Source organism: Triturus cristatus, chromosome 7 (genome assembly GCF_964204655.1).
Source record: "Triturus cristatus chromosome 7, aTriCri1.1, whole genome shotgun sequence".
Taxonomy (NCBI): Eukaryota; Metazoa; Chordata; class Amphibia; order Caudata; family Salamandridae; genus Triturus; species Triturus cristatus.
In genome coordinates this window covers 441,429,832-441,574,010 of record NC_140590.1, presented here as the reverse complement: position 1 = coordinate 441,574,010, position 144,179 = coordinate 441,429,832, and the positions used below count along the sequence as shown (strand labels likewise).

At 43.9% G+C, this 144,179-nt stretch overlaps 1 long non-coding RNA gene across 1 annotated transcript; it reads right to left on the bottom strand.

Moving 5' to 3' along the window:
• Window positions 1–31,839: 31,839 nt before the first annotated feature.
• LOC146809900 (uncharacterized) lies at window positions 31,840–139,287 on the bottom strand. Its single transcript, XR_014965591.1, has 3 exons — window positions 139,185–139,287; window positions 34,376–34,604; window positions 31,840–32,353 (listed from the first exon to the last, which is right to left on the bottom strand). It is a non-coding gene; the product is annotated as an uncharacterized LOC146809900 (long non-coding RNA).
• Between the last annotated feature and the right edge of the window lie 4,892 nt (window positions 139,288–144,179).

Here is a 144,179-nt window from a genome sequence, read left to right as displayed (position 1 = left end):
AATCAGCAAAGTAAAACAGTCACCCACCAGCAGAAAAAAAGTGCAGTCCAAACATCCATATACATAACCCTTAGGGCATAATTATGTGTCTGGTGGTCCCACTACTGCGAGACTCGCGGGTCATGACATTCCAGCCACCTCCGCACTGGTTGTCCGACCGCCCCATCTAAGGTTGGGCAGTTGGACTGCCATTGCAGTGCTGCAGCCGCTAGGAAATCACCGTTCCCTGGCTGTGGTGCCGCAGTCAGGGGCTCAGTAATATGCTGGTGGTGCCACTGCTGGAGCAGGGTTTTCTATTGAAAATTTATTGAGTTTTAAACTCCAGCTTATGTTTATATGTCACAATTAAAATTACTGATAATTAATTATTAATTACTAATTTTGTTAAAGTTTCTGATTAACCAACATTACTAATGAAAGAATTACACGCGGGAATGCCATCATGTTGCCTAATTAATACGTGAACTAAGTTGGTGAGCAAAGTAATTGAATATGTGTGGCTAAAGTGCAATTTGTTACGTGTTTGCGCTTTAAAATAACGTGCTATAATGCTTCTTTGTGTTGCAGATGGCTAGGTAATTACATACACATAAGGGTATTAGTGGGAATTAACACTGTATAATCATTACGATGTGGTAACGTTGTTTTGTGTTCCTTTTAATTAAGATGGTCCGTTTTGGCCTAATCCAAGATGGCCGATATTTACAGCCCGCACTTGAGTGATTGAAATACGACGAGAGGCCTCGCTGAATATGGTTAGAAACCACCTGACCACGGCCTCTGACTGTATTGAAAGTTTCCGTGAGGACAGCAGCTCCAGGCTCGCTGCCAATTGCCCTTGGAGAAGAATAAAGCCACAATGAACTCTGATAAACTTGCGGTGGCTTCACTATGAATCCGAGGAAGAGCATTCATGGATGTATCATTTTTTAGTTTGAGCTTCCTTCTTCCGTGTTTTTATTTTTGAGATTTTCGAGAGCGGAGGGTTTTTAAATGTTGCGAGTCAACATCCTTTCCTGCTAGCTCTGCTCAATGGCTCAACGGACGTTTAGAGTTTGTTTGTTACTTTTAATTTGTTAGTTTCTCTATAAATATTGTTAGACTAGAGAGGGTCTAAGGCCACTTCTTCCCGAACCTATGCTCGAGAGGATGGACGCTGATTGAGAGGACGGCGACTCGGGAGACTTTACTGAGATACCTGTCCTGACCCATTTAGCTAGAATAGGTAACTATGAGAATTATGAGAATAATGATTTTGCTATTGATTGATTTCCATTTGAACTGATTTAGATAAACAACCTTTGTTTGAATTCCAGTGTAGGGTGGTTATTTCTTTGTCATTTATTGAGTTCCGAATGTATTTCCTGTGTTTAAAATCATGACTCAAGACATATCTTTAAGGTCGCATTGACCTCACTTTAGATGCAGATTGGTTTAGGATTTCTCTTATATATTCAGTGTGGATAGAGTAATAGTTATGAATGTTAGTGTGATGGGCCCTAGCGTATGGTGAGTATATGTGCGTATGACTGTGGAATTACTCTGTCCGTGGAAGTAGGGAGAATTTATATGGTCCGATCTGCAGCAGTTTCCTGGTAGCAGTATGATGGTTTTAGATTATTGTCTTGATCTGATAGATGGCTTGTATATAGGCTTTTGAATTCATTGATTTATGGTTTGATGTTGATATATGTACTAATACTATATGTTGAAGTCGTCGTATTGAGTTATATGTAGTGTGTACGGCTTCTGGAACGTGGGGAGCTGGTGACGGTTCCGTAGTAGGGCAGAGGGAAGTGAGTGCTGCTCTCGGGAAAGACGGGATTGTTGGCCCTGTACGTATGCGGGGAAAAACGTGTGACAATTGAAGTTGCGCTTCACATTGTCTGGGTTCGGAATCAGTGACATCATTGTGTGTTACTATTAGAGACATATTTTCAGTATAAAAGGAGTGCGTATGGTAGCGAAGGTTATCTGTGAAACTCTGGTCTTAAGTCCCAGGGATCCGTAAGGTTTGCCGTTAAAGCGTACCGCTGGAGAAGTAGTAGGTATTCTCTGAGCTTGTTTGAAGGACTGGGCAGAGGTAAGCGCTGCTTGGTTTACGTATGTTATAATTCTGTAGTGGGACAGACTGTTCGCTGTTCTCAGGAAAGGCAGGATTCTGTGTAAATGTGCTACATTTTCTAGTGTGAAAGTGTGTGAATGTATGAGCATTTAGTTGATTGTGAGACTCTTTGGAGCATTCCTGGAGGAAACAGTTAATGGATGCATGTTAGAAGGGCAGAGTAGAGGGATGTGCTACTGTGTCAACGAAAGTAATAATTCAGTAGTAGAGCAGAGGTAAGCGCTGTTCTAGAGAGAAGCGGGATTTTTGTGAGAAAGACCTTTCTTTACTATTCTGTGGTTAGCGAAGCAGACAATGGAGATGTTTATATGTTGTAACTAATAAATAACAAAGTCTACTGAGAAGATTTTGTAAAGGAGGGGTAGACGAGTGACAGGAGACAGGAGCAGAGGCGACTGCAGCGACTACTGACGTCAGAGACAGACCGCGCTGTGATTGGACAGTGGATTAGAACAGTGTTCGCGCTGTGATTGGTGCGTTGGTGTGAGCCGCGCAGGGATTGGAAGGAGTACAGGGTGACGTAGACGCTCCAGGATTGGTGCGTTGGTGTGAGTCGCGCTGTTATTGGACAAAAGATCGTACAGTTGCGGAAGGGACTAGAGAATAGTGGTAAACGCTAAAATGTATTACCAAACGGAGGAAAAGAAAAAGAAATCCTTGTTCGGTAAAATTAAAAGGTGGTTCGACAAGGATAAAGACATAATAACTAGAGAAGGTGAATTGCTACCTCCGACAAGAACTCCTGCATCCTTCATGGTTGCAAAATATGGGTACCATACCTGTATATGTTTAGATAACTGGGCTAAGTACACTAAGGAGGATGGTGTTTTAGCATTCCCGGAACATGGTTCATTTAATCTGGTCGTGTTGAGAAATTTACGGGAAAAGATGATGTGTCTAGAGCCTAGACCAAGGCCGACACAGTTTGAGGCGTTGGTGGAATGGGAAGATGAGGTGCATGAGCGAGAAAAGCAGAGGAGTGGAGGCAATTATAGGTATATTTTCGGGAGGAAATATGATCGTGAAACTCATCATGATCGAATGAGGAGATGGCGAGATGCTAGTATGTCAGAGGGATTATATCCTATGAGGACAGTTGACGAGAAGGAAGAGAGGAAGGGTACAGAAAAGGTGCCTGATGCAGAAGTGAGAAGGTATGGGGCTAATGATTATGAGGATGAGGTCTTGGATGACATGATTTACAAGAGACCACCTCCATATAGACCAGAACCAGAAGAAAGAACGCCAGTTGCTACTCCCATAAGAGATACTTTGCGAATTGTTAAAACTGAGATTGTGAAACCTGATTTGAAAAGTGGTAGCTCTTTCACGGAAAGGGAAAGAGAGAGAGAGCGAGAGAGAGAGAGAATCAAATTGGTGACGAGAAAACAAGAGAATTAGCCAGAACCACATCTGAGCTGACTGAGAAAATTAGAGAGCTGACGAAAAATCTGGAAGCTGTTACAGTACCTGTAACCATAGGTCCGGTTGTGCCTATTTTTGATAAGCAAAGAATGGGCGAAAATGGTTTGACAGTTCCCTATGTAGGAAATGGTTTGGTTGGTTCTTGTTCTTTGGAGGAATCAAGAATGAGGACGGGAGAAAATAATTTGAGACCATTGAGACATGACACATGTAGTGGAGGATCAGATGTACAGCCTAATTCAGGATTGAATACTGGTTGTTTGGGAGGAACGATTTTGGAACCACAGAGGATGGCAGAACAAGTGGGTGCAGTGAAAAAGTCTACAGAAATAACAGCTGAGGATTTGAATGATTGGTTGAAAGTTCTTCAAAAGAAGGATAAAGATTCACAGGCAATTGATGTAGCCAGGTTGCGCATAGAATTGGAGGAGCTTATTGCAGGAACAATTCCTACAGAAATGTTGAAAAATCATCATGATGGAGAGTTGTTATTCATGTGTAAGAGTATCACCTGGAGGGCTAAGAGTACACATGACAGATTAAAAGCAATAGCGAGTGAACTAGGAGTTGACATGGATAAGGTAAAAGCTTTGCAGAAGTCTTACAGGATGGACTTCTCGGATAAAGACATTGAGAATCTAAATGGTGTTGGCAGAACAGGGCAGATTAAGGAAATGATTTCCTTATTGCGAAAATGAGGTGATGTGGAAAAATGGAAGGATAGATGGTACAAGAAAAGGGAAGATTCAGTGGACAGGACTTACTCAGCTTTTCCTATGAGAGAAAAAGAAAAAACAGTGGATGCTTATCCTATAAGAGAGATTCCTGGAGGAGGATATGTACATGTCCCATGGACTAGACAGGATATTTTGTCATTTACGAATGATTTCCCTCGACTGAGAAAAAAGCCCTTCGAGTGGTATAGGCAGGTAGACAGGTTTGTGAAATTGTCAAAAGTGCTGTGGATTGACCTGAATAGTCTGTTTGATATAATTGTCCCAGCAGACTTGTGGGCAGAGTGTAAAATAGTTGTAGATTGGCCTGCTAAGGAGTATCGAAGAGACCCGAAAACAGGAGCTCCAGACCCAGAGGTCATGAGGAAGTATGAACAGGTTATAGTGTTCCTGAAAAATAAGGTACCCCCGAAAGAGACAGACTGGGTTAAGATAGATCGAACACATCAGGAAGCAAAAGAATCAGTTCATGCTTTTTATGAAAGGCTGATACTGGCTTTTAAACAGTTCAGTGGAGATGAACACCTGGGTGATAAGGATTTGAGTCATTTTGTATACAGGTTTGTATATGGCTTGAGACCTGAAATCAGTGAAAGGATACGTGAGCACACAGTTGATTGGCAGAGTAAAAAGATTGATGAAATATTGAGACATGCAAAGTACTTCAGTGATGAGATTGAGGCAAAACAGAGAAAGCTGAAAGAAAAAGCAGTGTGGGCACAGGTGAAAGTTGCAGAGAGACAAGAAGCACAGCTGGTGGAACAGGCAAATAATCCAGGAAATAGGCCTAGATACGGTACAGGAAAAGGAAAGCGGAATCTAGAAGAGGCCAAGAAGAAGTTCCCATGTCACAACTGTGGACAATTGGGGCATTGGAGATCCGAGTGTACGAATCCACCATTAGTGAGTAATGAGAATAAATCATTGAATCAACAGGTGCAGAACGAGGGGTGTAATCATCAGCAGCAACAGCAGAAGGTTGTCAGACAGCAGAGTCAAGAGCCAAAACCGCCCTTGCCGCAGAATAGAGGGTCCCAGAAGTATAACCAGGACTCGGGATTCTACAATGATGAGCAGGTAAACAAACCGAGACGTACTAACCCAGTACAGCAGTACTGGTTAAAAAATGAGGGGAGTGAGTCTGAAGGGGACTATTGACGGTGCCGAAGAGAGGAGGAAGAGTGCATACTTAGTGCAACTCTAGAAATAGACCAGGCAGGACCATTTGTAGATGGGAAAATAAATGGGGAGAGTGTTACTTTTTTGGTAGACACAGGAGCGACGAGATCAACTGTCAGGTCAGCAGATATAAGAAATCTTCCTCTCTCGGACGAAACAATCCAAGTGGTTGGTGTAGCTAATACACAGATTAAGACTCGTCTTACCGAACCAGTAAGTATAAGAATAGGGAAATTTTCAGACATGCACAGATTTGTAGTCTGTGACACTAGTCCAGTGAACTTGTTAGGTAGGGACTTATTGTGTAAGATGAATTGCACAATTTTCTGTACTCCGGATGGAATAGCTTTTGAGACACCAGATGAGGATGTTCTGTACAGGATGACTCTAGATAATAGAGAAAGTGAGATTGTTGGAACATATGCTGTGTTTAATCCAGATGATTTGCCTCAAGAGTTGAAACACACAGTAAAAACAGCGGTTTGGGATTTTACTGGAGAAGATGTGGGATTGATGAATAATGTAGATCCAGTGAAGATTTCAGTGAAAGAGGGAATCGTTTATCCTAACATCCCACAGTACAGATTGACACCAGAGATAATTGAGGGAATAACCCCTATAATTGACAAGATGATTCAACAGGGTGTTTTGAGAGAGTTACTGAGTAGCCCGTGTAATTCACCGATAATGGGGCTAAAGAAACCTAATGGAAAGTTCAGGATTGTGCAGGATTTGAGAAAAGTTAACAAAATTGTGGTGGCATGTTGTCCAATTGTGCCAAATCCGTCAGTGATTTTGTATCAGATTCCTCATGATGCTGAATGGTATACGGTAATTGATTTGTGTCATGCTTTCTTTTCAATTCCATTGCATCATGATAGCCAGCCGATTTTTGCATTTCGGTTTGGACAGCGTATTTTGGCATGGTGTCGTATCCCACAGGGGTATACAGAGAGTCCTTCGATATTCAATCAGTTGTTGAAGAAATCATTGGAGAGTTTGATCATGCCTGAAAGCTCAGTACTAGTGCAGTACATCGATGACCTACTTGTGGCATCGAAGACACGTGAAGCTTGTGAAGTAGATACCATAGCTTTACTGAATCATCTGGCAGATGGAGGGTTAAAGGTATCTCCAGCCAAATTGCAATTTTGCAAGAAAGAGGTGCATTATCTTGGACACAATATTGAAAAGGGTCTGAGAAAAGTGACCGATGACAGGATCAAAATTATCAGAGGAATGAGAGCCCCAATGACCCAGAGAGAAGTGAGGATGTTTCTGGGGATGGTGGGTTATTGTCGTCAGTGGATAAGTAATTTCTCCCTGATAGCAAAGCCACTGATTAAATTGACTAAAAGTGAGGTGAGAGACCCATTGGAACTGAATGCAGAACAAATGGCAGCATTTGAAGAGTTGAAGAGCAGAAAGTGTGAGGCCCCTGCTTTGGGAATGCCAGACTATGAGAAGGAGTTTGAGTTGTACTGCAGTGAGAGAAATGGATGTGCACTTTCAGTGTTAATCCAGAAGCATGGACAACTGAGAAGGCCAATTGTGTACTTCTCATCAACACTTGACCCTGTAGCTGTGGGTTTGCCAGGTTGCCTGAAAGCAGTGGCTGCTACATGCAGAAGCTTGGAACAGAGTGAGGGTATAATAATGGGATATCCTGTAAGGGTGTTCGTACCTCATGATGTTGCTGTTCTTTTGACAAGAAGCAGGACTCAATATATGTCACATAGTCGACTGACTAAATATGAGAAAATCATTCTGGGTGCATCAAATGTGACTCTTGAGAGGTGTGTGAATGTGAATCCAGCAACTTTGTTGCCAGATGCTGAAAATGTGAATGTGGGAGATATGTTGATCATGATTGTTTGGATGTGCTTGACTACTGCACAAAACCAAGACCAGACATAAGAGATTTGCCACTGCCTGAGAGTGATCATGTGTTGTTTGTGGATGGATCATGTCTGAGAACTGATGATGGTGTGCTGAGTGCAGCATATGCGGTGTGCAAGGTTTCAGAAGTTATGGAAGCCTCGCCTTTGAAAGGAGTTAGATCTGCTCAAGTGGCTGAATTGGTGGCATTGACGAAAGCTTGTAAAATTGGGAAGAATCTGAGAGTGACTGTGATGACTGATAGTCAGTATGGATTTGGAGTGGTTCGTGATTTTGGCCAACTTTGGCTACAGAGAGGTTTCTTGACGTCGAGTGGAACTCCAATAAAGAATGCTGAAGTGATTGGAAAGTTGCTTGAGGCGATACAGCTGCCTAAAGAACTAGCAGTTGTAAAATGTGCTGCTCATGGACAAGGAGATGATTTTGTACTCTTGGTAATCGTTTTGCTAATGACATAGCACAGTACTGTGCAAAGAACAATCATTCGATTAACCGGGGACGAGAAAGGGAGATGTCTTTTTGTTCTGTGATGTTTACTAATGTCCTAGAAACGTGGGATGAAGTGAAACAGTTGCAGGATGAAGCAGGAGATGAGGAAATAAGAGATTGGATTAAGGCAGGTTGTGCCACAAGAGAGACAGATCATGTTTGGATCTATAGAGATGGAAGACCAGTCATGCCTAACTCGATGTTATCAACAATGGCAAGAATGTATCATGGCCAGGGACATCTAGGTAGGGACGCAATGATTAGGTCCTTTAAGCAAACCTGGTACAATGCAAAGTTCAGGCTGATTGCAGAGAGCATCTGTCAAAGATGTTTGATTTGTCAGCAGTTCAATACTGGAAAGAAAACAGTGGTGAGCCTAGGAACAATAGGCAGAGAAGGAGGTCCTTTTACCAGAATGCAAATAGATTTCATTGAAATGCCCCAAGTGAACAAATTGAGGTATGTTCTAGTGGTAGTCTGTTTGTTTTCAAGATGGGTGGAGGCCTATCTGACTAGGAGAAATGATGGAATAATAGTGGCAAAGTTACTGTTAAGAGAGTTGATTCCTAGGTACGGGATCCCAGTGACAATTGAGTCAGACAGAGGTGGACACTTCTACAATGAGCTCATGGGTTTAATTTGTGAAGCATTAAGCATACAGCAGAAGCTACATTGTGCATACAGACCAGAGGCTTCTGGTGTTGTTGAACAGATGAATGGCACAATCAAAAACAGAATTGGTAAGATGTGTTTAGCCACTGGAATGAAATGGCCTGATGTCTTGCCTCTAGTGCTAATGACTATTAGGTCTACTCCAGATAGAACAACAGGGTTGAGTCCACATGAAATATTGATGGGACGTGCGATGAGGCATGCTTTCGTGCCTGTCAACAAGTTGATGACAATAACTGATGACATGATTTTAGATTACTGTAAAGGCCTGGCTGACGCAGTTCATTCTGTGTTTCACCAGGTTGGAGAAGACGCTACAACACTTGAAAAGAAGCAAGCCCATGATCTGAGTCCAGGGGACTGGGTGAGGATAAAAGTGCACAGAAGAAGAAATTGCTTGGTTCCAAGGTGGGGAAGGCCAAGACAAGTTATTCTGACTACGACAACTGCAGTAAAGTGTGCTGGTGTGAAGAACTGGGTTCATGCAAGTCATACTCTGAGAGTTCCGAATCCAAAGGATGGGACTGGTAAAGAGTATTTTGAAGAGTCAGATTCCAGTGATGATGCAGAAACTGAACCAGTGAGAAGAAAAAAGAATCCTGAAAGGGGGGGAAGGAGAAAGAGAGGCAGGTGATTCTTTTTTCTTTCCGAGAGAGACTTCAAGAGAAACATTGAGAGCCTCAGAGGAGAGATCAGATTCTGTAAGAGTGCCTGAAGTTCCAACAAGCAGTGGAGAAGAAAGAGGAGAAAAGAGCAATTGCACAGAGATTACACCTGAGTCAGATGAAGAGATTGAAAATCAACTTGAGATTACTCCTGAAGAAGTAGGGTCAGAAGAAGATAGAGAGGGACAGATTGCGGAAAACCCCCGAGGAGGTGTAGGGAATATTCCTGATAAGCTAGGTGAAGGGACAAGTAGACAGCAAGAAGATTGCGTGTCGGAGACCCGAGGAGGGACAGAAATAGGGAAATCTCAATCGGTGGAGAAGAAGACTGTGGAGCAAAAGAAAATTGTTCATGGACCAGAGGCAAATGAAACAGAATCAGATGAGAGTGAGAATGAGAAATCAGAGGGTCGAGTTCTGAGAAAGAGAACTTGGATCGGAGAAAGAAATAACAAAGAAGTGAGACCAAAAAGGGTTGTAAGAGGAGATCTTTGGCCTAACAGAATAAAGAGACTGAGGTACAGACTGACACGGGCAAATTCATCAAAAGCTGAACAGGTGAACGAGGTGTCCAGTCAGAATCAAGCAAAGAGTGATAAACAAAAGGTCTCAAAAGAACCAGAGGGGATCAAGAGAATCAGAAAACCTAACCAGAAGTATAGGTCACCGGAATGGACATATGTGGCACTGTCTGAAGGTGAAGAGCCAGAAAGTCAAGGAAATCCAGAGGGGACCGTACGAGAAGTGGTTGAGGAGGAGAAAACTGTTGGAATCCTGAAAGTTATCTTGACTGACATTGGAGAAGAGTCGGATGCTCAGGATGTTGAAGATCTGATACAATTTGATGTTGCTGAAGAAGAAGTGAAAAGTGATGAAAATCCAAATTGAGTGAACTGAAGGAGTCACTTGGAGAAGAAGTGAAAAGTGGAAGATCTAAAATTAGCTGTTTGAAAAAAAACTAGAGTTCTGGAAATTCAGTAGTGGAGTAGTAGAGGCTAAGTCAAAAGACACTGCCAAAGTAATAAGATGGCTAACACAGAAAATAATCAAAGTAGATGTGCCTTCTTGAAAAGATGGTGTAGAATGTGCTGCTGCTGTACTGGACTATTAATGCTACTATGGGGTGTACTTGCTTTACTAGTTACTTTTAGAGTTACAATAGATACTTTTGGAATACATACTGAGAATGTGACTAACATAGAGAAGAGTTCACAGAAAGTAGTTCCAACTAGAATTAGTAACATTTACATACATAAAGATAGGTCAATTAATGATTTTTCTAGCAATGTTTTTTCAAAGTTGTTGTACGAATACGTAAAGACAATGGAAGTTAGGGATTGCTACGTTTGTATGCAATTGCCTGCATCCGTTTCAGAAGGTGTTACTTATCACCATCTTCCAGCTACGTATGGGATTTCATGTAGTGTGTTGAGTAGTGTTTTTTATTTGTTAGGGAAAATAGATTATGAAATGTCTAACAAAGATAACATTTTTGGGCAATTGCATATGAATAGAAAGCTGAATCCAGCTAAAGAAGCTAACATTTTTTTTTTTTTTTTTTTTAATTATATTTTTTATTTTTCATAAAAAGCACAGCAATTAATCATATATTTCATTTTACACTGGGTACATGAGAAGAAAAAGAAACCAAAATGGGGGGAAAAAAAAAAAAGACTAAATAATAAAAGACTAAAACATAATACAACATAGATTTAGAGGTACATTGCAAAAAAGAGTAAAGCTAAGTGCGTTCCTTTTTCTTTAGACTATAAATCACAAAATTAATTAGCTCGTACAGTACTACCTTGTAGCTCTTTCTTCCAATTCTGTACAGGACCCCAAATACGTTCCCCTAATATCCTCCCCTTCTTCCCTTTCCGATCATAAATTCCTCTTTCGAGGTTGAAGATTGAAAGAAGCCTGGAAATCCATTGCTGAAAGGTTGGTGGGTTAGGATCTAACCACGCCGTGCAGATACAGATTCGTAAGACCGCCATAGATAGAAATATAAAATATTCTGAGGTCCTTAATGCTGCATCTTCTTCCCCAATTCCCAACAGGATTATTGCTGAGTTAAGATGCAGCTTAATTTTTAGAGAATGGATAAAAAAATTCTCAATTTCTCCTTTTAAGTTCATCAGATTAGGACAGGTTGACATCATATGGATCAAATCTGCCTCATTACACTCGCATCTAGGGCACGTAATTCCCTCCTGCCCGCCCCATTGGGCGATTTTTGCAGGAGTATAATATAATGAAAAAATAGTTTTATAGTGTTGGGCCTGTAATCCTGCTAAACAAAGAACAGTTTGTCCCAGTTCTAGTGACCTTTCAAAAACCTCCTGTTTTATACCAAGTTTATCTCCCCATTTTTTACCATGTTTTTCAATGTCATCAGCCTTTAATAAAGCCAGATCAGAATATATTTTCTTAATAGTACATTCTTGACCCTTTTTTAGTGTATCCATAATTTTTATTGGGGAGAACCCAATCACCCCACCTGTCTTCTCCTTTAAAAAACTACGGATCTGTAGATATTTAAAGAAGTGTATTTTATCCACCCCATATGAAGCCTGGATTTCCGCAAAAGAAAAGATTCCCCTTACCCCCATAATGTCTCCAACCTTTTGGATTCCCAGTCGCCCCCAATCTGCCATAACTCTATCGGAAAAAGTTTCCGGAAAATTGGGGTTCTTATATAACTGTGTATAGTAATGTATCCTACCAATACCTATTTTCTTCCCTAATGCCCTCCAAATTTTATAAGCTGCCAAGATTGTCTTGAATCTAGTCCGCTTAAAGTAGCTAGGTTCTTTAAATTGTAGAAAACAATTAGTTGCTTCTTCTCCTAACAATAGTTTGTATATCTCTGGAAGACCATTTGATAGTTCCTTATCCTGCGCACCAACTAGAATCCCCATATATTGTAGAGCTGCAGCCCAATAATACATCCGAAAGTCAGGAACTGACCAGCCTCCTCTTTCCCTCGGGAGTGACATAAATCGCATTGCTCTTCTTGTTTTGCCATGGGCCCATATAAATCTGTTAACCAGATGTTCTAAGGTTACAAACCATCTTTTCTCAAATTCCAGAGGGATTGTCCTGAAAAGATATAGAATTTTGGGCAATATTATCATCTTAACAACATTAGTACATCCAACTATTGATAAATGGAAATTATTCATTCTATCCAAATCTTTTGTAACTTGTTGTATAATTGGTTTGATATTTCTCTCTACTAAAATATCCAAATCTGCGGTTATAACTATACCAAGATATGTTGCCGAGTCTACCACCCTAGAATCATCAATCACAGTCAGCTTATTTTTCACAATTTGCGTTTTTGTTTGATTAAGCGCATATCCAGAAACCGACCCGAAGACTGAAGCTTCGTTTTCAATTGCCACTAATGCTTCCCCAGGTTTAGAGGTTATCACCGCGATATCATCCGCGTAGGCCAGTATCTTAGACTCCAGTCCCTGTGATATAATTGGGTGTATTCCTTCAATGGCCTCTAATCTTCGGATAAGTGGATCGATATACAAAGCGAAAAGCAAGGGTGAAGATGGACAACCCTGCCGTGTACCACGCTTGATCGCCAAAGGTTCCGTATATCCGCCATTTATTTTTAGATGAGCCATTGGATCTCGATAGAGAGCCTGTATTGCATTTATATATCCAGCTCCGATCCCAAACCAGCTTAAAACAGCCCATAAATAGCCCCATGAGACCCGGTCAAAGGCTTTTTCAGCATCCATTAAAATTAAAGCCATAGGTTCTCCCGAGACTATTGTGGAGTCGAATAGTGTTATAACTCTACGTATATGTTGAGTAGTCCCTCTCCCTGATATAAATCCATGTTGACAGGGATGTACCATTTTGCCAATAATTAAATTAAGCCGCATTGCTAAAACCTTAGAATAGATCTTTGCATCACTATTCATTAGTGTGATAGGCCTATAGGAGCCAGGATCTCTTGGTAGCTTGCCTTTTTTAAGGAAGACTATTATCTCGGCCTTTGACCAGGATTCGGGCACAGCATGGCCTAACTGAGCCATCTTGATAATATTTATCAGGTCTGGGCCGATAGCCTCCTTAAATATTTTGTAAAATTCGAGAGGAATTCTATCAGGCCCAGCAGCTTTACCCGAGGGTAGGTCACTAAGTGCTGCGTAGATTTCATCCTGCGTAATTTCTCCTTCCAGGCTATCCCTTTCTATTTCTGTGATAGTTTCCCTAGAAATTTCTCCCAAATATTCTTGGATCCCGTTCTCCTCCATCAACTGCTCCTCGCTATATAAATTTAGATAATAGTTACGAAACACATTGCGAATCTCAGGTATGCTTGTTACAAGGGAGCCGTTACTATCGTTGATCTCAGAAATTTCTCCGATAGCACTCATTTGCCTTGTTCTAGCAGCTAATATTTGCCCCACCTTTTCACTATATTCATGACATATTTGTCTTTTTGCTAAGTATCGCGCAGCTATCTTTGTTGTTGAGATATCCCCTATCTCTGATCGTATGGCTGCAATTCTAAGCATAATACTCTCCAGTGAGTTGCAAGTAGCAATTGCGGTCAGCAATTCCTCTTCTGCCAATGCTAATGCTTTACAGAGTTTATCCAAAAGTGCTGCTTCCTTTTTTTGGCGTAGCAGACTATAACTTAGAGTTTCACCTCTCACTCCAGCCTTAAAGGCGTCCCAGACCATTCCTGCCCCTGTACTACCACGATTAACCCTCCAAAAAAGCGGTATCCATTGATTCATATGAGTTAGATATTCCGGTTCCACCAAGAGCCCTCTTTCAAATGTCCATTCTCGTTTCGGCTGAGAGCACCCCGTCAGAGTAACAGTAAGTACTAAAGGGTTGTGGTCAGAAACAACCCGGGGGTGTTTTTCTATACTACACCTAGCTAATATTGTGCTTGAAACAAAAAAGTAATCTAATCTGAAAATTGATTTGTGAGGTACAGAAAAAAAAGTGCTACCCGCATCATTGGGTCTGAGTCGCCCCCATACATCTACCAAAGCATTATTCCGCAAAAGATTGGTAAGGGCGCAGTAAACTTTTTTTTTCCGGCCGCTGTAAGCCCCTTCAGTGCCCCCCCAAGATCTACCAATACCATCAATGTTAAAATCCCCACACATTATCACTGGGGCAGGCCACAAAGCTAATTCTACTTCTAAAAATTCCAAAAGTTCTGGGTCGTCAGCTGTTGACCCGTATACAGTACAGATAGTAAATGTTTCCTCCTGGAGCATACATTCTACCAAGGCCCAGCGCCCCCATTTATCAGCAGCCTTTTTTTTAATCGTTAGTTTTTGGTGACTAGCTAGAACGGCTACACCCCTTGTCCTTACCCCTTGTTTAGTGGCTGTAAGTAACTTAAATCCCAGCTGTTCCAAAAGATACCCTCTTATTTCCTCAATGTGAGTCTCTTGCAAGCACAAAATATCTATGCGAAGTGTCCTAAGATATGCAGCTACTCTAAACCTCTTTTGTTGATCATTGAGACCACATACATTAATAGTTGCCACTCTAATACTCATTTTAATGATTTAACTAAAGCTTAATGTTATACCGTAGGCTTGTTACTCCAAAAATCCGACATCTCCCTAGTACCACCCAGAGTGCTCCGTGCTGTGCTGTGCTCTTACGTCTCCTTCCCCCTCCCACTTCTACTCCCCAGGCCTCGTTGAGACCAGCCCCCACCCCACCCACACCCCTACCCCCACTCCCACCCCCACTCCCACCCCCTCCCCCACCCCCCCCAATCCCATCACAGGCAAATAGGTCAAGCATGACCTATATGTGGTAGCTTAACTGATCAACTCTGGTCAGCGCTGCTACATCTCCCCCCTGGGTTCCCCCCCGCCAGGTACTGGGTCTAGGCTAAGCTTTGGCTCTTTAATCCTTGTTATTTACCCCCCATCCTTTTTTTTTTTTTTTTTTAAACTCCACTCCTTGGCCTTCACTTAGTGGATTTCAATTCTAATAGATATTCTTGTGCTTTGATCTCTGACGTAAACATTCGGACCCGACCATTCAGCACCACCTTGAGCCTAGCTGGGTACAACAAGTATGCCTCGCAACCCCTCTCCTGAAAGGGAGCAATCATCTGCCGCATTCTCCACCTTCTCTCTACTGTACTATGGCAGAAATCAGGCCTAGCAAAAAAGGTATGTCCGTTAAAGCACCGTTTAGTATGAGGTTTTGCCATATCTAATATGGCTTGCCTTAATAGAAAATTCCCAATATAGACAAGGATTACTCTAGGGTACATCGTCTGACCTGAATTCTGGCCCTTTCTAGCTGTAAGAGGATACCGATGTGCCCTCTGCACCTCGGTGGACCAGTCCCAATGAGAGAGATCTGGAAAGGCACCCTTCAGTAGGGATACCACAAAGGCCAGGATATCACCACCCTCGATATTTTCCTCAAGGCCCAGGAGTCTAACATTATTCCGTCTCTGCCGGTTCTCAAAGTCCTCAATTTTCCACATGAAATCTTCCGTTCGCTTCTCCTGTTCCTTCTTGGATACCTGAATCTTCTCTACTTCTTCCTCCAGTCTCTCAGTTCTTAACTCGACCTGGTCCACCCTTTCAACCATATCCGTATACAGCTTATTTACCTTTTGTAATGATATTTGAAGTTTTTTGGTCGCCTGACGTGCCCTGCGGCTCTCCTGCCTGGCCTCCCCTTGCATCTGCTTAAGGGTGGAGTATAGCAGATCAAGTGATGCCGGAGGGGCAGCTTCTCCAAGAGCTTCCGGTGCCACTGGTGTATCCCCATACACTTGGCTAGTAGCTGAGTAATCCCAGTTTAGTTCCTTGACTGCAGTCGCTTCTAATCTTGCATTCAGCAGTTGTTTTGACCTCCGCTTCAGGGTCATGCATCTGCGTGCTGCCGCCCCCTGGGAGGCAGAAGAAGCCGCTGAATCTGACTCTCCTGACGATTTTTCTTCACTGCTAGAAAAATTGTCTGAGTCCTCGCTTACCGAATAGAATTTATCGGCGTCCGAAGGGCTGAGTGGTACCCTGCCCTTAATAGTTATGCTGCTCCTTCGTTCTTGTACATTCTTCACACTTTGCTTGCCCAAGGCATTAAAGTCCTCATTAAAGTCTTCATTGAAATCTGCATCACTATTATTTCTGGAGCCGTTTATGGGAGAGTTTAGCTCAACTTGCGGTTTTTTTTTGCACACCATGATTAGCTCTTTCTTTGTAGCAGCTCCCTGTTGAACTTTTCTTAATCCACCTTCTCCATTATTTTCGTTTTGTGAATTTTTACCATCATAGATTAAGCATTCAGGTGAAGCTTCTGTAGTGCACAGTACCTGCTTAGCCCCTGCAGGGGGAGCCCCAGGGTCAACTATGCTCCTTATTCGATTTCCTTGCTCGTCTCCCTCGTTTCCAGCTACAGTCTGCCCTCCGGTCTTCAAACTCGCTGCCAAATTTTCACTTGCAGATGCAGCCTGCACCGGGGAGCACATCGTCGTCCCGAACGCCTCCAGGACTGTAGATTGCCGTAGGGAGGGTTCCTTGGCCTCAGCTTGTTTACCACAAGCAGCAGAGGCATCCAGGGCACTCATAGAAATCGGGGCCGGTCCCACAGCATTAAAACCGGCTTTTTTTGTCGATTTCCCCTTGGCTGACACGGCTCGACCCCGGCCAGAAAATCCGGTAATCAATTGTGGCACTTGAGCGCCTTGGAGGGCAGGAGGCACCGCTGATCTTGATAATGCGCCAGATTTATCCCCCGTCATCCTCGCCGTTCTCGGATCCATTCTTTTACCGCCAACCATCGGATCTCTATCAGCGAAGCTTGCAGACAGCCAAGCGAGCAGCAGCCTCCTTGCAGCGCTACTCGCCAAAACAGCTCTCCTCAAACAGCTCTTGAAAGACAGCCAGGTATGTGAGTAAATCACCATCCTTTCGTGTGCCAGCTTAATCGCAGCATCTCAGTTGGGGGCCAGTATCCAGTATCCAGTATACCCAGTGTCCAGTGTCCAGTGTAAACCCCCAGGGGGGGAGATGGTAGCAGCAACGACTACCACTGAGATCAGTCAGCGGCCATCTCGTTGTTGTACGAATACGTAAAGACAATGGAAGTTAGGGATTGCTACGTTTGTATGCAATTGCCTGCATCCGTGTCAGAGGGTGTTACTTATCACCATCTTCCAGCTACGTATGGGATTTCATGTAGTGTGTTAAGTAGTGTTTTTTATTTACTAGGGAAAATAGATTATGAGATGTCTAACAAAGATAACATTTTTGGGCAGTTGTCAATGAATAAGAAGCTGAATCCAGCTAAAGAAGCTAACATTTTTGGTGAGATTTTTATTGAGACAGAAGAATTAACATTAGATTACATTTTTAGAAACAATTTAACTTGCAGTTTGAAAGAAGAAGAAAAGGCTTTCCTAGACATGGTAGAGAAAAGGAGAGTGAGCATGCATTAAAAGGCAGGGAAATATAGAGTGAGTGAGACAATATGGGATATTGAGATGGGAAAGGAATTGAGGAATGGGGCCAGTCCAACTTTGGCTTTAGATGCACCACAGAAGGGTAAACTATGCATTACTAGAAGGAAATCCCAATATGATAGGTATTTTGTTGGGACTAGTGAGTGTCATGATACATACTTTGTTGCAACAGGATGGGGTTTCAAGGGAGGAGAAGATCCAGTTTTCCCGGGAGTGTATTATATTTGTGGGAATAAGGCTTATTACAGGTTGCCTGACCATTGGTATGGCACGTGTTATGTTGGCCTGGTCTTTCCAAAGATTTTTCATATAGATAAGATAGAAGATGTAGAACACATTAATCTACTAACACGTTTTAAGAGAGAAACTTGGTCAGAAATTGTAGGTGATATTTTTGGAGCTTTAATTCCAGCAGTGGGAATTTCTTTAAATGCATATGGAATTCGGAAACTGTCAACAGTGGTGGATCGCTTATCGACAAGTACCGCTGGAAGGTTTCTTTTGGTAAATACGGAGATGATTGCCGTACGTGCCATGTCTATGCAAAATCGACTTGCCCTTGATATTCTATTGGCCAAGGAGGGTGGAGTCTGTGGAATGCTGAAAGTTCAACATTGTTGCACTTACATTCCTGACGAAAGTAAAGATCTAAAGGTCTATATCAAAAATATTACTGATTTGCATGAAGAATTAGTACCACTGGAAGCTGAAAGTATCTGGACTAAAATGGCTAATAAGCTACTTGCTGTTAAGAGTTTTATTGCTAAGATAGGTAGTACCATTATTGGTAAGATATTACTTCCTTTGACATGTGTAATTGTTGCTTTATTGATGCTAAGATTGGTGTGTTTGTGTTGTAAAAACAGGGGAGGGAAAAAGAGAATAATAAGAGAAAATATTGAAAAGAAACAAAAGAGGTCAAAGACAGACCCACAAGAAATTGAATTAGAGAAATTTAGGGAGAGTGTGTACCTAGAATCGAGAGTAGAGGATGAAAGAGAGACTGGTGTGTAACATGTTTATGTTGTTTGTAAACGAAAAGACATTTGAATTTCTCCTAAGAAATGGGACTACATTTTTTTTTTTTTTTTTGGGTTGGTTTTTGTGGTGATAATATATCACCAAAGGGGGGATTGCTGGAGCAGGGTTTTCTATTGAAAATTTATTGAGTTTTAAACTCCAGCTTATGTTTATATGTCACAATTAAAATTACTGATAATTAATTATTAATTACTAATTTTGTTAAAGTTTCTGATTAACCAACATTACTAATGAAAGAATTACACGCGGGAATGCATTTATATTGCCTAATTAATACGTGAACTAAGTTGGTGAGCAAATTAATTGAATATGTGTGGCTAAAGTGCAATTTGTTATGTGATTGCGCTTTAAAATAACGTGCTATAATGCTTCTTTGTGTTGCAGATGGCTAGGTAATTACATACACATAAGGGTATTAGTGGGAATTAACACTGTATAATCATTACGATGTGGTAACGTTGTTTTGTGTTCCTTTTAATTAAGATGGTCCGTTTTGGCATAATCCAAGATGGCCGATATTTACAGCCCGCACTTGAGTGATTGAAATACGACGAGAGGCCTCGCTGAATATGGTTAGAAACCACCTGACCACGGCCTCTGACTGTATTGAAAGTTTCCGTGAGGACAGCAGCTCCAGGCTCGCTGCCAATTGCCCTTGGAGAAGAATAAAGCCACAATGAACTCTGATAAACTTGCGGTGGCTTCACTATGAATCCGAGGAAGAGCATTCATGGATGTATCATTTTTTAGTTTGAGCTTCCTTCTTCCGTGTTTTTATTTTTGAGATTTTCGAGAGCGGAGGGTTTTTAAATGTTGCGAGTCAACATCCTTTCCTGCTAGCTCTGCTCAATGGCTCAACGGACGTTTAGAGTTTGTTTGTTACTTTTAATTTGTTAGTTTCCCTATAAATATTGTTAGACTAGAGAGGGTCTAAGGCCACTTCTTCCCGAACCTATGCTCGAGAGGATCGACGCTGATTGAGAGGACGGCGACTCGGGAGACTTTACTGAGATACCTGTCCTGACCCATTTAGCTAGAATAGGTAACTATGAGAATTATGAGAATAATGATTTTGCTATTGATTGATTTCCATTTGAACTAATTTAGATAAACAACCTTTGTTTGAATTCCAGTGTCGGGTGGTTATTTCTTTGTCATTTATTGAGTTCCGAATGTATTTCCTGTGTTTAAAATCATGACTCAAGACATATCTTTAAGGTCGCATTGACCCCACTTTAGATGCAGATTGGTTTAGGATTTCTTTATATATTCAGTGTGGATAGAGTAATAGTTATGAATGTTAGTGTGATGGGCCCTAGCGTATGGTGAGTATATGTGCGTATGACTGTGGAATTACTCTGTCCGTGGAAGTAGGGAGAATTTATATGCTCCGATCTGCAGCACCACTGGGACACTGCCATGTATAATATGAGTTCTAGGACCGCCAGCCGTGTCATAGAGGTCTTTTCTCCATGTAAGGGCTGGCGCCACTGAAACAAAGGGGTCCGTAAAGGGCCCTATCTTGCCCCTGTTCAAGGGGGTGCATGCAGGGGGCACATGTTGTTCCTCCCTGTATTTCTGCAACCCTAGTTCCTGCACAGCAAGAATTGCACGACATTTGCATTTCCTCCTGTGCATGAGCATTCACTGGCGGTCTCACGGCGGTAGTGTTTCAGGCGAACAATGAGCCTTTTAAACAGCACCCCTGCGTGACCACCAGGCCGCCCACCCAACCACAAAAAACTTGTAATCAGGCGGGTGGCAGCAGGTCTTGGCGGTGTAGGAACGTGGCAGTGGTGTGCCAACCTCTCCCACACCACCAAAACTCGTAAACAGGCCCTAAATCATCAAAATGCAAGTAACAGAACACAATATAACATGACATATCGACACCCCATAGAAATGAAAGGGACAATAAGTTAATAAGTTAATAAAATATTAATAAAACATTTTCGAAACTGTAAAAAATTATTAAACATGTAAAATGTTGAAAAACCTATGTAAATATATTGTTAAAAATATGTATATTAAACTGAATTTTTGTTCAAAAAATGTTAAATAGAATAAAACCTAGAAAATGTGCCACATACAATACTATTTAAATATGATTTACATTGTTTATGCAGTAATAAATATGTCAGAAAAAGTGTTTTATGTATCAATATATAAAAGTATTTTTATAACTATATATGTTAAAAAATTAAAAAATATACAGTAAGTAAACTTTGATAATGGGAGGAGAGAAGTAGGGAATCAATGTGCCTTAAATATTGGAGGGCTATAGGGTTGGCTCATGGTGCAACTTACAAAATATAGACGATAGGAATATTAAACAAAATGACCGAATTTAATAGAAAAGACAGTGTGTGAAAAGTAGCATGGGCCAATGAGTCGGTACAGATGGCAATAGGATGTAACTGTAGCTAAATTACCTTCCCAACTTTATGGACATCTAAGGCCAGTACAGGATAACGGCCCTGTCTTAGAAACCAATTACGAGTTTGGAAGTTCAATGGACAACTAAATCTGTCGTGGCGTTGCGGCAGCCGTATTACGAGTTGGGTGGTCGGACCACTATAGGACCACTACTCCCACCTGGGATTGCAGATCCCTGGCAGTCTTGCAGCGGTCCTAGGCCCGCAATATGCTGCTGGTGGCGCTGCAGCACGGCCAAGCATATTACGAGTTTCCTCACTGCCACAGTTTTCATGGTGGGGAGCCCACCGTGAAAGGTGTGGCAGTGAGGAAATTAAGGTGACCCTACCGGGCACCCTAGTACCTCTGTGCATGGGGGTTCATGCAGGGGGCACATGGTGTGCCCCCTGTACTGTTGCACACCATGTTCCTGCACGGCATGGTCTTCACAGTCCATGCCATGCAGGAATGTTCTTTGGCGGTCCCACTGCAGTACCTTTCTAAGGCTCTAATTCCACCGCAGAAACACCTGGCGGATTTGAACACGGAAACTGGCGGTTGGTGTGTGGACGACTATAGAGGTCTTGGAGAAGGGCTGCTGGCTAAGCAGTGCGATCCAATACCGCCAAAGTCATAATCAGGCCCTTTGTCGGCAAACTATTCAGTCAGCCAAACTTCTTTATGGGAGGATCTTTTTTTGAATATTCACATCATCAATATTTCGTAAGTTGCATTGTGAGTCAACACTATAGCCATCCAATATTTACGGCACAAAGGTGCCCTCCTTCTCTCCTCCCATTGAAAAAGTTTGAGTATTGCATTTTCAAGTATAAAGTCTGACCCATTACAATGCGACTGAACACTGCTCAGTCGCATGCTCCTTTTTCTCAATTGGAGCTGTCTTCTGGCTGTCAACCAGCCGTAACACAAGCTCCTATTGAGAAAAGGGAGGTGCAGTTCATGAGGCGGTCGGTAAGTAAACTGTGCGACCCATTACAATGTGGCTCTGAAGTATACGGGCCACATGGTAATCGGCCCCTTTGTTGTTAGTGTGACTGCTTGCATGGAGATATGACTGATGTGATGTGATTTGTTTTTATTAAAATTACACTGTTCTTCAACCCTAGAAACATGTGTGACAGGTTCATAAATATTTACTTTACTATTGGTATCAATCAATAAACTAGTTGTTTCATATATACATGTTCCCTTGGTCCCAATATATTTGTGCATCTTGAGTTCTTTATTCACTTACTTCCTGAGGGCTTCTTTTGTACAAGTGCACTAAAGAGGTGACACTTACTATACCCACTCCAATCTAAACCATTTTAGAGACGGTGTTGGACACTGAAAGGTTTATATCTGCACCAACTTCGTTAACAAACAAAAGTTAATACTGAAGTGAGCACTAGTTGCATACAGCATTTACCACAATGGAAAGGAGTGAACTGTGATGGGATGTGAGGCAGTGTGCTCTTAACCCCCCTTCTCTACATATAAAATAGCACTTGCAAACAATATTATATACAACGATATTTTCTAAAACTATCTTTTTTACAACAACATTAAAAAGAAAATTTTTCAATATGCTTTACACAATATTTTTGTATCACTTATATTTTTATTTCTTTGATATTTTGTCCAAAAACCTTCCATGCCAGTTAGCGCCAGATATCATCACAAACATAGTAGCTAAAAGAACACTTACTTAAAGAGAAAATTGGAAGAGCAGAAGCATCAACAATTCTGCTTCTCTCTTATAATGTCTGTTTTTTTCATCCATCAGTGCGTCCTGGCAAGTCACACACACTATACTTATGGATTTTACAGCATTGTTGTGATGTGCTATTTCGTAACAGATAGAGAAGCAAGTACAGGCGTGAAGTGCGGATAAGCATTATCCCAAACCAAAGACTAGTTCCAAAACATAACCAAGATGCCCAGAATTAAATAGGTACCCCGTTTTATTAAAAGAAGTGAATTCATGTAGGTGTGTTTTCTGCACTGGGGTGGCGGAGTAGGCTAAAGAATATTGATGTATTAAACCCAGATCAGTTGACTGGGGTTGAGTGCTTGCAATGTTCAACACTCCGTCCATCATCCCCTTTGGTTTTGCGGTGTGCCCCCCTGTACTGTTGCACACCCTGTTCCTGCACGGCATGGTCTTCACAGTCCATGCCATGCAGGAATATTCTTTGGCGGTCCCACTGCAGTACCTTTCTAAGGCTCTAATTCCACCGCAGAAACACCTGGCGGATTTGAACTCGGAAACAGGCGGTTGGTGTATGGACGACTGTAGCGGTCTTGGAGCAGGGCTGCTGGCTAAGCGGTGCGATACAATACCGCCAAAGTCATAATCAGGCCCTTTGTCAGCAAACTATTCAGTCAGCCAAAATTCTTTATGGGAGGATCTTTTTTCGAATATTCACATCATCAATATTTCGTAAGTTGCATTGTGAGTCAACACTATAGCCATCCAATATTTATGGCACAAAGGTCCCCTCCTTCTCTCCTCCCATTGAAAAAGTTTGAGTATTGCATTCTCAAGTATAAAGTCTGACCCATTACAATGCGACTGAACACTGCTCAGTCGCATGCTCCTTTTTCTCAATTGGAGCTGGTCTTCTGGCTGTCAACCAGCCATAACACAAGCTCCTATTGAGAAAAAGGAGGTGCAGTTCATGAGGCGGTCGGTAAGTAAACTGTGCGACCCATTACAATCTGGCTCTGAAGTATACGGGCCACATGGTAATCGGCCCCTTTGTTGTTAGTGTGACTGCTTGCATGGAGATATGACTGATGTGATGTGATTTGTTTTTATTAAAATTACACTGTTCTTCAACCCTAGAAACATGTGTGACAGGTTATTAAATATTTACTTTACTATTTGTATCAATCAATAAACTAGTTGTTTCATATATACATGTTCCCTTGGTCCCAATATATTTGTGCATCTTGAGTTCTTTATTCACTTACTTGCTGAGGGCTTCTTTTGTACAAGTGCACTAAAGAGGTGACACTTACTATACCCACTCCAATCTAAACCATTTTAGAGACGGTGTTGGACACTGAAAGGTTTATATCTGCACCAACTTCGTTAAGCAACAAAAGTTAATACTGAAGTGAGCACTAGTTGCATACAGCATTTACCACAATGGAAAGGAGTGCACTGTGCTGGGATGTGAGGCAGTGTGCTCTTAACCCCCCTTCTCTACATATAAAATAACACTTGCAAACAATATTATATACAACGATATTTTCTAAAACTATCTTTTTTACAACAACATTAAAAAGAAAAATTTTCAATATGCTTTACACAATATTTTTGTATCACTTATATTTTTATTTCTTTGATATTTTGTCCAAAAACCTTCCATGCCAGTTAGCGCCAGATATCATCACAAACATAGTAGCTAAAAGAACACTTACTTAAAGAGAAAATTCGAAGAGCAGAAGCATCAAAAATTCTGCTTCTCTCTTATAATGTCTGTTTTTTTCATCCATCAGTGCGTCCTGGCGAGTCACACACACTATACTTATGGATTTTACAGCATTGTTGTGATGTGCTGTTTCGTAACAGATAGAGAAGCAGGTACAGGCGTGAAGTGCGGATAAGCATTATCCCAAACCAAAGACTAGTTCCAAAACATAACCAAGATGCCCAGAATTAAATATGTTCCCCTTTTATTAAAAGAAGTGAATTCATGTAGGTGTGTTTTCTGCACTGGGGTGGCGGAGTAGGCTAAAGAATGATGATGTATTAAACCCAGATCAATTAACTGGGGGTGAGTGCTTGCAATGTTCAACACTCCGTCCATCATCCCCTTTGGTTTTACGGTGTGTTTTCTGCTACATGCAACATTATTTGACTTACATAAACTATTGTACTCTGAGATAGACAAGAGATCCTGTTTATATAATGATGTTTCTATTCAAAAGACAATCATTGTTTATGAATAGGATTTTGAATGGCATTATTTAGGATATTACATTTAATGGCATATTTACAAAGAATTGGTGAAGGCAGCGCCACAAGTCGCTTTGCTACGCTGCCCTACACCAATTTGAAAAGGGCACGAATGCACCGTATTTACAAGATACAGTTCATTCCTGTCCTTTATGCCTCCGCCAGCACACAATTTGTTGCTGAACTGAACGCCAAAGCAGGCTCCCTTGCAAGGGTGTCTGTGTTGTTGGCAGGATTGTTTTTGAGCAGGAAGAAACATCTTCCTGCACAAAAACAATCATGAGAGGCATTTTCATCATTCCACGTGGAAAGCGAAAAAAATAAGGAGAAATATAAACATTTCTCCTCGTTACGCTTGCTCTAGGGAGGTGAAAGGATTTGGAGCTGGCCCAGGTTTAGGACATATTGTAAATCTGGGGCAACGTCAAAGTCCATGGGCATTGCGTGGGAACACGCACAGCAAAACACACAGAATGCCTTTTTGATGCAGAGCAAGCAGCAACTTGCACTGCTTTACATTACTCCGAATCTACAAGGCCTTGAAAGGCCACACATAGTTGCTTTACATGGCCTTGTAGATAAACCCTGTGCGCCACCGGGACGTTATGAAAAGTGATGTTCTAGGGGTGCACAGGACTTGTAAATAAGCCCCTTAATGTGTGCCTATTTTTACATTTCACTACAGAAATGTAAATTTCATTGCACATATTCAAAGTGGGGGAATGAAGAGAGAACGGGATTTTAGCCATAATCAAACAAATTTCTCGCACCTTGCGTAGAAGAGTGTCTCGGCCATTCAGCTGTTGAATAGAATGGAACACGAGCCAAGGTCCCCTTGGACCTCACTTAATGACACTGACACTGGCTGGATAGAAAATGGTTTAATGTACGATGAAGGCAAAACAGATGTATGTGATGGAAATGCTAAAGTGGCGTTATTAATCCTTTTTGTTTGACAGCCTCATCCATCCACTGCATAAGCTGTAGATGGCACCTTTTCACAAATATCTCTTTCTGTAAGGCTCCACACTGCAGCCCACCAGTAAAGCTTAAAGGCAACCTAAATCCTGCAATATTCTGCTGAAATCCCAGTGTTGGTGCTTGAAATTAGTATTTGATGTGTTCCAGCTGTTTCTGGAGACTCGCAGGTTATTCTGCCCTGTAATTAAAGCGTGCACTTCTTTCTGTGCCTTGAAAAATTGTTCATATTGTGCCTTTAAGTGTTGCAATACTAAGCACTGAGCCAATACCTGGCGGATGAACATAAATCCTGAGCCAAGACTTTGTCATATATCTGATTTGGGTCGCCATCCTGTGGAAATGTCCTTGGCGGTGAATTGCTTCATGCCTTAAAATGCAAGAAAGGCTTCAGGTAACGTATCAGTTCATAACAGCATAGTTTCTCTTGACTCATGGAAAGCTCCTCTTTTATGGTGTGGTGACTGTGAGTTCATGAACATTGGCTGCCTCCCAGAAAAGTGGGTGATGTAGTACACATTTTTACATTGGGTACTAAGAAGATTTGTGTTGAGACAAAGGGCTAGATGTACGAAGCCTTTGTGTGGTCACACAGGGTCTGATTCACAGAACTGGGTGGTTTGCAACTGCAAAAAGGCCTTTTCTTAGGTATAAAAGAAAATTCTGATTCAGTTACATGCTACGAACAGATAGCATTTCTGAATTTGGAAGGAGCATGTTTGGGGTGTCCCTGCCAAATGCCAAAATGGATTGGCATGTATTAATGTTTGAGACGAATTTCCAGTTGCAAAATATTAATCTTTTACCACCTCTTCAAAGAAGGTGATAAGCCATTCACAAACAGACCCCTTCCCCTTTGTGAATGTTGACAAAAACATTTTTAAGAGTCGGGAGTGGTGCCATGTGCAGATCAAGAGCTTCAGCCTTGACTCTCTTAACATCAGGCGAGACGTACGAAACCTTTTTGCTTTCCCAAACGGTCCGATTTGCTAAATTATCCCATTGACAGTTGCAAAAAAGGTCTTCTCTTATGTACTAAATCCATTTTTTCCACTTTTTTGTATGAAGCAAATGAATACTTGGTCAGTTTTTTACCAACATTAAATTGTGAATTGCTTTTTGCGATTTATTAATATCGAATTGCAATTTGAATTGTTAGAATATTCACAAATTGCGACTAGTCACAGAATGCTAATCTTGCAGGTGCAAATCACCACCAACTCAAAACAGGTTGCAACTAGATGCAACCTACTTAAACAGCCGCAGAATGCACCTAGTTTTCCACAATGGCAGCTCTGCACGTGATGAGGGCACTGGCTAGTTTGCAGAGAAGGAGGAGGAGACAGAAACACATATTTAGAGTCAGAGTTACTCCTTTTAATTAGACAGAGGAGATCTTTGACAAATATAATCTGAGTAGTGCAGTTATATTGGATATTATTGCTGAAATTAAGCCTTAGCTAGAGAGTAACGCTCTCAGGAGCAATTCATTTCCCACCCATGTGCAGGTATACTGTTCACTGCACCTTTTAGCCGATGGTCACCGGGACTGGCTCATATTATTCTGCCACAGATATTTACAGAGTGTAAGAGAGGGTAAACACACAGATCGGAAAGATGGAGGATGGGAAAGACGGAAAAGCCAGCACAATCAGACAAAGCAGGAACTGAAAAGAGTGAGACACAGGGGCAGGGAGTGTCTGGAATGGGATTAAAGATTACTGCCTTGGTATTCGGTGCATGTATGTTTATTTGCACTGACTGCCAGCTTCTGAGCATTCAACATGATCAATCAATTAACCAGCATTTGTAGAGCGCAACACTCTCACCCCTAGGGGTGTCTCCGTCGAAGACCCAGGTCTTGAGTCTCTTCCTGACGTCTGCCTGTGAGGGGGCTGTAGGGAGCTGGAGGAGAAGGTCGTTCCAGGTCTTGGCGGTGATGTAGGAGAAGGAGCAGCCACCGCTGTAGCTGCGATGGTGGCTGGACAGTGTGTGTGAGAGCAAGTGAAGAGGAGTGCAGGGGTCTAGCAGTTTTGTGGAAGTTCAGTAGATGGTTGAGGTTGGCAGGCCCTAGATCATGGAGGGCTTTGTAGATGAATGTGAGGACCTTGAACTGGCATCTTTTCTGCATGTGGAGCCAGTGGAGGTCTCTCAGGTGGGGGGTGATGTGGGTCTGTTTGGGGAGGTCCAGGATAAGTCTGGCTGCAGTGTTCGGTATGGTCTGGAGTCTTCTGAGGAGCTGGGTGGAGAAGTCGGCATAGAGGGCGTTGCCCTAGTCGAGGCAGCTGGTGGCAGTCTTTCTGGTGTTGGTTGGAGATGCTGCAGATTATGTGAAGTGTGTGGAAGCAGGAGGAGGCAAATGCGGTAACTTGACATTTCATGGTCAGTTGGCTGTCCAGGATGATGCGTGTGGATCCGAGTTCTACAGGCCACCAGCTGTGGCTCCACATGGAGGTGTTCTTCCCAAAAATCAGTATTGCAGTTTTGTCGGAGTTGAGTTGGAGGCAGTTGTCTCTCATCCATTTAGTTACGATCGTCATGGCATTGCAGAAGTTGGTTTTGGTGTTGGAGGGGTCATCGGTGTGTGAAAATCAGTTGAGTATCATCTGTGTAGGAGTCCATAGTATCTGACAACGTCTGCGAGGGGTCATGTAGATGATAAACAGGATGGGGCTGAGGGATGATCCTTGTTGTACTCGGCACATGATGTATTTGGGTGCAAAGGTGAAGCGGGGCAGTCAGATGCTCTGCGTGCATCCTGTAAGGAAGGAGGTGATCCTCTTGAGGCGCCTTGCTGTATGACTATGTTGTGGAGTCTGTTGATGAGGGTGTTATAGGAGACTGTGTCAAATGCCACAGAGAGGTTGAGGAGGATCACGGCCATGGTTTCTCCATGGTCGAGTAGTGTCTGATGTCATCCGTGCTAGCAATCAGTACGGTCTTGGTGCTGTGGTTGGCACAGAATCCTCATTGAAGGCGTCCAGTATGTGGTTTCTCAAGAACTTTGGCTGGGTAGGGGAGCAGGGAGATAGGATGACCATTTATGAGATCGTTGGGGTCAGGAGAGGCTTTCTTTAGGAGGGGCCTGATGTTTGCATGTTTCCATCTGTCTGGGAAGGTTGCTATGGAGATGGAGGTGGTAAGGATGGTGGTGAGCTGTGTGCTGATTGTGTTTGTTGCAATGTTGTAGCGATAGTGGGGGCAAGGGTCAGTGGGTGCCCCAGAGTGGATGGAAGACATGATGGCTGAGGTGGTGAGGGCAGTAGGCAGTGATCAGTGACGAGGTGGGGATGGTTTGGCTGGCATTTGCTGCTTGGTTGAGGTTTTCTGGGATGAGGGTGGTGGGTTAGATGTTGACGTTGTAGTAGATGTTGGTGATCTTGCTGTGGAAGGGATCTGAGAAGGTGTCGCAGAGTTTTTGGGAGGGGTGGATAGTCCTCTCTATGTCTGTCAGGTTGGAGAATTCTTTGACTATTTTGGAGAGTTCTTTGTGTGGATTCGATGCAGTTGATAATGGCTACTTTCTAGGATTCTTTGATGTGCAGGTGATAGTTGCTGAGGTCTGTTTTGTGAGCTGCTCTGTTGGCGGGGTTCTTGCTGGCATGCCATAGTTTCTCCAGTTGGTGGCAGTTGTGCTTGGTGGTCCTGAGTTCTGGCATGTATCAGCTGGCATGTTTGTTGGATACTGTAGGCTTCAGTGCGGCGACTGTCGGCGCTGTGGGTGATCCTGGCGGCAACGTTCTGGATGGCCTGGTTGAGGTCTGTTTAGGCCTCGGGTTGGGATGTGGTGAGGGCCTGCGCCTACTGAGTTTTGATGACCTTGCTCCGGCTGCGGTAGGAGGAGATCTGATGCTTGGTGATTGTGTACTGGAAGTCTGTGGTGGTGAAGTGTACGATAGTGTGGTCAGTCCAGGTGAGTTCGGTGGTATGGTGTAATTTGATTCTGTTGCTGGAGATGAAAATGAGGTCGAGTGTGTGTCTGGCTTTGTGCACGAGTTCGGTGACTAGTTGGGTGAAGCCAATGTTGTTCAGGTTCTCCAGGAGTGCAGTAGAGTTGGCGTAGTTGGGGTTGTTGATGCGAAAGTTGCTCCATCTGCAGTAGGAGGAGATCTGACGGTTGGTGATGGTGTGCTGGGAGTCTGTGATGGTATAGTGCACGATAGTGTGGTCAGTCCAGGTGAGTTCGGTGGTATGGCAGAATTTGCTTCTGTTGCTGGAGGTGAAAATGAGGTTGAGTGTGTGTCTGGCTTTGTGCACAAGTTTGGGGACTAGTTGGGTGAAGCCAATGTTGTTCAGGTTCTCCAGGAGTGCAGTAAAGTTGGCGTAGTTGGCGTTGTTGATGCAGAAGTTGAGGTCGCCAACTAGGACATAGTGGTTGGAGTCAATTGGTAGGGGACCAATAGGATTGGGGTTGACATCGCAGAATGTGGCTCTAGGTTCCAGAGGTCTGTAGGTGAGGGTGCCTCTTATCATGGTCTTCACGTCAGTTTGTAGTAGGACATTGAGGTGTTCCATGAGAGGTGTGGGGTCATCATTGGTGATTGTGCATCTGATAGTTTCCTTGAAGATGATGGCAATGCCTCCACCTTGTTTCTTGGCACGGTCACAGTGTATCATCTTGTAGCATCCAGGAGTAGTGGTGGTGATATCAGGGTTGTAGGATGAATTGAGCCATGGTTCGGTGATGAAGGCAACGTCCGTGGAGAGGGTGGTGATGGTATCCCAGATTTCTGTGGTGTGTTTGCCCCTGATGCATCACTTCCAGTATTTTGTCTGAGAATGTGATGCAAAGTCATTGCTTCTGGGACAGAGATGCTACTGAAGCTTGAGACCTCTTCCTTTTCACCACCACATATTCCAAAAATGTTTGAAGTTTGAATATTCTCTAAAGCACTGGTGACTTGAACTAGGCCATTGAAAAACTCCTAACTTTAGTGACCCATCTCTACCTGTATCTTGACCATACGCCTTGATAAGGTGTCCATCGTATGTGTCAGTCTGTAACTAGACCATGTGAATCTATCTGATCAGCACAAAAGCTGTTGATTTATATTACCCTGCTGTATATAAGTTTGATACAGAATCTGTAAGTTGTTTGAAATTCTCAGAAATAACTTTTTGTCCCTCCTCAATAGTATTATTAAGTTTCTCTAAGCCACCTTTCATATTAACTACATTTGCATTAATTTACTCTAACTGTGTTTTAACAGATTTCATGTTCCAATTTTGTAGGCGCTGCACTGCCACATTTTTTACTTCAAACGACCATCAAGTAGGATAGTGTCTCCATCATGTGTAGGCCGAACAACACCTGAACCACTCCATCTCAAAGCATGGTTTCTGCATGCAAAACGCCTTCTATGCATGGGACAGCCTCTTCTAGCAGGTTGTGCTTTTTCCATGATGGTGAAATGCTCCTGTGTCCTGTGTAAAATGGGGAACTGCTGCTCTGCATCTGGCAGGAATAGGAGGTGGTGGTGTTGAAACATTATCTTGCTCTGTATCTGAGTGAGTGTATTGAAGTGCATCATGATCAGAATCTTCACCTCTTGTTTATGGTACATCTATGTTAAATATAAAAAAAAATAAGTATGGACAATCGAAATGCTTATTTATAATAGGTTGAAAAAATAGTTTTTCTTTTGTATTAGAATGTGTTTATTATCAGTTTTTAATAATCTTAGATCACTTAAATAGTTCTGAAAAATATCTAAAATAATACAGTCTCCGAAAAGGGTAAGCTGTGTTTACTACATCTCCCATATTGCATCATTAAGGTAACAGTAAGCATTGATCAAGAGCGTTTTCCTAAAGGTCAATTACATATTATAATACATGTAACAATAATTTTTTAATATACTAACTTACGTTTTGAAGTAGTAGTTAGTGCAAAGGTATAGATTTCTGAAAGCCCAAATAAACTTTTTGCCTCAAAGGCTTTTGTAATGATTTCTTCTAGAGGTGTTGGAGGTATCTGAGTTGAGGGTCTATCACCTGTTCCACAGGCCTCAGCTAGTCAAATTGTGAACTTTTCTTTGGTTCGTGAATGCAGATCGTACAACCTCTTCCTCATCTCATCAATGGTACCTTGCGTCACTCCAGCTGCATTCATTTTGTCTTGAATGCCTTGCCATATTTTTTCTCGGAATATCAGCAACCTCAAAAGCCACAATCTCCAGCTCCCTCTTATTGAATGTAATTTTGTTAGCATGCTTCTTCTTCCTTTTCTTTTCTCCAGTTTGGATCTGGCTGTCAAAAGTAGCTTTAAAAGGTAGCCTAGAAATTAAAAACACACACACTTCAGAGAGATCCAGTGAGCATATGTGAAAGTACTTCCCCATTGCGAGGACATTAGGTGTTCCCGAAAGCAACTTTCACAATTTAGCAATTTCCAAATACAAGTAGCAAATCGCTTAATTGCAAATGTGAATCAAACCATTTGGCAAAACAAATTGTCATCACTGTGAAGCATTAGGATCAGTGTTTTTCAAATTGCAATTTGATCAAACTCTCAATTTGCAAATTGCTAACCCATATATCGTATCTAGCCAATCATTCTTTAAAGGGCCAATGGGGTGCAGTGTGCTGTATTGATTCTCATAGAGAATGTGTTTTTTCTACTTTAATGTTTAGGAAGGGTCACAAGCTGTTGCCCTGTTTAGATTTGCGTAGTGGGAGGTTAAGCGTGACAGGCAGTCAATGAAGATTGTGGCTTAATGAAGTTCTTGAATGTCTGCGTGAGCCCTCATTTTTGCACATTATTCCACCAAATTCATAAGGTGAGCTCAAGTTGCAGATTCTTTGGTTTGTGTGTGTAATGTTGTGGGTCTATTGGTATGTACCACCTAGCATATTAAGGGCATTATTTAGGCCAAAATAGAGCAACACCAACAGAGTTCAATGGAGAGAGACAGTGTGTCTGTTTTATTCAGGTCATGATTAACCCTGGGCATAGCACTGCACTACGCTCATGGAGCATGCATAGTTTGCGCTACTATGCAAAATGCACATAGCAAAAACTGTTCTAAAAACATTACGTAGCAGCAAAATCAACAACACCCACAAATGCTTTGATTAAGCAATTTTACATGCTAAAAGGCATATAACCAATTCACAAAAGTGAACTTTGAGGAAGAAAATATTAGGCAATGAGAAAGGTGATGATTTTGGGGTACCCCCTAACCTAGGGGAGGACCAAGCAGATGCCTTGAAAACAAAGAGCATATCATGCTGGTGAACGATTCAGTGGTGGTCCCTTCCTCTTAGGACCACCCCAAGCACAGTTATGGGCAAAAATACAATCACAACCAAAGGCCCTGCAAAGCATTATGGGATGAGATTAGCAGTGGGCAGTGAATATTGTAGTGTTCAATATCAAAATATTTCTACAAAGAGCTGCAGTTCAACTAGTCCTTACTAGATGTCCCTCAATAGGCAAATGCAAAAGCATTGAAATTATTAGTACATCAAGCTGTAGTTCCACTAGCCGTTACTAGATTTCCCTCACGAGTCAAATGCAAAAGCTTCATGAAAGGGTGTCCAAAAACTCCCTTTCTGGACACTCCTACAACACCCAAATAGTCAGCGGAAGCTCCTAGGGTTCATGCAGTGGGAGGCACGTTCAACCACTCACTGCACCATGGGCTTCAGCAAAGTTTTTTCCAGTCTACTTGCAGATGTTCAGATGACTCATCCTCGGAGCAGCCCTTTGTAGTGTCTTACATGAGTTTACAGGGGCATGTGTTGTTCTTTAACATGAGATGGAGTGTGGAACTCTTGGGTTGCTATGGGAGCTGAGCATCTGATGTGAAGACAGTTGCCAGTCCTGAGCGTTGGATGGGGTCTCTGATACCTTGTACTCAATAAAGGGACTTTCTCTATTAAATCTGCCTTCTAAACTTATTGAAGACCCTTCTTACATTTGGTGACGATGGAGAATTAAAGAACCCTACTCATTTTCTGAGACCTCAACAACATTTCAAGGAAGAAAAGGATTCTCATAAGACCTGAACTACCAATTTCACCACGTTTTCAACTCTACTAGGCATCCGACATTCAAGAATCTATCAACGATCTGGTGAGTCTCTCTCTCTACGTGTGAGGATTTCCCAACGTTGCTCAGGAGAGTGTTCTAATGGTGTTTGTTTCTGCTATCTTCCGCGTTATCACTATGAGAGTATAAACATCAGCTTCCCAGATTCCATCTGACACTAACGTGTCTTCATGTAAACGGATATTTTGTTTATTCAAAGTCTATGAGAATCAGTATTTCTAAATATAATCTTTGAACGATCCTACCGAATTTCCGTTGAGTGTGTGCTTTGGGTGTTTCGTTTTGAATTTCCTTCGGTCCGCGTGGATGCATCCTGGAGGCGGACATTCCTTTCTCTGACGTCTCACCAACGTGAACCAGTCTGCGTCATCTCGTCTGCACGTCTCACCAGCGTGAACCAGTCTGCATCATCTCGTCTGCACGTCCCTGACTTGCACGTTGAATCTGCCATCTTACAACGGGTTCCGTTCTCACCTATACACAAGGATATGTTTAATGTCAGGTGACACATACAGCAGTTAAGGGTTTTCAAGCGTGTCGCTTATCTCGCTGATACGCACAGCTTGACTTTGTTTCGTTGTGTGTTATTTCACTAGTACGTTGTTACACACTGCGTGTACCACAGTTTAACTCGCTAACACGCACAGCTTTCTTCAATGTTCCTGTGTGTCACGTAGTTTTAACGCTGACACACACAGCTTCTCCAATAATCAGCGCGCTGACATACACAGCCTCAGTGTGTACATTGGTGTGTCATTTCTCATCGGCGCTGACACACACAGCTTGATTAATCTATTAAGAGAGTGCACATTTACAAAATATTGTTACAAGTTATTTACTATCACAAAACACTGGTGCAATTGATACATCACTAGTATTACTATATTTTTAAAATTTAATTTGTGAGTGTATCCTTCTCTCTTTGTCATACCACTGTATTTTAACAATGCAAAATGTAACTGCACCTCCCTTATCATCTCCTGGTGATCCAGTTCTTCCATGGTTAAAATGGAAAAAGGTTTTACTCATTATGCGAGGGTTTGTGGCACCTCCCTCAGTGCAGAAAGGAAAACTTCCTTGTTAATGCACTGCTTAGGTTAAACTTGCTGCCACCTGTAATTTTGCTGCATCCTTGGTCGAACGTCTTAATGATCAGTTTATGTTGGGCTGTAACATTGACAAAGCCTGTGATAACCTGTGGCAGAAAGACAACCCATCCATACATGAGGTTCTTACAATTGCAAAAACTCATGAACATTCCAAGGCATGTGTAGACACCATATGTAAAAATGACACTTAAGAAAACAAATGGTGAATGTGTTTTAGTTGTTGAAAAGGAAAAAAATTCTAAAGTCAATACCTCTACCAAATCTGAGAACAAACCACTCGCATTCAAGTCATTCTCTGGCAAGTGTTTTAGGTGCGGCAAGTGTTTTAGGTGTGGCAATTCAGGTCACATGGCCAACTTTAAAGGTTGCCCTGGGTTAAAAGCCTCATGTAGTGTGTGTGGGAGAAAAGGACATTTTACAAAATGTTGTAGATCAGGAAAGGATTCAAAAAAGGTAAGGGAAGTAGACCTTTATGAACCTGACTCTGATTCTGACATAACGAATATTTGTCAAATCAAATTGCCTGGTGGTGATGTCCCGATGGAGGTTGTTCTGATTAATGATGCCCCTATAAAGATGTTATTTGACTCAGGAGCTAAGGTGACTTTGATTCCGAAATGTTTTTTTGAACAACATTTGGCAAAGAGGGTAAAACTGTCAAAGCCTGATATCAAACCGAGAGGATATGGTGGGAAAATTATTGATCTGTTAGGTTCCTTTAACCCCTTGAGTGCCCATGACGAGATGGTCTCGTCATGGGCCGCGGTTGCGCTGTGCCCATGACGAGACTATCTCGTCATGAACCCCGCCCGCTAATTCAACGCCCGGCACAGGGCGGGGAAAGGGCGGGGCACACAAGGGGTTAAGGGTACCATTGATTTTAAAGGCAGAATCGTTCCTGGGAAAGTGTATGTATCCATGAAGGGAGATTCTCTCATTAGCTGGTTCCATCAGCGTGACTTACATATAATTTTGGATCCCAATAAGGATCCCTCTGTCTGTTTAAAAGAGTTACCTGCTGTAAGTCAAGTTGGGGTGGAATGTAAATCATGGGTCAAAGAATTTCCTGAGGTTTTTGAGGCAAAACTGGGATGTCTCAGGAACTACTACCATCACATCAAAGTTAAACACGATACGTTACCCAAAGTGGCTAAGGTTCGGAATGTACCACTTTTGGTAAAGGAATCTATGAAAGTTGAACTTGACAAATTGGTAACCAATGTCATCATGCAAGAGGTAGAGGCCACAGTGTGGATGTGAGAGAATTGAATAAGGCTGTAATTGTTGACCACTACCCTCTACCGAACATCAGCGAAATGTTATGCTCGCTGAATTGTGCTAAACAATTCTCCTCCCTTGATTTGACCTCTGACTACCATCAAATAAAATTACATCCCTTATCCCAAGATCTCACTGCATTCGTAACGCCTTTTGGTACCTTTAAATTGTTGAGAATGTCTTTTGGCCTCATTTCTGCCGCCTCAGTATTTAAGAGGGTTATGGAGCGAATTTTGAAGGGTCTAGAGGGAGTGAGAATTTACCAAGATGACGTACTGGTGTTTGGAACGAATACAATTGAGCATGATAGTAGATTGAGGGCAGTCTTAAAAAAGTTGGGTGATGCAGGTCTCACTCTGAGGGCAGACAAGTGTCACTTCAATGTGGCAGAAATTGAATATCTGGGGCATCTTCTGTCATCCAAGGGTATTAAACCCAAACCGGACCTGATTAGCACTATTTCCAATCTAAGAACTCCCCAAGATAGGGATGAACTTGTGAAGTTCTTAGGGATGACTGAATTTTATCATAAATTCATTCCTAACTTTGCAAGGGTCACGGAACATTTGAGAAATCTGTTAAAAAAAGGGTCTGAGTTTGTTTGGAGTGATGTGGTAAATATTCTTTTTACCGAAACTGAATTTCATACGGAATCCTTAAAATAAAGTAAAATAGCTCAGAATAACAAGAGGCAGAAATCCGTGGTATAAGAGGTTTCTAAATGGGCTTTATTCCATCCAAAATGGCCAACTCGAGTCGCGGCCTTCAGGTTCCGTCACCACGAGGGTTCAGGAAGTGAAGTACAATACTTTATTGACAAGAAGTAACTTTTATAGGTCATACATTTACAATGAAACAAGTGCAAAAAGGCGTAACAATTGATAAGATAAATTAACATAGTGATACGTAATTGAAACTAGGCGTAATAAGGAGCAAAAAGAAACATGATTGGCTCTCATTATCTTACATAGGTGGATCTATACGATAATACTTAACATGGATGCGTGCGCAGCAGCATGACGTGTGATTGACGTGCAACTAGGGGGTGAAGGGGACTTGACATTTAGCTCTACATGTGGAGACGAGAAGTCTAGGGGGTCATGTCAACCTAATCCCAAATCATATCTAACATCCTATGTTTAGAGAACTATGTTATCCACAAGGAAGGACTCTCGGACAGAATCTATTCTATACTAACTGTATGTGCGTGTACAAGCGTCTAAGTGTCTATATGAGAAGCGAGGGGCAGAAAACTTTCCATGGCAACAGGGCTATGAATCACTTGCAGGAGGACGGAAAGGCTGAGTCCTTTGCTTGTGAGCTAAAGGAAATGTTTACCTAAATCACTAGACAGGAATGCATCGGCTGAAGAGCAAAATAGATAATTCGAAGGTGAAATACAGCTTCTTGGCAGGCAGGCGAAAACTGGCCGAGGCAGGCACCGTTAGCTGCACAGGGAGTAGGACAAAGTTCATGGATACAGATGCGAGCTCAAGCTGAAACTGTCAGAGACAGAGAGCAGGGAAAGGCTTTGAGGAAAGAATCGGGCCTACTTGCCTGAACTGTAAAAATGGAGTACCTTAGCCATATAAAGTCGGTGGCTTTTCATACTTAGGAATTGAATATCCAGCCCATTGATGGCGGATCTGACAGAGAACATGTCGACGGTAGACACACATATGTTTGCGTCTTGGAAACTGGAACTGGAGGGAACATACATGTACTTGTGACATGCACATAGAATCGTTGGGGTCCAAGATAGGGGACATAACTGATCAGGAAAATCCACATTTCCACATTCCCTCCTTGTCCCCTACTTGCCCTTCAAGAGATATCAATCTTCATTATTCCATCGATTTGCTCATGGAGCATCATTTCTTCTTCCTTCTTTTTCCGGCATTTTGAACGAGAACTTTGATATGGAATGCATGATGTGGCACACAGACCACAAATCGCTGGTCCACATTGCAGGCATAAACAACAACTGAAGAGCATAAGAAGGCCAATACCTAGGAAGGATAGAACTCTCCATCCCCAGGCTGATATCACACTCCAAAACCACCCGGACCACGTCCAAGTGCCTGGATTCTCGTGTATCTGGCTTACAATCTTATGAAGGCGTGTTATAGCTTTATATACAGATGGCGAATTTTCTGGTATGAATATGCAGCAGCTGGATCCGATGACCCTGCAAGCTCCGCCCCTATCGGCCAGGATGACGTCAAGGACAAGACGATTCTGGAGAACAACAATTCTCATCACTGATTGTTCCTCTGTCAGATTGCCTAGGGCGGTTATAGTCTCGTTTACTACAGCTTCAAGAGTCTTGGTGAGTCTGCGTATCAGCTTACTATTTGATATTGTACCTATATAGGGAAAGATACCTTTATTGAAATCTACATACTTGTCCCATGCCGTCTCAGTATAATCGACAACTGGGAGATCTCTACGCTCTCTTTTGTGTACTAAATGAACATTTCGATAATAATCAGGGGGAGCTAGGAAAACAGGTGGCAAAAGGAATGCTATGTAACAGGTACCATCCCAATCTAGAGGCAGACGCATATATGCCGTCTGACCACATATAAAGTAAGAATGGCGAGAAGCTCTAAATGAAGATTTCCCTTGATCACTATATTCTACTGTAGTAACGCATTTGCTATGGCCCATGTGTATGGAACCAACTTTTCTCACACATAATTCACCCTTAACTGGAAATACTGACATAGTGGGCAGAATTAATTCAACTTCGGATTTGACGTTCAAAATCATGAGGTTAGGCGTAAAATTACCTAATTTATACACTTCATTTTCTAAATCAGTTCCTGTTCTACTGGGGTGACCCTCCTTATTAGGGTGACAGACTTTGAATAAAACTAGATTCAGATTTCCCCATATCCAATGTTGTTGATAAACTGCTGTGTCTGGGTCTATGGAATTTAGTAAACTAAACCATGCTCCACAGGAGCCATTGTGTGTGAACGGATGTGGAAAGAAAGGCAGAACTCCTTTGTTATTCTGATAGGGAGGGAGTCGGCCACACACCCAACAATTGGTGGCATTACTAGTCTGATGGGAATGATGTAACATACTAATGAAGGTGTTATTGCGCAGCGCAAGTCTATAAGATAATTCATGTGGCGGTAGGTCACTAAAAGAATGTTCAGCAGTAATATTATAAACATGTCTAGAAATAGGATGATATATGTGCAAAATCACACTCGTAATGATTATTAAAACACTCAATAAAAACAGAATTAATAATGTCCTCACACAGTAGCTACGCAGTGATTTACAATACGCCTGTCGTTTCAACATTTCTCTGGTATTTTCTCTACTCAGGTCCAAGGGATACATGTCAGAGACAATTCAACCGCTTCACCTTGGAGAGGACTTAAACAATCAAATTGCTCGACTGTTTGGGCCTAAGTTTTAATTTATAGTTCTGAGAGTCATTCCTTTCAACAAAGGGAAGTTTTGAATCAGTCTGTGAGGGAGTGCAGGGCACAGTGTCTATATCCGAGGATAGTCCATGAAATTTCTTAACGTGACTGGAATGTATCCATCCTTTGCGGCCCTCCACTTTCACGGCTGTTCTTGTGGTCAGCAGGACTAGCTTCGGTGTTTTCCACCTGGGCTCCAATTGGGTTTTCCGATCGAAATTCCTCACAAACACCAGATCCCCCGGAGCAACGTCATGGGGTTTCACCTCAGTGTTGTCAGGAAAAGCTGCAGCTACCTGTGAACGACAAGATCGTAGTGCAGACATCAAGGAAGCCAGGTAATCTGTCAGCATATTACAATTAACATCAGTTATTTTACGTGGTACAGGCGTCCCCCACATATTTGGTGGCCTTCCGAAGATCACCTCATACGGGGATAGCCCTGTTCGAGAGTGTGCTACCATTCTTATGTAAAATAGTGCAACTGGTAAGGCTACTATCCAGTCAACACCTTTCTCCTTACATATTTTAGACAATCTGATTTTCAAAATTTGATTATGTCGTTCCACGAGACCTGCTGCCTCGGGGTGTCGGACACAGTGGAACTTCCACTGATATCCCAACAAAAGTGAGACATGTTTCATTAATTCGGATGAGAAAGGCTGGCCGTTATCTGAATATACAACACGTGGTAGCCCGTACCGTGGGAAGAATTCTCGAACTAACTGTTTGGCAGTAGTCGGGGCCGTGTAATCTGATACTGGGTACGCCTCAGTCCATCGGGAGAGAGCGCAGACAACTACAAGAACATATTTGAATCCTCGACATCGTTCCATCTGGATATAATCCATTTGGAGCACTTCAAAAGGATGATCAGGAGTCTGGAATCCACCCTGTTCTACGGGAACACTTTTTCCCGGGTTGAACTGACAACATATCATACAGGTACGGACCTTTTGTTTAGCTGCTGCTCGTAAATGTTTATTGAACCAAATGTGTTGAATGCTATCTAGCATAGCTTTTTCTCCTAAATGCGCCGGGCTGTGAATTGTAGCTATAATGGCTTGGACCATAGAGTCAGGAAGAAACCATACAGATTTCTCCTTCGTCATCCATCCCTGATCTGTCTGGATCCCTCCTAGTTCAGTCCATTTCTTTAATTCTTCTGCAGTAGCATGTGTCTGTATGTCAATTACGTCAAGTGCGGGATCCTTAATTGTCATACACTGTGTTGGTGTCTGAACTATTGGCTTTGTCATGTCTAATGTGCGATTCTGAGCAGTCTGTTTAGCTGTTCTGTCAGCTAAATCATTGCCTTGAGAAATGATATCAGTAACCTTCGTGTGTGCTTTACATTTCATAATCGATATAGCAGTGGGTAGATGTATTGCGTCTAACAAGGCATGAATGAGGGGTCCGTGCTGAATGTGGGCACCATGGGAGGTTAAATAACCTCTCTCTCGCCACAGTACGCCGAAGTCGTGTACAACTCCGAATGCATAACGTGAGTCAGTGTATACATTAACTTTCTTATTTGTGGCTTGAATACAGGCTTGTGTTAGAGCAATAAGTTCTGCTGCTTGGGCTGACAAAGTATCTATACAATTTGTCTCAATAACTTCAGTGTCTGTTGTGACTGCATACGCGGCCACTAAATCTCCTGTACTTGTTCTCATGCACGATCCGTCTACATACAACGTCAGGTCTGGATCTAACAATGGAACGTCTGTCAAGTCTTGTCTAGGTTTCGTCTTTATTTCAATGATTTCAACACAATCATGAGCTAGTGGGTCTGTTCCAATTACAGGTAATAGTGTAGCAGGATTCAATGTATTACACCGTCGGATCTCTATGTGTGGTTGAAACAATGTCAGTTCATAACCGGTAAGTCTTGCTATGGTCAAGTGTTGTGTTTGTGTTCGGTTCACAAGAACCTCTACTGCATGTGGTACTTGTACTGTCAATGGATGTCCTAATACTATGGCATCGCTTTGTCTGATTGCTAAAGCTGTCGCCGCCACTGATTTCAGGCATGCAGGCAAAGCCTGAGCTACGGGATCTAATGTACTGGAAAAATAAGCACATGGCTTGCGTGATCCTGCTTGATCCTGAGTGAGTACTGACAAGGCAGTACCTTCACGTTCTGTAACAAAAAGTGTAAAATGTTTGCTATAACATGGTGTTGCTAAAACAGGTGCTTGACATAAAGCTTCCTTTAGGCTTTCAAAAGCTTGTGTATGTTCCTGAGTCCAAGGGAGAACAGTCGATGTGGCTGCCTCCTGTGTGGTTAGCTGAATGAGTGGTTTTGCTAGAAATGCGTACTGAGGGATCCACTGCCTACAATATGAAGTGAGGCCTATAAAAGCCCGCACTTCCTTTTGTGTCTGGGGTATTGACATGTTAGCAATTAACTGGATGCGATCTGGTGTAAGCTGCCTTCCCTCCTTGGACAGCGAGTGACCAAGATAAATAACTCGCTGGACACAGAATTGCAGCTTAGAAGGAGACACCTTGTGCCCCTTGTCGGCTAGAAAATGTAAAACTGTCAGAGAAGCCTTTTCACATTCAGGTTCGCTTCTCGCGGTGATCAGCAGATCATCGACATATTGAAGCAGTGCAGTATTGACTGGCATGTGGATACTGTCAAGTTCTCGTTTCAGTGCTTGGCTGTAGATGCTGGGGCTTTCTGTGAATCCTTGGGGAGCGCGTGAGAATTTAAAGCTGCGCCCATTTAAACTGAATCCGAACAAATATTGGCTTTCCGGATCTATTGGGACGCTGAAAAAGGCATTCTTGAGATCAATTACAGTAAAGAATGTTGCTTCGGAATCAATTGCTGTCAATAATGATGATATATCAGGGACCACAGGAAATTGTGGTACAATGCACTTGTTTAGTTCACGCAAATCAATAACCAATCGGTATACTGGTGGGGCAGTAGGATCAGTTCGTTTAAGAATCGGAATTATCGGTGAATTACATACATTGGAGTCTGTTTCTACAACTACTCCCTGGGCAATTAGCTCATCAATGATTTTCAGCAAAGCCACTACAGCATCATGTGGTAACTTGTATTGTCGCATTCGTGGTAGTACCACTCCTGCTTTCAATGTGACTCGGTATGGTGTAATGTTCATGCAGCCAACATCCGTAGGGCCTTGTGCCCATAGATGTACTGGTAAAGTCTGTAGTCGGGGATCCATGTCCCTAGACACATAGTGACCTTTAAAATCACGTAGAAACAACCTTACTCCTTCCGGAGAACAACATATTATGGCTCCTAGTGCTTTCAGAGTTTTAATTCCTAACAGATTTTCTGGGCATGATTTAGTAAGCAATAAATCTGTAGTTCGTGTCAAAGGTCCTATCGTAAGTGGGAGAGGCTGTGATACTTCATTAACAATAGGTTTTCCTGAAAAACCAAGGGAAACATTTTGAGAGCCTGAGAGGGGTGCCCCTGGAACTTCACTACGTTTTATAGTTGTTCGACTTGCCCCTGTATCGAGTAAGAATTTTCTATCTTGACCTAACAATTCACTATGTACATACGGTCCTTCTTGATCTACAGGAATCTCGATGAGCGGTAAGTCAACTTCCCTCTCTAGGCTTGTTCATGCGTAACGCTGATACTCAGGATATTCATATTGTGCAGTCTGATACATTTGTCGTGTTGTGGTTTGTGTGGCAGTAGCAGGCAACGGTGGTGCAGCTGGCACAAACTGTATGGGCTGCTGTGAGGCTGGCATGGACTGTTGCTGAACTGGCATGGACTGTCCATGCTGCATAGCTCCTTGTTCATTCTGATCTTGTCTAACTAATCGTGGTCTCTCTTTTGCAATACCTGTAGCTATATTACGTTTCAGGACTGGACAATCGTGTACATAATGGCCTAGTTGCTTACAGTAATTGCAGGTTCCTTTTACAGGAGCTGCAGAATCACCAGAATGTGTCACACCCTTTTTGTGACCCTCTGCTGGTACTGTCTGAGAAACTAGCATTTTCATTTTTGTATCCTTCATGCGTCTATGCTCGTGTTCTTGTTCATCCCTAATTCTATTGTGATGATACTGTAACATTTGTAGCATTTGTGACGGAGTGTTACTTTGCCAGGTACTCTCGAATTTCAATATTCTATTCTTCACTGGAGGCAATGCATTTTCCACTAATTTTGTCACAAATAAATGTGGATATGAGTCACTACTTGCTTTTATACCACTGTTTATACCAAAACATTTTTCAAATCGAGCATAATAATCGCTTGTGTCTTCATCTTGCTTTTGTTTGCAGGCTGTGATTGCACCCCAATCTTCCTTTTTTGTAGTTAATAGACGTGGCAGTACCTGTACTAGTAAACCTGGTAACAGTTTAACTTTATCCCCGAGCCCTGAACCTGCAGTTCGGGCCCTTTCTTCCTCTGCTAATGCTGTCCAGTCTATCTTTTGGTCTCCCACTTCCCACTCTTTTTCTTTCAGTTTTTCATAGATGCCAGCAGGCAAAAGCACCTTTAATATCGTCATAATATCAGGAAAGGTGTACTCTCCCATTAGTAACATGTCTTTAATTTCTCGGTGGAAACCCGCTGGGTCTTTATCATGACTAGGTACTACTTTCTTCATTTCTAATAATTCCATTTTTGATATGGGTGTGTAAACAAATACACGGTGAAACTCATTGTCTTCGCCTTTTATTGGGTGCACTTCTCGTAAAGGATTTTGTCTATCCATATAGTACGGCGTTCTTTCTCTGTGGGGCAGCGAGAGAGAATCCGGATTTACAAAAAGGACATACTGTTTACGTGACACTAATATCTCTTTAATTAGCTTGTTACTAGAACCTCTCCATCTGTTCGTGAGTAGTTCCGTTAATATATCAGGTAAAGGACCAGGGTCAGCATGTTGGCTCTTATATAATATAAGGAGTTGCTGAATCATATAGATTCCAGCTAAACGTTGTTCATCTGCACTGAGATTAAAAAACGTGTGTGCTACGGTCTCATCACCGTATATTTCAGGACTGTCAATCCAGTGAACAGCTGATCTGGCTAATTCTTGCTCATCCATGGAATCGAGGAGGTGGTAACCCCTTCGTTCTCGTAGTATTTTATCTGCGGCTTGAAACAAATGTTCAGGAGACTTCAGATTTATTACAGGCGTCGGATACGTTCTGCTATTATTTGGGCATACAGAGTGTATGGGATCAGAAAAACATCTAGCATTATCACAGGATCTTCCTCTGCCTACATAGGCTATGGTCTCTGACTGTCTTGCGGAATTCCCTGATTCGGACACTTCATCTTGCTCGAACTCGTCTGTTCCCAATCTTTCTTCATGAATACGCTCTATTTCTCTACGGATTTTTCGGCACATGGCTATTATACAATTTTGCTTATCGTGTCTCCCTTCTGATATATTCTGGCTCCATCTTGTAAGAATAAGCATTGCATTCGGGTCTACCCCCGGACGGTCTTGATTTCTGATCACACAGTTTATGAGGAAACGTAACAGTTCCCCCTGTATCTCTACTTTCTGGAATTCCATAGCTCTGTTAATACATCCTGGATCTCGTCCTGTTTGAACAAAATGGTATATGTTATCTAGATGCGTAGTCATTCCTGGTAACCTTGCTAAATACTCTGCGGCTCGCCTGATGCGTAATGATGCCAGGACCATTTCGTCCTCTTTACCAACCACCGGGTCATATCTACAATTTACAAGGAGTTCCTTAAGCGTACGTTCACTTACGAATTTAGGTGTACGTGAATGCGCTGATTCTTGAAAGACTAGTTTATTTATTCTGGGTGGTGTAAAGGTATTGCTAGCACCTCCCGTGGCCCCATCTGGGGCATCGGGTGTGAATGGGTTCGTTGAACGTGACACAGCAACTATGGGTGTCGATACCACTGTAGAATCGACTGCGGGGACAGATGTGCTTGCCGAAGCTTGTATCGGGACTTGCTGTTGCACGGGGTCGGATACCTGATCCTGACGTTGAACCCCTCCGCCAGACGGTCTATGTAGTGTGGCGTTAGTATACTCGGGAGCTGTGTCGTCTAGATATGAGGAAAGAAAAACATCTTCTGCGGTTCTGGGATGCCCTTTTTGATGTACCTTAATTGGAAATAACGGGGGTGGCAAGTCTTTTGGCATCCCTGGAACAGCCTTTGGTAGTCCTTCGGTTAGAAGGGGATACATACCATTCATAAGAGCATTTCTTTGTCTATTTACTTGTTCTGACTTCACTCGGATACCTTCCTCAATTAATAGATCTTCTTGAACTTTATTTGAACTTTCTTTACTCCTCTCTTCTTGTCTACGTGCTTTTTCTGTACGTCTATGAGATTCTTTACGCCATAACTCAACAGCGTCTTTCTGTGACTGTCTGACCTTTCTTTTCCATAACTCTTCCTCCACTTTCATGATGCACTCTGCATCCCAGGTTCCCGCTGCGGGCCACCTTTGACTTTCCGGCAATCCCTTGGTATAATCTACCCATAGATCAAGAAACAATATGGCATCTAAGCCATGCTTGTGGTACATAAAATGCCCTGGAGTGTCCCTAGGAGGAATAGGAACTGCTTCTTCAAGCACCCCTTTTCTGGTAGTAATCTGTCTTAACTTCGAGAAGAGCGGCATATTGACAACTGATCTGATACTTACTCTTGAATTCACTTAATACGAAAAACACAATAATGAACAGCGAACAAAGAACAATCATTCATACCACAATATGCAAGACATTTGAACACTTTAAACATTAAACATTAAACATTTTAACAATAACCGACAATGATGACAGTCTGCCTAACTAATCACCACGCTGAATTCTTGACAATAACTGAATACTTCGGAATACTTGATATACTGCTAAACAGTACATATACACTGCTAAACAGTGCCGACCGGATTTGTGTACCCAAATCCGTCTTGACCGGCACAACCTATGTGCGCGTCAACACGCCTCCTCGGCGATGGTACTCACCGAGTAGCTCCTTGAAACGGAAGGCCTCAGAGAATGGACAGGACTCGATAACTGCGGATAGCGGACCCTCTGGACATCGGGATTTCGAAAAACCTGGTGGGCTTCTGTATACCTCGGATCTTGCTCTCTCAGCTAGGCTCTGGTCGGGATACTTCGCACTTCTCACCGCCTCGTCTGGGTTGATCGCAGCCTCAGTCGCCCCCGCTTGACCGGAGGGAGCTTACAGGAAATCCTGCTGGTACGCGTTTATGGTCCGTCCAGCTGTGGCAGGAGACCGGGCCTGCAACGCACCGCCGGCGCGTGAGATGAGAAAGTGTCCCTGTTCGGGCGCCATTATGTGGTAAATATTCTTTTTACCGAAACTGAATTTCATACGGAATCCTTAAAATAAAGTAAAATAGCTCAGAATAACAAGAGGCAGAAATCCGTGGTATAAGAGGTTTCTAAATGGGCTTTATTCCATCCAAAATGGCCGACTCGAGTCGCGGCCTTCAGGTTCCGTCACCACGAGGGTTCAGGAAGTGAAGTACAATACTTTATTGACAAGAAGTAACTTTTATAGGTCATACATTTACAATGAAACAAGTGCAAAAAGGCGTAACAATTGATAAGATAAATTAACATAGTGATACGTAATTGAAACTAGGCGTAATAAGGAGCAAAAAGAAACATGATTGGCTCTCATTATCTTACATAGGTGGATCTATACGATAATACTTAACATGGATGCGTGCGCAGCAGCATGACGTGTGATTGACGTGCAACTAGGGGGTGAAGGGGACTTGACATTTAGCTCTACATGTGGAGACGAGAAGTCTAGGGGGTCATGTCAACCTAATCCCAAATCATATCTAACATCCTATGTTTAGAGAACTATGTTATCCACAAGGAAGGACTCTCGGACAGAATCTATTCTATACTAACTGTATGTGCGTGTACAAGCGTCTAAGTGTCTATATGAGAAGCGAGGGGCAGAAAACTTTCCATGGCAACAGGGCTATGAATCACTTGCAGGAGGACGGAAAGGCTGAGTCCTTTGCTTGTGAGCTAAAGGAAATGTTTACCTAAATCACTAGACAGGAATGCATCGGCTGAAGAGCAAAATAGATAATTCGAAGGTGAAATACAGCTTCTTGGCAGGCAGGCGAAAACTGGCCGAGGCAGGCACCGTTAGCTGCACAGGGAGTAGGACAAAGTTCATGGATACAGATGCAAGCTCAAGCTGAAACTGTCAGAGACAGAGAGCAGGGAAAGGCTTTGAGGAAAGAATCGGGCCTACTTGCCTGAACTGTAAAAATGGAGTACCTTAGCCATATAAAGTCGGTGGCTTTTCATACTTAGGAATTGAATATCCAGCCCATTGATGGCGGATCTGACAGAGAACATGTCGACGGTAGACACACATATGTTTGCGTCTTGGAAACTGGAACTGGAGGGAACATACATGTACTTGTGACATGCACATAGAATCGTTGGGGTCCAAGATAGGGGACATAACTGATCAGGAAAATCCACATTTCCACAGTGACGCATGTGATGAAGAGTTTAAGAACATAAAAGATCTACTAAACAAAGCTCCAGAATTAAGTTGCTTTGATCCCAAGAAAACATCCTACTTGATGACTGATGCTAAGTCAAAAGGTCTTGGAGCAGTTCTTTTACAAAAAGGGGAAGGTGAGAACAAGACTATTTTGTTTTTGTCTAGACCTTTGAGAGATGCCGAGTTCAATTATTCGGTCATTGAGAGGGAAGCTCTAGCGATTTATTGGTCCATACGTAAGTTACGTAAGTTTCTGTGGGGCTGTCAGTTTTCTGTGTTAAGTGACCACAAACCGTTGAAGGAAGTCTTTTCAAAAAAAGGTATTGATTTGGTGTCTCACCGAATTAGAAAATGGGTGGTAGCGCTACAGGAGTTCAACTTTGTTGTGAACTATCTTCCAGGAGCCAGCAATACGTTAGCAGATTGCTTGTCCAGATTGGGAAATGCATGTGATGAAACGGCTATTGCCCAAGGTGGTAGTGATTGGTTTGATGGTGATGAACTTAATGAGGAAGTTAATGTCTGTCTTGTTAGTGAGAGTATAGTTTCTGAAAAGGTCTGGAAGGAGTCATTGACCAATGACGAAGTATGGCAGACAGTCATTGCTATGGTCTTGAGTCGTTGGTGTGATAAAAAAGATTGCAGTGATGAACTTAAAGGGTTCTGGCAGGTCAAAGATGAATTAGCTGTGGTAGATGGCATTCTGATGAGAGGTAGCAAATTGGTTCCTCCTCAGGAACTTTGGAATTACTTGCTTAAACGTGCTCATTCTAGTCACATGGGGATTGTTAAGACAAAGGAGAGAATAAGACAAGTTTATTGGTGGCCTGGCGTGGATACCCATGTGGAAAGGGTTGTTAGAAATTGCCTAGAGTGTGCCAGCAGTGATAAGATCTTGAAATGCAGGACGCAGCCCATGGTCAAAAGGGAACCCTCTGAAGGACATGGTGTGATATTTCCATAGATATTCTGGGCCCTGTAAGAAGGAATACTTGTGATCGGTATGTCCTAGTGTGTATGGATATGCACTCACGTTGGCCTGAGATTAAGATTGTAAACTCAGTGGAATCTCAGGTAGTAATTGAATTTCTAGATGAGTTGTTTGAGAGGGAAGGCTTTCCCTCTTCATTGTTGTCAGACAATGGGGTTCAATTCACTTCAAGGGTTTTTGAGGAGTTTCTGTCCTCAAGAGGTATTAGACACAAAAGGGCAGCTCTCTATCATCCCGAATGTAATGGGTTGGTCGAGAGGTTTGTAAAAGTCCTGAAAGAATGTTTACAGCAAGCTATTATATCAGGCAACAACTGGGAACAGGCTATAAAAAAAAAAGGTAAGGGAATATAGGTTTACGCCTCATTCTTCAACAGGTGTGTCATCCTTTAGACTTTTTAGGGGAAGAGTGCTTAATGTTGAAACCTATCCTTCATAGGTCTTAGCAAAAAGAACCTTAGTTGATGAGAATGTTGGCTGTATTGAAGGGTGGAAGGAGAAGGAGAAGATCGTAGAAGAGAAGCGTAAAGTTTGGTGTGATGGTCGCAAAGCTACAAAAGAAACAGTGGTGTCTGTGGGTGATTGGATAAAAATCAAGTCGCCCCGTCTTGATGCAGGGTGCTCCAAATTTAGCAAACCTTTTAAGGTCATCAAGCTCTTTAAGAATGCGGTTAAGACCAGTGACCATAGAGTATGGAATCTCAATAGAGTGTCTAAATGTCTTCCTATGGTGGTATCAGCCTCACGTCCATCCGCTACCTCAACCTCATCTATGCCCATTGTAGATGTGAAAGTGAGACCTCATAGGGATGTCAGACGTGCTGCTAGTTTGCAAGATTATGTTTAGTCTCACATTCAGGTATTCCTGCAGAACACAAAAGTTTGAGTTATACTTGTGTTGGATTTTCTTACCTTTGTTTATTCATATGTTGTGGGGTATTATGTTGTTATATAAGGGGGGAGATAATGTAGTGTCTTACATGAGCTTACAGGGGCATGTGTTATTCTTTAACATGGGATGGAATGTGGAACTCTTGGTTTGCTATGGGAGCTGAGCATCTGATGTGAAGACAGTTGCCAGTCCTGAGCGTTGGATGGGGTCTCTGATACCTTGTACTCAATAAAGGGACTTTCTCTATTAAATCTGCCTTCTAAACTTATTGAAGACCCTTCTTACACCCTTCTCTTCGGCCTTTTCGGTCACCAAGGCTATAGAAGGCCAGCTGGAGGAAGGGCACTTTTAAGAAATGCATACAAGGAGAGGTAGGTTACCCTCAGTCCTTCTTCATGCAGGTCACTCGGGCAGCAGGTTAACAGTCTCTTTTTTTATTCATGTTGCTGCCAGAGTGAATTTGTGTTTAAAACACACACTAGATTGTGATTGGGGATAACTTCAAAGCTAACAACTTTTCCCACCCCATCTTGCCCTCAGTTACAGTGCCTAGTCTTGCTATACATCAAATCAATAACAGAAATCCATGTTATGTGCCATCCTCCTAAGCAATCGAGGAAACATACTTCGAGAGCCAATCATTCTGGTTCTGAAGTCAAGATCCCCCCACATCTGTTTCTGGTAACAGAGAACATTTGACTGTGAGTAGAACATATGTAATGGCTTTGTTTAGTACAACCATGCTATTGTGGAAGGCTCTGTGTGGGTCTATGCTGTTGCTAGCCTCTTTGCTACTTCACATTTAAAAATAGGAGGAAAATAATCACTTCTCCCACCCATTCTGCCAGCCAGTTCAGGAGCTTTAGTTATCACACTTTATCAATTTACTAATAACTGCCACTGGTGGGACAAGAGAGACAAGCAGAACTGAATTAATTCAGGTCCAAGCTTTCAAGCAGCGATAAGCTAGATCTTTTTTATTGTCTTTGCTGCATATTTAATAGAAATCTCTGTTCATCGCACAGTGCATGGATCTCTGCAACATTTTCAAAGTCTGAACTTTATTTATAATATGACTTTTACCATTTAGGGTATGCACTGCAAAGGCTGTCATGTCATGCTACAGTGGGACAATACTGGGGAAAACATCAGGCAGTTCTTACATTTGCAGATTTTGCACCCATGTTTCGTGGGCTGCAAATTGTTACTTATTGGCTACTTGTCTAATGTCAAAAGTAGGTTTTTACACATTTCAAAACAGTTGAAGTTGACCCCGACTGCTCACAGCAGTTTAGGGGTGCAGTGGCTAGCCCGAAAGAAATGCTTTTATAGTCACAGATGTGATAGATATATTTACACTACAGCATACCTGAGATATTTAATATTCATGCCACAAGCACATTCCCTAGCACCATGTTACTGTGGACTTAGTTTAAAGATACATATTCCAATGGAGGACTAGTTGACAAGGGGTGGTCCAGTGCATGTCTATGTACAGTAAAACAGAATTATCACACTTGGAAAACAGATGTCTATGTCCAGCCAGAGTTGTGTTTGTAGTGCCTTTTAATGATAATCCATGGATATAGAAATATATTTGCAGTGTGAAAGGTGGGCGAAATACTAAAAAGCACACAATACAATGCATAGCAAGCAACACACAATGAAGCAATTAAGAAAATAACTGTTTGGCGTTTTCTAGCGTTCTCCCCAGCAGAGATAGGAAATAGAGATTTTAATCCTAATCTATGCCTGTTTAAGGAAACGTCTGGCAAACCCAACTTCCAGCAAACCCTAAACAGTGAAATATCTTTTGGTTTGTAGTTCACTGTGAGCGCACACTAACCCTACTGTAGTGTGTCATACTTTTATATATTGGCCCAGTGGGCTTAAAAGGCACACTCTGGAGTGACTCATGTATATATAAAAGAAGGGTTTTCCTGTTTTCCTGTATGGCAAAGACACTTTCCTAGCTATGCGGCACTGCAACCCAGAGAAAAGTGATGCTCTGGCAGATACATATTTTTGGTAGATATGTGTGTGGTGTAAGTACACACATAGCAGCCCATATGTGACATTTAACTTCTACCACTCATATGCATTTTCTGCACCATTTATAATGGCGTTACTGGACAGGTAAATAGATCAATTAAGTGAAACCGATTTAATTGGAGACATGGACTAACCTCACCTCTGACCCGAATTGGAATAGTGCTCTCCCGGCAGGGTACTCTGTAGTTAGTCAAGGTAGGACGGGCAGTGTAGGAGGTGGGATAGAAATCGTCCATCGTGATCATTTGAAAGTGCATATAGAGTCCATAACACAACTGTCAGCGGAGGCAATGCGCTTTACACTGAAAATTAATAACCTCTCCACCTTACATGGAATACTCCTTTATAGGCCGCCGGGCCCTAGAGCCCCTTTCTCTCAGGCGCTACAGATTTTGCTTGAATCGTGTACAGATTCCAACTCACTCATTATTTTGGGGGACTTCAACTATCATTTGGAACTCAATAACAACTCGGATACCAGTGGGCTGCTTGATAATCTAGCAGGCTATGGCTTTCACCAAAAGGTGGTGGGTCCTACTCAATCTGCAGGCCATGCACTTGATAGCATTTTTGCCACTAATTTGGATGTTACACTCACTAACATGGCCCCCCTCCCATGGACCGATCACGCGGTGATTTACTTCAACATTCAGTTCTCCCCATTGGTCCAGTCTGATATAAATAAACCAGCTAGTATTAAAATCAGATACTGAAATACAATACAAGGGGCTGAATTAGAGCAAGCCCTAAACAGCTGTTTGCTTATTCTGGATCCGGATGACAAAGAGGCAGCCTGCCAGTTTAATAATTGGATAGCAGCGGCGGTAAACATAGTGGCCCCAGAGAAAGTTATTAAACTAAGAAGAGTGCATGCGTCTTCGCCGTGGTACGGTACGCAGTTGAAAAAGTTGAAAGTTACATGCAGGAAAGCCGAACGTGTATGGAGAACTGAATATAGTAGGGAGCATAAGATATCTTATAATAGAGCACTACAACGGTATAAAGAAGCTATCATACAAGCTAAAAAGAGTTATTATTCAACAAAAATAAAGGAAGCCAACAACTCCACTAAGGAACTTTAAAAAATAAAATAATTCAAGTGCACGTCAGAACACGCGTTTTATTCCAGACCCCGCTTTATGCACCAAGATGGCGAACTTTTATCAAACTAAGATACAAACAATCTACGATGACCTTCGGATTAATAGGCAGACAAAAGACAATGGTCAAACTACTATACTAGAGGACAAGTTGCAGCATTGTCAGTTAAATACGTTTAGCACATTGTCTCCTATTGAAGTAAATAAACTCCTGCTATCCACTAAGTAAGGATCTCCAAGAGATCCGTGTCCACCCACTGTCATGCATATGGTATCTGGGGTTATTAGCAGACACTTAACCCCCATCTGAAATCAAATGATACAATCTGGGATTTATCCACCAGTCTGGAAAATAGCCTGTATCAGACCAATTCTCAAAAAGCCCCAGCTTGATCCACTGGAGGCCAAGAATTATCGACCTATCTCTTGTCTGCCGATTGCAGGCAAGATTCTTGAGAGGTCAATAAATCAGGAGTTGTCGGCCTATCTAGACATCAACAACCTGTTGGATTCAAAAAGTTATGTATCAATGGGGTAACCCGGTAGACCACTGGACTGGGGTATAGGTAGGTACACAAAAAGATAATCACAGTGGAAACATATTTAAAGGAATAAAAAAAGCATACATTTGTTAGTGATTCGAACAGATTTAAAGACAACACCTATTTTATGCATATATGACCATAATTTAATCGATTATCCAGAGATTCAGTCAAAAGGAAGATCAGCAATTTAAATCAGGGCCAGATACATCACAATGTCAACATATTTAAATACATATAGGTGTAAGATTCGTGATAAGTGCAAGATATTGGGGTAAGTGCAGGGCGTTGTGAGGGAGGAAGGTTGCGTAAAATAGGAACATCCACAGTTTGTTGAAGAGCCTAACCTGCCACTTAAATGGCAACAAAACTTAAATCAGACAACACAAAATTAGAAAGCAGTTGTACAATCACTGACAATCTCCTGTGTTGATCGAAGACAGAAGTAAGTCGACGTTTCGACCCCTGTTAGAACCAGCAAATTGGTTTGCTTGGAGTCGGGGTCTTCATCAGGACCAAGGGAATGGGCTTACACCAGCATCAGCAGCATGAATCAAGCTGGAAAATTGGGGGAGGGCCAGTTTAGTGCTCCAGAAGGTGTAGTATTCCACCACTCGGTAAGTGAGTCTAGGGACGGCTGAATTGATCAGCATAAACAAGGATCCATAAATGTCCAAAGCTCAAGGGCCGCGTCGAGCAGTCTGACGGCTTGGATTCAAGTCAGCACGGATTTCGGTCAGGTCATTAGACCGAGACCGGGCTAGTTATGGCAACAGAGGATATTCGGAGACAGGTGGATGGGGGGGTAGAGCAATCCTCCTCCTCCTATCGGCAGCATTTGACACCGTGAATCACACGGTGTTAGTGCAGCGGATGAAAGCGGTGGGGATTGGGCAGCTCTGTCCCTCTCATCGTCTTTTTTAGAGGACAGGGAACAAACTTTGCACTGGGAAAATCTACAGTCTGAAACATTCCTCCTGCCTTGCGGAGTCCCACAGGGATCGGCATTGTCTCCAACTCTATTCAACATCTATGCCACCCCTCTCGCCAGTCTCATCAGACAGCATGGATTTTCGTTTGTGTCTTACGCAGAAAACACACAGATTATCATCTCTGTATCACATCAGGTGGCGTCAGCGAGTTTCCATGCATGTCTGACTCACACCATGAGCTGGATGAGTAACAACTATCTGAAAATAAACACCGATAAGAAGGAGGTGATGGAGTTTGGTGGCGGCCCGTCCCTGTGTGACACTACCTGGTTGCCAACACAGGCAGGCATATGTCCAACACCATCCTCTAAAGTTGAGAACTTGGGGATCATAGTCGATGAACAACTGGGCTTTACGGCCCAGATCAATCGCGTAACCTCCACTTGCTTCTATATTCTGAAGCTACTTAGGAAGGTGTTTCCTTTTATTCCATTGGAGTTAAGGAAAACAGTGGTAGTGGCTCTAGTCTTATCCCGTCTAGACTACTGCAATGCTCTATTTCTAGGCATTGCCAAGGCACAGAAGACTAAATTACAGTCAAATTCAAAATGCTGCGGCGCGGCTACTATTGAATATTCCTAAAGGTCACCCTACGTCGGATGCCATCAAGTCATTGCATTAGCTTCTAATACAGCAACATCTAGAATTCAATGCCTTATGTCTGGCTCATAAGACACTTTGTGGTGTAGGGGCTGTGGACCTTCGAAAAAACTTCCACTGGTACGCTCCCACAAGAAGTATTCGATCAGCTAACTCTGGTCTCATCTGTGCCACGAAAGTTCGTAGAGCCAGATGGGGTGGTAAGAGTTTATCTCATTATGTGGCTAGGCTGTGGAACCAACTACCTATCACAGTCAGACTCCAACCTAACAGGACAGTTTTTAGGAAGCTAATAAAAACATGGCTGTTCCCCAGACTTAAGGTGTCGGCTCTGTTGACACTGGTCCTCCCTCTCTTTCACCCCAGCGCCAAGACGACTCGGCATTTGTGCGCTCTACAAATGCCAATCCAATCGAATCCAATCCAATCCAACCACTACCAAGTATGCAAGGGTCAGGAAACATGCACTGATTAGCAGTGTCACATAGCACACATTTCTAATACCAGCAAAAGCATGAGCTGGAAAAAGTTTAAAAATTGGGTTGACCATTCAAAAGACAAATTTGCAACAGGCAATTTCCCTGATCCATTCCCCAGATAGTGTTCACTCTCCTGCTCCTATCTAGTGAAATTTGATTTGGACGGCACTGTATCTACCAATGAAACTGCATGTTGTGATTTTAGGTTATTTTATCAGCCTAACGGTTAAATGACCTTCAATTGCTTTTTTATATATGTATTAAAGCAGCTAAGGAAATTAACTATAGATGACACATGACACAGCCACAGCCTGTATATAGTGTTAGAAAGGGACCTGTTGGGTTTATAAAAAGCTATTATAGTTTGTTTTCATTTAGAGACTAAAATAAAGTAGTCAATCAATCAATCAATCATGGGTTTGTTAAGCGAGACTACTCACCCGTAAGGGTCTCAAGGCGTTGGGGGTGGTGGGGTGCTGGTTCCAGTCCATCAAGGAGGGGGTCCATCAAAGATCCAGGTTTTGAGGTTTCTTGCAAAGATGGGGAACGATGTGGTCTGTCTGAGGTGGAGTGGAAGGGCGTTCCAGGCTCTGGCTTCCAGGAAGGAGAAGGAGCAGCCTGCAGATGTGGTCTTTATGGTACGGGGTATCCCAGTGTAGGAAAGCTGGGCTGATCATAGAGTCCTTTGGGGTGCGTGGAATTTGAGTCGGCTGTTCAGATATGCTGGTCCGGTGTCATGGAGGGCCTTGTGTGCGTAGGTAAGCATCTTGAAGGTGACTCTAGCCTCGATGGGGAGCCAGTGGAGTGTGCACAGGTGCTGGGAGATGTGGCGGTGTCTTGGCAGATTGAGGATCAGAATAATCCTACAAATAAAATAAATTAGTTAATGATGTGCCATCGAGTTTGCTTGTTTATGCCTTTAGCACAAATGTTTTCCTTAAGACTGGCTTTAAGACCTTGGGGCACATTTACAAGCCCCGTACGCCACATTTGCGCCGCTGTTGCGTCACTTTTGTGACGCAGTGGCGGCGCAAAGCCAGCGCCATGCTGCGGGGTATTTACAACGTGGCGCATCTCCCTAGATGTGTCACGTTGTAAAGCCCTGCGCCACATATGGGCGTTCCGGCGCAGGGGGGGGTGTTCCGGCGCAGGATTTCACTCAGTCACTTTTACGGCCATGCTGCGTCAAAACCCTGCGCCTGCGTGAAGCAGGCGTAAGGATTGATGCAGCATGTTAGGCATAGGGGCACCCCGAACCTTGCTGGAGCTGCGTCGCGAATTCAGCAATGGGTCACCTTTACGGCAGCAGATGCGTCACGCATCTGTCTATTCTTGCCCCATGGTGCACCGCATTGTAAATGCGGCGCATCCATTGTGGCGCAAGAGGTGTCTGCCGTGACGTAAAATAACTAGCGTAAAATAACTAGCGCATCCCTGCTGATATGTAGGGATGCGCCAGTTATCGTAAATCTGCCCCCTTATCCTTAATGTTGCTCACATTACAACATTTTGACTTACTGCTTAAAAAGTGTTGGTACAATTAACTCACAACTTCGCTCGCCTTCAGACTGTACTGGAGTCCAATGTTGGATTCAACAAACGCCTGAATGAGCAGCCTCAGTGTGACCTATAAGCAATCTGCAGGCTTTCATTGGGGAAGCAAGGAACACACTTGTTTGTGATCTTCGATGATTACTCGGCGTTCATTGAAGATAATTAGAAAGACTGATTGTTCGAGAAATAAAGAAGCTGCTGCGTTTCATGTTGGATTTCCTGCATGTCAGGCGTAGCCTAATGTGAGACAGGAGGCTTCACAAGTACTCAAAGTGCCCTTACATAATGCTAGCAGGCTCCTTGTGCCATGCTTGCTTTGAATTTCGCATATTTCAGGCCTGATTAAAGTTTGCACAAAAGAGAACAAACCAAACATTTTTTTTCATTTTATTAATTTGTTCCAGCTCAACAATCCGGCAGGGAACCGAAAATAATGTTTTTGACATTTCCTATGATGCCTACGCTGATGCAGTGCATCACTGATCAAAGTGTCTCTTTTGACTGATGTGGCGCAGACACTGTTAAAGACTTATGTGGGTGTGCATTACTTGGGCTTTTGTTGATGTAATTGCTGATGTCATATTTCTGCACTTTAAAACTGAAAGCCAGTGGTAAAGGATTTTGCCATTCTGGTGTGAAACATGCAGCACTTTTTGGTGTAATTAAAGTTCTAATTTTCAAATTAGAATGTAGATATTCACAAACTTCGTTGAAGTGATAACACACAGTGGTGATGATCAAATAGTGCACATGACACATAGATATGTTTCTTTGTTCATTAAAATCTATGGTTGTGTTAATTTCCTTGGCCTGGTCCAGATGTAAACAACACAATTGTATACATATTCACTTTTTTATGCAAATCTTTTTCTTGAAAAGATAAAATCAAAATAAAGATTGTAGATCCAGATTGCTCATGCACAGTTCGAAACTCTTGAATTCAAAAGTCTGCTGGTCATAAGAAAGCTATAATTCACTTAACTTACAGTCTACAGCAATAACTTGTTGCTTGTGGTTCTGGTAGAATTTAATTTGCTCTACAAATCTATTGCTAGTGGGTACAATGCTGAATGACAGAATATCAGAGTCAAAAGAATCCTGTGGAAATAATTTACTAGTCTTAACTCTACATCTACCTACCTTGAAGATATATGTAGTGCCAAGGTACATATATGTGGAGTTTAAAACTTAACAATAGAAAGTTACCTTCTCAATATTTTTTGTCCTCGAATTTCTTGACACTATATTTTGTCCAAACGATATGTTTTCTATGATATTTTGTTCAAACACCACCATAGCAATACACTTGAATTCCCAGAAGGATATTCACAAATAAAATAAGATTCCATGTCTCCTGGAACATTGCGGGTCTTGCTGCTAAAATGTCTGATGTAAATTGGGTGACCTACATCAAGCAATTTTCGATTATTTGTTTACAAGAGACCTGGGAACTGGGCTGTGACCTTTTCTTAGAAGGGTATAAGGCCTTCTTTGTGCCAGCCTTGCCATCTGTGCGGGGTAGGTCCAAAGGGGGTCTTGTAATTTTTGTATCTATATTAATACCCTGTGAAGTTCGAAGAATTGGAGAACACCATACAGGTGTAATGGGCTTAACTCTAACTGGTGGTAATGTCAGTGTAGGGCTGGTGAATTTCTATAATGCTGTTTATGATAGTGGAGGCAGGAATCATATTTATTTTTTAAATTCTTTTGTTTCTAATTTTATGGAAAATGTGGGCCATAACCTCTTGATTATGGGGGATTTTAATCTGCATCCTTGTATAGACCCATTGTACAAGTGTTTACCAGAAATGGTGTGTGATCGTGCAGATTGTCTCCATATGGAGCACACAAAGGAGGGGGAATTGTGTAATGACTTTTTGAATGACCATGACCTTTCTTTGGCTATGTCACTGAAAGACCCGCGATTTCGTTTTGATACCCCCACTTTCAAAGGGCATGGAAGGGGTACCTTCATAGACCATGTATTTGTTTCGCGGACGATGCAAATTTTTGTGGATTCCTTTTGCATTGTCTTTAGTGAATTTAGTGACCATAACCCTCTTACAATCGGTTTAAACTGTCCTTGGTTTAAAAAAGGTAATACTATTGTTAGCCATGGCAGTTTGGGTACAACAGATGGGAAGAGGCGGTTAAAATGGTCTATGGTTTCTCCGGATGTCCTCTACAAGAATATTGCTGCAGGATGTGCAGAGGATATCAAAGTTTGTACGAACGGGGGAGGTAAACCTAGGTTGGTCCTAGAAGCTTATCAAAATATTACGGAAAAGGTATCGGCGTTTCTATCGGTCCCTAATAAACCCCGATCTAATATAGGCCCGAGATGGTTTAGTCATGACTGTACTCTAGCTGCCCGTAATCTGAGGGATGCCTTGTCAGCATCCCCGAGGAATAGGGAGGGTGTAAAACTCTGTAGAAAGGAATATAAGGCTACTATTGTTGCCCGCAAGGAGTTTTTGAGGAAAGAGGCCTGGGAGGAACTGCTTGATCCTTCTACTTTGAATAGCAGTACCAAATTTTGGGCCCTGGTAAAGAAACCTTTTCTGACTGAGGACCCGGGAGATGGACTGGTTTGTTGTATAACCAAAGAGGAATGGGAGAGTCATTTTAAAAGTCTGTATTATTCAGACGCAGATGAAACCATGGTCACTGTCCACTCTGATAGGGACAGTACTGCCATTATTTTTGATAAAAACGAGGTCTTGGTTGCTATAATGGGTCTTACTGCCAATAAAGTGCCAGGCCCTGATGGAATACCGCCGGATCTTTACAAATCTGATCCAGATTTCTGGGCTCCCATTCTGGCTGCTGTTTTTAATGCCGCGGCCTTATTGGGTTGCCCGGGGTCTTGGGGTCTCTCAACAATAGTTCCTGTCTTTAAGAAGGGAGACAGGGGAAGTGCTCTTTGTTATCGACCAATTTCCTTAATTGACTCGATGGTGAAGATCATGGGGAGAGTTATACTTCAACGCCTAACAAGTTGGACGAATGAAAATAAGATCCTGTCGACCTCTCAATATGGATTTTGTGAGGGGCGTTCTACTATAACTCAATGTCTTAACCTGTTTCTTTTATTGAATAAATATACCATTGTGTATAAAGGAACAATTCACCTTGTCTTCATGGATCTGTCTTCAGCCTTCGACTGTGTCAACAAGGGGAGGCTGTGGCAGACCATGAGGGACAAAGGTATTGATAAGGGGATTGGGGAGTTCCTTACGTCAGGGGTGTATTCTGGCCCCTTTCCTTTTTAATTTTTATATAAATGATCTAGAGGCTGTACTACAAGAGGTAAAATCAGATTGCCCTAGAGCTGGTGCGAGGGGTATTCCTTTACTATTGTATGCTGACGATGCGGTCTTAATTTCTCGAACAGAAGTAGGTCTCCAGGCATTACTGAATGCTTTTAACAATTTTATGTCTGATAGGGACCTTATGGTCAACAATCCGAAATCCTATATAATGCATGTTGGCCGTCAACCAAAAAAGAAGTTCAATTTTAAATTGAATGATGTCATGATTCCCATCACCCAAACATCATATCTGGGTGTCTTATTTGACACGAAACTCAGCTGGGCTCCACATTTGGCCAAGAAAAAGGGGGAAATGACCAGAGGTAATGCCTCCATTTTCAATATTGCTTCAAAATTAGGGAATAAGCCAAATGTGGCCATGATGAAACTATATAACTCTAAATCCATAGCCACTGTAGTATATGGTAGTGAGATATGGGGCTACACAAATGATGATCAACTACAAATAGTTGAAAATAATTTTTTAAAGCGTTTGTTATGTGTTCCAGGTAGCACCTCGAATTTAATTGCACATGAAGAACTTGGTTGCCAGTATCTATCCGACATTGTTGGTTTAAAACCATTGCTATGCTGGGTAAAACTATGGTTAAGTGCTGAAATTCCTCTAACACATTTAATAGTGGAAGACCTTATATCACTTGATGGCTTAAATATTTGAAGTCCCAATTTTTGAAGCTTGGCCGCCTGAATCTGTTTGATAAACCAAGGGAAATAGTTAAGGGTGATGTTGCAGCAATTAAGAAAGCTTTTTCTCAGAATTGTATTGCTTTAAGAGATGAAGTTGAGCTTTTAAAACCTAATGTTAGAAAGTATATTATGTTGAATTCTTGTGACTCTATGGAAAAGTATCTAACATGCTCCTTTAGCTCCCACGAGAAATTTTTGCTGACTCGTTTTAGGTTTAATATCTTTCATCATCTTTTAATTAGACCCACGTCAGATATTTTTAAGAAACCTGCAGCTCCCTGTGGCTGCGACGGGAAGTCTCCACAGGATATGCTGCATTTTATCTTTTTATGTACATTTTATGAATATCCCCGGAGGAGATACCTTGTTACTCTTTTAAAGAAACTAAATTTTAAACAAATTAGACCTGCCTTTATGTATTTACAGCTGCTCCACTCGGATAGTGTTCTCCAGGTGCTAGAATTCTTAAAATTGACATTGAGATTTAGAAAATGCTTAGATGAGTAACTGTAACTTACCATGAATTATCAGTAGTCAATTGCACTAATGCACTTTTTTTGCACTCTTCTGCCTTTGCACTCTTTTAAGGAATTTATGTGTTGTATGTTATTGTGATTGATTTTGTAATTAACGTGATGTTTTTATTATGTACTGTCTATTGTTATGTACTTTTATGGATTGAAAAACATCCGAAATAAAGTCATATTGAATTGAATTGAAAAGATTCCATGTACAAAACATTAGTGAACGTTACCAAATGGTATTTGATTCTCGCTTATGATGTAGTGATGGGTAAAAGAAGGGAAAGTTAATTACCCAAAATGCATAATCACAGGGACTAAAAGCTAAATGTATCCCAGCACCAGCAGGTTACTCAACTGCATGGGCAGCAACAAAAGTGGGAACATTGGTGCTGGTTGTAGTGTTTTATGCATATTCCGAAATGGTGAAGTTATTTGCATACACATTTTCTGTTGAGAAGACCAGGGGCCGTATTACAGAAGGTGGCCCGCGGGTGCAATAATCAATCAATCAATCACTGCATTTGTAAAGCGCGCTACATACCCGAGAGGGTCTCAAGGCGCTGGGGAGGGGGGGGGGGGGGGTGCTACTGATCGAAGAGCCAGGTCTTGAGGAGTCTTCTGAAGGCCAGCAGGTCCTGGGTCTGTCGTAGGATGGTGGGGAGAGTGTTCCAGGTCTTGGCGGCGAGGTAGGAGAAGGATCTGCCGCCGAAGGTGGTTTTCCGGATGCGGGGGACTGTGGCGAGGGCGAGGTTGGCTGAGCGGAGGCTTCGGGTGGGGGTGTGGAAGCTGAGTCGGTTGTTGACGTAAGTGGGTCCGGTGTTGTGTAGTGCTTTGTGTGCGTGGAATCGGATGAGGAGTTTGAAGGTGATCCTTTTGTTGACAGGGAGCCAGTGCAGGCCTTTCAGGTGGGGTGTGATGTGGCTCTGGCGGTGGACCTCGAGGACGAGTTGGGCCGACGTGTTCTGGATGCGTTGGAGTCGTCTCAGGAGCTTGTTTGTTGTACCTGAGTAGAGGGCGTTCCCGTAGTCGAGTCTGTTGGTGATGAGGGCCTGGGTGACGGTTTTTCTCGTGTCGAAGGGGATCCATTTGAAGATCCTGTGGAGCATACGGAGGGTGTTGAAGCAGGACGCGGAGACGGCGTTGACTTGCCTGGTCATGGAGAGAGTGGAGTCGAAGATGATCCCCAGGTTGCGTGCGTGGTCCGTGGGTTCCGGGGCTGTGCCTAGCGATGTGGGCCACCAAGAGTCGTCCCAGGCTGATGGGGTGGGTCTGAGAATGAGGACCTCCGTCTTGTCTGAGTTCAGCTTCAGTCTGCTGTGCTTCATCCAGTCGGCTACGGCGTTCATTCCTCTGTGGAGGTTAGCTTTGGCGGTGTGGGGATCTTCGGTGAGGTATATGATCAGCTGGGTGTCGTCGGCGTAGGAGATGATGTTAAGGTTGTGTTGTCGTGCGACGTGGGCGAGAGGTGCCATGTAGATATTGAACAGCGTCGGGCTGAGGGAGGATCCCTGTGGGACGCCGCAGAGGATCTCGGTGGTTTTGGAGCGGAAGGGTGGGAGGCGGACGCTCTGGGTTCTGCCGGAGAGGAAGGATGTGGTCCAGGCCAGGGCCTTCTCTTGGATACCGGCGTCATGGAGGCGTGCTGATAGGGTGCGGTGGCAGACCGTGTCAAAGGCAGCTGATAGGTCCAGGAGGATGAGGGCGGCTGTTTCTCCTTTGTCCATCAGGGACCGGATGTCGTCAGTGGCGGCGATGAAGGCAGTCTCGGTGCTGTGGTCGCTGCGAAAACCGGATTGGGAAGGGTCCAGGATGTTGTTAACTTCGAGGTAGCGGGTCAGCTGTTTGTTGACAATCTTCTCAGTCACTTTTGCCGGGAATGGGAGCAGGGAAATGGGCCGGAAGTTCTTGAGGTCCTTGGGGTCCGCCTTGGGCTTCTTCAGAAGGGCGTTGATCTCGGTGTGCTTCCAGCTTTCTGGGAAGGTTGCTGTCTCGAAGGAACAGTTGATTGTTTTCCAGAGGTGGGGCGCGATGGTTGTGCTGGCTTTGTTGAAGACGTGGTGAGGGCAGGTGTCCGATGGGGATCCGGAGTGGATGGAGTTCATGGTTTTGATGGTGTCTTCGTCGCTGACGCTGGACCAGACGGTCAGGCGACTGGTGCGAGTGGTAGTTGCAGGGGAGATGGACTCGGTGTTGGGTGCGGGGGGGTCGGAGTTGAAGCTGTTGTTGATGTCGGTGATCTTGCGGTGGAAGAAGGTGGCCAGGGAGTCGCACAGGTCTTGAGATGGCGGGATGTCGTTGGTGTTGGAGCTGGGGTTGGAGAGTTCTTTCACGATGCTGAAGAGCTCTTTGGTGTTGTGTGCGTTGTTGTCTAGGCGGTCCTTGAAGGCAGTCTTCTTGGTGGTCCTGATGAGTTGGTGGTGTCTGCGGGTGGTGCTCTTAAGGGCTGTGTGGTTGTCTGGTGTTCGGTCGTGGAGCCATTTCTTCTCCAGCTTCCGACAGGTGTGCTTGGAGATCCGGAGGTCCTCGGTGAACCAGGCGGCTTTCTTGTTGGTGTGGTTGGTTGTAGAGGTCTTGAGAGGGATGAGGGTGTTGGCGCAGTCGTTGATCCACTGTGTGAGGTTGGTCGCGGAAGTGTCTGGGTCGGTGGAGTCGGTGGGTGGTCTCAGGGCGAGGGCGGTAGTCAGTTGGTCCTCGGTGACCTTGCCCCAGCAGCGGCGTGGTAGCTGTTGGGTGCGGTGATGTGTGTTGGATTTTCTGAAGGTGAAGTGGACGCATCTGTGGTCGGTCCAGTGTGGTTCGGTGGTGTGGTTGAAGGAGACGTGGGGGCTTGCGGAGAAGATGGGGTCGAGCGTGTGTCCAGCGGTATGAGTAGGAGTCGTTACGAGCTGTTTGAGTCCGAGGTTGGCGAGATTGTCGATCAGGGCGGTGGAGTTGGCGTCGTTGTTGTTCTCGAGGTGGAAGTTCAGGTCTCTCAGGAAGATGTAGTCCGTGGAAGCGAGGGCGTGGGTGCTGATGAGGTCGGCGATGGTGTTGCTGAACTGTGGGCGGGGTCCGGGAGGTCTGTAGATGAGAGTTCCTCTGAGGGTGGTGTTGGGGTCGGTGTGGATCTGGAAGTGCATGTGCTCAGCGGTGGAGAGAGTGTCGTCGGTGTTCGTTGAGATTTTGATGGAGTCTTTGTGGATGATGGCGATTCCTCCTCCCACTCCGTTGGTGCGGTCTCTGCGAGAGATCTTGTAGCCCTGTGGGATGGCTATGGCGATGTCTGGTGCTGAGGTGGCGTTCAGCCAGGTCTCCATCAGGAAGGCGAAGTCTGGGGCGGTGGAGTCTAGGAGGTCCCAGAGTTCGATGGCGTGCTTGCAAGCAGAGCGGGTGTTGAGGAGGATGCAGCGGAGGTGGTTGGGTTCTCTGGCTGGTGGCGTGGAGGGTTGGATGCTGGTGAATCTGCAGTTCCGGCAGGTGAAAGGCCCCTGGGTGCGCTTCGGGGTGGCCCGGTAGCAGGGGTGGTCTCGTCTCGTGTTGAGTGCGTGGAGGGTGCTTGCGTCGTAGTGCAGTCTGGCATTGCGGGGGTGCGGGGTCCAGGGGCTCTGGTGCTGGGTGATGTCCGGGTGCGGACGAGCGCAGACGGGCTTGCCTTAGGTGCGCCTTCGGCGCGCCAGCGGCGCGCCCGCTGCGCACGGCCGCTTCGCGGCCTCCATATGAGGGGCAGAGGGAGGGAGGAGCAGCTGGGAGGTGGGAGCGGGGCGGCCACTGGGAGTGAAGGGGGCAGGGCCGCAGGGGCTCAGCGGCGGAGGAAAAAACGGGAGAAAAAACGGCGGGAAAAAGAGGGCGGGAGAGGCGGCGAGGGACCCGGAGGGAGGGGGGGGATAACAGAGCACAGGGGTGCAGAAATGAAAGGAACACGGGGGTACAGAATGAAAAAAAAACACAGTGGTACAGAATGCTACAGAATGCTAAGCGCAGGGGTACAGAAATGAAAAAGGGAGAGAGCAAGCGGCAAAAGCGGCAACGGAGGTTCAATCACACAGGGGCCTGCGTGGCGGATGGGGGGAGCGACCTGCCTGGTAACAGGGTCAAAGGTCGCTAGGCTTTTGCGCCAGCTTAGTGCGCTCCAGGGGCACTTTGGTATTATAGAAGGGGGTGCAGATGATTGTGCGTCCCCTTCTATAATACCGATAGTTCTGGCGCACTTAAAGTGCCAGCGGCATCAACAGAGGGCGTTCCCTCATTTGCATAGGGGCGTGCCGTATGCACATGAGGACATTCCTTTGACTCTGCGCCGGCGCCATATTACAGATGCGGGCGCAGAGGCGAAGAAGCGCTCAGTAGGCGCACTGATAGTGCACCATTTAAAAGGAGTGCGCCTTCTGACAGCAGCCCTCTGTAGGTGGTAAAGAGGGTGCCATGGACACCCCAGACATCCACTTGCAGGCGGGTCCCGTCCCTGACTGTGCCTGCCTGCAAGGGGATCTCTAATCCCCTCTGAAAGTGCAGGCGGGTGCAGCTTGCAGTGTGAAAACATGGAGCAGCTGCTCCGTGTTTTCACATAAATGCGCTGCCCCCTAGGCACCAAAGGTGCGCTGGGCACAAACAATGCCAATACATAATATGGCCGCAGATAGAGAGCAGATGGACAGATAGGTGTGAAAGGGCTCACCTGAGAGCAGTTATCACTGTACAAGGGGTGTAAAAGGGGATAAGGTTAAACGCAGTAGATGCAGGCTGTTTCTGACACATATTTCTTTTTATAATCTAAAATAAATTGTATGGTTCATAGATTACCATGCTAAACATAGATAACCAACTGACATTCATTGGGGTATTAAATGGCTACATATATGTCTAGTTTGTCCAGGCCACTTCCTATTTAGATAAATGAGATTAAGATTAGGCAACACTATGCTGTCATGTGTCTGTTGTCTACCCGTGACCATCAGGAGTGTGACTATCCCGAGGCAAATAGACAATAGAAAAACAAATCTTGTCTATTCATAAAAAGCCACCGTTTTTTCACATTCAAATGTAATCTCTGTGGCTCTGCAGCCACTCGGAGCTCGCCCAGCCAAAGCCCACTGCAGTGCCACCTGGAGCCTGCGCACAGGCCACGGAGTGTCAGCAACATTCTTCAGTAGGCCAAGAGCAGCACCGAGCATGCAGCAGCGCCACCACAGGACCGCAGTCTGCTGCACTGAACACACATCACAGCACATGCAGTTACCCGGGGCTGAGGCCACTGCCATGATCGGATTGGTCGGGGCAGTGTGAATCCAGCCTGAGGGTCACAGTACACACAGACTATCTGACTCTCAAGACACAATGAAGCAGCCAAGCACGTTGACAACCAGGCCCCTTAAGAGGAGACCATACTACAGCATGAGCACCACCCAATGTCTTGAGTCACGCAACGGCCGCTGTGGCTCCCTTGCCTATGGGCATCGTGTGAGTGGAATCACGCAGGTATACTCAGTGCAGGTGACTGGAGCTCAGAGGACCCTGCTACAACATCCCCGATCTTGCAGTTTTCATTACAGGTGCTTACTTTCACTTCCCCCTGCATCATTGGAAAGCATATTAAGTTGTGTGTATGGTCTGTGAGCCCTGCCTCATCCTCAGAGCTTTGAGACAAACCTATTGGCTTTGACGTTTTTTGTTTCTCTGGGATCATGGTCACCATGAAGGAAATATTCACAAAAATAAGCTAGTTTAGTTTGGGTGATGTAGCACTCACAATGCTATATTATGTTTTGTAAAAACATTTACTTAAGAATGCAAGGTTAATGGGAAGTGAATGTCTCGTTGATTGTCTGGTGCTTGCATATGAACGTCTGGAAGAGCTGCCAAGGATTCCTACACCCGCCATCATTAAGAAACAGGAAGTGTCAGTCTGGAAATAATTGCATTTTTCAAACCATTAAGCAAAACATCCACCACAAGCGCATGGCTCAGAGAATTTGCGTTGTTGGAATTACATTTTCCCATACTTATTTTCATTTTGGGTTTCATCCGACAGTATTGTCCCAATTCAAATGGTATGTTTGGTTGTAAACTTATGCTTACGACCATGTTTACCTTTTATATGCCTGCCAGGAATCCATAAAAGGGAACGAATATTCACATACCATTAATGCAAATAGAAATGATTGTTTCCTATTTGCACTTTTACTATTGGAGCTTGTACATTTGGGGCTAATTCACACAGAAAAGTAAGAGTACAGGAGAACGCGTCTGTAGCACTTGCGCCTGTACCCATGAATGCTTTAGCGGATCGGCCTCTACAGTGGCTAAACTTGTGCCATAAGCCAACCCCCACCCCATTTTTGCACGGGAGATGGGGGGGGGGGGGGGGGCAATGTTAAGCCACTGAGCCTCTATATTGTGATGCCATTAGCCATTATTAAAAACTACATCTAGCTATTTTTGAACCATAAAACACTACCTTTTCACAGGCGTGCCTGACTAATAGGAATACAGAATCCTCTTTTCCCTTTTTTGTATGCAATTACTATGAATATTTACTGAAGTGCTAAAGGTGGCTCCCATATCTGCCATAATGCTTTACAAGCAGAGCGAACTGCCAATTATTAGGACAATAAATTCATGCATGAGAACATCATATTATAATTAGGGCTCCCGGTTTTATGGTATTTATTTTTTTGACTTTCCCGTCTGTATTTATCCATATTTATTTTTTGCTAATTTTTTCTGTATTTATCCATATTTATTTTGGGTTTTGTGAAAAAATGGAGCTGAACCTAATATATTTCCACATGTATTTAACCGATAAATGTTCACTCATGCTCAAATGCCTGAGAGATTTTAATGATATGAAAATCCACATACGATAAATCAATGCACTTATATGAAAACATGTGCATACCAGCATCAACCTCGTGCATATCTTCTGCTGGTAAAGCAACTTTACTAACATTCCTTTCGTTTTTTTAACACCCTTGCCTGTTAATCCGCACAGCTATACACTTGGCAGCCATGACTGACAGCATTTAGAATCACTAAAAAAAAACCAATTTCCGTTTTTATGCACATATAAAAATAAATACAGACAGGAAAATACATGGGGTTCTGTCTGTAATTATCTGTAAAATTCAGTAAAAACGGAAAACAGGGAGCCTTAATTATAATCTGGCTACCGGAACTTCATGCCACCCCATTATCGACGGCCTAATAAAAATTCAGAAAGGAGAAATGAAAGATATGGTAAAGATATTGCGGCATATTTACAAATTAAGGGGCATATCATCAAGGGCTTTATCTCTGCTTTTCTGGCTTTAAAAGCCAGAAAAGCAGAGATAAAACCAACGCCCTATCAGCAGGAGGGTGCTAACAAGCGTATTTGCATGTTAGCACCCTTTTACACTACTCCTACCTTTGTATCCCTAATGAGATGCAAAGTGGGCGTTCCTGACATACACTACATGTCAGGAGAGCAATAACGCGTCTTTGCGCTATCAGCAAGGATGCCCTTGCATTTTAGAAGACGTTAACCAGCGATGTTCCCTGCAAAACGGCGATAACATTGCTATCTCTGGAATTTTTATCGCCCTGGAGCAGCGCATTGATGATAACGCGCTACCAGGGCGATAGAAAGCAGAGATAGCCAGCGATAAGAAAATTATCGCTAAGCACGGCCAGCGATAATTATCGCTGGCCGTTGCTGATATGGCCCTAAGTGGCGGATCGTGGCGTTAGCCTCCTTGGCTTAATGCCACGCTCCGTCACTTTAGAAACATTAAGTGGCTTAAAGCTGCCTTGTAAATAAGGCGAAGTCCCTATCGCCACCACAACGTCACTAAAAGTGACGCTTTGGTGGCGATAGGGGCTTGTAAATATGCCCCATGGTGCGGTATTTAAATAGCGCTTATTATTCCTGAGGAAGCGCCGAAGAGCTTTGTGAACGGATACCATGCTGCTAGTGCTAGGTAGGATTACGGAGTTATTAATTTAATCACACATAAGGAATTACGCTGTGTCATGCAGAGTATGACACATTATTAATTGTAAATATTTTGTCCTACCAATTGCATTTTTTGGGGGTAAATTTTGGCATGCTTATTATCCCAGAGTTATCATGTGGATTACAAACTGACTGTTATTCATTTGGTACGGTTTGTCAAACTGATTTTCACACGCATTTATGCTATGGGCACTGCATTTATACAATTCTGCAGCCTCAGTGTTTTCCACATAACTATGGATTTGCCACATAATACATTATCGTCTGTATAGGTTTCAAATGTTAACATAATAGATACGTGTTGCTGCGCAGTTGCAGGCACTTTCCCGTGCACTGGCAGGTCACCTTGCTTTTACTGACTGCTGCATTTAAGTATTAAACCGATACTAAAGAAGTGATCCCTCTGGCCGAAAAGTGATAGCATTGTAAAAATTACAAATAGTGAACTAATACTGCCACAAAATGTACTGAATTATGCTGCATAATTTGTTTTTGCTGCTCCATAATTTAGTTAATCCTGCCACATGAGCCATTCCTTCTCTGCCGCATAATTCCATGTTATAATCTCCCAGTCTACGAGATGTCAAAGCATGGGCAATTTCAACAAGCTGCTGTTGATGTATAACCATGCATTACTGTGCCATCTCCACCACTAGCATCCCAGAAATAATTTGTAATCCTTGTAATTCCCTAAAGGAGTGCTGTCTGGCATTCATCTGGACAATGCAGCAGGTAACTTGTGGGTGGTGTAACCCTCCCCCACCTCCAGAAGGATTAGCGGATAGTAGGTATACATCCAGAGCTTGGGAGCTATGCAGTAGTTTACTATAATTTGTTCCATGGCAAATTGAGGCTGTGACCTAACCTCTAACCAACTCACCACAACCAAGCTCGTTCTGGATTCCTATGGCCCTATGATGGAAGCCAGTGCCCGATTATACTGACCTGTAGAGATATCACAGTCATATTAATGACAGCAAAGGACGTGAAGGTGCTCTCACAGATTTACGGTGACACTGAGCAATTCCCTGGACTCGCATCTGGGTATCATCTTGAACCTTGGTGCCCAGATCTGGTTATGGCGGCTACTGGGGAGAGAATACTCTGGAGTTCATCAAACATTTACACGTCCCTAACAGATGATGGACAAATGAAACATACCCAGTTCCTTGTGAGTTTTCTATGCAGAAGCAACAGAATCAACACGGTCCATTAGATTTTGAATGGCGCCTCTCCAGTCTGCACCTTCCCAGAAACTCCTGGAACCCAAACTTGATTTCACTCTCACCACTAAACGTATCCACTTAATACATCATTCTTTACCCAAGAGCCCCACGAATGCTGAGAGCAATTTAATGATGTGCACACATGCAACCTGTAAGGCAACTGTCGCCTCAATGGCCTCCTAAGGTTTGTGCAAACTTTGCTTAGGGTTTCAGGCCCCTACCCTCACAAAAGAGTCAAATCGAAATCAAGTTTGTCAAATACCGAAGGTCTAATAACAATGTCTAATCGGGAAAACTTCCACTAAGGGAGAAAGTAGGTACCTGCAAGAGTGAGATAAAGGGGAAGGTAGTGTCTGGTACTCGATTAATGAGGCATGAGGTGGATTACAGACTACACAGTCTTGGTATTCGGTGTGCCGATGCCAACAGTTGGCATCTGAACAAAGCTTTGGGCACTGGCACCAATTCTTTCACAAATTAAACATTGCCATGGATAGTCATATTTACTTCCTACACCTTACCTGTCCCTGGGATTCTGAACCCTAGTTTCAGGATCAGTATCCTGAGAGTTCCTATGAAAAGTGGCCAGATTTTCAGACTCACTGGCTCCAACACCACATTTAGCAAATCCTGACCAAGAAAATGCAGTCTACTAGTAGTTTGGCACATACAACTTCTCTCTATTGAGCAACCACCCTTCTCCACTCTCCGCTCAGTGACGATCATGAACAATGGGTTGTTATGCTCAGTATATACGTACTAACTATCCACGAAGTCTGACTAACAAGCTACTGCAAAGGAGATATCAGTCTCTGGGCCTCCATAGTCAAGCTGGCACATGTTACCCACAGCACAGGCCCGTGTGACCCTATTCACTTGGTCCTTCTTTAGGTACAGTAGAGCTTGGTGTTCTTTTCCACTCTACACAGACCTGCAGGGAACACCCTGGCCATGGGAAAAAGAAAGAAAGACCTTTCCTACCATTGTTAAGTCACTCCGCAGCTATCCTCTTGGACAGCTCACCAGTGGAGGGTCTCTCCATAAACCTCATATCCTCTCTCTTGTGCTATGAACTATAGCAGTCACAACAAAATCCCCTCAACCTGCAGACAAAAAGAGCATGTTGCCTTTGGTAACCGTGCCTCCTCTCTAAAGTGCCATGGGACTCATCTTTACTGCTCGTGTTTGGCTGCTTCTACCAACCACTTTTTAATGTCCCCCATTCACCACCTCCACCCAAGTTCATCCCGTGGGATCATGAGCCACCTGTCTTCTGGTTCCTCCAAGGTCCTGTCCGGACACTCTTGTGTTAGCTCATAAGTCAGTCTTCTTCATGTGGTCAGTGAGTTGCAGGTCCAAACAATTTTGGTGGAACCTCAGAAAACAGGGACTCAATGAAGGAATTCGAACTGCTAAACTGTAGTGGAAGGAGGTCAATGATTTGTGGTGAGCTGTGTCTGTCAGAGCCCAAACAATCTGAATTCTTGAAATGTAAGCTGGTCGATGGGAATCCGGGTTTACCTCTGAAAGTTTTCCTCAGTTAGCAAGGTTTTCCTCAGAAACATGCATGTGGGTTATGTGCAATAATACCAAACAACTGTACAGTTAGGAAGTAAAGACTTAGGGGCAGATTTATGATCCCCTTGCGCCACTTTTGCATCACTTTTCCCATGTTAAAAGTGACGCAAAAGTGGCGCAAGGGGCTCATAAATCTGCCCCTTAATATTTCTAAAAAAGATAAGATAAGAAAAAAATGTTATGAATAAATTGATTGACACAAAATGAACATTAATAAAAAAATATATATATTAAGTGGAAGATGTTGTTACATATAAATACATTTGACTACTCAAATATACAAAGAAGAAAAGCTAGTAGAAATTCATACAAAAATATACATATCTGAGGTAGGAGAAAATGAGAAAATCGTTCCCCCGTCAAGTAATTACAAAAAAATGTGTACATATATCAAAATCAAGGTTTGCGATGGCAAAGATAGCATAATGCCACAGCTAATGAGTTGTATCGGGCCGGTAAATTCCAGATCTCAAATAAATTTTGTGAAGCACCATTTCGGGCCGCATATAAACTTTTGAATAATTTTACATTGTTGTTTGCTGAACCATAACGCAAATGATGGTACAGCCCTAGTTTTCCAATTCTGCAATATTAAAGACCTAGCGACCAATAAGGCGATGAATGCTAACTATTGCTGTCTTACAGAAATATCTAAATTCTGTGGTATTAATCCAAACAGGGTCCTGCATGGATCTGGATGTAAGTTAATCTGCAGCCACTAGTTTAACAACCTGCAAATCTACGACACACCATAGCTCACTGTTATTATTTGATTCTATCTATGTTTACTTATTCCCTGTGGAACCCTGTGCAAATGTATCAATGCACTGTTGAAACATTATATATATACATATATGCTATTTCTTCCTCAAAAACGTAGCCAGCTACAGATCCTAATGCCTTCATATATTTTGCTTACATACTGCCATTAAGTCTTTAGGCCTGCCCCAATATGGACCACTAATAGGCGCTGTCAAAACTATTTCTATATATCTAAGCTGTCTCTACCCAGAAAAAGCCTTCATATAGCTCACGTACCTACTTCCAGTATTTTCTTTATACCTGCCTCAAAATGTACTGCTACTATGCGCTGTTAAAACTTCATTTATATTTATAAGCTGTTTAATGTCTACCCTAACGTAGGGGCATATTAGTAAGAAACGGCGTTAACATTATCGCCGCTAAAGCGGCGATGATGGGCTTAATAATATGCCCTTGAGTATTCCCATAGAAGCCCATGTTCTGGTGTCAACATGGGCTTCTATTGGAATTCTCTGCGGCATATTATCAAGCCCATTATTACCGCCCTAGGTAAAGCGGCAATAATGTTAACGCCGTGCTTGATAATATGTCCCTTGATTTGTAAACCACATACCTACTACTATGCAAACACTGTGAAGCACTCTAATGCCTTCGGGTCAAGTGCAAGCTATATAAAACGCTAGAAATAAATAAATAATAATTTGTGCTAGTTGAGGTGAGTCCTGAAGGCTATCGACAATGAAACTCCTGATTGAAATATAACTAAACCACAGATTAGGAGTGATATTAGGGAAACTCATTGCTAAATGGTCCCATGGTATCACGGATGCAGCTTGAACAAAAATTGCCATCAAACGGCAGCCAGCCTCTTCCCATCTTGAATTTACGGATTTGTCTAATTGTAAACCTATCTGTGTGGCATGTTCTAGATGTAAGGATAAATGAATACAAGGTACCTTATATTCCTGCTGAATTCTAGTGCATCTAAAGCTTAAAGCATGAGAAGTCTTATACCTAGTGCGCTTGAGAAGATTTTGTCCCTTTCTATCTCGGCGTGGATGGCACTGTGCTAATCCTACGTTTAAAGACTTTCATAGAAAAGCAGACATTTGAGGTGAGCAAATTTAGAGTGTGCTGGTGTTGAGTGTGTTATATACAAGAGCTGCTTTCCACATAAACTTGAGAACTACCTGCTTCTTTTTTGCTAAATGTATGTGTCACTCTATGCCTAAAAGGGTATTGTTTTGACTTATACTGGGTGCTCCCTTGTGTCTGGACAGAGCCATACCTCTCTTAAGAGCTTGAATGAGAGGGAAACAAATGTCAAGGGTTGCTTTTATTCATTTCAGGTTGGCTTGGATGGTATTTTACGAATCCAAAGCTGTGACACGGTACTTGGAGTGGTAAAAGGCTTTGGCCATTTTACAGCTCGGCATGGATAGCAGTGTGCTAATCCTATGCTTGAAGTCTTTGCTGTAGAAATGGCAAAAGACTTTGTCCCTTTCTATCTTGGCATGGATGGCACTATGCTTATCCTATGCTTAAAGACTTTGATAGAAAAGCAGACATTTGAGGTGAGCAAATTTAGAGTGTCGCTGGGGTTGAGGGTGCTCTGTACAGGAGCTACCTTCCACCTAAACTTGAGAACTACCCAGAGGTCTCTGCTTCTTTTTTGTGCTTAGGAAGGACATTTTTCAGAAATGTCGCAACCCTCAATACCAGCTTCTCCCAGCATGTCGTTGAGCTAGATAAAGCTTCAATAAACTGTGGAATGGGTCAAATGATTTAGCCAATTGAGTAGAGTGGCTTGATAATATACTTTAATCCTGGGTAGTACCAGTCCGCCTTCTTCTATATCTAATTGCAATACTTTAAAATGTATTTGGGGTTTTTTCCCCTGCCATACATAGCATGTAAAGATGTGATCAAATTAGTCAAAATAGAATTGTGGAGCCTTTATTAGAACATTAGTAAATACAAAAATAAACAAAGTTAGTCTAGCCAACGCAACTCGACCGACAATAGTTAATGCTAGAGATTGCCACCGCTATAATAACCCAAGAACTTTGATCATGGTAGATTGGAAATTCAATCAGTATTGCTTGGAAGGTCTGGAGGTAACATAAATCCTCAAATATCTGCTTAGATTGCCAAGCATAAACTGAGCCCACACTTCAAATGGCAGAACAGAGGAGGATGAGTTAAACAATAACGCTTTAGTTTTGGAGGGATTAACCTCATAACAGCTGATATACGTTAATTTCTCAATTTTAGCAAAGGCATTCTGGATACTATCTTACTCTGTGGCATAGTACAAAATAATGTCATTGGGAAACGGCTTAATCTTCGCCACATTCCTAATTGGGGGCCGTATTGTGGGATCTTGTCTCACCGCATAAGCTAAAGCCTTGACAAGCAAGGAAAATAGCACCGGAGACAAAAGTCATCCCCGTCTAGTGCCTCGCCTGGTAATAACATGGCCCACAGCCCTACAACTGATATTTTTAACCTCAGCTGCGTTATAAAGAGCATGCAAGAAACTGACAAAATGCAACTGAAACCCAAACTTGGACAATTTTGTAAATAAAGCATCCCATTGAACCAGATCGAATGCTTTCTCAGCATCTAACATAATGATAGCAGCCTTCTCTTGGTTAACTGGGAAATCATCAATAGCCTGAATCAAATAGTTTGTGTTGTTGGACATTACTCGGGTGGGGCGAAAGACATTCTTGTCGGGGTGGACCAAGCTTTGATCTACCAGAACTAGTCTACATGTCAAGATTTTCATTAACATCTTACAGTCACAGTTTGAAAGACTAATAGAGCCAAGATTCTCAGGGGGCTTCCCCTTTCACAGAAAGCTAGTGACTACTTCCTCAGTGAATGTCTTCGGGGGTACCATGTCTTCCAATTGATCATTATAAATGTTAGCTAATATACTACATAGTTGTTGACTTTCTACTTTGTGAACCTCCGCCGACAGACCATCACACCCAGAAGCTTTGGCATTCATCGATGCGTTAATTGCTGATTCAATCTCTGTCGCCGTAATAGGCTGGATGAGAGCTTGCTGCTGTGCCTTTGATAACAGTGGCATCTCAATAGATTTAATTTATGCAACCAAATAAAGTTGGCATTTATTAATGGTCAAAGTTTGTTGCAAACTCTAAAATGCTTCTTTAAAAACAATGGGAAAGAGACATAACAATGGGAAAGAGAAAATGCAATGTTAGCCTGTAAATTATGATTAACCTGGAGATGGGCTCCCTTTCTAGATGATTTGTGCTGACGCACAGAAGACTAAAAATTGGTGTCTTGCCCAGATCTTAAGTTTTACTATGGGACGTAGAAACAAACAGTCAGCAGAGCTAGACTGGAATCTAGAGCCAAGAAGAACTCCATAAAATTAATTATGCATGTAAAACAGTCCCGTTGCAGCCATTAATTTCATGTCCAAAGTAGATACAGGAACTAAGCTTAAACCATCAAGGTCGAGCCTTTTTTGGACAGCTCTGGCACTTTGCCCTGCTCTTCCAGAGATTGATTTATCCTAACTGTAATTTTTTTCTCATGCTACAGTACAGTAAGCTATTGCTCAGTAGATCAAAGAACCGTGTCATGGACATACGGTATAAATTTGTTAACCATGTAGTTCAGGGCACTTATTTATGTGTAACCAACAATATATTGAAATTCACACTAGATGCCAGTTTAGAATATTTAGTTAGTGCCTGGTATATACAAGCACGCTAATGACTAATCAGGTTTATAGCAGAATAGTTCCTGAAACATTTTGCATTAGCTTTTAAGATAATTCCCAAAAGCATGTCACCAAAGTCTAACTTTGAACCCAGGATGGCCCTAGTAGCTGAAGTCCTATCTCTCCCAGAGGAGGCATCTATATTTTCTGAACATCTTCAAGTGACAGGATCACTACATTTATATGGCTCTCTGTTGACATTCTTGAGTCTGAAATAGAGCTGTGCATTCTGGCCTTCTCACTAATTATATGAGAATTGCTAACTTGTACAGTGGTGTAAGAGTATCAGAGGCTGTTCGTTTTCAGGCAATAATCCATACCAATGAGCAGGAGTGCAGTGTTAGCTCCAATTGAACTTAATCAATTGAGGTCCATCCACGACATTATTGCATCAAATTTCTTTGAAACAATGTTTTGATCAGCATTTTGATCTTGTGACAAATGGGAAACATAGTCGCAAAGGTAAATTTACATGAGAATGTATTCTTACACTTTAAAGTAACTTTACTTCTTTCAGCTGTTTACCATTTGCAAGTGAAAATGTAGACTGGCATGTCCTCACCCATTGAATACAGGGGGTGGAGCCTAATTTATGAGTGTTAAGTTACTACTTATATTATTTCACACGCCGATTGTGGTCTCCGCTGCTGGGGTGCAGATCTCTCTAGTCTAAGGTGAAGTCTAGGCAAAAGTTTAAAAGTTTATACAACTTAAAAGCAATAGTAAATATAAATTTCTCAAACATTACATATATAATATGTATTTAGGTTGAATATACTGTGTATGGAGGTGCACGAGTTATAATAATTTGAAGGTGTTTCATAAATTATAAATGAAAGGTACAAGTTTAGAAATTAAAATCTTTGTGTACTTTAACTTTTGTTTGAATCTAAAGAATAAATAATTCTCTAAATTTAAACGTGGTGCATAAATTATACATTTTTGATGTATAACTGTAATTGAAGATTTTCTAATGTGTGTGTGTTTTAAGTTTGGTTTGTATAGAAAGAATACATTAAGTTTTCCTTACTATTGCAAAGGTTTAACCTTTGTTTTTTTCATTGAATTTCAATGTTTTTTTATTTTGAATAAAACAATATTTTTAAAGCGTATAGTTTGTCATCAACTAGAGTGTTATTAATTGGAATGCTGTACAGTGGAGGAGAGTGTCGTAGAGTGAAGTGTCATAGAGTATGTTGCATAGAGTAAAATAGAATGAGGTCAGTGGAATGGCATGCATGGGAAAAGCATACAGTGGAGTGGTGTAGTGTAGTGTGGTGTAGTGGAGTGGTGTAGTGTAGAGTGGCATAAACTGGTATGGCTTAGAGTGGAGTGGCATAGCATGGAATGGCATAGATTGGCATTCCATACAGTGGAGTTGTGTATAGTGAAATGATGTAGAGCTAATTGGCGTACAGTGTAGTGGTGTACAGTGCAGTGGCATGCAGTGGAGTGCTGTAGAGTGGAATTAGTGTGAAGTGGAGTATCATACAGTGTACTGTTGTAGAGAGGAGCGGAGTCAGGTAGTCTTTAGTGGTGTACAGTGTAATAGTGTAATGTGGAGTGGCGTAGAGTGGAGTGTTCTAGAGTGAAGTGGCATACAGTGGAATAGCATAGAGTGTAGTGGCGTAGAGTCAAGCAGCATACAGTGGAGAAGGTACAGTGGAGTGGTGTAGAGTGGAATAATGCAGAGTGTTAGTATTGTAGAGAGTAATGATGTAGAGTGGAGAGGTATATAGTGAAATAGTATACAGTAGAGTGGCATAAAATTAAGGGTAGAGTGTAGAAGAGTAGATTGGAGTGGCGTACAGTGAAGTGGCGTAGAATGGAGTGATGTACAGTGTAATAGCGTACAGTTGATTGTGGTAGAGTGGAGTGGCATATAGTAGAGTAGCATAGACTGGAGTGGTATAAAGTGGAGTGGAAAAGCGTATTTTAGAGTGCCATGGAGTGGAGTGGGCTAGAGTGCAATAGTAAAGAGTGGAGTGTCGTACAGTGGAGTTGAGTACAGTGGAATAGTTTAAAGTGCATTGGTGTACAGTGTGATAGCTTGCAGTGGAGTGGCATAGGCTGAAGTGTCATACAGTTGACCAGCATACAAAGGAATAGCATACAGTGAACCGGTGTACAGTGCAGTGGCATATACTGGAGTGTGTTAGAGTGGAGTGACATACAGGGGAATAGCACAGTGTGGCATTCAGTGGAGTGGCATAGAGTAGAGTGCCATGCAGTGGAGTGTTGTAGAGTGGACTGGTGTAGAAAGGATTGATGTTTAGCATAGTGGCATACATTAAATAAGCTTAGAGTGTAGTGGCATATAGTGGAGTGGTGTATACTCGAGTGGGGTAGAGTATAGTAGCACAGATTGGAGAGGTGTAGAGGGTAACAGCATAGAGGTGAGTGGCATACAGTGGAGTAGTGTAGAGTGGTGTACAGTGGAGTGAGGTACAGTGTAGTGGCGTACAGTGGAATAGCATACACTGGAATAGTGTACAGTGGAGTGTTGTAGAGTGGAGCGGGGTACAGTGTAGTGAGGTAAAGTGTAGTTGCATACAGTCGAGAAGGTACAGTAGAGTGATGTAGAGTGGAATAACTAGTATCGTACAATGTAGTGACGCAGAGTGCAGTGGGATATAGTGAAATAGTGTACAGTAGAGAGCCACACAATGGAGGGTAGAGTGTAGTAGGGTACAGTGCATTTGAGTAGAGTGGAGAGGCATACAATGGACTGGCATACAGTGGACTGTGGTAGAGTGAAGTGGCATAAGGTGGGGTCGACTTGAATGTTGCACAGTTGAGCAGCATATAGTGGAACAGTGTACAGTGGAGTGGTGTACAGTGTGGTGTTGTACACTTGAGTGTGTTAAAGAGTGGTGGCACACAGTGGAATGGCATAGAGTAGAGTGTTGTTCAGTGGAGTTTCATAGAATGGAGTGGTTTGCAGTGGAGTGTTGTAGAGTGACTGGCATAAAGAGGACTGAGGTATAGTGCACTGGTGTACAGTGGAATAGCATAGAGTAGAGTGGCGTACAGTGGAGTGGCATGGAGTTGAGTGGCCTAGAGTGGAATAGTGTACAGTGGATTGGTTTACAGTAGAGTGGTGCAAAGTGGAACAAGGTACCGTGTATTAGCATTCAGTGGAATAGTGTTGTTCTAGAGTGGAGTGGTGTAGAGTGGAATAGCATAGAGTGGAATGGTGTAGAGTCGAGTGGCATAGAGCAGAGTGGCAAAGAGTTGAGTGGAATACAGTGGAATAGTGTAGAGTGGAGTGGTGTAGAGTGGAATAGCATAGAGTGGAATGGTGTAGAGTCGATTGGCATTGAGACAAGTGGCATAGACCCAAGTGGCATAGATTTGGGTGGCATACAGTGGAATAGTGTACAGTGGAGTGGTTTAGAGTTTTACTGGCACACAGTGAAGTGACAGACTGGAGTAGCATATAGTGGAATGGCGTACAGGAGAGAGGCATAGAATGGAATAGAATTGAGTGTCATACAGTGGAATTGAATAGAGTGTAGTAGGCACACAGTGAAGTGACAGACTGGAGTAGCATATAGTGGAATTGCGTACAGTAGAGAGGCATAGAATGGAATAGAATTGAGTGTCGTACAGTGGAATTGAAAAGAGTGCAGTAGGGTAGAGTGGACTGGCATGGAGTGGAGTGGTGTAAAGTGGAGTGCCATACAACTGAGTGATGTACAGTGTAATAGCGTAGAGTAGAATGTGTGAGTGAATTGGCATATAGTGGAGTGGTGTACAGTGAAGTGACGTAGACTGGAGTGGAATAGATGGATCGGTATAGAGTTGGGGTGGGCGGAGTTCGTTGAGTTGCACTATGCAAAATTTTGTGGAGTTGCATAAAAACTCTGTGGAATTCTGTGGAGTTCCGCTCCACTCTAATTTAAACTAAGAATCCGATTGGACATTCCTGTGGCGAGCCCGGCCTGCCTCTGGCCCCCTCACACATGCACTGGACCACTTGGCCAGACACTGCCATCCCCATTACCTTGTAGACCTTGTTCACCTTGTCCCCTGGGCACAAAGTGAGACTGGTGCTCCCTGGATCAGATGTACTCTGCGCAGACCAGCACCTCATCCTCCTCACAGAGTGGAGTTTCCATGGGAACTTTAGACAAGGCTACAGCCCAAACTGCTGAACGGAATTACACCAAATTTGTCAGAAAGGTAGCTGTTGGTCCAGAAAGCGACCTTTTTGGTGTAAATCTGTTTAGTAGTTGTGGAGTTATTTAAAGGTTTTTCAAATATGCAACTGGAGATACAGTGGATCCGTGACCCCTCCCGAGATCTCATGCTGAGATCTGATTGTCTACCAACAATTCAAACCAGTGTTGGCAGCCATTTTGTGACTCGGCATGAACCGAATCACAGAAAAAAAATGTAAAACAAAAAAAGGGGGCTGGGTAGGCATACCCTGACCCCCTAGACCTGCTCGTGGAGTTCTTCTGGTACCCCACAGACCAAAAAAAAAGAATTTTGGTGGGAGTCAAAGCAGGATCTGCGAATCCCTTCGAAAATTTTGCTTCATTAGTAATTAGCCCCGAGTGGGCCGGCCCCAGGGGCAGTTTACGATAATATAAGGGGGTGCAAGACCCCCCTTCCGTGGCCTACAAATGTCCTAGGGGCCACCACCTCCCCGGGGCTTGTTTATTATAAAAGAGTGGGAGTACGGCCTCCCCCACTGCCCCAGGGACTCGTGGCTTCTTACATTTTAGATTTTAGTAGGCGGTTCTCTCAGACCTCCCTAGCCTCAGGGACCACCACCTCCCCAGTGCTTTTCTTAGAACAATGCGAGGGGGCCATGTGGAGCCCCCTGCAGCACCGGGGACCGCCACCTCCCTGGGTCTTCTGAAAATTTGAATACGGGGCCTGCCTGGGCCAAATGACAAAAAAGAAGGGGCCACATAGCCTCTCTCTAGTGCCAATAGTGACCCTGGGGACTGCCACCCCCCATGGCCAGCTCCTGCAAAGTCACAGGGTGCCCACCCCTGTGACATAGCAGTTTACTGAGGCTTGACAGGAGCTTTACCACTCCCGCCAAGCCATAGCAAATGCTGCACCACTTTTAGCAAGCATTAAAAATGCTCTTGCTTGCTGAAATCAGAGCAGAATTGCTTTTGGACAGAGGGAGCTGCATGTTCAGCATCTCCCTCTGTTCAAAAGCAATGCCGGCTCCCGCAGGACATGTAAAGCCAGCAGGGACCGCGGGGGGCTTCAGGTTCCCCCTACAGTCCCCAATGGAGTGGGTATCCTGGGTGGGGCTAGGGCACCCACACCCACAAGTGAGGCTTGGCCCGGGGGATGGGGTCCCTGGGGACAAAATCAGCCCGGGAGGAAGGCCTCTTGGTCCCTCTCCCTCAAAATGATTAAAACATGTTTTTAAAAGGTCAGGACCTAGGGGATGGGGTCCCTGGGGGTGCAATTGACCCAGGGAGGGGGGGCCGCACGGCTCCCTCCCCATTAAAAAATCAGGCCTTGCCCGGGGGGATGGGGTCCCCAGGGCCAATATTGACCCAGGGAAGGGGGGCCCCTCCCTGAATAAAAAAATATTAATAATAAATCAAGACTGGCAAGTGACCGGAGGCCACGCCCCCTTTCTCCAGCACTCTGCAAACGCACCTTCTGATGCAGTGAAGTTCCCTTTGCTCCCGAGGGTCCTTGGGGGCCAACCAGCCTTCCTGTTACCTTCAGTATGTCCCACAGAGAGCGATAACTGAGAGGAGTTCAGAGGCCATGGCCCTTTCCTCCACCACTCTGTAAACATGCCTCCTGGTGCACTTCCGGTTGAGGAACAAAGCCCCCTTAGCTCTAGAGTGTCATCAGAGGCCAATAAGCCTGCCTGTTACCTCCAGTAAGTTCCACACAGCGAAATTTGCTGAGAGGTCTTTGGAGAGAACGCCCTCTTTCTCCACAACTCTGCAAATGCATCTCCTGGCGCACTACTGGTTGGGAGATAAGTCCACTTGGATGCTGAGTGTTCCTGGGGGCCCATAAGCCCTACTGTTATCTCAAGTAGGTCTGACACAGCTGGATTCCTGAGAGCTGGTCAGAGGCCCTGCCTCCTTTCTCCGCCACTCTGCAAGCGCAGCTCCTAGTTAAAAAAAACCATAGAAATTGACTTAAAACAACAAAGGTTACAGGGATGCTACCATTAGGAAATAGTTTTAGAAAAACCTTAGAAATTCACTTAAAAAAACAAAGGTTACAGGGTCGTTATAATTAGCAAATAGAATTTAAAAATCCTTAGAAATTCACTGAAAAAATCAAACATTAGAGGGACGTTATAGTTAGGCTCAGATTTCACTCCTACAAAGTCAGGGAAATTTGCAGTTAAAGTTACCTGAGCTAACTTTATCTAATGCCCAGTAATGCACTGATTATGACCTCATATATTACATCACTCATGACATGGTCAGTGACATCACTGATGACATCATCCACAGACCCACTCCCATACAACCTCTCATACACCCACTGACACCCCCCAAAACCACCCGAATATGCATTGTCGGAAAGTGCCTAATTTGCATGGTTAGTCCCCACTTCTTATCTGATGTAATTTCGAAATGTAAGTGCTCTGGGTTCCAGTTAACCAGGTTCCCAGTGCCCAATCTCTTTTCTGAAACACTGTACCACGATTTGCACAACTTCAGCTACCTCTGAAAGCCTCTAGTAAATGGTACCCCTGGTACCTAGGGCATGGGTACTGACTAGGGTCCTCTGGGCCCGCAGCACTGGTTGTGCCACCCCAGGAACCCCTCACCAAGGCTATGCACTCTGCTGTTGCGGGCTGCATATCTTGGTGCAAAGAAATCCAAAGAGGTGTGGCGCCACGGCCAGGGTGACTGACTCCGGAATCTGGGGATAGCGGTTCGATCCCCGGCGCCGGAGGCAGATTTGCCCAGCACCATGTGACTCTGGGCAAGAGCTTGCTTAATCTTCCCGACGGCCCCCAGAGCCTGGAGACCCTTACGGGTAATTGTTCGCGCTTTACAAATGTGGATTATTATTATTTTATAAAGAGTCAACATGGCACACAGCCATGTGTGTCATACCACCCATACACTGCATAAGGTATAGCTAAGCAATCCTTACTGCAGGCCTTTAGCCCTACAGCAAGGTGCACTATAGGGAAGCCTTAAAGCGTACATGGGCCATAAACTTGTCAACACAAGTTTCCTAGATCCATGATGGCTTTACTGATTTCCAATGTGTTTGGTACCAAACATCTTGTCTTAATAAATCCTCATTGATGCCAGTGTTGGATTTATTAATAAATTCACACATGAGAGCCCCTGAAAAACTACCAAGAACTCAGAGGACAGAGACAAAGCCTGCTCTGGGCGGAGGTGCATCATACCTTCTACAGGACAGGGTGGCCCTCCAGTGAGGGAAGTTTCAAAGATGATGCTGCCTTTGAAATCTAATCCAGGAAACTCCAGTTAGTGCTCAAGTTTTGGCAGGAGGAAAGGTGCGAAAATTAGTTAGATTAGGAGCAAGGTCCTCCAATTAGCCTACACCACCGCTAGGTCGGGGCAGGTGATGCAAACCCCTCTCCTGAAATTCCACCATCCCAAGATGGTGGAAAAACAGCCTATCAGGGCTAGGGTAGTGCCTCTTCCCACAGGAAGTGGTCACTAGAGAGTGTAGACACCATACAGTAAGGTAGCCCATTGGCTACTACTTGTCTCCCCCTGTAACGCCGCTAAATTCAGTATTTAGGTGGCACCCTGAGACCTGAACATCAGATTCGATGGACAAGAGAAGAACAGGACAAAGAAGACCCGCTGAACTAGAATTGAAGCCCTGCTGCAGAAAAAAAGGCACCAAACGTTGCCTGCCGCTTCAAGGACTCAACAATGACTGCCTGCTGTGTTGTCCTAAACCTGAAGTGACTCCAAGAACCCCAGAGCACCTCCCGCCTTCCAGAAATCACCAAGAAGCTCCCTTGGAGTGAAGGTATTACTCCTCTGCACTCCACAGGCACCAATCCTGTGAAGTCTGGTTTGTCGACTTGCAGCTCCCCAATGACCTTGATGCAGCACCAAAGCAAAAAAAGGTACAACAGCTCCAGAGGGTCAACTCTGTCTAACTACCAGTCTTGGAGACACCTGGACCTACTGGAGCCACGGCGTATGAATAGTTGGGGTACTGAACCCCCAACGACAAACAGTGAGAAGAACCGTCCACACCAGACTCCCAAGACACCAGAAGCAAATACCCATCGAGGGATATTGAGACACCTGAGACCCACTTCTTGAGTGTCCCAGCTGTCCTGAGAGTGCCTCTCCAAGTTGCCTGCCCCTGACTGCGAGAACCTCAAGACGCATGACACCCGGCTGACTTGTTTTGTCTGCACCTGGCCCCACTGGTCCTAGCACCGACTAACCAGCTGTGCTCCCATGAAACCCAAGCCCTTGCAACCTCCTTCCTCGAAGGAGCCCCGTTGGCATTACCTGTAAGTTCTCCTGTGCAGTGTACTTTCAAGTGGACCCCCTCGTCTTTGAGCAAGAGCTTCCAAGAAGCTCCCGAACTTCTCCTGCTGGAAATTTGGATCTAGTCCTGACATTGATTTAAAATGAGAAGGCAACGTTTGTGAAAGCATTACCTGATTATCTATGCATTTTTCAGCTTTTTCCACATTGTTTCCTAAGGTGCGTAATTGCGCACAAAAGTGATATATTTTCCAAACTTTGCAAAATCATAACTCTGAAAGTACTTACCTTAGAATTGTTCTTATAAATTGGTATTGGATTTATTCTTGAGTGTATGTGTCATTCATTGCCTCTGTAGAGTACAACACATTTATTTATTTACTTAATTTATTTATGGGATTTATAAAGCGCATGGCTACCTGAGGGCTTCCCAGCGCTAACCAATAAGGGCATTAGGTTGACATGTGGCTAAGTTTTAATTTTTTTCCTGAAACAACGTTCATTTTATACCAGTCTTGATTCCATGGTCATTGAGCTCCAGAGCTTTGGGATCTGGTGTGAAAAGGATCTCCCACCGCATCTTGATCTCTTTATCTTAGGTATGTTCAGATGAGGACCTGAGGGACCGTTTAGGGACATGTGGGGAGATGAGGGATTTTGGGCTTTATGGACTAGGCAGAGGGCCTTACACCTAACCCTAGATTGAATAGGTAGCCAATGCTGTTTTTTCCAGGAGGTTCTCACTGATTCCTGCCTGGGGATCTTCAGGAGCAACCTGGCTGCCATGTTTTGGACAACCTATAGCCTGTTGGTCACATACTTGGGAGAACCCAGATACAGGGAGTTGCCGTAGTCCAGTCGCAAGACCACTGGAGCCTGGACCATCGTCTTCCGAGCCTGTTCTGGGATTAGGTCCATGATCTTACAAGTCATCCGTGTATACCGAAACAGATTGTAGATAATTTTTTGGCTTGTGTTTCCATGGAGAGATTCTGGTCTAGTCACATCCCCAGGATTTGTATGCATGGCTTAGGAGCGGGGAAGGGACCACAACCACTTGGCCAGCTGATCTTGGCCCATGGATTCGGGCCATTGCCCAGGAACATCAGCTCAGTTTTGTCGCCATTCAGTTTTAGGCTACAGTTGGTCATCCAGTTTACTATTTTTTCCATGCATGGGACCAGCCGCAGATTTTCAGAATTCTTCTCTTCTCACACTGAGACCACTAGTTGAGTGTCATCAGCGTAGGAAACAATCGCCAAGCCAAACTCCTGTATGATGTGTGCTAGAGGACTCAGATAAATATTAAACAAGGTCGGACTAAGCGCCGAGCCCTGAGGTACTTGGTATGGGGCTGAATAAAGGTCTGAGATGACAGCCGATTCCAGTCACTGGAATGATCTATCATTGAAAAAAGAGGCAAGCCAATGATTGGCTTTATCCTTGATCCCTATCTCTCTGAGCCTATGTATGAGGATCTTGTGATCCACGGTATCAAAATTCAGACTAAGATCCAAAAGTAGAATTCCAGCAGCTCTCCCTTGGTCAAGTATCCATTTCAATTTCTCAGTAATCACTTGGAGGGCTGACTCAGTGTTATGTTCTGGGTGGAATCCCATCTGGGTCTGGTGCAGAATGTTATTCTCCTCCAGGAACTTAGAGATGATGCTATTGACATGTTTCTCGGTGTATTTACCCAAAATGGGTAGTAATGAGATGGGGCGGAAACTTCTCAGTACCGTGGGATCAAGTTGAGGCTTCTAGAGCAGAAGCTTCACAGTAGCATGCTTCCACTCTTTGGCCACTATGCCCAAGTTTAGGGATAGCCAGATGAGGTTAGCCATTTTGGGGAGGATGAGATCCCCACCCTAAAGTAAAATGTCAGATGAGGCAGGATCAAGTGGAGACCCAGATTATTTATTACTTAGGAGGAGGCCCGTGTGTTCTTTGCTCAGTGCTGGGAAGGTACCTAATGACGAGGGGGATGGCGAGCCAGACTGTTCTGGCCCGGGGAATTGGCCTTTCATCCCCGTACTGTCCTGTCTCTCTTTGGAGTTATCTATATGAAACTAGTGAAACAAGTTATATATGTTTTCCACTTTAGTTTTAAAAAAGGTGGCTAGCTCGTTGCATCTCCCTATTGAAGGGTGAAGCGAGTGAGAGCTATGTACAATCGTGGTGAGTGATTTCACTATTTTGAATATTTCTTTGGGGGAGTTGGAGATCTTATTAATCCTCTTTTGCCTGTGCTAGCTTAATGTCATCATGATATTGTCTAATTGCTTTTTTATATAGAAACTTAATGTCTGGGTCATAGGTTTTCCTCCAGCTCCATTCGAGTTTCTTGCAATTCTTTTTCTGAGAGGTTAGGTGGCTGTTGAACCATACAGTTTTTTGGGGGTTGCGTTGAGCTGACGTTTTGGGTTTGCGAAAACAATTGTCTACTGAGCTGTTAATCTAATCTGACCACAGTTTATATGCCTCATGCTTAGTACTGCCCTCCGATAAGCCTAACTGCTTGCCCACACTACCACAAAATGAGCATTCAAATATCTGCGTTTACCTCGGTTTGCCATTTGGGGATTCACTGGACTCTGCACAGTGTCCTTCCTTTTAGTACATTATATAGAAAGTCAGCTTTCTACATCCATTCACAGATCCATCAAGTACTCACACACGTACTCACTCACTCATACAGCCACACAGCTATTCACTCACCCATATAGCCACTCAGAGATCCATACAGCTACTCACACACAACAAAACCACTCACAGACCCATGCAGCCACTCACAAACTGACTCACACACCCACACAACCACTCACATGAACATTCACACACTCACTCACCCATGCAGCTACTCACACAGCTACTCATTCATCCATTCAGCTACTAACAGAGCTATTCACTCACTCATAGAGCAACACACGTATCCATTCACTCATCAAAAAAACACTTACATACCCATTCACACATCAATACAATCATCACATGTCCACTCTTGCTTACGCATTCTGGCAGTGTGAAGTGAGCACTTCATTGGCAATCCGGTTCTTTTATTCTTCACTCATTTTAAAAAACTGTTCCAAAAATTGCATATTTGTAAAATGTGGTCGATTACCTGCACTTCTGCACCACCACACCCCTCCCCTGTCCACCGCGAGGCTAGCTCGTCGGAGTGGAGGGAGACGGATCCTGTTTCCGGGCAAGAGGGAAGTTAGCACTCTAGAGGCTTAACCCCCTGTACAAAAGCGGATGCTCTCCCGGTCGCGCAGCGGACGCGCTCTGGCAGTGTGAAGTGAGCGCTTCATTGGCAAGCCGGTTCTTTTATTCTGCACTAGTTTTAAAAAACTGTTCTAAAAATTGCATATTTGTAAAATTTGGTCGCTTACCTGCACTTCTACACCACCACACCCCTCCCCGGGCCACCGCAAGGCTAGCTCGTTGGAGTGGAGGGAGGCGGATCCTGTTTCCGGGCAAGAGGGAGGTTAGGGCTCTAGTGGCTTAACCCCCGTACAAAAGCGGATGCTCTCCCAGTCGCGCAGCGGACGCGCTCTGGCAGTGTGAAGTGAGCGCTTCATTGGCAAGCCGGTTCTTTTAGTCTGCACTCGTTTTAAAAAACTGTTCTAAAAATTGCATACTTGTAAAATTTGGTCGCTTACCTGCACTTCTACACCACCACACCCCTCCCCAGTCCACCGCGAGGCTGGCTCGTGGGAGTGGAGGGAGGCGGATCCTGTTTCCGGACAAGAGGGAGGTTAGCGCTCTAGTGGCTTAACCTCCTGTACAAAAGCGGATGCTCTCCTGGTCGCGCAAGCCCGTCTGCGCCCGTCCACGCCCGGGAGTCACCAGGGACCCTGGCAAATTAGTAGTAGCAGACGACCTCCCACTGAGAAAGACATACTCTATTGGAGAGTTGTTGGAGCTCAGACTTAAGCCCTGTTCCACCGACCGGTTTGACACATGGCCATCTCCGGAGGGCCCTTTTGCATGCCTAGCCTGCCAGTTTCAGGGCTCTCTGGGAGAGAGTTCCCCAATTCCATGTGCCCCTGTTAATACAGAAACTTCAGGCTATCAACCTGCTCTTTCCGAACATTCCAATGCAGGCTTTGACATCATTAAAACAAGTAAACGCCCCACGAAGCAAGGCTGGAGAAGTCTATTGTGTAACGTAAGATCTCTTCCTAAGCATTATGCAGAGGTTTGGGATCTACTGTCATCTACGCAGCCTGACCTTGGGTTTCTGACTGAAACTTGGATGAAACCCCACTCTGTTCCCTCCATCTCACTTGCCTTACCTGAGGGTTACAGGCTTGTTCGCTTGGACAGTCAATCCAAGATGGGGGGGGGGGGGGGAATCGCCATAGTGCACAGAGACAGCATGAAGGTCACCATATTAGAACAACGAAGTGACCTGACTATGGAAGTCATGGTTTTTCGCATAGACCTCTCACCCCAAACAAGTTGGAAGCGGGCTCTTGTTTACCGACCTTCTGGCCCTCTAACTGAATTTTCTTTATAACTTATTGAATTAATCGCTCCGCATGTGATCGCAAGCAGCAATTTCCTATTACTGGGTAATTTCAACATACACAGTGAATGTGCCTCCAACATGGATGCAAAGACACTCCTGGCGGACTTAGCTACATTAGGGCTATCCAAGCTTAATGAGGGCCCTACGCACACAGCTGGCCACACATTGGACATTATTTTCTCTAACTCCCCTAATGTTCTTTGTGAATCTCAACAGGTATTGCCTTGGTCTGATCACGCGTCAATTGAATTTTTTACTCGGCCCTCCAGGAAGACAAACAGCTTTAGCCGTGCTACCCTTCATTGTCGTCACCCCGGAGGGCTTCCACACATTTTTTGTAGAACCACGGGTCTCAGAACTTAGCAACATAGAGGACGCCCTCGCCACATACAATCTGGCTGTTTCAAGTGCTATTGACCAGTTGGCACCCCTGGAACTTCTTCCCACCATCCCTAACTGCCCCCAGCATGCCTGGTACTCTCCCCAGCTACGTGTGTTGAAACGTCTTTGTAGGAAGTATGAGAAACGGTGGCGCCGTACTCATGATGAAGGAGACAGAGGTCAGTTTTATGCCTCTTTGGCCAATTACCATGGGGAAATCAGGACAGCAAATAAAGCCCACATTGTACTACAATTGGACCAGGCGCATAACGACTCTAATATGCTTTTCCGTATTCTCCAAACCTTTACTAATCCTATCGCCTGTGAGAGTCTAGTAGCTCCCACGCAAAAATTGTGCATTGACATTGGAACCTTCTTCACACAGAAAATAGAGCTCATCTATGATAAAATAGTCCTGGCAGGGAAGCACTCCATAGTCACTTCACCACCTGAGACACCTGTGCGTATTGCTAGCCAACCATTGGAGAGTTTTCCCCCAGTTACACAGGTAGAGGTGGAGTCACTGATCCACACTGTAAAATCAGGATCCCCCAGGGACATTATTCCGGCTAAGATTACCACATCTCTTGCCTGCCTTCTGTCCCCTTCTATTACGCATCTCCTTAATCTTTCCCTGAAAGAGGGCCATGTTCCTTTAGAATGGAAAGCTGCACAGGTCATGCCTATCTGCAAGAACACCAAGGCCCCGCTGACTGAGTTTTCCAATCTCCATCCTATTTCTCTCCTCCTATTCCTGAGCAAGCTTTTAGAGAAGCACATAAATACACATCTCTCCAACTATGACGAACGGACGGGTAGTCTTGACTCCTCTCAGTCAGGTTTTCGACCTAACCACAGCACAGAATCAGCCCTACTAGCGGTCACCGACACCATCAGGTTGACCCTAGATAGGGGGCATTCCACTATCTTGGTGCTGTTGGATCTTTCCACCGCGTTCGACACAATATCCCATCAAATACTGCTCAGGAGGTTGGAGGAGATTGGACTTAGAGATTTGGCCCTTCTGTGGATGACGAGTTTTCTTTCTTCTCATTCGCAGGCTGTCACTCTCGGTCCGTATCGTTCAGCACCTACAGAACTGACCAAGGGCGTACCTCAGGGCTCTTGTTTGAGCCCAACTCTGTTTAACATCTACGTGGCTCCCTTGGCCAACCTGTTAAGGAGTTGTGGGTTCACTCCCATCTCCTATGCTGATGATACTCAGCTGCTTTTTCCATTTGCAAAGCTTACTCCATCAGTGCAGGAAACCTTCTCTTCGGGAATGAGAACCATTTCTCATTGGATGAGGAGTAATTTCCTTCAGTGTAATGTAGGAAAGACGGAGATTCTGCTTTTCAGGGAGGTCCAATTACTATGGACCCCCAGTTGGTGACCAACTGACTTGGGCTCCCCTCCCACTCGCAAAACCTGCTTCAAAAATCTCGGCGTTCGCATTGAACAGACACTCACTATGAAGGAGCACGCCGCTCAGACAGCTGGCTCATGTTTCCAAGTGTTGGGTCTGTTGCGCCGTATCCTGCATTTGCTCCCTGACTCGAACTGGAAAGCATTGACCCAGGCTCTTATCATAAGCCGCTTGGATTACAGAAATGGCCTGCTGGTCTCCGCTAACGAGGCCGCCGATTGCAGGTTGTCCAGAATACTGCGGCACGCCTGATTGTCAACGCCCCTCCAAGGACTGCTTCCCGCCCCTTGCTTTACAAGCTTCATTGGCTCCCTATGCGGGAGCGAGTGAAGTTCAAGGTTTGCTGTATTGTACACAAGACCTTAGTCAACTCTGGCCCTACTTACCTTGTGGACAAATTCATTCTTTATAAGCCACGGAGGTCTCTCTGTTCTGAATATAAATTCCTACTTGAGGTACCTAGAACTAAAAGGGCCCGATTGGGGGGCAAGTCCTTTTCTTACCTGGGTCCCCACTACTGGAATTCTCTTCCTTTACAGCTGAGGCAGTGTACGGACCAGCTCCTCTTTGGGAAGCAGCTCAAGACCTTTCTCTTCTGTTTCTAGTCTATAATGGACTGCCTGCCACAAACCTCCCGTCCCAGTGCAGAGATACCCCTTCGGGGGTCGATTCTGGCGCTCTACAAATAAATAAATATAAAAAAAATATATAGCCACTCACACAAATACTTACTGTGCATAACAGTCAATCACACACCCATTCACGTACCAAAACACTCAGTCAAACAGCCACTCACTTACCCATCAATACCCCTACACACCCAGTCTCTCATTAGTAGTACTAAAAGAATAGTAATTTAACTTATGCAGTAGCTTATATATCTTTAACTCTCACTGGATGATGCCATCAATGATGTCATCAGTGATGTCAATGACCATGTCATAAGTGATGTAACATGTGAGGTCATAAGCAGTTCAGTGCTGGGACGTAAGGTATAGTTAGCTCAGGTAACCATAACTGTTGAATGTAATTGGTTTTGTAGGTTAAATCTGGGCCTAACTACATATTGCCTGACCACCATCCTCATAAGTGCCAGCAACCAGCAGCCCGGTGCATTCCAAGGTAAGAGGAAACTCCTGTAACTTTTAATTTCCACCAATAGCAGAATTTCTGCACGGCACGCACTCCCTCAAAACATGAAATACACCTCAAATGTGGCTCAGAGTGATTTATTCATAGCCAGCCAACCCAAAGCGATTTTTCGTCTACACGTCTTGATCACAGGCGTGTAGATGCCGAAACGCGTTGGGTTGTTATCTAAAGACTGGAGATATTCAGCCAATTCTTAATTAGGAAAAGTATGGAAGGGGTGTGCTCCAGAAAGTAGTCACAAACCTCCAAACAATATTTGGCAAGCAACCTGGAGTTTATAAAGGAGCAGTTGATGAGAGAAGGTATCCGCTGAAGTACTGGGAATTTTAAGCCCAGCGGTGCAGGGGAACACACCCTATGACTTCGGGTTCTTCCTGTTTCAGACCTACAGAAACACAGAGTCTTCTGGGTGAAGTCAAAGATCAGTTTATTGGCTGCAGACCAATTACAGGCGTCCTAGAAGTACAACAGCGTGTATGTTCTCAGGAGACTGCTGAAAATCACAGAAAAAGGCTTCTCCTTAAATACAAAATTCAGGCACACATTCCTTGGTTTACGATATGGCCATATAAAGTATACATTACAAACGAAAAAGCAGAGTCATGATGACCATCCCACATTCCAGTTAAGCCAGCCCGCAATTATTTACCCAGCAAGGTTCAGATCCCACATCAGATATCGATAGGCCCCAATAAACATGAGCATCTCCTGTTTGGAAAACAAGCCATAAAGCAGGAACAGTCAGGTGCGAAAGAGATTAGCTGGAGGCTCGTGTTTAATGTAAAGGCTTTATGGTGTGTCAAGCCCTGATGCTAATCACAGGTGGCCAGAGGACGGGGAACTCGTGAGACCGGACTGACCTGGGGCAGGGGAGCCAAGCTGCCCAGGTCACAGGAAAGTCAAAGAAAGGCACATGTGCTCTAAAAGGCCCATATTTGCTTCATGCTATGTAGCCTATGTGAGGGCAACCATAAGATGGCCACCGCTCTAAAATGGAACCCACGTAGTGATGTATAATAACGTATACACAGTGCATTCATAGCTAAAACGTTACACAAAGCACTTGTACATACCGCATTAACCATTCGCGGTTCACTAATACCGGGATAGACAGGGGTAGGGCCCTGCCTCCTACGCGGTCCCAAATTCTAAAGTACGACAGACCCTCCTTTTGCCCTTACATAGGCAATAACTATACTCATTTCAATCCGAGTCTAGGTCAATATTCACGAAGTCATGGAGATGTTGCTGCAGCATCATCCTATTACTTAGCTCGTCCCTCGATACAGGTTTCCTTACACATAATGTAGCACAGAGGCCACATATCGCAGGAGTACACTGTATGCACAGACAGAACAGGAAAAGGATGGCTAAGATCATTCCAATGACCATCAGAACTTTCCAACCCCAGGCAGATATAATTTCCCAGAACCACCCCACCAGTGACCAATCTCCTTTATCCACGTGTATGGACTCAGATATTTTAAGTAGTTTGGAGATGGCTTGATAAACTTTTGGAGCGTTGTCTGGTATGAAAATGCAACAACTAGATTGGATAACCTTACATATCCCACCGCGGTCTGCAAGTATGACGTCTAGAACCATGCGGTTCTGCAAAGTCATGAGGCGATCCGCTTGGAGCTCAGCTGTCAAATTACCAAGGGCACCAACCGTAACATTAACAGTGGATTCAACCACACGAGTCAGTTGTCTCAGGTTCCTACTATTGACCATAGGTCCCCAAAACGGCAGGAAACCCAAAAAGAAATCTCCCGCTTCCTGACCGGCAGTATCCTCCTTACTAATCACGCCTCTCACAACTCTGGTCTTGTGATAGTCAGAGGCGGCAGTGAATGTTGGCGGTAGCAGATTTGCAATATAACATGTGCCCGAGAAATCAGGGGGCAACCATGTATATGCTCGGTCATTGCAGATAAAATATGTACCCTTGGCAGCCAAAAACGCAGGGGAAAACTGTGACGGAAAAGTGTACGTTTCAGTACAGCCACTTCTTCCCAGTTGAGCTCTAGGATTCTGACCATTACCTTGCAAACAGAATCGACCTATGTGGGGTACGACCCAGATTGGGGATGAGATTTTTCGCTGTCTTTCACCCAGACTAATACTATACCCCGTCGCGTTCCACCCTACATAAGCTCTCAACTCTTCTTTGGGAATAGATGAGTATGCGTTGATATCTTTGCTCATATCGGCAGCTCCTTTCATTAAAGCTTTGTTATTGGTGCTAGGTCTGATGGAACGCAGTTGTCGCGGGGAGTACGCATCTAGTGCAAAGAGAAACATGGTCTGGAATGCCCATGACGATCCATTGTAACTATACGGCAGCACTAGATAGGGAATACCCTTATTAATGGTATGTGGCATTAAACCACACACCCAGCAATTGGTTGTATTCATGACTAGTTGGTGTTGGTGCAGGAGCTGAATAAACGAGTTATTCACAAACTCTGATCGTCTAGCTTGTTCATGTTCAGGCAGAGGGTGAAAAGAGTGTGAGGAGACAGTAGGAGGAGGTATAGGCTGTACAGTGGGTGCAATGGGCTCTTGAGAGGAGAAGAATACAAATCCTACAGTAAACACTACCATACTACATAATACAAACAGGCATAAAAATACAAAACGTTTGCTCTTCATTATTTTACACATTCTTGCTTTAAAGTTCATTTCCTCAGCGGGTCTCTCCATCTTGAAAAACTCCATCCTCTAATCGTGCCGCTCGCGGCGGGTGAGTATCTTCTGCTAAGGAGTACGCCTGTCAGTCCAGGGAACGCCCTAGACCAACCAGAACCGTCGACCTAACGTCTTCGGCCTGTACCCCAAAGTCTTGGCACCGCGACCCTGCGGCTGAACCCGGATGGTGGTTCAAAAAACAAAAATCAAGAAAGTCCTTCAGATGGGAAAGCTCTGGTTATCAAAAAATAAAAAGGGTAAAAGGAAAAGAATATTTATTTTTCCATAGGCCTTGGTCTTAGATTATAATGAAAATGGCCAGGTACTGTCTGATCTTGAAACAAGAGTTCAGGCTCTGTAGTGTCCAATCGAATTGACGGTGGCACAGCTTCTTGCTAAATATCGTCACTTTCCTGCGCTGAAGCTGTGCCTTTTATGCGTGCATCACTGAACGGCACGAAACGAGGTACAGTGTCTGTTTCAGAGTCTGCGATACCCACCTGGACCCACTGGTCATACGGCAGAGGCAAAGGTATCCTCTTCACGTGGGCACCGTGGATCCAGTTCTTTTTCCCCTTTACTCGAACAGCTGATCTTGTAGATAGGAGCACGAGATGAGGGCCGATCCAACGAGGCTCATCGTTGCTCTTGCGCTGAAAATTTTTCACCAAGACCCACGTGCCAGGGTCGATAGGGTGTCCTGGAGCCTCAGAGGCCTGGGGAAGAGTATCGTGCACCTGTTGGTGTAAAACACGTAATTTAGCCGTCAATTCATACAAGTAATCAAGCAGTACTGGGTGTTCGATTTCACTGAATTTCGCCGGTCTTGGCACACCTTATACATTGGCCGGGCGGCCAATAACGACCTCTTAGTGACTAAGTCCCACTCGTGAATGCACAGTCATTCTGGTGGACAGGAGTGCTAGAGGCAGAGCGTCAGGCCATTTAAGACCTGAGCTCGCTTGGATTTTCGCCAGCTTGAGTTTTAGAGCGCCATTGTAGCGCTCTACTAATCCAGCTGATTGGGGGTGATTTGCAGCGTGGAATTTCTGCTTTATCCCTACTCACTCACACACATTCTTCATCACTTGGCCCACAAACTCACTCCCATTATCACTCCACACCATTCTTGGCATTCCAAACCTAGGGAAAAATTCCTTCACTAGGGCTTTGGCTGTGGACAGAGCAGTGTTGTCCTTTAGGGGATAGGCCTCTATCCATTTTGAAAAAGCGCAAACAACCACCAATACATATTTCAGGTTGTTGCACCTTTCCATGTGGATAAAATCTAGCTGCAAAACTTCAAATGGATATGATGGAGGCACAAAATGACCAGCTGGAGTTGGGGTTCCCCTACCAGGGTTGTACTTCAAGCATACCATACAATTCTTGACCACATTCTCTGCACACTTGGGAATTCCAGCATTCTGCCATACTGGAGCCAACAACTTACAGATTCCTTTCGTACTGATATGTGCCATTCCATGTGCCATAGTAACCACTGGAAGCACATATGCATCAGGTAACAACCATCGCCTATGTTCTGACAAATCAATCGAACAACCATTCTCATCCAACTTACCCATACTTTCTCTCCACTTGCTCAACTCTTTCTCTGTGGCTTCAGCTTGAAGGGACTTTACACTTTCTATTGTGTTTTCACACATTCCAACATCACCAACCCATCTGGCAGGGCCTGCAACATACATTCGAGTCTTTACATCTTTTGCTGTTTCTTTCGCGACTTCATCAGCAAACGCATTACCACGACCAGCATCATCAGTGATTTTCTTGTGCGCACTGCATTTCATAATCGCAACTTGTAACGGTAGGGTCAGTGACTCAAGGAGATCATTCACCAACTTCCCATTCTGAATCTTAGCTCCATGCGAAGTCAGGAACCCACGTTCTTTCAATAATCGCCCAAAACTATGAGCCACGCCGAAGGCGTACTGGCTATCCGTATATATGTTCACTTTCATTCCTTCAGACAACACGCATGCTCTAGTAAGGGCAATCAACTCTGCTGCTTGAGCCGAATTTTGTGGCACACGCGCAGTTTCCACAATCGTGTGCAAAGTCGTGATAGCATATGCAGCAGTCGTATCACCATTTGGAAGCTTGAAACACGAACCATCCACCCATAAAGTACCATCACACTCAGTCAGGGGAGTATCTTTAAGATCTACTCTCCCTTTCGTCTCTTCTTCTGTTCTGAACAGACAATCATGTTGCTCAATCTCATCTAGGTCTGCTGGAATTGGTAATAGTGTAGCTGGATTCAACGTGTTGCATCTCTTTATGTGTATATGATTTGCTAACAGTGTCAGCTCATAACCAGATAATCGCGCACTAGTTAAGTGTTGTGTCTTGGTCCTGTTTAACAATGTGTCCACAGCATGTGGAACCATAACAATCAATGTATTATCCATTACTAGGCCAGCAGACTGTCGAATAGACATAGCTGCAGCGGCTGTAGCTCTCAGACAACTTGGCAATGCCCTCGCTACCGGGTCCAAGGTTGACGAAAAATACGCGCATGGACGCGGTCTGTCGCCAAAAGGCTGTGTTAACACTGATAATGCGCAACCATCTTTCTCATGAACATACAATGTAAAAGGCTTGCTGTAGTCAGGGGTACCCAACACAGGAGCTGAACACAATGCATTACGCAATTCCAAAAAACTTTTCTGACACTTTTCAGACCATGGAATAGGATTCGGTGTGTCTTTGCATGTTAATGCTAACAAAGGTTTTGCCAACAAGGAAAAATTGGGAATCCAATGCCTACAGTATGAAGTAATGCCCAAGAAAGCACGCACTTCTCTCTGTGTTCTTGGCACACTCAACTGTGCAATGGCTTGAATTCTCTCTGGGGTCAGTTTCCTTCCCTCCTTCGATAAGAGATGACCTAAGTAGGTCACTTCTTGTCGACAATATTGCAGCTTTGAGAGAGACACTTTGTGATGGAAGGCAGACAAATGACGCAACAATGACAAGGTAGCGTTTTTGCAAATCTTTTCAGTATCCGCGGCGATTAGTAAATCGTCGACATACTGAATAAGGATAGCGCCACTCGGTAAAACAAGTGCATCGAGCTGCGCTTTTAAAGCCTGACTGTATATTGATGGACTCTCACAGTAGCCCTGGGGAGCGCGTTTAAAGCGGAAGCTTCGGCCTCCTAAACTGAAGCCAAAAATGTCTCTGCTCTCCTCTGCAATTGGGATGCTAAAGAAGGCATTCTTTAAATCGATCACTGAGAACCATGCAGCGGATGCTGGAATCATGGTTAACAGGGCAGTTATATCAGGGACAACTGGAAACTGTGGCACAACAATCTTATTAACCTCTCTAAGATCAATCACAAATCTGAAAACAGGTGGTTGGGAAGGGTCCGTTCGTTTTAAGACAGGTAAAACAGGACTATTGCAAACGTTGCCTCTTGTCTCTTCAATGACATCTTTTTAATCAAATCACTAACAATTGCTAACAATGCTTTCTGACCTTCATTGGAGATCTTGTACTGGGGAATACGTGGCAATCTGACATTGGCTTTTAAAGTGACCACATATGGTGGTATTTGAAAAAGACCCACATCATTGTGACCAGTAGCCCAAAGGACTTCCGGAAGGGATGACAATTCAGGTGGCATTGCATTTTTAGACAAATACATTGGGGAAATCACTTTCTTGCCTAATGTAAGTTGTACCCCTGAGGGAGAACAATATAGCGTTGCATGCAATCTTTTTAGCAAATCTAAGCCTAGCAAATTTTCACCACAACCTGTTGTTAGGATGAGGGGTGCTTTTAGCTCACAAGGTCCAACAGAAAGTGACATAGGACTAGAAATCGGGTTCCTAACTGGGGCGCCAGAAAAACCTACTGAGACATTTATTTCGCCAGACAAAGGCGCGCCAGAGAGTTTTGAATGCATGATTGAACTCTTTGCAGCACCAGTATCCAGCAAAAAGGGCTCCGTTACATTTGCTGTAGTTACTTTAACATAGGGTCCGCTCTGATTCACTGGCACTGAAACAACTCCCTCTCTCTGTCTACGGCTGTCCTAGTAATCGTTATCTTCTACATTGTCGTCTTCTGCATAATAATCATTATTGTAGTACTGAGCTGTATTACCAATCGCGTTGGCTTGCTGATCAAAGCTATTTATGGTATTTTGAGGCGGAAGAGGACGCGCGTTCTGGGGAACATTTCCACGCCCTCTGCCTCTAGGAGCTTGCTGACCACCTCTACCTCTTGCGCCATACGCATTACTGTTACGCTGCATTAATTTAGGGCAACTATAGTTAAAATGACCTTCCTCTTTGCAATATGAACATTGGTTGGGACCTACAGGAATTCGTAGTTGATAATACCCATTCATTTGCTGATTATTCTGAAAGTGTTGGGGCTGCTGATAGATACCTTGTGTTTGCCTATAATTACTCTGTCCTCCACTTGGTGGATAGGCCTGCTGCAAAAGGACCTTTGTCTTTAGTTCTTTTGTTTTCTTATCTGTTCTATCCTTCTCATCTTTGTCTCTATTCTCATAATACTGTGCAGTAGCCAGTATTTGCGCTGAAGAGGAAACAGCCCAAGAACTTTCTGAGTCTTTTAATTTCTTACACAACTCGGGAAGTAGATTCTGCACAAATTTATCAACAAATAACCGTTGGCCACCTTCAGTGCTCATGTCTTGACCACTGTGGTCGATAAACGTTTCTTCAAACCTGGTAAAGAAATCAGACACTGTCTCATCTTTCTTCTGCTTAAATGCGGATAGTTTATCCCAATGTACGCGCATCGCAGGCATTATAGTTTTCATGTAGGTAATAATTCTACCAGGGAGCGCTGCTATGAGGGGCTCAGGTTTTGCACCACCAACTTGTCTAGTGTCTGCGGCAATGATATTAGCCCATGTGTCCCCTAGTTCCGCAACATGATCTGCATTACGAATGGATCCCCATAAGGGCTGTGGAACCACATTCCCAAACAACATATCTATATCAGCCAAATTCATTACACATGATTCTGCAGTTTGTGATAACTCCTTATAATAACCGGTAGGCTTTTTACGGGGGTCAGGCAAAGTCTGCTTAAGTGCTAACACCTCAGATCTCTTCCATGGGACATGCACCCAAACACGCTGAAAATGTGCTGGAGCAGCAGCAATACCTTGAGCGGCATTAGCCACAACGGCTTCTTTCCATACCGGAGGGACTTCTCTCATAGGGTATTGTCGCGCTTTTCCCTTCTTCCCCACAGGGAATTCCTGTTCGAACAATGATTGCTGACAATCCCCATTTCTGAGGGACAGTAAAGTCGCAACTGCTTTATCTACATTGGGACCCACAATTGTACCTTTTTCAAAATCAAATCGCACTCGACACAATTCCTGTGGGTTTGGGTTTGCACCATTATCCTCCAATTCCTCACAGAGGAATTCACACATCTTATCAAAGACATACCTCTGTTTTGGGGCATCCCATTGGTGAAAAACGTTAACAACTGATTCCACATCATAGAGTGAAGGGAAACCAATCCACCTACGCGCCAGATGATCTAACACCTCTTTCTCGTCGGGACCAGGCAACTGACTGCGCAATTGTTTACGCTGTAAACCAGGAGTCGCACTCGATGTCCCAAAGAGAGGCGACATTAAACTAGTAACTACATTAGCTAGTCGTTGTCGTGCTGAAGGAGAAGTTGAGGCGAAAACGGGGGGATAGACAGAGGGAAGAAAAACATATTCAGATACAGGTACCTGGGTAGTGTAAGAAGGAGCGCCCCCTTGAGAGGGCTGCACTGCAGGGATAGGAGCCAGCTGAAGAGGAGCTGGCGGCATATTCACTGGAGGCTGCACATTTACAAGCTGTGGAGGTGCTGTGGCATTTTGCGCATATGGGGGTGGCGAACTTAACAAATGGGACATTAGGGAATCTTTCTCTTTCTCTTTTGTCTCATCTTGCACAAGGGGTGACAAAACAGGGTAACATTTATCGATCCCTAGTTTGCGCTGTCTGTGCAATTGCTCATTCATTTGTTCCTCCTCATTATCTTTAAATTGCACAGCTGCTTGCATCACTGACATACCTCTTTCTCTCTTATTTCTTTTCGCTAGCTTAATTTCCTTCTGTTTGGCTTCCTTTCGCCATAGGCGGAAAGAATCAAACATCGCCGGCCGGGCTTTCTTTTTAAACAATTTTACTTCCAAATTATCTAAGATATCTGTATCGAAACTACCATTTTGGGGCCATTTTAAAACACCGTCCTTTCTGGTGTATTGGATCCATACTTCATTATATGCAATGGGGCCCACGCCATGTTTTACATAAAGCTCATAGGTTGGAGTTCCAATTGGAGGAACCGGACATGAATCCTCTAACTGGAAATCCCTTCTACAACTCAAACAAAACCAATTACCAAATACACTAGCACCAGGCATCTTTGCTCACTAGTCTAGTTCCCAACTTCAAAGGATTATCGATTACGATAGTCTCGTGAATACACGAGTCCTCTGGCTTTGGGGCTTGCAAACTCCAAATAAACCAAAATTATCCCGAAGGATACCAAACAAATTGGGAGACGCTCCACTTATACTTAACTGAATATCGATGATCAATGGCGTCACCAGAAGACTCTCTCGATTGTTTCGCTCTACCAAAATCGTCAAGGGTCTAAAACAGGGCGATTAATCAGGGCAGCAGTCCTTCGTAGCCGTCGGGACGTGGAGAACCTCGCAGAAAAGACTTTCGGACCACGTCGACATGCAGGGGTCGATGAAGTGGCGGCCTTCCTCCAGAATTTCCACACGAAGCTCCTCACGAACCTCTGGCTTGGACCGGTACCGCTGAAATCGCGCCGAGTTGGGCGCCAACTGAAGTACTGGGAATTTTAAGCCCAGCGGTGCAGGGGAACACACCCTATGACTTCGGGTTCTTCCTGTTTCAGACCTACAGAAACACAGAGTCTTCTGGGTGAAGTCAAAGATCAGTTTATTGGCTGCAGACCAATTACAGGCGTCCTAGAAGTACAACAGCGTGTATGTTCTCAGGAGACTGCTGAAAATCACAGAAACTGGCTTCTCCTTAAATACAAAATATCCTGCTTCAGGCACACATTCCTTGGTTTACGATATGGCCATATAAAGTATACATTACAAACGAAAAAGCAGAGTCATGATGACCATCCCACATTCCAGTTAAGCCAGCCCGCAATTATTTACCCAGCAAGGATCAGATCCCACACCAGATATCCATAGGCCCCAATAAACATGAGCATCTCCTGTTTGGAAAACAAGCCATAAAGCAGGAACAGTCAGGTGCGAAAGAGATTAGCTGGAGGCTCGTGTTTAATGTAAAGGCTTTATGGTGTGTCAAGCCCTGATGCTAATCACAGGTGGCCAGAGGACGGGGAACTCGTGAGACCGGACTGACCTGGGGCAGCGGAGCCAAGCTGCCCAGGTCACAGGAAAGTCAAAGAAAGGCACATGTGCTCTAAAAGGCCCGTATTTGCTTTATGCTATGTAGCCTATGTGAGGGAAACCATAAGATGGCCACCGCTCTAAAATGAAACCCACGTAGTGATGTATAATAACGTATACACAGTGCATTCATAGCTAAAACGTTACACACCGTACATACCGCATTAACCATTCGCGGTTCACTAATACCGGGATAGACAGGGGTAGGGCCCTGCCTCCTACGCGGTCCCAAATTCTAAAGTACGACACTGCTCTTCAGAAATGGCCCCATATTGAGGTACATGAGAGGGTTTGTTAGTAAAGGGAAGGGTGACTATTGACAGTTTAGGATTTTGATGTAATGGTCTTCATGTTAGGCAAGTCACTGGCCCTATCCAAAGAGCAGGATTGATGTAATCAACACATTGCGCTATTTAAGGCTCACAATTCTCGAAGGGAGTATTTAATTAGAGCAGGTCAATCAAGGCATGCGGGGCCAGGGGTTCTGGTGCTCTGTGTGGTTTAGGCAGGGAAAGGCAGAGACAACATGCCTTTGGCACACCTTAAACCCAGAAAGCGATTAAGGGCCTAATTTAGAGTTTTGGTAGACAGGTACTCTATCACAACCATAACAGATATCCCTTCTACCTTATTACAAACGCATTAGTATAAAAGTGCAGGAACTCCCACTGACCTGAAACCAGGTATCTTCCAAACTGCAAGGATAGAAAAATGAAAATAATGGTCTAGGCAGCAGAGTGTAGCCATAACAAGCAGTTCTGTCCACCTGAAAGTTACGACTAACAGAGATGCGCAGCAATGCTTCTCAATAAGTTGCAATGTCCTATGAATGTGGGCATGATGTGGAGAACTGAGCATACACTAGTGCTCACACTAGAGAAAAACTATGGTAAATAAATGAATAAACTGGAGCCTAGACACTCCTGTGCTGCTAAGGTGCCTCCTCTGCAAGGAGTCACCACTAGGAACACAAATGAAGATAAAATAACTGTGAGAAATGTTAAAACAAAATAATTAAAATCAACAATGGATTAAGTCAAGGCAGTCCAACTATCCAGGAGCTATGCACTTCCTAAACTAGGAGGCAAGAAAAATGAGTCCTACTGACCAGAAACCAGGTATCTTCTGAACTACAAGGAAAGAAAATTTAGAATTACAGCCCAAAATATTATACGAAATATTAATATGTAAATCTGTTGGTCTTTTGCATAACTTATCTGAATTAGAAGGTAAACTGTTTAATTTCCTACTGTCAGCTGCTTTAAAGTCCATTACTTTTTGCTGGAAGGATATTTCGTCTTTATCGGTTCATGCTTGGTGGTCATGGGTCATTTTTACAAGAAGAGGTGCTCAATTATCCCTGCAAGGGATCAATCATAATTCTAAGTTGTTTCACTCTTTCTGGTTACCTATTGATATATACTTATCTTTATAATTGTTTATTTATACTTGATCCACCGTTTTACAGTCATTCTACTTCAAGATTTCTATGATGATTATAGCTCTTTTTTCTAAATAAGTTGACATCGCAATTTTTCATGGCTCCTTCCCTTCTTTTTAGTTTGTCATCCCTCCTTTACTTGATTATTTATACTTCTTTACCTATTGTATTTAGAATTGTTTTTTGAAATTTCTTATTTTACATAGGTATTTTCGCTTATGATCAAATTTTCTTTTTTTTTTCTGTATTGTCTGTATTTGTTTAATATTATGGGAAAATGTAATAAAATATTTTGAACTAAAAAAAAAAAAAAAATTACAGCCCAGGCAGCAGAGTGTGATCGTAACAATAGTTGCTATCTACCAAGAAGTCAGGACAGACAAAGGCTTGCAAGCACTGTTCTCAGTAAGGGTGCTACAGCTGTGAGACTGGCCATGAGGCAGAGAACTAGACTGTATAGCAGTTACACTGACCAGAAGCCCAGCACTTTATAAACTAAAAGGAAAGAAAAATTACAATAATTGTACATGTAGCATAGTGAGACCGTAACCAGTGTTTCTGTCCATCAAGAGCACCAAAAGGTCTTTTTCAAGTCAGTGATTTTGGAAGGAGGCAAAATACATCAACAAATGTTGATATCTCAGAGGCAGACAAGGCAAAATTAATAACTGCATTTTCACATATGGAGAGCTGATAGGATTAGCCCAGTTGTCAGACATTTGCCACAAATGGCAGTGAAGGCCTATTGAAATAGACCAGTGTGCACCCTGAATATCAAACACACAATCTGAATCAGGCAGAATACCAAGGGCAGAACACCAAGGACAAAATATAAATAAAATATCAAGAGGTAAGTAAGTATACATTTTCTATATCTAACTACACATATATGTACCTTTGTGGTACACATATCTTCATGGTATGCAGATGTGAAGTGTAGCTATACTTCCTTATATGCACTTATCTTTCGATACTTTGTCCCTCAATATTCTGTCCTCGAAATTCTTGCATCTCGATATTGTTGGTGTGGATATGAAGAGAAAAGAGAAACATACCTCTCATTTAACCATATCATTGAATGAATGAATGAATGAATGAATGAATGAATGAATGAATGAATGAATGGATAAATGAATGAATGAATTGGGTTTGTAAACCGTGAAATACCCGAAGGTGTCTTAACGCTGAGAGGACCAAGCCGACAAGGCAGAACAGCAACCAGGAAGGTGAATCATCAGTCGTTAGGGCTGAGTCAGTGAGAACAGCCAGGTCTTCAGCTGCTTTCTAAACAACTGCAGCTTTTGTTGGGAGTGGAGGGCCGGAGGGAGGGAATTCCATAACCTTCCCCCTTGAACTCTCAAACTTCTCCCACACCATTTTACTCACTTAAATCTTGGGATCTGAACCTTGTGTTCTTTGCTAGCCCTCAGTGTTCTACTGGGAGTGTACCAGGTAAATAGTTCTTGAAAGTAAAGGGGGCCCTACCATGTAGTGCCTTATGTACCAGGCACAAGGCTTTGAACGAAATTCTCCTCTCCACAGGGAGCCAGTGCAGGCCCTGTAGAAGATGTCAAATACAATTTACAGTACTTCACTATTTGTTTTTATCATGACGCTAGAGACAATTGTTGGAAGATTTCAATGTGAAGCTCTCATTGATGGAAATAAAGTAGGAAAACTCTTAGTTTTTATTTATTTTCCCTCACACACCCTAATGGTGTCATGCTTCATCATCGGGACACCGCGACCCCTACAAGTCGCGGTGGGCTCAACCAATGTTCTAGGGAGTTCTTAGGTCATATCATAGGCAAGGGGATAAAGATTAAAAATTCACTGTTGGACCCCGGTTTCCCTTTATTCTTGGGTTCAACAGGAATATTAAAAATAAAGACAGTAGGGTCGTATGGAGTGTTATGGTCCTAAGACCCTAGGGGCAACATGTTCCAGTCCTCGTGTGCCCACTATTGTAGTGCTTGGACTTTTTTCAGGGCTATGTCGTCCCCTAGTGTATCTAGGAAATGGGAATTACCCTATCCGAAATATAATAAAGGGCAGGTAGCTGCTCCTTTTTAACATTTATATTTTAAATGACGTTATTCCACCTGTAAATGAAAAATAAATGAAAAAGTAAAAGAAAAGGGGAGAAAACAGCAAAAAGGCATATATTAGTGTACCAAACTCCTAGGACACCAACTGAAGCCATAATGTAAGAAATGTCCCCATATTGTCTCTGGCATGCTGTTAGCAATATTACGTTTAGTAAAGCTGTACCAAACATATTAGTTTGGATGCCACGTGTGGTTGTTCCATGTGGCAATCGCCCCAATTTTCTGTTCAAAAACACCAGTCGTTCACATCGTGCATTTCACACTCACTCATCTGTTTAAATATCGTTATGGTGGGTAATAAAGTTATTTGAAAAAAGGTGATTTGTATATGCAATTTTTTTTTTTATTATTAACATGAGAGTATCTTACCCCACGCTAGAGATGGTGATCGTCTGTGTGGACTTCCACCTAAACGGGCGTATCCCTGATGTCGATAATTGCGGCAGTGTGTTGGACCAACCATATGTGTATACACGTCATTGTTCCAGGTGGATATGCAGCGAGAGATATACAAGACACAGAAGACACCACCGTTATTACTTCAATGTTATATCTGCTATCACACTATCTAAAATATACGATAGTATTGATGTTGGCGTGTGGTTCGTAGAGTAGTACTCCCGGTTTTTACCGGTCTCACCCCTCAGAAAAACCTAATTGGCGTGGAGTCCTTCAGCTTGGGCAACAACGACTCGTTCGCATCACCTCTTTAAAAAGGAAAAAAGGGCCTTCCAGTACTGTGCATTTCCGGGTACGCTGGAGTTAACGCGAGATTACAGCGCGATTATACTCCTAAATTCTCGAAACTTTCTAAAAGTTCAAAAACCATATGTAGTCCTCAGAAGGAGGTTCAATTGTTGGACAGAGGGCATCTGTGGCATAACTGGGACGGCATCCGCCCTCCACTCAAACAAATGGAGGCGGGTTGTTCATGGAGCCGTTTGCAATGAATTGTGGGACCTGTAGTTTAGTCCTCTAGATACATCTGCGAGTAGCAAATATTAAACCCAGTATCTTGGGTTTTGGGATATACGTGAAACATATATATGGTTATGTGCACTCATTTGTGATTTAGTCTGCTGTGCAGCATAGTATATAGAGCAAGAGTCTAATAAGTCTTGCGCATTTGAAAGTGTACTGTGTGGTTACTGTATATGGGATGAGGCCGATGGAATTTACGAGTAAAAGAACCGACTAATATCTCTTATAGGCAGTGAGAAAACACTGTTTCTTTACATGAAACCTCATGATTGAAAGATGTATATGCTAAGCAAAATATCTATTGTAGACCCTCTTTGTAGGAGGAGAGTCTAAACATAAATATTCGCCTGTATGAATCTATGTAAAGACAAACATCGATGATTCAGCTCTTTCTGTTTAAGTGATTCCAAGGAATGGAATCATTGAGCCCATCGATGTGGGTTTTTAGACGATACACCCACCGTTGTTCACGTTCAAGCAATTTTTGGGTTAGGTCTCCTTCACCTCTGCTTTTTCAATGACAGTCCATTGTATGTCCATGTCTGTGTGCTGCATTTCAACAAAATGCGCTGTGAGTCTGGTGGCGTTTATAGCTCTCCTGATGGTACTTCTATGTTTGCTAATGCGAACCTTCACTTTTCTTCCTGTCATCCCGATGTACATAAGGTGGCACGGGCATTTGATCATATAGATGACTTTTTCGCTGTTACAATTCGTGTGGGATCTTTGTTCCCATGCATGATGCATGCCCAGTTAAACCTCTTTTGTGTGTTTCGTGAATTGACATACCACACAGCTGCCGCATGGATAATGGCCCATAACTGGTGGTTGTTGCCACAACGTAAGTTGTTTAGGAGTGTTTTTCTTCATATCCGAATGTATCAGGCTGTCTCTGAGACTTTTATTCCGCTTAAAAGAAAACATTGGTTTTTCAAATTGTAATTTGTTAGAAATGAGAATCTGCCACTTTTTGTTGATTATCTTTTTGATGCCGTTGGAAGATGCATTATACGTGGTGACACAGATAATGGAATCATTGGTATTTTTTTTGTTTGTCTCAAGAAGGGCAGCTCTGGGAGTGTTGCGTGACCTTTTCTTCGCTTTTTCAATGATGTGTTAGGGATAGGCTCTTTCTTGCAGTTTCTTTTCCAATATCTATGCTTCAATCTTATAATCATCTATACTTTCACAATTCCTGCGAATGAGTAGGAACTGGCCTACAGGTAGATTCTAACGCAAAGAGCGTGGATGCGCACTTTCAAAATGAAGGAGGCTATTCTTATCCGTAGGTTTTGTATATAAAGAGCTTGAAAGGCCACTGTCTTTTGCTCTGATTTTCACATCCAGGAAGGAGACTTCATTGTGGTGGAATGTCATTGTAAATTTAAGATGGGGATGGAGTTGATTCAACCATTAATGAAAGTCAATAAGTGTTGTGTTGTCTCCCTTCCATATCAACAAAGACATCATCGATGTACCTCCATCATTTATAGATATTATTAGAGTTGGGGTTGGTTGACCAGATGTGTTGTTCTTCAATCTGGTCAACATACAGACACGCTATGCTAGGAGCAAAGGTGCTGCCCATCGAAGTGCCATGGACTTGGAGATAGAGCTGATCTTCGAACCGGAAAAAGTTTTCAGTCAATGCTATGCGCATCAGAGTGATGATCCAGTCAATTGGGGCATCCCAGGTCCATTCTTCCTTCTTGAGCCGCTTGTCAATCATCTCGATACATTCCTTCTGTGGAATGCTTGTATACAGTGCCTCTACATCCAAGCATACCAACAGGTTGTTCAAAGGATCGTACGTGATTTCTGATATTAGATTCAGTAGATGTTTTGTGTCTTGGACGTATGATCTGATGCCCTTAACTAGAGGGCGCAAGAACCAGTCTGTGTACTGGGAGAGGGGTTCCAACTAAGATCCTACCCCAGATACGATAGGTCTACCCGGTGGTGGTATTTTGTTCTTGTGTATCTTCGGTATAGTATAAAATACTGGAATCCGTGGGTTGTCAGGGTTTAGAAACTCATGTTCCTTTTTGCTGATCCAGCCCTTACTCAATGCTTCTGCAGTGACGGTACTGATTGTTTTCCTTAAGCGCGCTGTTGGGTCTTTTTTAATTCTTTTGTAGAATTTGGTGTCCATAAGGAGATCGAGACATGACGTTCTATATGCACTGATGTTCTGAATCACAGTAGCACCGCCCTTATCCGCGGGTTTTATGATGATGTCATTGTTCATACTTAAAACTTTCAATGCATTTCTTTCATTTCTACTAAGATTGTCATAGGTGACATGTTTGAATGGTAATTCATCAATTTCTTTTGTGACACTTTCCTCAAAAGCCATCACCTCAGGAGGCATGAGCGATGTTGGAGGGCAGAAGGTGGATTTTGGGCGTAATGTTGTGTGTAGAGTATCCATCTCTGGTGTCTCTTTTCCCATAAAAAAGGTTTTGATTCGTATTTACCTGAAAAATTCGCTAAGCTCGCACCGTAATTGGAACTTATCCAAATATGTGGTGGGAACGAAGCCCAGACCTTTGTTCAAGACTGATGTTTCTTCTGAATTGAGCATGTAATCTGACAGGTTCACCACGAGTCCGTGTTCATTCCTCCTTGAGGTCCCTTTGTCATGCTCCTCGTGTTCATTAGGGGATTGTTGTCTTCCATTGGACCTGTTTGTTTGTGTTGGTTCTTCTGACCCTTCAAATATACATGACCACATGGGTCTGTATAGGTAGTGTTTAACCTGTAGAAGATGTGCCACAGGTTTGAACTTAGGAATGTTCAAGAGCGTTCTAGCCACCGCATTTTGAAGAGACTGCAGTTTTTTTATCGAGTATTTTGGAATGCCTAGATAGAGTGTGTTACAATAATCTAGCTTCGACCCCCACTAGGGCCAACATTACGGTCTTCTGAAGATCAGCTGGAATAAACAGGAGTATTTCTTCCAGAACCCGCAGTAAATAGTAGCCCCTGGAGGTCACTGCATTGATCTGGACACTGAAGCAAAGATTGGTATCAAAAATGACTACAAGATTTTTAGCCTTCAGAACTGGCTTCGGTAACTCTTCCAACTCCTGGGGCCACCACGACGCATTCAAGAAGGAGATTTCATTCCCGAAAAGCAGTACCTCTGTCTTCCTAAGCAGTTTTTCTCCATCCAGCCTGCCACAGCGGACATGCAGCTACGGAAATTGTGAGCGTCCATCTCAACCTGGGATGTTACCGACACCACAATCTGTGTGTCGTCTGCATAGGAAAGTACGGACAGACCAAAACTCACAATAAGCTGAACCAGGGAGGTTATGTAAATGTTTAAAAGCGTTGGACTGAGTGCTGATTCCTGTAGGACCCCACATGGGAGAGAGGAGGGGCTAGATTTAACCCCACCCACCTCAACCCACTGGTGCCTGTTTTCTAAAAAGGAGGTCAGTAGCAACAGTGCTGTACTCCTGGTGCCCAGCGGGTGCATCGTCTACCCAGGAGCGCATAGTGGACCGTGTGAAAGGCGGCAGTGAGATCGAGTAGAATTAGTGCCGCTCTGCCGCCCTTATCCACTCTCTCTCTAATTTCCTCCGATGCCGCCAGCAGTGCTGACTGAGTGCAGTGCTGGGCTCAGAACCCATGCTGGGCAGGGTCCAGCAGTCGATGGGAATCCAGAAAGGTCTGTAGATCTGCATTTGTGGTCTTCTCTAGGACCTTAGCCGGAAAGGGGTGATGGGAAATCGGTCTGTAACTGTCCACTGACCTAGGGTCCAGAGAGGGCTTTTTTGCAAGTGGGAGGATAGAGGCTTTCTTCCAGATATCAGGATATATCCCAGTGCTTAGAACCTAGTTCAGAAGGTCATTGAGTGGACTCGCCACCTGACTAGACAGCTTATTAAAAATCCCAGAGGGACATGGATCAGAGGAAGCCCCCGACTTGATAGAGCTCATCAGGCTGATGGTTTTTTCCTGTGTAAGTGGAGAAAACTTCTTGAACGTAGGGGAGGTTGCCTGACCGTAGCCTGAGTCAGAGGCCCAGGACCTTTGAGTTACCACTGAGGCTGGCACTAGGCGGCTGCTGCAAAAACGCATGGAAGATGGAATTGACCTTAGATTGAAAATGAGCCACCAGCTTGCCGCAGAAGGCTTAGTCAAACTCAAAAACCCTATTGTTACTCCAGTGTGACAGATCATTCACTGTTTTACACAGTTCCCTGGAGGAACACCCAGCTGTTTTAATTTTCCCTGAGAAAAATTTGGTCTTTTCAGCTTTAATAAGCTCTTTATACCCAGCACGGATCTTTTTGTACCTCGCTTTTTTCCCGGGGGAGTAATCTACTCTCCAAAGACGCTCTTCTCGCCTACAGCTCAGTTGGGCTTCCTTCAGCTTAGGGGAGAACCACGGCGCCGAGGGACGGTTCCTATGAGTTTTTATTGTTCTCATTGTTACTATTTTGCTGCATGCAGTCTCCAGACATTGAGTGAGGTTGATGGCAGCTTTGTTATTATCCTTCCCAAGGTCTGGTGTGGGGTTAGAGAGAGCCTCCTGTAGTGCCTCTATATTCGCTCTTTTCCAAGGCAGGAACTCGACCACTTTGGCTGAGTTGCCCAGTTCCACTCCCTTCCACTGGGTCAGGATGGAAAAGAAGATAGCTGAATGATCCGTCCAGGAAAGTGAAAGGGTCTTAATTGTGCCCAGCTCGGCATTATTGGTAAAAATGCCATCCAGAGTATGGTTAGCTGTGTGAGTCGGAGCATCAATGCGTTGGGGTAGATCAAAGCATCTGAAAGAATCCACCAGATATCCTGTATCCACATCAGTGGAAGACTCCAGATGGAAATTAAAATCCCCAATCAAAGTGAAGTTGGCATAGGTAATACATGATTCCATGAACGTTTGTAGTTTGTCAATAAAGCCCCACCTGGGCCCCGGGGGGCGGTATACTAATAGTCCTTGAAAGGTGTAGGATTTTGTCAGATTGAGGCTGAACCTGAGCACCTCGCAATCTAAATGGAGTACTGGGGAAAATTTGCCCACAAACGTACTGCGATAAATAGTTGCTAGGCCCCTTTCCCCCCTGTGGTCTGGTCTATCTATCCTTTCGATATTATATCCATCTGGAACCGCCTCCTTAAAATCTGAGTCCGACGCATTATCACCCGAGGTCTCCATAAGGAAGGTGAGATCCGGGTTGTGCTGGGTCATGAAAACGGCAAATTCAAGCTTATGCTTGATAAGAGACCTGGTATTAAGGAGTAGGCAGTGGTGTGTCATTACGGCTGGTGGCCTACCCACAACATTTTTAATGGAGGGGCTGCGGGGAGCCAATCTTGGGCAATTGGTAAAACCGCAACAGTTACATTTGTATTACTCCTTGCTATGAACCCAATCCTGAGGAGAGCAGTACCTGTATGTATCGGTGGATCTAAGGGCGAGGAGTTCACCACTAATATAGGTGATGACAAAGGCAAGGTTCCTGGCCCCTGGCACCGTCCATGCGCGGATGGGCTTGCGTTAGGCGCGCATTTGGCGCGCCCGGTGCCTTACTCCCATTTATGAGGGGAGAGAGAGGGAGACTGGAGCGCCAACCTCTCAAGATGGCAGCTCCACCAGGAAGTGAGTCCGGAAAGGTAGTGGCAGGGTCACCTGCTTCTTGCTCCCTCCGCTCGAACCGGCAAGCCGGGCGGCGGACTGAGGTCAGAAGCAGAGTGACAGTAAGTTGTGGTAAAAAAGTTTTTAAAGTAGCTGTAATAGTTTAAAAAAAATAGTTTTTAAAGGGTAACAGATAGTAATTTCCCCCCAAACCAGCCCCCCCCCCCACAAGGAAAACAGCAGCGGTACTCTGCGCTTGCCAAAAGCACCGTGGCGCTGCCTCAAACTGAACTTGATCCACGGCCAAAAGGTTATTCAAATAGCCATTTGAGACTCAGACTTTGACATGTATAGTTCAGATCACAAAGCAGCCTGCATTTTATGTGCACAGACTGCCTTGAGACCCCACCTGAGTTATGCACTGAAACTGACGTAATACTAAGCCAAAGCCTTTAACCACCATTTGGAGGGACTTAAAATACCCCTGCCTCATTAATATAAATGAGGCAAAAGTCCATTAGCAAATTCCTGTTAGTGAATGTGAATGTAGGGAAGCAAGGCTGATAGGACATTAAAGGCGTCTTATTATTTGCAGATGTAAGCGCTAAACCATTTGAATGTAGTGACTGAATGTTGTCAGACTGGTGATAATACATGTCTCTATTTTCTCTCTTATATCATTTCTCTTTCACCAGGTCTTTAGTTACCCAACATATTATTCTGTGTATGGTTGGTAGGAGATGTACTGGAAAACAGTAGAGCTGGCGAAGGCAGTCTTTATGCTGCCTTTATAGATCTCCGCGCAGCTTTTGACTTAGTGCCTCGCTTCTTGTTATGGAAAGTCCTAGCTGAGATGGGGATGCCTCCTGAAATCTTATCGCTAGTAATGAGATTGCACGAATGCAACTCTGCAAAGATCCAGTGGGGGAGACACGGGCAACTAACTGATGAGTTCCTAGTAGAACGGGGGGTGCGCCAAGGCTGCGCTATGGCCCCGATGCTTTTCTCCCTTTTCATCAATGGAGTAGTGGAGCGTATGTTGTCTGCTTCTGTAGACGCACCAACATTGGATGGTGCGAAAGTGCCAATTCTACTATTCGCAGACGACACGCTCATTCTATCCAAAACCCCGAGTGGCCTCCAGCGTGCACTGAACATCTTTGAGGGCTTTTGTGCCGAGCGTGGTCTAGAAGTAAATGTAGCTAAAACAAAGCTCATGGCATTCAATCCCCACCCCAGCTTTAGAGGGAACTTCTTCATGGACGGCCAAAAGGTAGAATTGGTTTCAGATTTTGTTTACTTGGGTATCCACATAGCTAAAGGTGCAAAATGGGGGAATCATATCGAAATGGCGGCTCTTAAATTCCGCCAAACCACTGGTACAATAGAAGAAAGAAAAAAAAAGAAAAAAAAACGATAAACGGATTTAGAGATGTGTAGACCCAAGGAATGTGGACAACAAGGCTACTGTTTTCTGACATGGGCTTCTTTAACCTGTGCTCAAAACATATGTTTTTAGGCACATCTTATTGTTTTAGGTGCAGCTTGGAAAACTACGCCTTCAAATTTATATTTCAGATTTGAATTTTATGCAACTGTACAAAACATCTGTACTCATGTACAGCTACCTTGCACAAATCTCATATATGATTGTAATCACAAACAGGGTGTTTCATGCATAGACATATATCTTGCTGCAATGTGCTGCGCAGCTTGCTTCCTTTTTTCTTAAATACGATACATATCTTGTTCAAGCAAACATCTCTAATTTGAACTTCTTGCAGATGTATCAGACCTTTCCACATATTAGTTACCAATAGAGTCAAATATATACATTTAAACACAAATTTCACGTTTAAGGCAGCACACAGGCCACTGGATGATGGTGAATAGGTTTTGGCTGCCCAGCGGTCAAAACACAAGGGGCCAGTTTTACTAACATTTCACACAACACTGGGCAGCAGGGACGGAAGGGATACCTTCCTGAACAAAAACAATCCTTAAAATCTTTTTCCCCTTTATAAGGGCCTAATTATGAGTTTGGCGGTGCAGGACCACCCCACTCCAGCACCGGCAAACCCATGTTTGAACCGCCTGTCAGATTGGGAGTTTTCTCCTTTCTGGAAGGCTGTTCTTTGGCGTTTCCATGGTGGTGCCTATGAAATAGGTACCATAATGGGAACGTCCAAATTAGTGCCTGCAAGGCATGGACTGCTGCAGTCCATGCCATGCAGGTACTGGAGTGCATGCACACAGGGGGGCATAACATGTGCCCACTTCCTGCACCCCATGGTGCAGAGGCACAAGGGAGCCCTGTAGGGCCTGGTTTGTCCCTCACCGCCCCACTTTTCATGGTGGTTTCACCGCTATGAAATGTATGCCGGTGCGGAAACTCGTAATATGCTTGGCGGGGCCACCAGTGAGGGAGGTTTTCTCCTATCAAAAAGGTTTATTTTGACAGGTCAAGCCGTACTTTTAAACCTGTAGTAGCAAGGTTACAGTGGTAGGCCTGGAGTAAATGTTTGTCATGCCACACTAGTGGGTGGCACAGTAGTACTGTATCCAGTCCAAAGGGGAGATTTAACTTTACATGCGAGGGGTGTACTTTAGGCACCATACACTAAACCCTTCTAGGAAAGTTAAATATGGCTACTAAGGTTTTTTATCAAGTTCAACATGTTTTAGAGGTCAGGACCCATGTACTGGGGCCTGATTAGCAGTGTCTCAGTGCACAGAGTCAAAACCCAGCAGCATCAGCCCACAAAAATGGTAAAAAAGAGGGACTTTCTCACTGTTGTATAGTGCATTGCTATTAACTTCGTTGATGAGGTAATATTGGTGTATAGCCCATTTTGTGAGTTTAACGTGTGTAATTGATCTCCGCCGATATTTAATTCTTTCAATTGGTATTTTGTACTTACTCAATAAAAATGTCCTAGTTTTTCCTACAACACATATCCAGTGTATTGTTAGTAACCATAGGCTGATACTGGATCTAAAAGACACCATTTGTAACTAGTCATCTGCAGAGATTGCATACATTTTTTTGAAAGGTGCTCGTTGGATCACTTTAGCGCCATGCTCCTAAACATATGCTATGTTAATCTTACATACTTCTCATACTACACACTATGGTATCTGCCCTTATGGTAAGTAACCCATGCAATGAATGTGAGCTCTACACATCACCACTTCTTAAAATGGAAATATAAAAGTAAAGGCCTTCTTTAACCAGGAGCACCTGTTGGCTTCCGAGATGTGCAGGTACTCTTTCTTGAAAAGTATTGTACCTGCTCTGAGAAATGCTGGTACGCTTCCCTTCAAATAACAGAAGCGCAAGTACACAGTACCTGTCCATTTAATGCACTCCACACTACAAGGTCAGATAAAAATTCAAAGCTACGAGGGCTGTTCAAAAGCTGAGGTTAGCCACGTGCATAGTCGAAATCTATTTTTCACTGCTTTAGCAATAGCTGATATCTTAAAAGTCACCTGCGATTGGTATCACGATTGTTCCTGCTGATAATATGCTGAAACCTCAAACCATGGCGGATTGTTGGCAGGCTTGCATTTGTAGTTAGTTGTTTTAATAGTTGTAGACATCCCGTATGGGGCATTGGGGAACACGTAAAATAGGATTAGCCCAATCTGTGGAAGTTTCTGGTTTGACTGCTCTCTACTCCTTTTTTTCTTTAAGTCGCAAATCTTAGCCAAAAATATATATTTTTTTTGGTTTTGAAATGTTAAATTAATAGCAGATGAAATAAAAATGAACACATTGAAGATTTACACAAACTCAGTTAAACAAGACCCAGGTGAATTTAAAGCAGAGGCAATCGAATCGTAAAAATACCTTAGCACGTGATTTAAGAGTAATACAAATCTAATATGCCGATCTATGCATATTTAGAAAGACACAATTACAAAGTCGATCAGGATGTGTTTTCCACCTTATGCAAAGGCTGTGTCTGTTCATATTTATTCTTTTTAATTTCTGAAATTCCTAAAGTACTAATGCTTAGTATATTCATGGCACAATTGAGACGTTTTTAAAATAATGAATAAAGTGAAAACTTTGATTTTGCCACTACAATATGCATATATCTGTGATCATGTGTACGTGGCCTCTGTACACATAGTTGTTGTTACATACGGCCATCCTTTGCGTGGCATTCCCCTAGAGTTTTGTCTTCTTTTGCTTAACTTCTTTTTGTTGGCCATTAGATTACGTGCTCTTTACTTCTCCAAACCAGTGGTAAAGTGCTTGTGTTCACCTTTTAAAACATGGTAAAATTGGTATATACCTAATTGGCACATTTTATTTACTTATAAGTCCTAGTTTGTGGTACTACATGTACCCAGGTCCAGTAAATTAAATGCAACTAGTGGGCTGCAGCAGGGCCCGACTGGCCGTAGCGGGCACCGGGTGTTTCCCCGGTGAGCCGCCAGGGTAGGGGCCGGTTGTATACCCCTGGGGGGCTGTTTTTGTTGCCAGGGGCCGGTTTTGCAGCGTAGCTGCAATATCGGACCCCAGCCACAAAAGCGGCACAAAGCTTTCCGCTACCATCATCCGGCCGGCAGAACTCTCTGCCTGGGCTGGTTTCAGTTCCCAGTGCGGCCCTGGGCTGCTGGCCTCATTGTGCCATCCACTAAAGTAGCACTGTAAAACATGCCTCAGGCCTACCAAAACAGCCTGTAGTGCAGTTTTAAACTTCCATTTGAACCTAGCAGAATAAAAGCTTTTAACAGACATAAACATTCAATTTTTATACTTATAATTCACCCCTACATCCCGAGGGAACTGAGGGCAGAGGCCCACTTTTATTTTTAGAGAACTCATTCCGATCCTTTGTCGACCTTTCAGACCTCTCTCCCCTCTACTAATTAGAAAGAGTTCACCAGGTACCAGCCTGATGACCCCCTCCAGGAGTCCCACCGCACCCAGTTCTAGCAAAGCTCCTCCACTTCGAGGACTGGGACGCCATCTTGAAAGAAGCTAGGGAGAGGGGTTTTCTGAAACTTGAAGACAAAACCATCATGCCCTTCCCGTACTAGACCCAGAGGCAAAGAGCTTGGGCAAAGAGATGGGCATTCAGTACTTCCTGTTGTTTCTGCTCCCACCTAAAGATCCTTATAGAGGTAACCTCTCTCTTCCTTTCTGACAATGAGGAGGCCTGGAACTGGGCAGATAAGCACCACACTGAAACACGTACTAGCTCAACGGCAGCAGCTCCCCGCTCTCCACAGCCAAGACGCAAGTGGAGGAATCGTCCAAGGCGAGCTCCCTCCCCGACATCCCCATCTACAAAGGTGCTGGTCCTCCAGACAGCAGCATCCCTTGACGATGGAGCAGGGACTGCAGACAGGGATGGGGAACAACATATCTTCACCACTGGTGAGGACTCCCACACTTCAGACAGCTTTCATTGGGATTTCCAGACCCCCCGCTGGTGACCCCACAGACAGCAGACAGCTTGATATGATCCCCAGCACCTTAAGGTTGATGCAGGACCTGACGGCGCCTAGCCCTGACCTGCACACTATACCTCAATCCCCATATTGCCCACCTCTCTGGAACTAAGACACTTTGGAGTTCCACTCTTGGGGGATTGGAAGCAACCCATCTCTTTTCCCCCTCCGCCTCTCCTCCCCGGCTTTGCTCACACCTATGGCCGAGCCCAGCCCTACAATGATGAGATCATCCTGGACAACCTCGCTAGTGGACATCACCTGCACTCCCAAAGCCACAACTCCTCTTTATTTGAAGGTAAAATGTACTGCTCTGTTTGGGAGTTTCGCCGTTTGTGGTAGGCTCTCACAGTAGTTGTTTATACCAGTTATTATGATACCTGTATTTCTCCCCCCGCACTTGGGCCAAGTAGATATGTACTGCTTCCTTGAAAGAGATAGGGTGGTGACACAGGAGCAGAGGGGGCTTGCCCATGATGTCCCCTTCGTGACAGGGACCAACATCAGTCACTACACCCACCATGGCCTGACCCGCTCTCACTAGATTCCTCACCCTGAACATGTGTGTTATGCACACAGCACAAAAATGATACACTATATCATTTTACCTTAAGGATCAACACACCCACATTGTCTTCCTCCTAGAGACCTACACCACAGGCTTAGAGCCGCAGTAGCTGGAAAAGGGCTGGAGAGGGATGATTTATGCCACTGTCTACTCATAATACACCAGAGGAGCAATGATCTGGATCCACCCAGGAGTTCCCTCCAAGGCCTTGATACTATCATAGACAAGAAGGGCAGGGGAGGTCCAACTAGATGGCTCCTGTTGGGGAGTATCCATGCCCTAAACGTGGATCAGGGACCCTTCTGGAACACACTCTCAAGTGTACTAACGCATAAACCCCATATGCTGTGGGTCTTGGGAGGATATTATAACTGCGTGCTCGACCTGCACTTGGACAGCTCCCACCCACCACTTCCCCGATCTCCCCCACATAACCAAACAGAGTGCTTTGCATGGTGTCTGGAGGGCCAAATACCCTAGCACCCAGATTTACTCATTCTATACCACACCACATAGTCTATATGCACACCTAAACTGTATTCTCTGCTCCCACGCTATTCTGGGATCAGTACAACATATGGACTACCTGGGGAGAGTGGTATCTGATCACAATGCCTATATATAGATGTGCAGTGGAATGGGCCACCCCCCCAACACTCACATGGCACCTCCCTAGAGATTTCCTGGAGGATCCTATGTTTCGTAACTCCCAAGAGTCCAATATCCTCTAGTACTGCACAAAAACCACACCTTGGCATCCACTAGAGCAATTGAATAGGGCACTTTCAAGGTGGTCACGAGGGGGATGTGCCTACAGGTAGTGGCAGGGATGGGCAGGACCTTAGACAGGTAGATTAAGACCGTTAAGCAGACACTACTGGCATTGGAGAGGAAGGCAGATAGCAGCGCATTTAAAGGGATCCGTGATGGTTGAGGCTAGAAAGAAACATTCTGCTCTTTTAGCCCATGTATAGTGCTTTAACTTCAATACCTATGACGCCAGGACCCGTCGCGAGGGTGACACTTCCAGACGTTTACTTTCATTGCTAATTCGCCCGACATTAGAAATCTCTTTGCCTGCTGGTGGCACTCTCTACATGCAAGCCAGCATCCTGAGTGTGTTCTTTGAATACTACCCTTTATGTCCAGGCTTCCTATTCTATCACAGCTGAAGCCCATGAAAGCTTAGATGCACTGATCTCAATCGCCGATGTGAAACAAGCCATCCGAGACCTGGCTCGAAATAAAAACCCAGGCCTAGACAGCCAGCGAGAGGAGGAGGAGTGCAAGGCTTTGTGGGTATCACCCACAAAGCCTTGCACTCCTCCTTCCCTCGCTACCTGGCGGAGAATCTGAAACTCTCTGGAGGCTCCATACCATCACGTAATGCAGAAAATGTATTGCTTGAACCTCCCACTTTCAAGAAGGAAAGATCGATGGCCCAATCCTTTTCAGGCAACGCGGTGAGAATCTGGAACTCACTTCCGCCTCAGCTCCGGACCACCAGCTCTTCCGAGGCCTTCAAAACTGACCTCAAAGCTCTCCTCCTTCAAAGACACTTCCAAATTTAATTCACGCCCTCTATTTTCTGAAGGAAGTCCTTCCATTATAGGAAATTCTGTTCTCCATGCCTATAGAAGTGCCTTCCCAGTGTGTTTTTGTGTTTTGAGTGTCTGCCATGTATTGCAGTATTATACTTTTACTTGTATTTTGAACGCTTTTGTAACATGCACACATGTCACTTTTTCCTTATGTAACGTATCGTTTGCTATCTCTTGTATTTTGTGTGCTTTCGATACATGCACAACGGCCACCACTGCCTCATGTAACGCAACTTTTGTTTTAGTGTTTTGAGTGTCTGCCATTTATTGCAATTTTTTTACCTCTACGTGTACTTTGTATGCTCTTTTAACCTGCACATGTCACTTTTTCCTTTTGTAACGTATCGTTTGCTACCTGTTGTATCCTGTTTGCTCCTGATACTTGCACAATTGTCACTATTGCCTCATGTAACGTACCGTTTGATTTTGTAACATGCTCACTTGTCATTTTTCTCCTTATGTATCATTACTGCTCCTATTGTGAAGCGCTCTGACACCTTCGGATAAATTCCGCGCTATATAAAAACGCATTAAATAAATAAATAAACGAGCCTCGCATCCTGCTTATCAGAGATGTACAACACAGCCCTACATGTGGGGGAATTGCCCCATCGCTCTGCAAATTTCCTTCCTGCCTCTCTCCCAAAGCTGACAGTCAGTCATCCTATAGGCCGATCGCCAGCCTAGGCGCAGACTGTAAGATATTGGCCAAAATCCTAGCAGATAGATAAGCACATATTCTCCCTGAGATAGTCTACCCTGACCGAATGGCTTCGTTCCTGTCCATAGCACTTCCCAAAATAATAGACACATTTTTTATGTACATGAGCAAGCTCCGAAATAATTCCCCTACATGGCCGACCTGATTTTGGACCTTGAATTGGCGTTCAACAATCTCACGTGGGTCTACTTCATTTGAGTACTGGCCCACATGGGAGTGGGCAACCACCTCCTAAAATATACAAAACCCACATCCCAGCTGCACCTGGGGCCGGGCAATCTCACCATCCTTCCCGTAGGCAGGTGGACTAGGCCGGGATGCCCCTTGCCCACCTGCTCTTCGCGATGGCAATGGAGGCCCTCGCTATCCGCCTTCGTCAGCAGGGACAAGATTGGGGAATCCCTTTGAAGGATGGAATGCATGCAGTACCCCTATATGCGGACGAGCTGCTTCTCTGTCTCTGTGATGTACACTTCAACCTTACAACCAATAACTTCAAATTAGATGCATTTAACTGCACTGCAGGCCTCTGTGTCAACTGAGTCAAAGTCAGAGTTTATCAACTACACTCCAGTGCTCCCCTGGGGAGCCTCCCCGCTCCGAAGGTGTTGCCTGCGCGATCCATGCAAGCTGGCGGAGCACCACAGTCCGGCATCTCAGTGTACACATCTATCACTCTACAGTCAGTTTATTCAACAGGAACTTGAGAAAAGCACTGTCCTCCTTGAAACCGAGGGTGTAGTTCTGGAAACAGATTGCTTCAGCCGTGAAAAGGAGAATTTCCCTGTTGAAAATTCTTTTTTTGGGAGCTAGCCACCCTCCTGAGAGAGCTTATATGGGGTGACAAGTGTCACTGCATGGCAATGGCAAAGCTGCAGTTGCCGATAGGGCGGGATGGGCTGGGTGTCCCCTCTTTTGAGGTCTACTATCTGGCAGCTCAGTTGCAGTGGCTGTCCCTCTCTCTGTCCCTCTCTCTGGTGGGCTGGAACCTAGGCGAGACATAGCAGGGGACAGGCCCCTTTACACTGACCACAGTTAGAAGTTTTATACTTCCTGGGAAGATACCTCCATTCCATCCCCATGGTCTTTACAGATGAGAGCAGCCCAGAGATGCATGGCCATGATTAATTTTCTTACATACCGCATTTCACCATATGTCCCAGCACTCCCTCTACAGGGCCTGCCACACTCCCTGGGGATATACTCACTGCAGACCTGCAGCAGTGGCTTAAACACTCGTTGCCGGATCTCTTCACCGATGGGCACCTGCTCACCTTCGATCAGCTCATCACTGACCACGACGTGCCAAAGACAATTCTTAACATACAGACAACCCTGCGATACCTACTCTTTGGTCCACAGTAAACAAGGATCCCCAAGTCCACGCCGTTCCACAATCACTACTCAAAATGGGGGCAGGGTAAGGACTCCTAATTTTTTATAAAGTGTCCAGTGAACACACTGGGTTCTCACTGACAGAGCTACGTAGCAGGTGGAAAAAAGATGATATTGGGAGGGTGGTACACGTCACGGAATGGGAGCTGGCCCTGGAGCACCTCCAGAGGTTTCTCCCGGAATGCACAGTTTAAAAACATTCAATTTTCTATACTACACTGGGACGATCTCATGCCTGACCAGCTTAATCGCTACTTCCCTAAAGCATACTTGTGATGTCCCGGATGCCAATCAGTCTCAGCCGATCTGTGTCACGTGCTTTGACCATTTCCTTCCCACTCTGCATATTGGCTTTCCATACACTCAACCTTGCAAGCCTGAAATCTACTGATGGAAAGCCTGTGCCCTAGGCATATTCAGGCACAGGAAGAGCCACGGGGTTACACACGCACTTTGCCAGCAGAGCACTCCTGTTGGGAAAGAGGCCCATGCATTGGAGGGGGGAATTGACACCGCCAGTGGTGGTGTGTCATGGGGCGGTGTGCAAATGGAGAGGTTTGGAGGGGAAGCTCTTTGCTATGAAGAGGCTCAAGGACTACGTCAAATTCCCATCTCTACAGCCTGGAACACCCTACTCGATCAGGTTTGCCAGCTTGCGCCCCTCAGTGGCTCCACCCACACCCTATGAAAGAGGCTCACAAGCTCCCTACCCCACCTTAGCAGCTCCAACTTGCTTGTGGCCCGACCCCACCTTCACACCTCAAGGGCTCCACCTCTACCAACTAAACACAGTTGGCCCATGCAATCCCTACTCCACTGATATCCCCGTATGGATTTCATCCTCCTCTGCCCTCTCTCCAGTCGCAGAGCTCTGGACAGCACCTTAACCTGAAGTCTGGCTGCCACCATCCCTTAGATGTCTGTCCTCATCACCTGGACAATCTCACAACCTTTCCTTTAGTTTTAGGGCCACTTTCCCCAGACACACGGGCAAGCTCACCTACATAGGATGAGCAAACAGCCACTCCGCTCTTAGCCTCTGGAATATACAGGCCTAGACTGCAAGACTGCCATCACGTTGATGTTTAAAGGGAACTGAATTTTGAACAGAATTAATGATGTAACCATATACCACTGTTATCCTCAATGCACAGCATTTGTACTACTGTGACCCTATGTTTCCTTTGAAAAATGATACTAAAAACCATGTTTAAAAAAATAAGTCACCCCTAAGTTAGGCCTTAAATGCCCAAAGGGCAGAGTGCCTGGTATTTAAAAAAAAGTAAGACATGTAGAATTTTTGGCCCGCAAACAACGAAGGCAGAAACCAACGCTTGGACGCTGGAAGCAGGAGTCAAACAGAAAAGGTCACAAACTGTTTGTAGTGATCAGGGGGGGGGTTATGGTGGCCTTTTGGCATGCCCTTCCTAGATTTGGCTGGCGCTGTAGCTATGCGACCTTCAACACAAGACGTCTGAGAAGGCAAGAAGATAAGAAGTATGCTAGCTCACAGGATCTGCTGGTGAGTTTTTCTTCAGGGGGTCTCCTGATATTTTTACCTTTTTCTTCACACCCCATTACCTAAACCTGAGGTTGAAATGTGGACAGCCAGGCTAATGGGATCAAGGTATTTCCAGCAGCAATTATTGGAGAGGATCTTTGAAAGGACTAGGCATTTGCACATAAGAACAGCTCTAGCCAAGCACCCATTGATATAGACTATTTAAGCTGGACCAGCCAATCACAACAGTGGGAAGCGTAGAAAACGGGGTTTTGAAGCAGCTTGGGGAGAGCTTTAGACTTCCCCTCGATAGGAGAGAAAGCTGGTCGATTGCAGAAGAGGTCCGCCTACTGTGGATGCGGCTTGTGATAACTCCGGCATCATCCTGCTAAAAATCATGCTAAAAAAATGATAATAGCCTAAATTACAAAATGAGTCCCCAATGAAGCGTATATCAAGGGACACATCAGCAGCAAGAAAAGTGTCAAGAGGAACAAACCCCACCCAAAAAAGCAAAGCGAAGAAAACAAATCTCGCTCTTCAAATCATTCATCTCCATCCCTATCTCCAGGTAGAGTGGGATATACATCTACGCGGGCTAGAAAAAGCAGGATGGATCCAACAACAAAGAACACAGATAAGGGTGCAGCCTAGATAGGAGCTGATCCTACTAAATCGCCTTTAAAGTTAGCGGTGGCGTGTTCAGAAGAGGAAGAAGTAGAAGCACAAGTATATATGGTACAAACTACCACTGTCAAGACGACATTAAATCAGATACTATGTGAGCTTCGTGAAATGAATCTTTCTCAAGAATCCGCACATCGCAAAACCAGCGAGCAACTGGGCCAGCTCAATGAGAACTTTCACAAACTCTTGAATCATTTGACACAGGTAGAACAGAAGGTATCCTCTTTAGAATTAAATAGCAATTATCAAGAAAGCAATTTGACCTATACTGCAAACAGAGTTTGAAGATCTACAGTTGAAATTGGATGATGTTGAAAACCACGCTCGATGTACCAATCTAAGGTTATCTGATATTCCTGAAGATCGTGAAGCAGGGCAGTCACCAGCCCAATTAATCACAGAGTTGGTGCGAAAAATAGTTCTCCCGGAAAAAGCGAAAGACATTGGTGATCTGACCATCAATAGAGCGCATCAAGTACCGGCGATTCGTCCTATAAATCCAAAGTATCCAAGAACAATCCTGGTTAACTTTGGAGAGATCAGAATCAAAGAACAAATTCGGTCTCAAGCGATTCAAATGAAGTCCTTTACTGCCCCGGACAATTTTTCATTCAAAATATACTCTGATAATTCAGCTTTGGCAGCACGAAGACATCAAGATTTTATTGGAATGATTGATGAATTTAAATGTTATAATGCTCCAGCTGGTATCATACAACAATCCAAGCTAAAAGTCTTGCATAAAAGTCAATTGCACATCTTGCAGTCAGTGGAACGGGCTAAAGACTTCCTGTTCCTAATTAATGAAGAATGGGGAAACAGTAAAAAAATCGACATAATGATAGGAAAAGGATAGTAATAATCGTTGCTAAGGATAAAAATCAAGGGTTCTCTTTTTTACTTTTCCATCCCAGCTTAATTTTGGGAAGGTAGGCTGTTCTGCCTTGTCTCCTCCGGAGGGAGCTCTAAGTACCATACCAAGGTACAGTTGTAGTAGTAAAGGGGGGAGGTGAGGGTGTTGTTTAAGGGCACAGGGGGGGAAGTGGCCCATGACGAGTAGGAGCTCAATTCAAGGGTAGGGGGAGGATATGGGGTCCCTTTGAGGTGGGAGGCTTAAAAAAGAAAATGGTTATCACATACCAGGATAGGAGCATTGTGCAAAGATGGAGGATTGGATGTAGTAGAAATAACTATGATAGTAGAAGAGATGATAAGGGGGATGGCAGTAGCCAGATCGTGTAAGGCCAGAAGGAGATAGTCGTTGCTAATGGCTGAGAATCAGATATTATGGATAGCTTCATGTAATATTAATAGGGGTAATAATCAAACTAAACTGACAATGTTGTTGTTGGCAAATGATAAAGCAAACACAAGTGTTTCTACTACAGGAGACTCCTTTAAAAAAATATATGCCCTTACCTAAATGTCCGAAGTTCATAAAGCAGGCTTTTCGGTCTTCAGCCGATGCAGCAGTTAGGGGGTGGTAATACTACTTACCAGTTACTATCCGGGGAAGGCTTTCCGGTCTATGAGTGACCCACTGTCTAGATGGGTGATGGTAAATCTCTAGATTGGGGATCAGACTTTCCATGTAGTTAGCTAATATGACCCTATAGAAGATGAGACATCAACTTTAGAAAATGTGGCTAATTCGCTAACACCATTACATGAGTTTATAATTATAGGGGGCGATTTTAATTGTATCCAGAATCTAGAATTAGGTTATGTTATGTTATGCTATATAGTTTTAGAACGCGTGTGGCTACTCCAAGGAGTGTCCCAGCGCGAAACCAAGTGGAGTCAACGAACTGACACTAGGCAAAGAGGTATGTTTCTAAATGTTTCTTGAAAGCCAGAGGGTGTCATGAAGTGCAAAAGGAAGAGCATTCCAAGCCTGGGTAGCTTTCACAGCAAGGGAGCGTCCGCCCAGTCTATGGCGAAAGAAGCGGAACACTTTAGCTAAAAGAAGTGCTGATGGGCGTAGTTGTCTCACCGGGACGTAGAAAGAAAACCGCTTCCTTAAATATGCAGGGCCATGACCATAGAGGGCGCGATGGGCAATGACAAGGGATTTAAATTTGACCTGTTCGGCTACAGGAAGCCAGTGCAGTGAGCGTAAATGTTCACACACGCTACTCCTTTTGGAAATTCCAAGGAGGAGCCTGGCAGCCGCATTTTGAACAACCTGGAGTTTGTTCAAAGCATAACCGGGAATGCCCACATACAAAGCAATGGAGTAATCCAAGCGGGAGAGTATCAATGTGCGGATGACCGTCTCTTTAGCAGGCTTGGGAAGAATGGAGAGGAATCTCCTTAAGGTTTTAAGGAGGCCAAATCAGCTGCCTGCGAGCTTCTTGACCTGGGTGGAAAAGGATAAGTTATCCTCGAACCATACCCCCAAATTCTTAGCAGCTATGTCATTGGAAGTTGGCAGGGGAAACCTGGAAGGCCAGATCGTGTCCCTGAAGCCAGGGGGGAAATTGCCATAAAGGAGAATCTCCGGCTTGTCTTCGTTACACTTGAGTTACGCGGCGGCAAGCCACTTGAAAACTGAAGACAAGCAGTGATGGACATATGATACAGAGTCCGCATCCTTTTCCCAGGTAAACAGGAGCCGAGTGTCATCCGCATAGGCAATCACCTTAGCTCCCAGGTCCTCGGCCAAATAGACCAGAGGAGTGACAGAGATGTTAAATAGGAGGGGGCTAAGGGAAGACCCCTGTGGGACCCCTGTGAGTCCGGCTGCAGAGCTGACGCATCCGGCGGCAGCCAGACCTGTTGCATCCTCCCATCCAGGAAGGGCCTAAGCCAGCCCCAGGCAGAGCAGGAGATGCCAACCTCAGTGAGCTGGGCAGGTAGCAGTGAGTGTGGGGCCGTGTCAAACGCTGCCGATAGGTCAAGCATAACTAAGGCTGCTCTCCCACCGGCATCCAGACTAACCCTGGGCGTAGTGGGCGTAGTGGGGCTACGTGGAGCAGCGCGTAGTGTGGCAAAATCTACGCACACTCGCGCGCTCCGCGTGGCCCCACTACGCACCGCCCGCCCTCATTTTAAAATACTTTAAAGGATGTAAAAAGTAAATAAATAATCTTACCTGCAGTGCGGCGTCCCGGGGCTCCCTCTTCCTGCTTGCCAGCAACTTCTTCACACAAATGCGCATGCGCGGACGCCCGCGCATGCGCATTTCTCGCGAGAAATGCGCATGCGCGGGCATCAGGCAAAGAGACACACGGCAGGTAGTCGGACAAAGTCCCCGGGCTGGCTGAAAAGGCCGCCTGAATCGTGCGGATTTTATCCATAAAAAAATAGACAGAGTATTGCACCAATCCTCTGTGACAGAAAGTGAGCTTGACTGCGCCGTGGGAGAGGTAAACTCTGAACTATTGCAAAGATCTCCTCAGAGTTGTTTTGCGCCTGCTTGATACGTGCTGCATAGTATTGTTTCTTAGCCTGTATAATCGTGGCATAGTAAGCTTTTTGTCTATGCCTGAGTTTACCCTTAGCCAAGGGGCAATACTCACAAGGTGCCAGGCAAGCTCAAGTTTTTTGCACTCATGCTTAAGAGTCGACAAGCCCGGGATGAACCAGGGCTTGGAAGGGGATTCCCTAGAGAGAGTAGAAGAAGTGGGTATCGCTAGCTTATTCATGGTTTTGGAAACCCAATTTGAGAACCCCATCAGACTCCCCTCGAGATCCAGAGAAAGAGTGGGTCTGGATGCCACCAGGGCCGTGCCAAATTTAGAGGGGTACATTTTTTTAAAAGCTGGTGTGCGAGAACAGCGACCAGAAGGGCTGGCCAAGGACACCTCCCAAGAGAAGTAGTTAAGATAATGGTCCGACCATGACACTGGTAGGGGAACTTCAACCGTTATAGGAAAGTTGGAGCAGATTGGGTCGAGAATATGACCTCCTTGGTGAGAAGGGAGATTAACCCATTGAGAGAATTGGGCAAGTTGAAGAATATTGCCAAAGGCAAGTGAGTCCCTGGAGTCAGACTGGTCGAGATGAATGTTCAAATCTCCCAGCACCATGTACTGGGAGAAGCGGAGTGCCCGTGAGGTCACTGCATCGGGCCATGATTGAAGAAAGGCCCTGGTAGAGCCAAGGGGTCTGTATATCAGAGAGCCTCCCAGCGTAAAATGGGCAGAGAACCGAATACTAAAGTCCAGGGCTTCGCAATCACCCCATGAGTTAGTCACTCCCCTGTGAAGATCCCACTTGTCCATGTACATAATAGCCACTCCTCCCCCCCCTTCCCACAGTACGGCCTGCTCTGGTGATCCTATAGCCCACAGAAGTGGCCAGCGTGACAATCGGGTCAGAAGTATCATCCAGCCATGTCTCTGTAATGAACAATAGGTTCGCTGGTTTGTCTGGGAAGAGCTCAAAAACATCTAAGTGGTGTTTCTTTAGGGATCGAGCATTGATAAGAGCCGCTGAGATAGGAGGAGGCCTGGTGGGCCTGATAAAGGAATACATAATTAGAGCACAACTAGACGAGTCTAAACACAGTCTAAAGCCACACACAGCACAAGTAGTGATCCGACCGGTTTGCAGGTCTAGCAAGCCATGGGAGTTACAAGTAGATGGACAAAGTAACCGTAGTGACTTACTAGTGTAACACAGCCTATCCATAGGGGCAATAGGGCGACGGGCAGAGTGACTAGCCCTGGCCACATCCGGGACGCTGACGGGTGCAGATGGGTTTGCCTTAGGCGCGCCTTTGGCATGCCAGCGGCGCAACCACTGCACTCGTCCTCTGCGCGTCAGCACAGCGTGCATATTTGTAATCCCGGCAGCCAGAAAAACTACAGAGCAAACTGACCTAAAATGGCATCTCTCACTGACTGACCGGGGAATCAGGAAGTCAAGTAAGAGCCCCCAATCGAAGTCAGGATCAAATTCAAATTCACAGCACAGCAAACACAGTCACACATAAATCATGCTAAAATAATTCTTAAAAGGCCTAACAGTTAGTTTTCAGTATTTTCAATATTTTTAAAACAAGTTAAAACAGCGTGTGCAAACTGAGCAAAATATGGGAAGAAATGCGAGCGTGTAAGTAGAGAACCCCTCAATTAAACTCCTCTTGTAGAAATAAGTCACAAAACAATCTACTAACCACTAGATAACTGAGGAAAATGATTAGAGAATTTGCCTTAGTTGATCCATGGAGAATTCAGTATCCCGCTATAAGCGAGTTCACTTGTTTCTCAAAAAGACATAACTCAGCGTCTAGAATTGATTTTTTTCTGATCCCACACCAATGCGAAAAGGGGAAGTCCTGGATTATTCCTAACCCCTTTTCGGACCATTTGGTCCCGGTGATAGAGATTAGAATAAAAGGTAGCTCAGGGGAGCAACCGTGGTGGACGTTGGATAAAACTTTGTTGATCGATGGCGGCTGGATAAAAAAAATGCAAGAATTACTTATGGATTTTGCCTACAGGAACTTGGGGACAGCGCTGCAGTTTTCAGCAAGGTCTTTATTAGAGGAGAGGTGATTGCGTGTAAGGCGAGTATTATCAAAGAGAGAATGGAAAGGGCTAGATAACTACAATGAGATTTAGGTGAGGCAAGCAAACTCCATTCCATGATACATACGGGATCAACAGCATCTAGCTTAAAAGAGGCCAAACAGAACATTAAAGACTTCTAAGAAGCCCAGGCAATAGTAAACCAAAAGAGATGCTTACTAGAATGGTATGATGAGAGCGAACACACAGGCATATTCTTGGCATGCTCTGTTAAAAAAAACATAATAATGCTGCTATTAAATCTATCTTTGATGAGGAGAAAGGTCAAGATGTACATCAAATAGCAGAAATCGATGGGGTCTTCCCATTACAATATATTAAGTTGTACTCTGCCCCAGTATTGGTCGAAGGAGTCAATAAATTCCTCAGTACAATGGAGCTGCCCACACAAAACTGTTTTAAAAAAGCCCAGGTTATGGACCCAATTTCTGAAATCGAGGTCCAGAAGGCTATTAAAAATACACCTGGCGGGAAAGCCTGTGGTAATGACGGTTTACCTATCGTATTTTATAAAAAATAAATGGCACAAATAATCAATTTATTGGTAACCTTCTTTATTGCAATTTTGGAAGGTTGTCAGATATCGAAAACATTTTCTGAAGCAGTCATAGTTTTCAAAAATAGGGTGCGACACCTGGTAATCCTGGATCATATCACCCTATTAGTTTATTAAATGATGATTATAAACTTTTTACTAAAATATTGGCAAGTAGAATTACTCTAATAGTGCAAAATCTGGTACATGAGGACCAATGCGGCTTTCTACCGGGGAGGCTCCTTACAAATAATACAAATTTCTTAGTCCAACGATTGATTTTTTTTCACACAATGACATTAAAGCGGCAATCATTATGATTGACGCAAAAAAGCCTTCAACTGGGTAAATTGGAGCATTTTATTTGCCATTTTAATGAAATTTGAGTTTCCTTCTGGCTTTATGGATATTCTACAGAAAATATATGAAAAAGACGAGGCAAAAAATATAATGAATGCGCATGTTGCAGGGACAATTAAGATCTTGAGAGGTACACAACAGGGGTGTCCAATGTCACCTGTCCTATTTGCTCTATTCATTGAGGCACTTGCTTTCCTGATATTTCAGAACCCCTTAATTATACCACCAATAGTTGCGGCACCTAAACTTACGTTATGTGCCGACGACCTAATTCTCTATCTGGAGGCAGATTCTGTAAATATTAAATGAACCTTTGAATTATTTAGACCTTTTTGGGATTTAGGAGCATATATGATCAATAATAATAAGTCAGAGAATTTACTATTCAATTGTCCCAACCATGTTTCTCCTTGGGAACTTCGGATACAGGTTGCAAAGGCTAATCCAATTGGTTATTTGGGCATCTAGGGTTGCTCATGATTTTTCCCAACTTTTTTCACTTAATTATGTTTCTACCCTTAACAAAGCTAAACAAATCCTAAGTAATTGACAAACGCTACCCCTTTCCATAATCGGGAGAATCGCCTTGATAAAAATGATAAAGCTCCCGCTATTCATCTTTGTATTTTCAAATGCTTTCATCAAAGTTCCTCAAAGCAATTTTTTGGAAATAGAGCAAACGCTGCATACGTTTATTTGGCTAGGGGAAAAAACACGTATTCAACTAAAAACATTACAGTTGAGTTCGGACGAAGGTGGGTTAGGGCTCAGACACATGAAAGAATATTTTCAAGCTGCGTTTATGGACTGGTGTGGGCGCATGGCTTTGCCACATGCTTTTGGGTTTAATTTTTGTCTTCAGAAAATGCTATTAGAAAACAATATCCAGCTAAAACCCTTTATCAAGATCCCTAGATTACACAAGCATAATAGATATAAAACTGCATATAATCCTAGACAGGTTTACTCAAATAAAGAATGAGTTTAGGTTTACATCAATCCATTCAGATATGAAGATAAGACACTAGGGATCTAGGGTTATCGATAGATCGGCAGACGTTAAGCAATTGGGAAGGGCTAGGAATCTATCATATAAGGGATTTTATGATTCAGAGGGCAATGATGTCCTGGGAACAAGTTAAAGGGGGCAGATCAGAAGGATTTTCAGCCCTAGCGTTTTCATATTTACAGATCTCCAGTTCAGTAAGAAAATTACAACTTCCGGACAGTCCAATCCCTGAGGCTATTAGTTATGCATTTTATGTAAAAGAATTCATGGGGGTAGGGAACTGGTATCGCATACTGCTGGAACAAATTTCGGAACAAATAGTTCCTAATGCTCCTTTAAAAATACAAGAGACTACGGGGTGTCGGATAGATGCAACACTATGGAAGGATTATAATGTATGTTCCAAGAAATCCATACGTGGGGAGAATTTTGGCCTTTTTTTCCAAATGGCAGCTATACTACATCCCCAACAAATTCCAAAAAATGTTGCCATCGGTATCATCCGAGTGCTTTAGATGCAACCATCCAAAAGGGGACTGGTCTCATATCTGTTTTACTTGTCCAAAGTTGACAGAGCATTGGACCAGAATTACTCAGTGGGTTAGTTGGAAACTTACCTTAAACTTAGTCCCCCCTCCTTTGATTACCCTATTCAGGATCCCTAATAAAAAGAAAATTGTTTTACATGTTCAGGCAGTGAAAAACCTACAAATTCTTTTTCCACTGTAGCAATGCTGGCTCTCCATAGGTTAACACTAATTTACATTAATACTTTTAATAAGTGCTAAAATTAGTATGAGAATAGCTAGCAAAACGATTCACTTACTCATTTTAATAGTAATTTGACATCAAATGCAATGGTCAAGTCGATTTTTAAATTACTGTTTTAGAAATTACACTTTTAGAACATTGTCATTTCTCTACCTAAAACAAAAAGGCATTCCTGCCACCTGATTCCTGATGGCTCCACCTAACGTGAGATGTGTATTGCTCCAATAAATTGGACAAAGACAGGTAACAAGGGCCCTCAGAGCTATGTATGTCAGTGTGCAACACAATTCATGTTAATGCATGGCCTCCTGTTCTCATTGTTCTCGCACTCTAAATCCACGCAACTTTTCCGTTGAGATCTCCTGACTGCTGCTCATCTAGTCTCCATCTGGTCAATGCTTGATTTAGAAAGAATAGAGTCTTCTGACCTAATTGTGATTTTGAGCCCTGATGATGTCCTTATGGACGAAACATGTTGGCTGGGCTGGGCTGCGCTGACTGTTTCTGATGAAAAGCATTGATTTAATAAAAATTTGGATGGAAAAAAAAGAAACACAAGACTCCGAAGTGACTGTTTTTGAGTGGGACTTATATGAGTTATGGAATGAAAATGACTATTCTTAGAATGTCGGAAAGAAAAATTACAGACTGATTTTCACACGCTCCTTTTCTTCCAGGGTTAAGAGGCAGCTGAAAAGGGCCTGATGGTACATTCTTTTAAACAAGATGCTTCCGCACCATATGCCACTACCTTACCTCTCCACCACTGAAAAACTTGATTATGGCAGTCCCTGTCCTTTTTAAGACTCACAAATTGTGATTCACCATCCAGCTGGACACAGCACATCCTTCTGTGACGAACTATGGGGCATATTATCAACGGCCAGCGATAATTATCGCTGGCCGTTCATAGCGATAGAAAAATTATCGCCAGCTATCGCTGAATATTATCGCCATGATAACGCTATATTTACAACGCATAGCGCTATGGCGATAATATTTCAGCGATAGCGGTGTTTTCAATGGAACATCGCTGGTTTTCCAGCGATGTTCCATTGGAAACAGCTATAATATTGCTGATAGGACCCTGTGGTCCTATCAGCATAATCCATATCCCATTAGAAGTATGCCTTAGTCAGGAATTTAACAGGTGTTAAATTCCTGAGTTAAGGCTGAGGTAGCGCGATTTTTTTTATCGCTGCACCTCCTTGTTAATATCGCGAAGCTGCCTTCACGATATTAACATGTGTTGTTTTCACAGCCACGCCTCTTTTGCATATCATTAGCGATGCGAGGCTGTGAAAAAACGGGCTCTACATCAAGGAAACACGCGCTAGCGTGTCCTTAATGATATTGCGATATAATTATCGCCGCTTTTTGCCCAAAAACGGACGCTAAAGCGGCGATAATTATATCGCCAGCCCTTGCTAATATGCCCCTATGCTCCTCTGCCAAACTCATTTTCCTTGACTAAGAAGATATAGGGGCATATTATCAAGCCAGGCGATAAAATTATCGTCGCTTTAGCGGCAGAAGACTGCCGCTAAAACGGCGATAATGGGCTTGATAATATACTCTATGGAATTCCAATTGAAGCCCATGTTAAATGTGAAGGACGTCTAATGTGGGCTTCAATTGGAATTCCATAGAGCATATTATCAAGCCCATTATCGCCGTTTTAGCGGCGATAATTTTATCGCCTGTCTTGATAATATGCCTAATAATTATTTCCAAACACACTCTTCTCTTAGCTCCTTGTTTAACATTGTACCAATCACCATACAACTCCCTCTCACTCACATTGCAGTTCAATTGATATGTATATAGGCCTGCCACATTGTCAGGTACTTTTTAACCAGCACTGAATTCACTTCCATGCCCTTATCTACTTGGCTCATATTTTACCTCTTCCACTATATAAAACTTTGTCCCAATCAAAACCAAAACTACACCTTGCCTCCATCTCATCTTCCCTCGGCAGGGTGCACAAAGACGTCATAAATTCACCTTGATCTAACTCCTCTCATGACCACAAGAGAAAGTTTAGCGCTGGGGTCTCCAACGAGTAGCTCGGGAGCTACTGGTAGCTCGCCAGTACCCTCAAAGTAGCTCTCAGAGGTGACGTCAATCCCAGTATTTCATTCAGAGAGTCTATGCAGAGACTCTAAGCATATTAAAAAAGGCAGCACTTCTCATCTGAAGATCTTTAGCCAACCAGCCTATGGCAGGGACTAATATTAACAATCAAACACGCACTGTGTCGGCCTATTGAGTCTGCCACATGGTCACCTTTATCCAATCTCGGACTAAGTCACAAGGTGATTAGCCATGTGGTAGTCCCCTGCTTTATCAATTTCACCATGCGTGTGAACAGTGGGCCATAAATGAAGAGTGGCAGTGGTAGCCTGAGCAGTAATCGGGGCTGACCCACTAAAGTGTGGGACTGCAGGAGTCACAGTGAAAATGTTTCAGTTGGGTGCATGAGCAGCCAAGGGCTGAGGAAAGCTATGATCCTGAGCAGAAAAAATGAAGAGCCTCATCTGCATTCATCTATGTTTGCGTCCATTATAAACACTGTTGCTTCCTGTAAGCTACACCTGGTGTCAAGGACTACCAAATGGGTATGCTAGCCCCCATCATATGTGTTTTGTCTGCTGCACAATTGTGTCAGTTCATGGCATAATAGTGCCAATGACATAATTATGGACATTCTGTACTATTTTGGGTATTCGTGGTCTAGTTATGGTACACTGGCAGCCATCAGTGACATATTAACAGCAAGACTGCACTATATTTAGGTGTTCCTGATATAATTGTGGCTGCCCCTTGCATAATAATAACCAAGACTAATAATATGGTGGCCATCCTGGTCCTTATGGTGTCCAGACTTGGAACAATTTATACTGGTGGGCATTATTGGCATTATACAGTCATCCTCGGTGCTATGGTGCCATGGATTATGACTGTAATACCTGAGCATTTGAAGCAGTCTGCCCATTTGAGGCATTTGTACAGGTGAGTGCCCAATTAAAATGACTAGCTGATGTTTGGGGACTATGTATTTCCTAAAAATGAAAACGTGTACTTTAAAGGCATTTTTTTCAAACAAGGGTTTTCTTCAGGAAAATTTAGTTTGTTTGCTCAAAATGGAAAGTGGTGAAAGAAAAATCTGTATATTTTCAGAAATTGATATGCTGATGAAGACAAAAGGTTGCAATTCCAAAACACATTTAAAGTTGATACTTGAAAGATATGTCAAGCTGAATTGAGAAAACTTATTGCTGTGGTTATGTCCTTTGTGCCACAAGGCATGTGAAGATTTGAATGTTACTTTATCAGTCAGGTGGGGGCATTTGATATTGATAAATGTTTCCCTAGCATTTATTCTGGTACTATCTCCTGGAATACTTGGGTGGCACTATGATAACCCTGCTTAGGGTGGTCATAGTGTAATGTTTACATGTGCTGTCAATATTTTACAGTGATAAAATTTGCTAGTAGCTCAACAGGACTTTCCTTGAGCTGAAGTAGCTCTCAATACAGAAAAGGTTGGAGACCCCTGGTTTAACGCCTCATTAGATTTTCAATTCCCACTCAGAACCATAACCCAGCAGAATCATGTGGCAGCCTAGAAAACCTAATTAAAGCCAATATTCTATCCCTTTCATGCAGATTGAAGATGCCTCTTAACCTCAGGTCACCCCCTCCTCACTTTCACAGCTGTGTTTGGTGGAGCAAAATCTAGCAACTACCAGAACCTGAACCCTCTTCTGCCCAATCCCACTTTCGCTCATTCAATCTGCTTGGATAATCCCAATGGAATACCAGTCCCTTAGAGTGTGGATTACTCCCTCCCCAGGAACCTTTTAAACCACCTTAAAGCAATCTCCGTAATCTCAGAAGCATTGGCATTAATGTTGAAATGGCACATCCCTGCATCTCCACATGCATTTACAGCATGAGATAATTGTTATTGTTGAAGTGTGAATATGTATATGTGCAATGCCTGCCACTGATCCTCCTACACAACGTCTATGCATGGTCCACATCTTAACCTCTCACCTTTAAGGTCTATGTTTAACCATCAGTAAATATCATTGTGATATTTGACAAAAACACAATTAATTTCAGAATAGAAATTGTTATTTCCATTCCACATGCTATGGCTCCTAAATGAATATATACATAAGTATGACTCTAATGATCCCTTCATGCTTAGTGATTTTTACTAAACTATTAGGTCTGGCTAAAATCACCTTAAAAATGCAACCAGTTGAAACCTAAGTGGATGTATATTCATTCATGAGCCCGATCAAGTTGCCAGTAGGCGGCACGTTGGAGCTACATAAACAGAAAAATAGATGATGCAACAAGCTATGGTCGAGTCTAGACAACTTTTTTTTAGCAGCGCAACGACTTCTATGTGCACAGTTTACAGTCTGTTGTAGTTTTATAGCTGCGCCTAAAACAATCAAAAACAGCCATAACTCATGGACCCGTTCTCGTTCTGCGTTCTGGGACGAGGCTGTTGGTGTCTCGGATGTTCTCGTTCTGAGCCTGGACAGGAAGCCTCCTCCAGATTTTTGGCAGTCTCTCCCCCATTTCACGATCTGGCATTGACCTCCATTTGGAAGGCACGCGGAGACTCATTATCAATGTCCAGCCCCACTCCAAGCATCACCCCTAATGATGGGAACTTGTGGAGTAAATTCCCAACAAAATGTAGATTTGGTGAAGAAACGCATTTCCTGCCCACCGTCCCGCTACAGAATGAGTCACATCAACTGATGTGGAAATAAAATAGCATGTGGGAAACCCAGCTATGAAAATTCCTTGTTGGATTTGAACAATAACACTCAATGATGCTCGTTTCATTGTTCTGCTTGTATTCTCAATAACAAAATAACTGGTTCTATATATTGCTCCATGCCTGTGCGGCCTCCTTCCGTCCCGACCAAGCATTTTGGCTTGTCTTTTTATTTCGTTCTTACTGGTTGGTCAAAAAAAAAAAGATGAACATAAGCACTGCTCTGAATTGAACGGTAATGACCGTTGCTCCTTGCTCTCTCCCCCGCCTCTGATATCGTTATTAACTGCTTATTTTATCTCAGCTATCATTGTCATTGTTATTCAATCTAATATTTTAAACTGTGTTTTTACTGTGTCTGAAACGCCTTAGCCTATTTGCACTGATCACACGCCGCATTGTGTTTTTAATGTAAATATTTGAAACGGTATTTTCACTGTGTTTTAAAAACGTTTTAACTTACCTGCACTGATCACTCGCCTCTTCTTAGATACAGCCCAGACCCCGGTCTGTCACGGCGTGTGCCGATTGCACGGAGGGTCACCCGAGGCTTGTACAACTTCCGGTCTCGGCGGAAGTCTAGGGACACGCTCTAGTCTTCCTGTCAAATTTCCTATTTGACCTGGGCGAGGGCAATCCTGTCTGCGCTAGGTAGCAGCCACAAACTCTGTCAGTTTGGGTCGGGTCCCTGACCTTAGGCATTCTTGTCTCTACCATTATCTCTGGTTCGCAACTGCCGACTATCCGATAATGGGTCTAATTCAATACTCAAGCACCCAATTAAAATGCTTAAATGTTCCGCCTATCAAACACTCGGGCACATCTGAAATTGATTTGACTCCGTGTCCAGAAATTAGACGTCCTTCTGTCCTTTACAGCCCAACTCCGTCCGTCAGACCTAGAATCCTTAGGAAGTGTAGTGCTCCCCTTACCTCACTGAAGGCAATCTACTTTAACGCCCGCTCCATTCCTAAACATGCTCTGGAGGTAAGGGATCTTTTGGCTCATATTGACCCAGACATCTGTTTTATTACTGAAACCTGGTTACAGGAGCATGCCTGTCCCGATCTACATGTGGCCCTTCCACCCGAATATTAAACTATTTGAATCGACAGAAAGGAGAAAAGAGGGGGTGGGCTACTCATTGTATATAAAGGTGCTTTCACTGTTAGTGTCTTGGACAATGTATCTTGCAGTAAAATAGAAATCTGTACCTTAAGATCATTGGCCTTTTAAATGGCTCCTGGAGAGGAGCCCTGGTCTATCGTCCCCCTGGCTTAAAGGGCGACTTTTCTGACCAGTTAGTCGAAATCATTGCCCCACATGTTTTAGTTTCTGATAATTTCCTGCTTATTGGAGACTTTAACCATCATGCGGAACTGCTTGCCAATCCAGACACAGACAAATTGCTCTCAGATATGAGTACTCTTGGTCTTGGCCAATTGGTGACTGGGTCCACTCACTGTGCTGGCCATACGCTTGACCTCCTTTTTACTAATGCAATGGAAATGACTGTTGAAACTCAGGTGCCACTAATATGGACGGATCATCATCTATTGAAATTTACTATCCCTTCTACACTTAATAAGAAACCCCACCTGGACAGTGAGTTTGTATTACGCAGACCTTGGCGTAAAGTAACTACACCGCTATTTAAAGATAACTTTTGTTTCAACTCCCTAAACTCTGCAACTAGTGTTGATCACGATGTCTTACAATTAAATAATGCTATTTTAACTACTCTTGACCTAATTGCGCCGGTACAGAATATCAGGTCCAAGAACAGAACTTCTCCGTGGTTCACTGACAAACTCAACACCACTAAATGTTTATGCCGCACCGCAGAAAAACTGTGGAGAAAAACCAAAAATCACGTAGATCGTGAAAACTACATGAAGCAGCATAACAGTTATATGTTTGAAATTAAATTAGCAAAAAAATTATATCTGGTAAACAGGATAAATAAGGCAGAGAACTCCTCAAGGAAGTTATATCATATCCTCAAAGAGTTCACAACCTCTACTAACGAACCCACAGTATACGTTTCTCAAAAGTGGACCGATTCCCTCTCAGAATTCTTCGAGGAAAAAATTATGAATATTCATCGTACCTTCCCTCCTATCCTTGCATACACCGACTTGGAAGAACTCCCTTGCACCCCACTTAGCTCAGGTGAACTTTTACTGAATTTCAAGGAATGTGACCTTAAATCTGTCACCGAGGCCATGATAAAAATCAAATCCGGCTCCCCAGATGACCCTTTCCCTTCCAAAATGTTCTCTACTTTGGACCCTACAGTCCTAACTAGATTAGTCAAAGTATTTAACAAGTCCTTGGTAGAATCTGACTTTCCATCATGCTGGAAGAAAGCCAGAATCAGGCCTATTCTAAAAAAACCTTCGGTGGATCCAGAGATATTTTTGAATTATCGGCCAATCTCTCTGCTACCTTACTTTGGGAAAATACTGGAGTCTCTGGTAAATAAGCAGCTTGTGAGTCACCTTGAGAGTCATGGACTTTTGGATCCCTCTCAATCCGGTTTCAGAGCCGCACACAGTACGGAGACTGCTCTGACTGAGGTTACCGACAACATCAGATTAGCCTTAGATAAACATCAGTCAGCCATCCTAATTTTGCTTGACTTGCCGGCGGCCTTCGACACCATCTCCCATCATATTCTTGAACGTCGACTTTGGGAGATGGGGGTCAGGGGGCCGGCTCTGAAATGGTTCAGCAGTTATTTGAGGGATCGCAAAACTACTGTCCAGATGGGTAGCATTACCTCCAGTGAACGACCAGGAAAGATGGGTGTTCCCCAGGGCTCCATATTGAGCCCCACCCTTTTTAATCTTTCTATGACCCCTTTGGCTGCAGTGATTAGGCAATATGGCTTTGATGTCATATCTTACGCTGATGACACTCAGATCCTAATCACTCTTGGTCCCGATCCCTGTGAAACCAAGCAATGCTTTAAAGACTGCCTGGTTCATGTGGATGAATGGATGTCATCTAACCATCTCCAATTAAATGGGACCAAATCAGAGATTATGCTGTTTGGTAAAGCAACTGACCATTGGACGCAGGACTGGTGGCCGTCTAGGCTCGGCCCGTGTCCTCCACATAAGAACGTGGTCCGAAACCTTGGCTTCTACATCGACAATAATTTGTCTATGAAGGGGCATGTAAATCAGGTCATCGGTACGTGTTACGGTGTCATGCGGAGCCTTCGTAAAGTGTTTAAGTGGCTTCCTCTCGAGGCCCGCAGAACCCTAATACAAGGTCTAATTATCAACAGAATGGACTATGGCAACGCTCTCTTGCATGCTATTAATTCTGATCTTTTGACCAAGCTTCAAGTTCTCCAGAATACGGCTGCTAGGCTAGTCCTAGATCGCCCGTATAGAACCTCGGCGTCATCTTGCTTAAACACTGTTCACTGGCTCCCTGTGAGAAAACAAACTCTATTCAAAACCTTATGTTTAACCCACAAGCAAATGTATGGAAATAGTCCAAAATATTGGTTGTCGAAACTCCGATGGTACCAACCCTCTAGGGCTCTGCGCTCTAGTGATGCTGCCCTGCTCACCCCCCTCAGAATTCACACTGCTAGGCAGGGAGACCGTGCCTTTTCCTATTTGGCCCCTGCATCTTGGAACAAGATGCCTTACCACCTCTGCAACACGTCAGATCATGGCTGTTTCCTTAAGAAGCTAAAGACCTGGCTCTTTGGAAACTAGTCTTTGGTCCGTTCTTCTTTTTCAGAGCCATCTGCAAGCGCCATGAGACTTGTAAGAGTGATATGTGCGCGGTATAAGTACTTCTGACTTGACTTGAATACTGTTAAGATTCCTGTCGCCAGATCACCGATCAGGGGCAGGTCTCCTGTGTGCACCTAATCTGTGCAACAGACACAAACTGAGACGTTGCGCCTGATCATGGGATAAAATCAGCTCCCTAAAGCGCATGCACCAAGTGAGGAAGCTAGGACCATGTCACACAGGGCCGGATAATCCTTTTATTCCACCGGGCATTTCCCCAGTGGGCTGAAGACCTTGGAGGCCGTTTTTGAAGTGGCGGCTAGGTCACTTTCCGCAGCTCTCCGAGGATAATTGCAGTAAGCATGGGATACTTCAAGAGAAAGAAAAATGAGCGGGAGGGGGGTGGTAAAGAGAAAGTGATCAGAAAGAGAGAAGCGAGTAAGAGAGAGAGAGAGTGGATGGATGGAAAGAGAGACATTGCGCATGAAGATGATGGGAGCAAGGCTAGTTTGAACATTTTTGACAGGGCTGCTTTTGGCAGTGGCAGCTCCCCTGCTAAGGCGGAGGAGCATCGCCCCACTGCTCTCCGAGCAGTGAAAAAAGGGGGGGGGGGAAATGATAATAACATATCATTATCATTTTCTTTTTCAAACTGCAGTGGCTCCGTTGTTTCCTGGGGCGGGGCTGGGCTCGGTGATGCCGGAGCACTGCAGGGGGAGGAGTGGTGGCACGCCAACTGTGCATGACATTTTGACCGACCCTCTGGGGCCAGCTAAACAGTCATGCGCACTTGGCATGTTCTCCATCCAGACTACATTACAGCCTGGGTGGAGAACATGCCCGTGGATCCCAAGCTTTGTCTGAGCGCCGAACCACAGTGCTCAGATCAATCACAACGCTGCATTGCAGTGTTGTGATTGGTCAGGGGAGCTTGGGAGCCCGGGTGCTTCCTGATGCCGGACTCCAGACAGGAAGATGACAAGAAGATGAAGAGGATCGGTGGACAGTCGTCGCTAGCATCAGCCGTAGCCAGGTAAGTGTTTTTAAAAAAAATCCCTGCCCCACCACCCGAGTCCGGTAGCAGCCACTGCTGGATTTTGTTTCCCCAGTCTGCCCCTGGTGTTAGATAGAATTTCACTGTGAAATAAGGAGTGGTGTTTCAAAACGCTTCTCCTTGCTTCTCCGCAGGTTGACCTGCCAGACCCAACTCTTAATAGGGAAAAAAGATCCCACAATTATAGATAAATGGCCGGAGAATGAGTTACCGTCATGAAGGTATTCAGAGCGCGGCAGGGGGTTTTACTTCCAACCTCTATGCTCACTCAAAAAGAGGGCATAACATTATGGGTGTCCTGATCATCATGGGTACGCTAGGATAATAGTGACCTCCTTGGCATATCATGGTAAAAGTTAACATATTGAGGCTAACCCTGACATGTGGGTGGCCAGTGTTTACATAATGGGGACATTATGGGCAGGACAAATGCGTTCCACGGCATAAAGGTAAAAATTCCATAAATGTGCCTTAAATTATGTTTCTTTGGCACAGGTGATATATTTGTTTTTATCCCCGGTATAATGGCGGCTGTGGCCTGAGGCTAACCATCTTTGAGATATTGGGACATCCTGGATACAATTGTGGCTGTGCTTTTAATAATAGCAGCGATGGAAAAATGATCTTTGGTGTACTGTGGTAAATA